The sequence below is a fragment of the Schistosoma haematobium genome, chromosome 3 (genome assembly GCF_000699445.3).
Source record: "Schistosoma haematobium chromosome 3, whole genome shotgun sequence".
NCBI lineage: Eukaryota > Metazoa > Platyhelminthes > Trematoda > Strigeidida > Schistosomatidae > Schistosoma > Schistosoma haematobium.
The window spans coordinates 29,721,165-29,865,343 of NC_067198.1; the positions used below are offsets into that span (position 1 = coordinate 29,721,165).

The following is a 144,179-nucleotide window of genomic DNA, read 5'->3' on the forward strand; positions in this document are numbered from 1 at the left end:
TTTACACACAAATATGTTCATCCCTTAGAAATTTAGTAATATTTTCCACCAATGAGGTGTGTCGCATTTATGAGAAAAGAAAGTCACATCTTGTCCCATTTCGTGGGCTTGTCATTTGACTAATGTCTAACTGGCTCACTATACCGGGATACGATCCTGATTAAATGATTTCGAAAAAGAAATTAAACTATGATTTAACTAACCATAAGATCTATCTCTTCAGCACCCAATTTGGGTAGGATCAAAACGCTTAAAAACGATCATTTCAAATGTGGTACGAAACGACTTCTCCTTCTTTCTTTTTTTGTTCCCTGGAATATAACGCTTGAGTCTTTGATAATTAATAAAATGTTATACATGATTGTGATTTTACTTCTACAATTATTAGATATTTTACGATAATGGAAATTTACTCATTACAAAGATTTAATGGTTATAATCCCTTTGCTGAATTTAACATTAACTGTGTAGCAAACTAAAAAGTCAGGTGGGGGAAGACCAGTTTATTATTAAAAGCAAAATTACAGAATCCTTTCGTAAAACATGAAAACCATACACTGAATGCATAATTTGTACATCCTCCGTCAGTTGTCCTTTACATGCTTCTTGATTCTTTTAATTCTGTTGTCATTACAATTACTTTCTGTTTCCCTTTCTGTTAAATTGAATCTTCCGTTGGCAGGCATTCCACTCTCGACTGGTGCTACACACTACCTACGTCTGCCAACATATGTGGCATACACCACAACTGCAATAATGACTGTAGTGAGTTTTAAAAAGTAATCCTAAATAATTTTATAGTTCACAGCCATGTATATAACCATACAAAATTAATTGGCAAGTTATTCGGATCATTGAACACATTGAAACAAATCTTGTGAATTGAAAAAGATAATTTTTGAGATTATTGACTAAAACATGAATGACATTAAAGCAACTATGGTTTAAGTCTACTATTTAGAGCCGACCCTGCTGTTAATAAACCACTTTCCACACCGCTGTTATTTAGTCTTCTCAAACATGTTAGACAATAACACAAACACTACTACAAATGATATAATCGTTTATAACTGTTTTAAGATGGATATGAAAACCAGTAATTTATGCTGCAATTGCCTTTTTAATGACAATAAACCCTGGTAATCAGGCTATCACTAATTTAACTTTAAGTCTGAATATGTTTACAACATGAGTTAATCTGTTTTGCAGCATAGACTATCTTTAAACATATATTCAGGTGGAAAAAGTGTACACCAAGACATATGAAACACATATTTCGATAAAGAGAACTAGACATATCACTATTCTTTATTATTTATGGTCATACCGTCAAAATTTATCGTCTGAGGTATGGAAAAGAAAACCACTGTCGTTTAAATGTCGGCCGTATATACATAATGACGAGTTTCCAGGTGGGCTGGGAAATTGAAATAACTGTTTTATTTGGAGGATTACTGTACCTACTGTTTTATAATCATGATTAATTTTGCATCGAGTCAGCGTGTAATAATAGGAGCTTTTTAGAGCTTTTGGCACTTTCAGAAGAATAGTTTTCCTTAAGTTTTTTAGATAGTAACTGTCATAATTGAGAGACGAGCAAGAATACCTTCGATTGTCATTTTGTTCATCTATATGTACTCTTCACTTATTGTTTGGTATATTAAATCTTGCTTGTTATATCTTAAGTAAGAGCTTTAGGCTGTACAAAGGCAACTATTCCGTTTTCTGCTTTTTAAGGTAGAAATTGGTCATGAAATATCATACCGGATTGTCTGGATCAATTCAGAGACTGTTTCAAGTAATTTGAAAGTAAGGGACCATCATACGTCTTTCATTTTCACCGTACCTCATAGGCATGTACTTCTAAATGTAAATGGTTAATTTTCTAGATTGAGTCAAACATTCATTTTTTTAAAGGAAGGTTTAGAATCCACTGTAGAACACAAATTTTAACAGATTTTGAGATGCTTACATTCCCTGATAAATGTGTTTGTTTAGAAAGTCTAGCGGATAGTAGTGAATATAATATGTAAACAATTTATAGGGTACAAACTGAATGATTTCTATGGCTTTCTATAACCATCAGCAGCTTTCAAATATAAATAAAAACACGTGTCCTTTTTCTATTTATACAAAGTTTTCAGTTCATTTCGGATGCATTTCAATAATCTTCCGGTGTTTGTTCACTTGATTCCTTACATGACTTGCATGATGGCATAACTTCTTATGAACAGATAGACGGGTAAAAATAATATACGTCGTCACCCTCGGATTATCTTGTATGCTTCACAGAGGTAGTTAACTACTTTTAGAAATAACGACATTTGATACCCATTAAATGACGATTTGAATGGATTTTGGTATAAACGACTAGTTTTATTAACTGTAACTTATCAGCGGCCAAACTAAGTTGCTTCTTTTCAAAAGCGTTCTGAATGTTGAAATACAACTTTTATTTTGCTACACTTACAAGCAACCTTGTGAAGCAGATTGGCTCGAAAGGTGGAATAAAAATTGGTTTCTAAATTTAGAGAACCCTCACAAGGTTTTCAGTAAACTACAAATATCCAGATTTCCATTTAGCTTGTGTTGGGTGTGGTGCTCGATAACCGATAATTACTTTATACGCTTTTTGACAGTTTTTTTCTAATCTACTTAATCTCCGTTTGCATCTACGGCCTTTAATTGTCAGGCGACTATCGGTTTGTAGTTACTAAAGTAAGTTTTGGGTAGCTCCAGGAATTTATATGTTTTACAGTACACTTGATACTGTTACTTATCTTACGAAGAAACTTGAAATTTTCGTAACATAAGTTCTGATAGAGCTGTTACTCTTTATTTATCTGAAGATTCCTCGATGCCCTGCTATGGTTCGCACGATTAAAATAGCTGTTTTCTTCCTACTCACGTTACATTTCATGACTCAAATTTCAGTACTTATTTTTTAAAATGAGATCATGAGCCGATTGATATTAAACCACTGTTGGAAGCCTGGAAACACTGGACGGCCGTTTCGTTCTATTGTGGGACTCCTCAGAAGTGAGCATCCACAGTTCTGCTCTCAGGATTCGAACCCAGGGCCTTCAGCCTCGCGCGCGAGACCTGAAGAGGCGGCTTAATAGGCTCCCAATTTTTTAATAAAGTCAGATGCGACTACTCCATGACTTCCTTAAGGTAGATGGTAGGCATAGTAGTTCCTTTGTCTGGTCAGGAGACGATTGGTCATCTCAGAGGAGTGCGGACTTTTGACAACATTTTTCAACAATCGAAAGTCCCACTAAGAAACTTGATGTGTAATCACATTAATGACAGTGGAGTTTCTTGCGAACTATGGCTTCAGTGGTTACTGGAAAACAGCTGCAGAAACTGGCATTTGGAATTAGAAGAATAATTGTCGACAGAATATCGGAGATTGCCAGCCACATGGACAAGCGCTTTAAGTACCATACACGACCATCTCATAAGCCCAGGGTCTTGGATATTACGTGAGGCGAACTAATGGCTGTCAGTATGAACAAAAGTAACCTAGGCAACAGGCATCGACATTTGTCTGTTGAATAGAATGCTTCCACTACCGATCGGTATCATCGAACTTGTAGCAATGAAACTGAACACTATCTCTTGATGTAAGATTTTTTGATAAACTGTTATTATCTGTGTAGACAACATTGTTGTCCCGAACAAACCTACTGTTTTCATTAGATACTTAAACATATAATGATGTGATTTCAGGAACACCAAGGAAAGATAACGTTACAGCAGAGTAGAAGTATTGGGTGCCACTGCATCTCAAATTAGAATTTGTCGACTGTGATTTTAAGTGCTAAGCTCTGTTTCACTCAAAAATTCAAATACTATTAGCGTGGCAGATAATTCTGTATTATTAAACTGTCTGTAGCAACCTAAATACCAATATTCTGTCTGAACGAAGAACTAACGAATCAAAGTTTAATTCAATTAGACCAGACTATGTTCTTCTGTATGGCACATGAATCATTTTTAAGTGACTTGTATTAAATTATATGAAAACATATACTCTGTGTTTAATCCAAACGGTTCCAATTTGATGAATAGTAAATTATATAAAATGTACAAAATACCTCAACTGGTACAGCCCGTGCTATACAATCAGGGGTTTCTCTAACACAAGCTGACGTGCTAATAACAAAAGGAATAGTTAATAAACAAAAGTTCGATACCTGAGAATCAATAAAAATATTCCCAACGAGATGGCATGATATATCTATCGTAAAGGATTACGGCAACCTTTCCAAGCGGACAGTCAGATGATAAGAGTCATAAACCGAACCACGCTATGAACTTGAGTTTGGTCTAATATAATCTTATTGTCAATAGTCCGGCAACATACAAGAGTAAGAATAAGTAACAAAAGGTAAGTTTTTAACCAAGATCACATAATAAAAGCTTAGATGAGGATAAATAAAGAACATAAAGTGAGGTTAACACAGAACTAAATGAGAATTAAAATACAGGATAGGGAGAAAAAACAAACAAATGACAACGCAGTCCAATAAAATGATCTAGAGGGGTCTTCAGTGTTTTATTTCTGCTACACTGACCATATAATTCCACAAATACTTGGTATTTCATTGTTCAAGAGGCCACTAGGTGTTTATCACAAGCACTTCTCACAGTTTGTAGAAGTTCGCCTGTCACGTTCTTGAACCTTGAAGATTTTTAGGCTGATAAAAGCTCTAGCTATCGAGTCCGTTGTTATTCTGAAGCCAATAAAGTATACTCTATGGTGATGGGTTATTCTGCAACATTAGTTAGCCTGAATATCGAATTATTCGAAGTCGTTTTTACTTTTAACCTAGAACTCAAGTGAAAAAAACGGCATCATATTACCGTACCTTAAAAAGGATATCTCGCTATTGAAACGAGTTTAGTGGAGAGCCGCTAAAATGTAGTTTAACTAAAAAGTAAACCAGACTCAGCCCTTCTAGTGGCTTGAACTTTGCAAATTGTACAGTGTGGAAGAATTAGGGAAGATATGATCACACATCGTTTCATTCAGAACCCTGTTTACTCGGATGGATCGTCCACATGCTTCATTACTAAATAACACCTAAGAAGTTTTGATTGAGATCATGAACCGATTGATGTTAGACCACCGTTGGAAACCTGGAAGCACTGGACGGCCGTTTCGTCCTATTGTGGGACTACTCAGCAGTGCGCATTCACGATCCCACTTGCGGGATTCGAACCCAGGGCCTTCGGTCTCGCGAGCGAACGCTTAACCTACTGGACCACTGAGCCGGCATCGAATGGTGATAGTGTCTAACATCAACCAATCCAAGAAGTTGCGCGACCATCTTCCATTGTACTGAGGCAGATACCTGTCTCTACCCGACATGGATTAGCTCCATTGGTCACGGCTTCTCACTAGAACTCCGAGAATTCCCTGACGTCAATCGGTTTATGATCTGAATCAAAGACCTAATAATCTCCACAACCCCTATACTAGTAATTAATATGTGCTCACTAGTGAACAGCTTCCTAAGGGAATTCTCGGAGTTCTAGTGAGAAGCCGTGACCAATGGAGCTAATCCATGTCGGGTAGAGACAGGTATCTGCCTCAGTACAATGGAAGATGGTCGCGCAACTTCTTGGATTGGTTGATGTTAGACACTATCACCATTCGATGCCGGCTCAGTGGTCCAGTAGGTTAAGCGTTCGCGCGCGAGACCGAAGGCCCTGGGTTCGAATCCCGCAAGTGGGATCGTGAATGCGCACTGCTGAGTAGTCCCACAATAGGACGAAACGGCCGTCCAGTGCTTCCAGGTTTCCAGCGGTGGTCTAACATCAATCGGTTCATGATCTCAAACGAAAACCTAATAATCTCCACAATCTATATACCAGTACCTAAGAAGTTATCCATTTAAGATAGAAAATGGATGTGACTGCAGAAAAATTCCAAAAGATATTTTTTGAGGTAAGGATGAGTAGACTGCATAAATTCCTGATCAAACCAATAATTATGACATCTCCAACCGAATCTACCAAAAGAAGACCATATTTTTACATCATTTAAGTAAATTTCGCGATGAATGATCCTAGGAATTATTTCTCAGTCACTTCTATCAAAGTATTTCGCCCTCAGGTTCAAAGGACAGGTAAAAAGAACAATGACTTTGTGACCAAATCCGCTTTTGAATTATCCATATTAAAGATCTTGGAAGAAAAATTCTGACCAACAATGTCCAATGTTTGAAAAGGAGGAGAAATCTCTAAAATATATAAAACACGTAATAAGAGGGTGTAGTGTGGCGTCGAGTCGTGGTTGACTATGATCACCACTACAAGAAGGTTGCGTACCAGATATCAAAAGGTGACTGGAAGTTGTAGCGAGATATATTTGTTGGCGATCTCGTGATATCGAAAGAATACCGAGATCGTGCCAAAACGTACAAGCGGAATCACTGAGCAAACGTAAGTGCGTGCAAAGTCACAATCAACGGAAAAAGGTATGTATTTTGGTACAGTTAAACAAACAAGTACGGTAAAACAATCCCTGGTACAATTGGTTATAATAATAATTGTTTTCATTAAACCAATAGCGTTCTCTTGATAAAAGTAGATCACTACAAGGGTTTCAGAGCTGTTTCATAAATTAAGCTCTATATTACTAAACAGAAAAGACGGTGTCACTCCAAATTACAGCCAATCAAGTAACTTAGATTAACCAAGCGAAACTGTCTTACCTGAGGGTCACCATGGTTATTATTTGAAGAATATCAGCTCGATAACTCACCAAAGACATAACTTTCCGATGATATCTCAGTTTCTATACTAGAATGTCCTACCAGGTTGTTAGATTATCAGTCGTAGCACTCGTTAAGTCCCCTCCCTTCCGAATAACTTCATTTAACTTCATTTAAAAAGGACAGTGGTATTTTTCCTCGCTGAGTAAATTTGTTTGTTTTGATCGTTTATTACGTATCAAGACTACTATTTTCACTTTAATTGAATTTATTTCAGTTAAAGCATTCGACTAGAGTATCGTTTTTACTGTTCTCTCAATTAGTTTTGTCGTTGGTACTCTTGAGTACCTCTTTTTTCAACTGTATCTGCTGTACTTTTGGTCCTAGCAATCTATAGTCCTCCACTTTTTTGGTCATTGATTATTTTTTTGTTTCTGAGTATCATCACATCTTGAAAAAGAACCCCTCCTAAATGACCGGACAGTGTAAAAAAGCAGTTGCCAACGTCCGGGTTGTCGTTATCCCGTTGAAAGCGGCGTGCAGTGCGACGAGTGCAAAAGCTGGTACCACGAAGTTTGCACGAACTTAACGCCTGCGGCTTTCAGACGGTTCAGTAAGAAGGGTTGCGTATGGCTTTGTCGACAGTGCTGTTCGGATGCAAACAGCCTGTTAACCGAGGCCATCCCACTGGTTGATGCTGCAAAGAAGTGTTTTAGCAAGCGTAGTCGGAACACGTCAAACAGCACTCGATCTGTCGACACGCAAATCGACATGAAGCAAACTAACGTTAATCCGATAACAGATGACTCACGCCGGTCAAAGAAGGAAAGGCAGTCTCCAAAGAAACCTGCCTTAAACAAAAGCTCAAGGAAAGTAGGTTCTTCTGTTCCCCGTCTCCCAGATGGGACCCAACGGGAAACGCCTAGAAGCCGCAATCGCAAGGCTCGATCGGTTTCAAGCGGTAAACATAACCTGACCTCTCTGGTCGTCGACATCCCCCCAAAATCCAACACTAGGTTTGATGCAACTGTTTTTGCTTCTCCCAGCACCGTTGACGAATGGGTACAGGTTTTAGGGAAGAAAAAATAGCGATATAAAAGGTAATCCTACCCCCGCGAATGTAGTCGTAAAATCGAAAGCTGATCATAGCGACAGGTCAGCTACTTTTCATAGAATCAAGGAGAGCGAGAGCTCTGAACCTAAAGCTCGTTTTGAGCATGACATTGTGCTGACTAAGCAGCTGCTTAGTCAACTCATGCCTCAAAATATCACCGGGGTCACCTTGCTAAAGGTGTACAGACTAGGGAGGCTAGCAGACTTGAAACCAAATCATTCCAGACTGCTTAAAGTAGTATCCAACTCTTCGAACGAACGTGACCTAATTGTACAGAATGAACACAAATTAAAGGGTTCAGGACTCTTTATACGAAAAGACTTACCGTTGGCAGACCGTGTAAAAGGACGGGAAGCCGAAAAATAACTACAACTTAGGTTAGACGCTGGCGAAAAGGACCTAAAAATTGTAAACTTTCGAGTTGTAAGGCTTCGACAGAGAATGATGCAGAAGCCACTCTGGGTGAAGCACGAAGGCACTTAAACAGGCTTCGGATCTGTTACACCAATGCACGAAGCTTACTTAATAAGCGATCGGAACTAGGTGTACAGATTGACTCTACAAAGCCAGACATAATTGCAGTTACAAAAACCTGGCTGACACAGGCTATAGATAGTATGGAACTTGATTTCGAGGGTTTTACTTTAGTAAGGGCCGACAGAATACAAAAGCGTAAAGGAGGGGGAGTAGATCTATTCATTAGGAATTCTATCCCATTGGCCATTATCAACAGTGTATCCCATGAGAGTGGGACGTGTGAATTAGTTAGTCTCCGCTTGAAATGCAAGGGACAAGAGCTGCTGATTGGTTTGGTCTACCGTAGTCCAAGCTGTGAGGTAAATGAAGTCCTGCTGAGCAGTCTCAATACTTGGTCACAAAGTGGTCGATGTCTAATCCTAGGGGACTTTAATGCACCTATGGTAGACTGGGAAAATCTGCAAACTGAATCGTCAGAAAATTCCTTCGAGCAGGAACTAGTTGATGCGGTTATCACATGTGCCCTAGTGCAACATGTGAAAGAAGCGACTAGGTACGACCCGGACACCGAATTATCCTTACTAGATCTTGTACTGACTCACTATGAGGATGACGTTGCGAACCTCCATCATATGCTACCCCTAGGTAAAAGTGGTCACGCAGTTTTTATTTTCGACTTCCATATAACTGTCAGTCACGAGCACGCGTCAGCCCAATCCAGACCTAACGTCTGGAAAGCAAATATACCAGATATCATGCACTCAGTATCGTTAGTAGATTGGACAATAGACCCAGAATCCTCAGTTGAAACGGCCTGGGACGCATTTCGAAATTCATACTTAAAAGTTAACACACCCCACATCCCTTGGACTATACCAAGGGGGCCGAGAAACTCCCCGCCATGGTTCAGTAGGGAGGTCCGCATCCTTCTCCGTAAGAGAAGAAAAATGTGGGATAGATTTAGGTCACTGGGGTCTGATGAAACTAAAGCCCAGTATCGAAAAGTCCGGAATACCCGTGCCTCGACCCTCCGTAAGTCTAGAAAGTTGTACGAAGAAAAGATTGTTAAGGAATCCATAGAATGTCCTAAACGCTTGTATTCTTATATAAACCAAAGGACGAAGAGAAGAGGAAATATTCCTGCTCTGTGGGAGGCAGCACTGCCGCGTCACTAGTGGAGGACGACTTTAGTAAGGCTCAAGTGTTCTCAAACTACCTTAGCAATGTATACATCATAGAAGCACCCTTCCCATCAGCGCATACAGATCCCCCCGCACATACACTGGATAGCGTAACCATTAAAGGACTCGATGTCTTTGGTCTACTAAATAAGCTTGACATAGGTAAATCCACGGGGCCCGATGAATTACATCCTAGGCTACTGAAGGAATTATCTAACTTCGTTGCGGACCCTTTAAGTATATGCTTTAACCTACCCGTAACGCAGGGTCGTTTACCCAAAGACTGGAAAAACGCCATAGTAAGTCCTGTCTTCAAAACAGGTACGAAACACAAACCTGAGAATTACCGCCCCGTTAGCCTAACTAGTGTGGTTGTTAAAATCTTAGAAAAGATTATTCGGAAGGAGCTGTTTAAGTATCTCCATAAAAACCGGATCCTTTCGGAGAAGCAGCACGGTTTCAGAATAGGTTACTAACTAATAGGCCACTAACTTATTAGTGGCTCGTGAAAGCTGGTGCGCTCTTAAGGACCAAAAGTTACCTGTAGACGTAGGCTTCATTGATTTCAGCAATGCTTTTGACAAAGTTTCACACAACCGGCTGTTATATAAGTTAAGAAAAGTCGGGATTGGAGGCAATTTATTGATGTGGATAAAAGACTTCTTAGTTGGGCGTCAACAAAGAGTAAGGGTGAACTCAAAGTTATCTAGCTGGGAAACTGTGCTTAGTGGAGTGCTCCAGGGTACAGTATTGGGGCCAGTGCTATTCCTCTTGTATGTAAATGACCTTCCTTGTCTCCTATCATCATCGGTCTTGCTATATGCTGACCATGTCAAGATATGGAGAACGATACGATGTAAGAGTGATAGCTTAGAACTTCAAAATGACCTGAAGAAGTTATCTGAATGGTCTCAGACATGGCAGTTGCCGATAAATACTTCCAAGTGTGTTGTGATGCATATCGGTCATCAAGGCACAGATACATACACGATGAATAACACTGAGCTACCTGTCGTCCAAACATATAGTGACTTAGGAGCCATTGTTAGCCAAGAGTTAATGACTACTGCACACTGCCGTGCAATAGCCGCCAAAGGTTTTAGAACGCCATGGTCAATACGTAGGGCTTTTAGTCATGTCGACGCTAAGACGTTTTTGACTTCGTATACAGTGTTCATACGTCCTAAACTTGAGTACTGAATACAAGCGGCCAGCCCCTGTTTAAAAAAAGAGAGTGAGGTTCTGGAAAACGTTCAGAGAACGGCAACTAAGCTAATTCCCGGAATAGCGAAGCTTCCGTATGAGGCTCGACTGGCCAAGCTGAACCTTTTCCCGTTGTCATATCGCAGAACTAGAGGCGACTTGATTGCAGTTTTCAAACTGCTTAGTGATAAATGTGCACCTGATATGCCCTCATTTTTCTTGTCTTCCAAAACAGAGAATTTACAAGGACACTCCAAAAAAGTTTACAAGCCAAGAACAAATTACTTGTCAGCTGACTATTGACTTTCCCATCGAATCATCAACGAGTGGAACTCATTACCTCAGCACGTGGTTGAGGCTCCATCCGTCGATTCTTTCAAAAGAAAGTTGGATGAACTGAGGGAGCACCATTGCCAGGACTAACACAGGCCATCAGGCCTCCTGTCCTTCCCAAACTGAAACTGAAAATGATGTGTAACATGACTTGCTCTAAAAAATAAAAAAAATAAAGTGGCATATTTTAGGACCAAGGGTCACTTTTTAATGTATAAAATGATGCGATTTGATTATTTCGATTTGTACTGCTTTGAATTCTTTGAATGTACACTAACCTTGAGTGTTACTATAGACGACTTCTCAAATATGTAAGCAGATGGGGAAAAAATCTGCAAAAGACAAATCTCCAAAAGTTGGGGATCTCCATATTATTTCAGATCCAAGTAAACAATAGTAAACCGTCTTGTTTGTTTCATAGAGGATTATGTTGTGACTGGTATTTTGGAAAATGATTTTCCCGGATTATGTAGACAAATTGGTGTCACTCATTGTCCTGTTGTGTCCACAAAACACTCCCAAGCCATAATTACACAGACAGTGTGTTCAGAAGTTTAGTGATTTGAATATCTTTCCATCTAGGTGTCTTCTTTACCATCGTCGAAACGCTCAAAAGAAGACAAGAAAAGTCCTCAGTCTCAACATTCATCAGTTACTAAATATTCTGACGGTTAGTCTCATATTTCAACTCCAGCTTTTTAATACAGTGTTTATCTATTTTTGTCGAGTAAAAATTGCGTTATTTTTACTGCAACTACACCCATTGGTTCGCATTTATGCATTGTTACATATTTCTATATTCAAAATGTTTTTTGACACAAAAATTTTCCGAAGCTAGCCGTGAAGCGACAAATTCATCACGAGTGACGGGAAATTTAGTACCATTTAGACTGTGATTTTAGTCGCAGATTCTACTCAGAGAATTTAAGATACTCAGTATTCGTAAATGTATTGAGGTATTGCAGTTGGTCATTTGTCATTTTTTAACGTTTGCTGAACGACACATCATAGTGTTCTTAAACGGAGAGTTCCTGAAACTGCAAATAAGTTATGGAGTCCTACAAATGGCAACAAATTTGTTTTAAGCATATTTTTTCTTAGTCTTCCGAAAGGATCCTTTTTACGAAAAAGGTCAAAAGTGAAAGTACATAAAATATCGCATTATTTTTATGACTTTACTAAAAGTTTACACTTAAACAGTTTTGGAACATTTTATTTGACAAGAAGAATAAAGTTGCTTCAACTCTTTTTTATCCGATATCAAATTAGACTTTGAAAACTGTTTCTTTCTTGCCTTTTAGCAAGCATTTTTCATAGTAACATCCCATTTTGTAGAAATGACTAGTACTCTAGATACAATCCATAAACTTTGGACAGACTTATACCATATGCAGTTTTATCAGTGCCATGAATGATTCTCATTGTTCTTTAAAATAGTTTTCAGACACTGCTAGATAATGTGCTATGGGTTTTATGTATTGGATAATAGTAATCATCAGACTGCTGTGCACATTCAACAATTTAATGCCACTAACCAAACTTTCTCAACCCCGACAGTCACCGTATAAATTACCAATGTTATTTGACGAAATGTTCTAAATGGAGGTTGATGTTAAAATACAGATTGCTGCTTGTGACTCAGTGATATAGTCGTACTATGTACTTAGAGAAATATGCACGTCTTTGGTTCGATCTTTCATGAGATCATGAATGCAGCCAGTTACTCATAGTTAACATGAAGCCTGAAGTAAATATGCATTAGTCTAGGTTGCCTTAACATACCAAATGAACGAGATGAAATTAGCGTAATAAGACGTGAAGGAGCCAATATGACAGTAGTATAAAGGACAGTAAAGATGAATGATCACTGATAGATATATTTTCCAAGAAGTCGTTGATTCGAGGAATTAAAGATGATGAATTGTAATGAAGCTGAAGGCTCATTGGAAAATAAAGAGTTAACTTTACTGAGGCATTGTGACAGATTCTGAGCCACGTCACCCAACTTCAACTAGTGATCACTAATTATCTCAAGAACCTCAATCAGGTGCTTTCCATCGACTAATATGGATTATTCAAGTGTCAACTACTTCATAGATAAATTTTATATCTTAGTTTTGCCACTAATAGTTTACTTCCAACCTACTGTTAATGAAACAATCATTAAAGGTTGGGATAAGCGGTGAGCAGGCAAAGGAACACATATCCCAGCTTCCTCAGTAAAATAAGATTCACAGCTCAACCAGCCAATTTCCGGTATGTCCGCAATACTCTACTCGCAACCCTTGTATTGTTCATTACAATTTTTTTCATTTACAAGAACTGGTTCCAGGATCGTCTAAACGCGCACTAAGAGAGTCCTAATATAGAATGAATGGGTTATCAGATGCCTTCCAGTTTCTGGCGAAAATGCTTATGGAGTTTCAAGATTTGATCATCGATTTTTCAGATTTCTCACCATAATGACTGACTTGTTGGTAGAATTTTTGTATTTACTGCCAAAATTTAAATTTTTACGGAAAACTCAATCCTTATCAAAATATAAACTCGTGAAAATTCGAAATACCGTACCGCGTAAGAGTGTATTTATCTGTCATGTTTACAAGTAGGATTAAAAATGTGTAACATACTATCAGGTGTTATTTTCGGAACAGAAATAAAGCCCAATAGCTCATTTGTTTTCTTTCCTATCACAATTTAGAAATACAACCACCATTAGGATTTAATCCTACAACATTCAAATTATGTAAAACATTGGAATATTTGAAACCGAAAATAATTGTTCAGCAGGAAAATCCTGATAAACCGGAAACAGTTAATGAAGTTTCTATAAAAGGTACGCTTTGACAGCGTAGAGATTTTATGGAGCGAAAATGTAAAAAATAGGTTGGAAAATAAGTAATAATCAATTGGATGTATTAATCAAATGTTTTTCTGCTGCAAACAAGCTTTCCAAACTTGTGTGAGTACAATTATTTGTGATTATAATCGCTTAATTTAGTAACTTGATATTTAATGAATAATATGATATTTTTGCAGATAATCTTAAACCGAAACACAATTTTCTACGTAAATTGATACGGCATCAATATATACCCTACCATTTCAGTAAAATATCATGAAATTCATTCTTATATTGAGTTGACCAGTCGTACACAACGTAAAACCTGGTACATATGCGAGTCGGTTTAAGGTACTGCATCACAATAATACAAGGAGATGCAGTTATGGAGAAAAATCCCGAGGTAACAGAAGCGGTAACAGTATCAGTAGTATCTGTAGTAAAAGAGACTAGGCATGAATGATATGATTTGCGAGGAACAAATTTGTGGAATGAATTTAATTTTGAAACTCGGAGTTTAAGCGAAGGCTGAGAGTTAATGTTAATGCTCCATTACAACCGATTCTGAGCCGTGTCATTCAACGTCTTAAATCACTAATTACGGTAATCATTTGAACCTCGACCAAGTAGTCTGAACTTACTTATATGGCTAAGTTTGACCGTCATTGGCATCATGGATTGATTCCAAGCTTCAGTTTGACCGCCTGTTGTACTTTTCTAATATACCCCTGTCGGACCAGCAATATGGACTGAGGCAGCTTCACTGAATCAATAGAAAGGTATCTCATTGCCTATCCGTCAACAAATCACGCTAAAAACGGCTCTATAGATCAACAGTGGCGTTAAGCTATCATTCTATAAGATACGATTCAAACGATAAAAGAAAAAAGCTTGATCGATGGAAATTACTTCATTGCATTTCATTCTCGAGAACGGGATCTTTATCATTGGTCGGAGTTTATTTTAACTTACTAGAAATAAAAAATATAGTGATATCACTAGCTACTTTAACAACTCAAAACTAATCTCTTATAGAGTCTACTAGCCATTCTAAATGCCTAAGTCATAATATTTTAGCTAACGTTTATTTGTATCAGAAGGGGTTTTGTGGAGATTGTAGTAATTTCAACAGTTGAGATCATGAGTTAATTAAAGCTAGACCACCACTGGATGGCCGTTTCGTCCCAGTATGGGACTCTTCAACAGTGCTCATCCACGACCCCGCCTCGCGGGATTCGAACCCAGAACCTATCAGTCTCGTGCATTTAGTTGGTAATTTTTACACCTTATTGCAGAGCCTCAAGGCTTACTAGTTTCTGCAACATAACATAACATACAAATGTGAGTACTGATGTACATAATGCTGAACAGTAACCTGATACATCTGAGGGACTGAACACTCCTAAAACACATAACAAGAAAAAGAAGCATTAATTTTGAGGATCGCTGCTCATAATTATCAATTATGGTCCAAAAGGCAAACATAAATAGTCTTGATAGACATACTGCGGCGATGTGTGAAATAAAAACATAAATTTTAGAGTAAGATTACCCAAGAGTGTAATAGATATATTATTACATGTACCAAATAAATCAGACAGGATGGGTTTTTAATAGTTATAAATAAAAAATATGACTGATTTTACAAAGTTTTCACGTTAATTCACTATAATTTATTTTAGATGATTTCAGAAAAACCTAAATAAAACCAAGTTGCCAGAAGCCTTTTTAGATACAGAGAGTCTTCTCATCTAGTAGGGGGACTTAACACACAAAGACTAAAATTAACTTGGGTCGGAATTAATCTCTGTGAAATATAGCGGAAAGTGAATTTTTATGCTTGTCTACATGTTTAGCGAGAATGAACTGTCATATTCCTGGTTTATCAGTAAACTTCTTGATGACTGTTAACTAGGGCTCATGTTATTATATATTCCATCACATGGATATCAGTCTTTGAATCGTGGTTGCCTTAACGTATTTAACGACTCATCTATCTTTTTATTTGTTCCAGTTCTATTGAGTTGGATTTACATTTAAGTTGAAAAGGCGGTGTAGAGAATACTGTCACATACATGATATTCACATAATCATGAAGTAAAATTCTATGGTAGATCTGAAGTTTAAAACTGATCAAAAGATTATTTTTATGATCCGACAGTTTATTTAACTTAAATTATGATTTCTGAGTTTAAACAAGCTAATCAACTACTATCGTAAATCACCTGGCTAATCAAATATTATACTGGAGTTATTATTATAAACATTCTTAATAATAATTGTGGTCTAAGGATCCTATTCTAAATTGATAAAGAGCAGGAGTCGCAATTCACACAAAATTCTTTCTAGTTACTGACTAATTTCCGGAAAATATCAACTAGAAATGACTACAGTTTATTGAAAAAATTGCCATGACAAATCACTGTTAAAAAAGTTTGAGATTCAGTTTGAACTACTCACAAGTAACTTAAAATGATCCACACAAGTTATTTAATCCCATTGCATGACAACCGTTTAACCTGTCTTGATTAATTTAATATTCTTCATCTGAATATGTTAGAGTAAAGTCTAATGAGGATCTAGCTGAAATAATTCTCTCCGTTAATGTGTTACCCTGATTTGCTTGTTCTACCATTTAATTATATTTATAGTTACGACAAACAATTCAATAGGTGCATCGTAGTAATTCAGTAATGTTTTCATATTCTCATTACCTTTTTCATACAAAAAAGATTTTGGAGAGTCGGATTCACAACTGAACAAATAACTCAATTAACTTCATTCTTATCTACAAATAATACTATAAAGTGAGTTGAATTTTTTCGTAGTTAACCTCAAAGCAAGGCTAATATCACGGCTATTCAAAAATAAAAGCTAAATAAACTGATTTTTAAACTTGTATAAAATAAAGAGTGGTGTTATGCATAAAATATCTAACAATTAGAGATATTTGGGCTTCCAGAGAGAAATATGACATTGAACTATATGAATAATTGTGAATATAAATATAATTATATATTTTATAACTCAAGTGGTTATATAGGCAAACTGTAGACTGAATCGTATCAAAAACATTAGACTTCAATAGGACATTGCTGATACAAAGTAGAATAATAGATTTATATTCATTTGGTGTTGTTTGCTTGTAACTTCCCATCCTATGCGGACTGCCACGATATAGCGTTAAGTCACAAGCATTCTAAGCAAATATAGATGGTGGCTAGCTGTGGAATCCGGGACCCGTGTTTTGTCACATTCGGGACTCGTCAGCTGAATGTACCTACATCTCAGAGTTGATGTCCACTCCGGGACTCAAACCCGGAACCGTCCGCTTCAAATGCCATCGTGTTATTCACTTAGTTACTGAATCCTTTACCCGATTGCACAAGCAGGTGCCTATCAAGACTCAGTAGCTAAGTGGATAACGCGATGGCGTTTGGAGCAAATGGTACTGGTTTCGAGTCCCAGAGTGAACATTAACTCTGGGATGCAGGTACATCTATCTGACGATTCCAAAAGAGAACGAAACCCACGTCCTGGATTCCACTGCTAGCCACCATCCATCTTTGTTTAATATATTTATAGTTAATTAATCATAATTTATGGAAGATAAAAAATATTGCAAAAGTCAATGAATACAAAGATAGATTACATCTAGGATGGTATAAAAAATCTCATAAAATAATTGAATAATCAATAACTATATTACTAAAATATTGATCGATTTATAAGATAATATCTACTAGCATTTTATACGTCACTTTCTCCCATCTACTCTATCTAACATATACTATATTGAACATTGAATGAAAAGTAATAAACTATTGTTTGTTTGTAAGAAAATCTCATCTTGGAATAGTATATATGTTAATAAATTTCATATGATATTAATATATATATATTTCATAAAAAGGGTAAACGCATTAAGGTGTTCTTTATCATTTGTTCTTTTAAATCATTTTTTTCGTGATTACTTATTTATTTGTTGTACTTATCTTCAGGTCATTAACAATAGATGCTAATGAAGCATTAGAAATTGGTTCATATGCTCAATTAATTGATGAATCCAATAAGTTCGTAGTAATATATATATATGATTTCTACTTATTTTATTTATATATAGATTCCGCTTCTTTTAGTCCATTCATGAATAAAGAAATTTAAAAAATGTCAAAGAAATGAGTTTATATTAATCTTATCCAAACTAATCTAAAGATATAAATAAATAATATATTTGTGATATCCCATTGTAATATCCCACTCATTGGGATATTACAAATCTATTATTTATATTTATAACAAACTACCCAATGCTCAATTTATTCGAAATTATCAAATCAAACCTTGGTAATGATACCTATAATCTATAGATAGTTGAGAATTCCATAATGAAGGATATAAACTGGAAATCAGTTGATTGAATGAAAAAAGAATTGTAGGCGAATTCACTTAGAAAAATTTCTAGGTAATTGTTAAGTCTAATACTAACAATGATACTTCATCCATGTCCTAGTTAATTAATTACCCAATTATTTGATACTTAAACTATTGACTATTTCGTAAGTCAACAAGAACAGAATTGCTCGAAAGAGTGATAACTATAAAAAGAAATTCATTTTTCAGAGCTGCAATAAAACCAACAAGATTCATTAGTAAACTTTAAAAAAGCTGTATATGAATACTTACAGTCGGAGAGTTAATAGTTTAACATCTATGTTCGTTTATATCTTAAGTTTTACTATTAAAAATATGCTCATCTAATTCTCCTGGATTATTGTGAATTATATTTATGTGTTCTGATTGAGGCTGATTGTATTTTTGGATCGTAGCTAGTATTAGCATCTTGGACCTCAGTTTTATACTTTTCAAGACTCATCAGCTAGATATAACTGCATCTTATTGCTAGTGTCCACAGTAAGCACAGAAAGCACCAACCCAATTGCACTTAATGGAGAAACTCTGGGCGAGTTGAAAACTTTCAAATATCCGGGGAGCATTATCGGCAAACAAGGAGGATCTGATAAAGATGTAAATGAGAGGATTGGCAAAGAGAGAGAAGTACTCCTACAGTTGAACAACATATGGAACTCAAAACGACTGTCAACCAACACCAAAGTCAGGATCTTCAATACGAAAGTCAGGATAGTTCTACTGTACGGAGCGAAATGACGCGCGGTGGAGAAGGCATATAAGCTAACTCTATTTAACCAAGCATTAATCGATATTTATAGTTACATAAAAATAACTTACAGAGATGTAATGAATAAGATAGGAAATGCAATTGCATACGCCTACATAAAAACAGTCAAGGTCAATGAGCGAATAGTTATCATGGTCAAAATGTAACTCAAAAAGAATGGATAAATTGGCCTGTCCAGGAGTTAGAATAAGTTATATGGGCTTAAATAGTATCTCACATTACATTCTCAATCTTGAATCTTTCATAATATCATTTTGACTCTTACCATTCGTTCTGTAGACTTAATCTTACCGTTTTAGTTCCGTATCGTAACTTAGACAAACTCATATTTGTACCAGATTCTGGGTTTATTATGACAGAGTAAATTTGTTTTCAACTACACCATTACCAAGCTGGCACTAAGCCTTCTACATCTTATTACAACCCCTCGAAATTAAAAATGGAAAATATAAATCAATATATGATGTTATGAATAGGTAACAGTTAGATGCTTCTATTTTCCTTGCCATCCAGATATATACTAACTATTTGGAGTTAAAATAAATTTTACTAGAACACTGAAATGATAGTTCAGAGTAACCATTTCAATTTAATTGCTTTAGTACAGAATCATAATAACAATCTATTCATGTTTAAGTTGATTTGCTTTAATTTTACACTATAATATCGTTAACTTATCAATTTTAGTGAGTTTTAACCAAGTTAATTTCTTCTCTTCACTTCCAAATAAGTTTGATTATTTAATATTGTTCACTCTTATTTAAATTAGTTTAACAAAATTACGATTAAGATATTGTGAAATTGGACCAATGGAAGCAAAATTGATTAGTGAACGATTAGGAACAACACAATCTGTCAATAAAAAATTAATAAGTCTTGATCTATCGGGCAATCGGTTAGGAGATGAAGGAATCATTTATTTGGCTCAGGTAACATATTATACAGAAAATATGGATTATTTAATATCTGATTATGTAATGTTTGTTTTGTTTTAAAAGTTATTTTGTCTTTATTGTAGTTCTTGTTTGTAATAATCAACATTTATGATGATCAACTTTTCGGAAGTACGAATTAGTATTGAGTAAACAATACAAAAAAAACTAAAACCGGAAAAATACACGTGACTGATCAAAACACGGAATGACCTTGGATCAATATAAAAAATTTGAATGTACCAATCAAAATGTATCAACTAATTGTACATTGAACATTAAACTCAACAATCTTTTAGCTGAAAAATAATTCAGTTACATTTGTTTTAAGTTTGTGATCAGTATAGTGAACAAGTGTGGTCATTTTTTTATGTCAAACTTGTAATAGGATAATGTTAAACGTTGACATTTTTACCATCAAAATAAATCCATTTTAAATGTTTTTTTAATAGCTAACATTGGCTTTAGTATTCCATTATTATACAGAAGTGGTTTTTTGTAGAGTTCCATTGTATTATCTTCGTAGGGGGTATCAGAGTAATATTTTTTCTGAAGAACACTAAAGTTTATATTTCCCAAGGTATATATATGCAAAAAAGTGAAGTACAACAAGCAGAATGATTGATTATAACTGAAAAAGGAAAAAAAGTACATGGTTTGTTAGTCAAAATATGTTTCGTAAAAAATAATTTATAATATTATATCACTTGTTAGGTCGGTTGATAAGCGTACAAAAATATCTTTAAGACATCATGTTCACATCACATCTGCCTACCTACTAAAAGGTGAATAAACCGTTCCGCTTCTCACTATGTTAGTTTATGATTAGATCTGATTATTTCGAATGAAAGTGACGTTTTCACAGAAATTTAAATAAAGAATATTTTTAGACATCTTTTTTGCGTGGAAGCACCTTTAAGAGATTGATATTAGAGTGAAGCGTTAACCAGTCAATCAGGCTGGACACATGGGACCCATGAAAGTTCGTAGCATGGATTTTTGATAGATTTTAATAAACATTAGAATAAATTAAGCTCTAAGTGATGCGGACAAAACGTTAAACGCGTTTATCAAAGTTAATGATTGATAATCTAAGACATTTTATTATTCCCTTACTAATGCTAAGTGTTTCTGTTTTTCCAAGTGTTAAGGATTCATGTAGCAGATTTTCAAAAATATTCTGTTTTCACATACTTATTACTTGTTAAACACAATAAAAAAATATTTTAATTTGTTAAAGATTAGTTTCTAACATCCTAATCAATGTAGTTTTACATTCTATTTATCTTGCTCATACAGAAAAATGAATGTAATCTTTGTTTATATACTATTTAATTTGACTTTTAATACTATTATTACTATGGTAAACTAAATATTCAAATCTAACTTGGTATCCACCAACTAATCATCAAATATCAGTAGAATCGAAATATAAATCATTATATTCTAATTGCACAAGCAGATGGATATCAGGACTCAATAGCTAAGTGGATAACGCGATAGCGTTTGAAGCGAACGGTATTGGGTTCGAGTACCAGAATGGACATCAACTCTGAGATGAAGATACATCCAGCCGATGAGTCCCAAATAGGACGAAACGCACGTCCTGGATTCCACAGCTAGCCACTATCCATCTTTGCTTAAAAAGCTTGTGACTTAACGCTTTATCGAGGCGTCCGCACAGGATGCACATATACCACATATGCCAACATGATACTGATCGATTGCAGTCCTAAATAACAATGGGAAGATACAAGTAAAACAACACCAAGTGAATTTAAAGGATTGTAGTGTTTTATAAAAGATGAATATAATTCACATCTGCTATTACTTTACAACTTCTTCCTTATATCATCTAAATCTCAGTTATCCCTTGTTCGAAGTCCAGTTTACTACAACAATAACACAAATACTCATTTTAGCTTAACTTTTGTTTATTAAACTCATTTAGATAACTTACCCGAATTTCCCTAATTTTTGTCTAATAATCTGATCAACTCCACTAGTTAGAAGAAAAAAGAAAAATCCGTTAATTATATCTAATAAAAACTGTTATCCCAACTATTATCCACTTTGAAATCTTTTTTTTAGATTTTGACCTTCATTTCAAGTCCTTATATATACTTTTGTTGTGAACCATACATCACTTGATCCTTATCAATATAAGGACAAAAATAAAATGTTATCGAAAATCAATACTTCAGTTAGAGTTAATTCTAAAAAAAAACTAGTTATGAAATAGTTGAGTAAAAATTTCATTTTCTTGTCATTTATAGATCATTTTAGATGGTTATTATTTCAGTAGATATTAGTGATAGTGTAGTGTACAGAACACGAGTGGGGACAATTGAATGTATTGAACACAAAACTACAGGACTTGTTAACAAAATCTAACAATCATAAAGTAAATGCCTAATTTGCAAAATGTCCACCAATTGTCTCAAAATGACTCGGACTTCACTGTTCTTGCATTTTCATACAAATTGCATTCTGTTTCGATTCTTTACTGTTCGATCCTCTTGCCTCTCTGCTACAAGACCTTCTGTCCACCACTAACATCATATACTACTTATGTCAATATAAGTAGCACACACCACAATAGTCCTGTTAATTCTGTTAATTCTTAGTCTAGAGATGGTTGTATTAATTCAGAGAGTATTCTCGTTTAAGTATTAGTTTAATGTTTAGACATTTTATTAGTTTGACTTATTCAACACTGTAGTAAACAATGAAGCAAATGATAATACGTATTTTTAAAAAAATATTAGATTCCATTATTCCATTATCAATACTATAAATTTATACATAAACAGTATGAGTTTTTAGGTTGTTCAGACTAGTATGTTTCAATGAAATCATGAACCGACATAAGTTAGACAACCACTAAGAAACCGCCATCACTAAACGTACTAGTATGATACCCCTCAGTAGTCCATACACACGATATCGTAACCCGAGATCCAATCCCGTACCTTCGGTCATAGATGCGAACACTTAATCTCTAGATCACTGACCTGGTGTTCATTGATGTGAAAGTCTAACTTCAGTCAGTCCACGTCATTGTGAGACCGTCTTTCATTGTCTTTGATGACTACCTCCCTCATACCCAACACCGTTATCTCCACTGACCACGGCCTTCTCACTAGAAATCTAGAATTTCTTCACGAAACTAATGAAAACATAAAATTGTCGTTATTATGACTAATATTTCTACGGCAATCGGCCGTGTAGTAATAAATACTGTTATTCCAACTAGTGCGTGGTACTGAATGAGTTCTATCAATAAAGTTGGAACGAAGCAACTAGAAAATGTAACTCAGCATTGTAGATCAATTTGTTTTTTGATAAATGGGTGGAGTCAGCCAGTCAGCGGGAAGCTCTGGAAATTGATATCGTTCTAATTGTCCTATATCACCAAAGGATATTTACAAAATGGACAGAATCAATACTCCGTGTCAAATTAGAACCCGTCTCACTTAGAGTTATACATTTACTGTGCCGGTCTAATTAATTTATTAACTAAAAGCTGATGATTTAATAACTTATTAGTATTATTAAATGTAATAGGTTTTGAAACCACAATTATTGGATACATTATTCTGATTAATTTTTAAATAATTCAGAATGAATTAAAACATACTTTCTAATATTGTTACCAAAAGGGAATTACTTATATTCTGATTCATATTTTTTGAATTAACTATTCATATGAACTATATTAAAATGAAGAAACAAGAGACTATTTCGTTTAATTCTGAATTTATTGTCTTAAGAATGTTTGTATTATGGAGAATAATGTATTGAGCATTAATTGTATCTAATCATACAGCTATTCAGATTTATTTGCAACTCTATCAAATGTTCCACTCTAGATACATTAACCTGGCAACAAATCTAGGGATGCTGTTGGTCCATTTATATCTGTTTATGCTGTAATAATTTTTAAGATGAACCAATTAATGAGTATGGAAACCGATATGCATACCAATACCTTGTATGTTTGTAAAATTTACATACACAAGTACTTAACACTTGAAGATCAAAAGGTATAATCGTGTTGAAATTATGGGGAGAACAAGAAGAATATCCATAATTTTCTTCTCCAAATTAACTATGCATTTTTTTCTTTTAGTTAGGTATATTGATTGTATCTGGTTTGTTTTTTAAAAAAAAAACTATTAAAATGACTGCGATTCTGCTTGGTTTAAATCTCCCAATCTTTCACTATCTTCAAAATTAACATATCTGTCCAATTTCCTTTCGATTAGATTTCAGCTATGCGAAATATACGATATGTATTTTTATTAAATCCTAACTAAGTTGATATTTTTGATTTATCGAGTGAACAACGGATTTTCCGTATTGATTGATACTAGTTCTAACAACAATAGTAGCTAAGTAAACAAGTTAGAAATTCATCTTTAGTCAGCTTTAAGGTTAAGAAGAACAAGTGCCTAAGGTTTCATCATGAAAATAAGACGAAATATGTGTTTAGTACTCTTTATCTTCCTTGGTTGTTTTTCCATTAAATAACTATTGTAATTTGGTTTCTTATTCTTGAATGTAAACTAAAAATCGACTGTTAGTCATAGTATGATTCACATACTGTCATAAATCTATATTACAATTCTATTTACACCAACCACCATATTCTACAAGTGAATTTTTATTTTTAAATTGTTTGTTTGTTTGTTTTTGTAATAAAGGCACTAAGAACAAACCGTACTCTACTTACATTATCAGTTAGCAACAATAAAATTACAGACGTTGGTTGTATAGCACTAGCAAAAGTAAGTGTTCCACTTTGTTTTCAATTATTTTTCTTATATCATGTAATTTTTATGAAAATATTTATTAACAACTAAATTCATAAATTAAGAATTTCCATTGACAATAATGCACCTGAGTAAAAATTAAGAACTAAACTGTTAGTTGCTGCATAGCACTTCACAATTTCCTGAATGCAATTGCGTATTGGGACTATGAGTGCTCTATGGTAAGGATTCCTAAACTAGGGTGAAACAGACATTCATTGTCCATACGCATTCAGTGGTTCTTTATTTAATGTTGGCTGGTAATTAAAATAACCCTTTAAAATGATGAAAGGGAAGTTTGGATTAGAAATAAGATCTGAGTTGGTTGTAAAATTGGTCTTGTTCTATTTTAATGTCAGTATTGATAGTTGTTCTAGTAAGTTTACATTTAAAATAAATGTTGGTAAAATATGGTTTCTAAAAGTAAAGAATTAATCGAACAGGAAGATGAGTGACTTAAAAGAATTGTCTATTATTCAGTCGTTAGTATTCAAATGAATTACATAAAACAGTTATTGTATCCACATCTTTCCAATGAATCTCGCAAATACATTTTCAAAAAACCAAAGCTATTCAGTAAAGTAATTCTTCATTCCAGTCATATCATTTACTGAGACTTTACAGTAATAATTATACTAACGTGTATAGTCTACTAGACAACAAGTTGAGATTGTGTCACAAATTATCTAGAAATATCGAATATCAAATGGAAGTTGTGTATTGATCTAAAGGTTGGTGACAAACGATAAAATGATGACAATTTATAGATGAGAGAAAATTATTACAATGATCAATATAAAGGATATAATAATTAAATATTAATTTATTAGCAAGTTAATTACTATGAGGAGAATTAGGAAGAAGTAACAACAACTGATCAATAATTAAAGAAAATGGCAATAGGTCAGGATCATAGTATAATAGAATTTCTTCGAACTTATTCCTATGCTTCGTATATCTATCGTTCTGATAACCGTTACTAGATAACTCCCAATGATGTATAAATTTCAGAAGACAATACGAAGCGTTGACTATAGTGTATTATTGTATTGTATAGATTGAAAAGCCGCGAGCGCTCGAAGCGAATACGAACGAATGCGGGTGAGTGAACTATTGAGATTTGAGATTCACATACATATTAAGCAAGTGAATGAGTCGTCGAGCAATTTAGGGAATTGACATTAAAACTATCATGATATATCTGTGTTTAGGCTGTAATATGTGATCAAGTATGCATACTCGTACAAACAAGATAGTAATAACACAAAGATATTAATAAATTGTTACTAGCCTAATGACACCATCTGTTAAAAAAGTTATTTGAAGGGCGTGTGAAAATTAAACTGAACAAACTAAAGTGTAGGTGAGGTGCTACAATAGTGAAATGAGAAACTGAACATGTTAGTCATAACCATCAAACACTGATAATGTGGTGTATGCTACTTGTGTCTGTCGACATAAGTAGTATGTGATATCAATCAGAAGTGGAGTGCCTGACAACAGAAGGTTGAGAATATTGAATCAAAAAGAATGGGAGTGTAAACAGATAGTATTTGCAATAACAACAGGAACGAAGGAATGATGAAGTTAAAAACAATTGAAGGAAGATTTACAAATGAAGTATTTAGTGTGTGATTTTCCACATTTTACGAAAGAACTCGGTAATTTTGACAATGATTCTCTGTCTTCTGAAACTTATTAGGTTGAAATTTAAAGATCAGTTATGTTGGAAAACATCCGTTCGTCTACCTCTTCAAATTTAGTAGTTTTGTTCAATGGATTGTTTCATTACTATAAATGTAGTCGGACTAACTTTCAAAATTAGCTTGATTGTACATAGTCGTCCTAAAAATAAGCGTAAATAATGATGTAATACTTGAAGATCACAATGGTGAAGTAATCGACTGTTCTATTCAAATCTAAGGTAATATTTAATGACATTATCAGTGGGAACTTTCGTTGGGTTTGAGCGTGGTCGAACTAAGCTTTCAAACCACTAATACATACCTACTCTTAGAAAAGTCCTTGAATTTTATAGTGTATGTTTAGTTTTGTCTGATATTCACTGTTTTCTCTCATGATATTTGACTAAAGTGATTGCTATTATAACAGGTTAAGTCTTCTGGATATATGCGAAAATATAAGTATGAAGTGACTACTTCTACACAAAATATTCATAGAAATTGGTAAACTTATTTATTTAGAAAATATTAAATGCCTAAACAAAGATAGCAATGTAATCTCATATACTAGCTAATGACGATTCACCCCATCTTTACACTAAAAAATACTATAACCACCTTCATTCAGTCAAGAATGAAAGGTAATGTGTACATCTTAAGACTAAGTTTATTCTGACTTTTGATCAGTCATCTATTATTTTACACAAATTAGATTGTCTGAATTTCTGCGTTTTTAATGAACACCACTGGAAATCTACATTTTTAAATATGAAGTTAGTCAGGTCTATGATGACCTATTCTGTGGGAGATTAATTTGAGGACCAAACGTCTACTTTGAGTCATTGAATAGTGTTTAAATTTAATAATATTTAGAATGAAAGGCTTGTGGATATTGTTCATTTTGGAGTCACTTTATATTAGTCGTTGACTAGCTAGACAATCAATAAAGACTAAAGGAATTCGGACACCTAACTATCTTAGTATGGAACTTTACAACAGTGCACACCCACGATTCCGTCAGAGACTGAAATTAGGGCCCTTAAACCACACATACAGATATGTAATTCTATATAACTTTCATTATTATCAATTAATACTAATATAACTGCTTAACCCAAATTGCTTTGTTCATAAATCCGTGAGTAAAGTTGATATAATAATAGGGGGAAATAATGTGCTCATGTAGAAATATACTATCTACTCCTCGGAATGATATTAGCAATATGGTGTGTGCTGCTTAAACGGACACATATAAGTAGTATGTATCAACAGTTGAAAGAAGGATTCTTACTGACAGAAGAGGAACATAAGGGAGAAGAAGTAGAAGCTGTTCAAGTAGCATCAGGAATGAAAGAACGATGGAGCATGTGAGAGACAATTCAAGGAACATGTGAAAATGATTTATTCAATGTATTGTTTTCATATTTTAAAAAAATGTAGTGTGTGATGTTACTTCGTACAATAAATTGGTTTGCTCCTAGCCACGTCTTCATTCATCACAGTAGTAGGATCACTGAGCCCTGGCTACTCACGAAAATCAAATCATTGACTCAATCCTTGCAGAGGGAAGGATATATCCGAAGATCGAATAAGTGATTTACAAAGAATAGTCATATTTCTGATAAAATGACACATTTGTATGCAAATCAGTAACCACAAACCATAATCCCGATTAAAGTCATTAAAAAATATAAGTAACTGTAGAATATAAGGTTATGTGAACAACTAATTAATCAATGAAATTATGATCTGACTTGATTGAGGTGCACATAATTAGTTTCCATGTATTCATTCGTATCAATCATTTCAAAAATTACTTTTAAAACTTTTTTCTTAATTATTAGGTTATATCTCAATTTTTCTTAACCCATGAAGAAATTGTTTACAGACGATTATGTCATTCAGAGAAAAGCAAATCTGAATCTATTCCACCAATTTCTGTAAGTCTATGTTCTGTTATATTTATAAAGTAGAAGTATATTTTAAAATTAATATATTTTAAACTAATTATATAAGTAAGAAATGAATTGATTGGATAAAAATAATTTATTCCAATCAACTTATCATTATGATATTATGGTGTTTCAGCTAGATTGGTTGGTACAGCCTTTTCTGAGGGAGCCTGTGTAGATCCTTCTGGAATGAATTCCGTATATTTAAGGCCCACAAACTCACCGCACGGATGTGATTTTGTGTGTAACCGCCGTCCCGCAGGTCGTTGTATATATATTTGTATCGTAAAAAGATCAAGTTAAGAATTTTTGAAGGTTTTAATTACCTTGGATAGGTATAGTCTATATACATACTAGGTAACACACGGACTTTCATCCAAGTACTCCTTGGTATACACACAGGTATACCTACCATGTGAGCAAATACATCATATATGGACACTAGTAACACACATGTTTTATCCCATGCATCTCATAGCAGATATATAGGTGTATTCATCCACTTGGGAGGGTAGATGTTCACCACTTCCATTAGAAACGTATTTATTACACAGACTATCTCTTACATATTACATGCATGTCATTCAACCCATGGCTACCACCCCAGTACTTCCTAACACACACATAAACATAAGCATTCTCTCGAGAGGGAGGTTGTTGATAGCCTCTCCTATCATATCTTTTTATAATTTTTTTGACCTGATAGATTAGGCCGCTGGTTTTATTGGACATAGGGTAGATAATATTTCAGCTAACGTTTCCTTTGTACGACACCGCACGCACACCCTTTGCATACACCTACATACTTGAACTACATAAGCCCGAGGACATCTGCAATTCTTATACATGAGATACATATCAGGTTGCCCGGTGCAGTTAAGTGAGCTTCGAGTAGGGACCCGAGCTGATTAAGGACACAACAGAGGTGGTGATCAGTTTGATCTCCGTCGATCGCCTAAGTTGGCTAGTAAGGTTGCTCCTACTATTCAACGGCGCCGTGAGGAGGTTTTAGGTCAGATTTTGCTGCCAATATGATATTATATTAATGCATATTTGTTAAATTCTGCTAACGAGACCAGTCACAGCACTTTTGAATTCTCTTAATGGATTTTATGTAACTCGGTAATTTATTTATTCAGTGAGAATTTTTATTATTCAAACTATTTTATCTTCATCCACTGTGAAGTTATGTTGCAGACCATTCTTCAGTATTTTCATAGATAAATATTTAAATTTGAAATACTGTTAGTTAGGGTGTTTGACTTTTAGGTCATGAGTCGTAAGTTCGAATCAAGCTCCATCTGTTTCAGTTTGAGTAACCGGTTAATATCGTTAACCTTCATGCTTGGAGTACTACACAAATCCAAGTACGAAAATTCATATCTGGTGAATGAGTCGGTAAATATAGTTCACCACCACTCACTTGTGAATGGTTTTCATCTTAGTTATGAAGCATGACTAAATTAGTGTAGTCCTGTAATGAAGAAGAACACAGGCGAGGACAACCGAATTGTACTTAACACAACATTACAGAGTTACTTGGTAAAATAGAAAAACCATACTATAATAAATAAGAACTCTCGTCTAAATTTGAACGAATAGTTTCACAATATTTGGGCACCGAGTTAATGTGAGTCATTAAAGAGGAAGAATGTATTTGTAAAATCTCAGCGAAAGAGTTTGAGATTTTACAAATACATTCTTTCTCTTTAATGACATACTATAATACCTAATTTGCAAAATGTTTAATAATCGTCTCGGACTTCATTGTCCTTGCATTTCTATACTAATTGCTTTTTATCCCCGTTCTTCCTTTCTTGCTCTTCCCAATTTACTGCTGCCAGACATTGCATTCATGACTCGCGTTATATACTACTTATGTCAATATAAGTAGCACGCATCACAGTTCTATGGTAAAAGTCTAACTGAAAAATTAGCGTCTATCATTTCATTTCTTTCTTTTAAATGTCTAAATGGAAGTACTTCGTAACTTTCGGAAATTATTTTTCCGTAATTTCTTATGGTCAGTGTTTAGAAAGAACAATTAGACAGTAAGCCATAAGATTAAATAGAGGATTACTTAATTATTTCCTAAGATAATTTCAAGAAACAAAAATGACGAGCTTCTTTTGTTCCGTAAAATCTAAGCAATGATGCTTTACTTGTGGTCAATACATTACATTATCAATACTAATCAAATCATAGTTAAAAGTCACTTTTAAAAGGTTTGAGTCCGCTAAACATAAATTAAGAAACTTTTTTATACGTGTTGATAAATTTTTATCAGGAAAGTCTTCCCATTTCAGTCCAGTAATTATATAAATGTGTTTCTGGAAGCAGATCATGAGATTCTACAGTTTGAAAGTCATTGATAATATGTTTGTTCTTACTTATTTAGCAAAAAGAATATTCTTCTCAATAAATTCTTACCAGATTCTAGCAATTATGTATTCCAGTTTAATAATTTAAAGGTAGAATCAAGTTTTCTGCCTATGTATATGTATATAATTGTAAGTGAAATTAGTTTGTTAGACTTAGTAATTGTTGAAATGCCTATTAAAAAAGTATTTAGATTGAGTCTGTTTATAAATATAATAAAGTTATAAGAATAATAATCGAAGTGAGTAAAGGTGGCACTGATTAAGGCATGATCAAATTCATATTTAGAAATTAGATAGATTAGATTAGATCTTGATTTAACTGTGCTAAACAATTCACCATATTGACTGAAAATTGGTGAAAACGATGAGATAGAAGTCCTTCAAATGACACAGTCAGTTCGTTTGAACAGGAATCGAAGATCTTGAATGTTATATGTAAAAGATTCGAAGTTTCATTTCTTTTTCTATGTTTACCAGTCTCAGAGCCTAGTAAGTTAATATTCATTTTAATTATAAAGTAGTTTAACATATCAAACATATATCTAAACGTCATATTATTTCTGTGACTCAAATTTATCTAGTTTGATTACATTGTCTTAATGTATTTCAATGATCTATTTATGACTCACCTTGTTTTTAATACATTATTATTTGAATTAGATCATTTCATACATTAAATATATTTATCTTAAGGTTAAATAACGATTAAAATTTTTCAAACTTACGATCCTCCAAGAGTCACTTGATAGATGAAGTGACAACAAAAATTATGCAGCCTTTAGTGATTCCCTGAACTCTAAACTTATGGAACTGATTGAGCTGTTTATACATACATTGCATCAACTCTGATGAACAGTTAAGCTAATGTGTACTGCTCTATGGTTGTGAAGCTTGAATATTAATGCTTGTTTAGGGGAAATAACATTAAGTATTTATTTAAAATCTCTGTTTTCAGAGTGTAGATTTTCATTTGTTGATTTGGTAAAGATATTTGCTACCAATGTGTAATAATCGGCTATTTTGAGGTGTAATTTGCAAAGAAATATGATTTAGATAGGCTAGTCATCTGGTGTATGAAAGTAAAACATCCAATTGTTTTAATAGTTAGGTGAGTTAATTATGTTTATTTTAAAATCATTTGAATATAGAAGCGATATATATGCAGACATATTTTTGATAATGTTTATTTCACCAAGTTTTAACAATATGTAGCAAAACACCAGTAACTAAGGCTCTTATCGATAGTTTCATTTGACTTAAGCCTCATTATACATGCATTACTATTATGCTAAATAAGTATGATCATGTGAACTATGATCCGAGAATGGAACAACTGAGTCTATCAATACTGTAATTTACCTTTCCAGTGAAAGTTGTTTCATGAATCTCAGTAATTCAAATAACAACTAATCCACAAGATGTATCATCAATGAAAGATTCTAAGATAATTTTCTCATTTTTGATAAAGTTGGATTTTATGATCAACGAGAAAAACGTTATCATCTTGAGACACATATCTTCTTTATCATTTCAATGGTGTTTTAAGTCGATTACTTCTAAATGATTGATTATTGATTCGTATAAAGTGTTATCAGGCTTATTTTTCAAATTAAATAAAGAATATGATCTTCCGTAGCTAAAACATTTAGATTGTTTTTAGAAACTATTCACTATCTATAAATTAAATAATGCGTTGAATCAGCTGCGATTATCATTATTATTATTATTAAATCAGTCTTATAGAGTACAACATATAATAAATGAGGTATGTATATAAAAGCACTTTTCCTAAGGGAAACAATGTACTTGCATTTGTCTGTATTTTTTTAATACGTACACTAATTAGAAGAAAAAATTCACAAACACTATGCAAAATAGACTCAAGAGATTAATCTATGTATTGTACGCTCAGAAACGATAGTACATAATACTAGTTGTTTACTCAATGCTTAACAACAATTCTAACCATGAATAATATATTTGTATATGGAAACAAATATACATTTGTGTGAATAATTAAAAGAAGAAATAATGTCATACTGTATATGAAAAAAAATGAAAAGTCCGGAAAAACTGAGTATCCTTTTTATTCTTGTCAATAAATATTAAACGAATTAAATTTAACGGGGGGAAATCAATGCAAACTGTATAGAAAAACACTGGTTTTTGCCGCACAAGCAGTTATTTTTTTTAAAAAGGTAAACGATTTTTCTTATTAAAAATGAACAGTTCTGCTGTATTCTGATCAACATGGAAAGGAAGTTCGTTAGGAATGAAACAAATAGTTTCATAGATGAAACAAGTTAGAGAAGGAGAGAGAGGAATGACAAACAGGAAGTCATGAAATTGATTAAAGTTTGTAGCAAAAGAAAATGAATAAATGGCTTATTAATTTAATTTTGTATTTTGTTATGAATTTAAATGTTGTTAAATTCATTAAACATTGAGATGTTTTGTTTTAATGATAAAATATGTAAAGTATATAAATCATAGGTTAAAATAATTCTTATGTTTAAACTTGTTATAACTGTGACTGTGGATTAGAGCGCAGTGTATTATCGATCGGACCAAAGACGCACAAACACGTAAGAACGGCATAGAGTCCTGATTGGTCCCGCTTCCCTGTCTAGCCTAGCCAGTTGAGTCCAGAATGCAAGCCTCAGCCTCTGAGATATGAATCATTATATTTCAAGCATACTGAGTTTATATACCAATCAAACCGACCACAACGTACCAATAAAATATGAAACAACATTTGTACAAGAATTAGCCAGATGTGGCTGTGAATGAGGGAGGTAGCGATTAACAGACAGGGAATAATTCATGAATGGTAAATCGTATAACAATAGTTCATAGGTCAAAATGAAACTCATAATAAGAGGGACATGAATATGAATAGTTTAGTTACATAACAATTCTACGATAAAAATATACTCATAGTATTGGTCCATAAATGGATCCCAAAAATATCATTCATTATTCTTATCGTGATACAACAAAACTAACCAGTTTAACGATATTTCACTAGGAATAAGCGTCCTATATTTCTAATTTTCAATAAGGACAAGTGAAGTGTTGCATTAAGATTAAAAAAAGTTTAGAAAATTTGATTTTTTAAAAATTAAGGTTCTTTAGGGTCTGATATCACCAAGCAAATCATTGAAATATACGTAACACAGGAGAGCCATTTTATTCTAGTTTAAAATTTAGGAGAGCACATCTACTTACAAAAGAATTAACTTAGTATCTTTGAGTTTAACAATGAACACAATATTTCTAAAAATGAAAATTTCAATTGAATAGTCATTTATTCTAATTCTATTCAACCTATGATGTACTACGATTACACTAAATCATGAAATGAATGAATTTAGAAAGATGAGCTAACATATTCCGAACTGGTGGTAACGCGGTAGCAGTCATATTTAGTGATTTTTATTCGACCCCACATTGAGATTTGGATAAATACTGGTAATGAACTTCAAATGAGAAGAAAACACTGTTAAATATTTTTTGGTTTTCAGTGGTTTTTCAGCTGATATCTTCTCCTTAAGTAAATTGATTTCTCAATATATCTTACAAATGGTAGACTTCAAAGATATCATAAACATATCTTGGGTTTTAATCAGTAATATTTTATATACTTGACACTTTTTTATATGCCTGATTCACACAAAACCACATATAAACAAATCTATCTATAAGAAATACAATTCTTAAAACTTATAATTACACTAATAATAAGCACTTGACACACATGAAATTGGTCATCACTCAGTGATCAATCAATTGTGATTACATCTCAGTCCTACAGGAAGTTGGTTGCGGCACGGATAGCTCAGTGGTAACGTCTCTGACTGTGAAGCCTGGTGACACGGGATCGAATCCGTCAGGGAGCACCAGTCCCCTCAAGATTTCAGGTGCACCTTGCTGACGAGTGCCAAGTAGCTCGAAACAAGGACAGGGTTTCCTGTCGACTACCTCCAACCACCATCTAACATTGACAAGTATATTTATTTGAAATTATGCGAAGAAGGTTTCAGTCTTGTTCTTAATAAATTGAAGTTCTTATAAAAATATGTATGAATCATTTTATAAGAGACAAGGATTTATTCATACAGATTAACTTTATGCATCTGGCAATATCAATATAGATATAGTTTGATGAAAAATATTCTCAATTTCTACACAAAAATTGATTGATTAAATGTCAAGAGTTTTGTTTCATTCTATTATACATTGTACTAGATAAATTATTATACATCAGTGTACTTTTAGTTTAATTTAGTAATTGTGTGCTACTGGTTATCATTTGATAGAAACACTGTCTACACAATGTCATCGGTTATTAACATTTGATTAAAGAAGATACATATTTCTGAAAGTTATAATTTACAATATCAAACTATCAGTTTGCTTACATTATGGATAATCATGAATTATGAGATGATTAAGTATAAAAATGAGACATTAGATTGTAATAAATGACGAAATTAGATTAATAATATTTTAGTATGAATTGAAGGTTTTATATTATAATTCTCTTTTTATAATTTACACATTATTGAGTTTTTTATTCTAATCACTGAAAACTTACAATATAATGAATATTATTATTGATATAAAATAAGCTAAGTATACATTCAATTTCTGTAAAACACATTGAGAAGCTTGTATAGATTTTGTTTTCATTGGATAACTATTCAAGTAGAATTTTCTCTTTAGTTGTATGCTAGTAATTATTTATTGTAAATATATGATCAAATTACTTACTTACGCCTGTTACTCCCAATGGAGCATAGGCCGCTGACCAGCATTCTCCAACCCACTCTATCCTGGGCCTTCTTTTCTAGTTCCATCCAATTCTTGTTCATTTCTCTCATGTCTATCTCCATTTCCCGGCGTAATGTGTTCTTTGGTCTTCCTCTTTTCCTTTGACCTTCAGGATTCCATGTGAGGGCTTGTCTTGTGACGCATTCGGGTGCTTTCTTCATTGTGTGTCCTATCCACTTCCAGCGCTTCTTCCTGATTTCTTCCTCCACTGGGATCTGGTTTGTTCTCCCCCACAAAAGGTAGTTGCTAATAGTGTCCGGCCAACAGATCCGAAGTATTTTACGTAGACAACTGTTGATAAACACTGGTATTTTCTGGATGATGGCTTTTGTAGTTCTCCAGGTTTCTGCCCCATACAGTAGAATTGTCTTGATATTTGTATTGAAAATTCTGACTTTGGTGTTGGTTGAGAGTTGTTTTGAATTCCAGATGTTCCTCAGTTGTAGATATGCTGCTCTTGCTTTGCCGATCCGCGACTTCACATCTGTATCAGATCCACCATGTTCATTAATGATACTGCCCAGATATGTAAAGGTTTTTACATCTTCCAAATCTTCTCCGTCAATTTTGATTGGATTGGTGCATTCTGTGTTGTATCGGAGAATCTGGCTTTTCCGTTTGTTTATGTTGAGACCTACTTTTGCTGAGGCTGCTGCTACACTGTTCGTCTTTTCCTGCATTTGTTGTTGCGTGTGCGATAGAAGAGCCGGATTATATGCGAAGTCTAGATCGTCCAACTGCATCATAGATGTCCACTGTATCCTATGATCCCCCCAGATGTTGATTTCTTCATGATATGATCAAATAGTTTACAAATATTTTCAGTAGTATAGTTGATTTAATGATTTTTCATCATTTATGTTCACTTAAACTACTTCACTCAAATTGTGATTGGGAATGAATTGTTTTTTTTTTTTTGTTTTTTTTTGATTGTGCAAAGTTGGAATCTGATTACATTATTCTTAAAATAAATTAAATAAATATGCTAATATTTTGAAACAGTAATTAATTTTTAATTATATCTATGGCCTGGTTACTACGTAATTAACAGACACTGTGACAGTATTATCATGAATGTAAATAAAAAAGGGAAATTCTACATAGACATGTACAGTATATGTATTTATTTCCACAGTTGACTCAACAAGTAAGTAAAAATTATTGGTTCAACTAAAAAGTTATTTTTTGTTGAATTTTCCTTTGAATCAATGTTTTTTTTTAAAAAAAAGTTTTTACATCTCAATGATCTCAATCTATGGATATAAAAATAAGCATCGGAACTAAGATGATTTATGTGATCGACATAATGTAAATTATTGGGGCATTAAATGAATATTTAGAGTTTGTATTTGAATCCAAGTTCGAAAACAGGAAGTAGGTCAAATACATGGAAAAATACAGATATTGATGAAACGGTTTGATTTGCTAGTATATAAACTGCGTATGTTTGAGATACATGATTCATATATCAAAGGCTGATATTGGTGTTCTGGACTGAACCAGCTGGGTTAGGCGAAATACCACTATCATCGAGGTCCAACAAGAACTCAGAGTTAACTCTAGGCTGCTCGCACTGGTTTATGCGTCACTGGTCTGGTTAATAACTCGGTGTTTTAATTGCCGATCTTATCACGTGATAATTAGCAGTTCCATAAGCCATATCAGAAGTAGGTCAAATACATGGAAAAAAAAACAGACATTGATTAAATAGTCATTCCCTAAAAAATATTGAAATTGCATGGTACGAAGTGAAGAGTATATTCGGAAAAGGATGAAGAAGAAGAATAAACGTATATAGGGCATAGAAAACAATGAGTAAAATCGTTATCTATGCCTAATTCGGTCAAGAATGGTAATCAGTGTTACAAATTTCTTATGAACACAAAGACTTGGGTTGTTAACTCGATTCTTTATAACTTTTATTGTGTATAGGAAATGAGATCGAACTTTATAGGGAAAAGTAGTTGGTATGTAATAAATTACTCTAAATGATTTGTCTTTATCAACTACATAATCCCTATCAACCAAGTATTGTAGAACGGAGCTAGTTATTGGTTTAGTCATATGCTTTCCAACCGCGAATCGGAGGACTTATTAAGTTATTCGCTTCGATGTCTGGTTGTACGCTCGTCATAGATTTTTTTTACAGAAGTAACTGACATTGTAGACATACATCGATATGGCAAAACGTATGATATATAGTTATGTAATCTAGTTTGTTGTTATCATTGACGTATGAATTGCTCTGATTAGATTAATATTTTCATACATACATTTAATTATTACTGTATATATTAGAGTAAGGCCTGACTGAAAACCAAATTGTTTACTTTTATATATATTATTCTAATTTATAATATGGGAATTTTTAATAACTGGGTTTAGTTCGAATTTCATATCGTAAAGGCTTGTTCCGAATTTATCAATTTGATTTACTGACACATTTCCAGTTATGTGGACTTAATGATACAAGGATGATGCAGTCGCTTCGTATACTCTAAAAATTACCTAATTATTTATGCATATTTAAATGTCTAGCTTTATACTTAATAGAAAGTTGATGAGACAAAGAGACTTAGAGTTTATGATTTTGGATTGTTTTTTTGCATTTACATAAAAAGTCATTGATCGTCGAAAAAGGTAATCGATAGTAATATATTGATTTTAAGTTTTCTGCTTATTTTTTCAAAGCGGTCTATGTCATTTATATACGAAGTGGTCCATTTCCTAAAAGTTTTGGTGTTTTCCCCATGTTACTCATAAGTAGAAAGATTATATCAGTATTTTCGTTTAAATTGTCATTCGACTCATTTCCAAGATAGGTAATCATATATTAGAATTATCTAAAGCTTGAAGATGGGGATTTGAAACGAAAAAAATGATTTTGAAATGTGCGTTGGACGGATTTATCTTAACATCTGTCACATTAGAATTAGAAAGATGTTTAGTGAACGACCAGTTCTTACATAAACAATACAGTAATCTGATGTTTCAATTTATTAGGTTGTATGAGGACTCAATGTCTCATTGACTTTCCTGTTCCATCATTCGGTTCAAAAATAATTACTGTTTATTCGACTACATTTCTTTGCCTTATGGATATACCCTCGAAACATTTCCTTCAGGTGAGTCTAGAAAGCCAGATTAATTTTTCAAGAAGAAAAATATAATACACTAGGCCAACGAGACATACCAGTTCAAGGTCAAGTATTAAGTAACAGACACCGATATTTGCTCTCTAATGGTCACTACTCGATGTAAGTGTTTCCATCATATCTTTCATATCACATCTTGAAAATATATTTCTTATCTATAATTTCATCTGATTGTGCTCAATGGGTGTAACAACTTGAACCGATGTACACATATCCCAGATTCCACGTTGCGTATGATTAGCCGATGATATATAAACAAACTAATCCATTCTCTCCTAAAAAAAATTCTATTTTTATCTGAACGATTCTCTCAATCTTGTCACTTTGATCATATCTAAAACTACTGGTCAACTCTGTTCTTTTTTTCTTTTATGAAAATGACCATAAAATAATTTGATTTGAAGTAAACCCACCTAGAAGAAATAAAAGCAGATATTTTTGAAAACAAACAAACTATCATATGACTACTTTACACAAGAAACCTCACTTTAAATATTCATAATTTGAGAATAAGATCATTTGAAAGATTAGAAAAACAAGTTTGTTTTTATCGCTTACTTTTAAGGTTATTGGTTATTAAAAATGAGATTTATGTGAATTTTTATTTTTTTATTTCCTTCAGTTCAAATTGAACTATAGTTCAGTAACAATATTCTTTAAGTAAATTGTCTTTCTTTTTTCAACTTTTTTTAACTATATGAAATATTAAAACACAATTATATGAACGAAGAATATTCTCTTCGAAAATTTCTCATTAGGGTACTACAATTATATATCTAAATTAATAATTCATAAAATTGGCCAGATTTAAGACAGAGTACATCATTTAATTCCGTCAGATTGTGAATCTTGCAAACGGCTGCTATTCGGATCGAAAAGCTAGAGCTTCGCACCCAAAAGAAATATGTTCAACCGCTCCTTTTACCATGGCCAACTTCGGGCCCAACTAGTTACTAATCTATTTTATAGTATGGTGACGTAATTTGATTATTGTTTATTTATACACTTTAAACATATCTCATCCACACATCTTACTATTGACATTATTATTAATACACTTGCTAACCTTTTGCGGAAATTTATTTAGCATCCACCCCTATCTACTATATCTGACCTAACTCATATCACTCTGCATATTACGTAATCTTCGATTTTTTAATTACATTATCCTCTCTCTCTCATCCCATGTTGACCATATTTATTCTGAACATTTATCTTATAATTTCATTTCACTTATAACAATTCATATTAGTCAGCCCCAACATTAACGATTTGATTTGATACGACAAACAATTCTTGATTCACATGTTAAACCTGGCCAATTTTATGGATTATTAATTTGGATATGATAATTGTAGAACCTGATAAGAAATTCATCGAAAAGAATATTCTTCGTTCATATAATTATGTATGAAATAAAATCACTACCAGTCAAGTAAGAGCTTATGGCGAACTGTCATCTGCTTTTGCAACCTCAAGTGGTGTCCGTCAAGGCCGTCCACTTTCCCCATTTTTGTTTAACTTCATCATAGACCTATTGATGGAAATAACATTCTCGTCGACGGAATTCTCGGGTATTGATCTCCTTCCAGGAGGTTCACTTATCGACTTAGAATACTCAGATGACATAGTCCTGTTTGGTGAAGACACTGGTAAAATGCAGAGTCTTCTGGTAGCACTAAACAACAATGCCAGAATGTTTGGAATGCGCTTCTCTCCCTCGAAATGCAAGTTGTTGCTTCAGGGCTGGTCTGCGTCAACACCTGAACTAAGGATAGGGAGTGAAGTAGTCGAACGCGTTGACAACTTCACTTATCTTGGAAGTCTGATCAGCCCTAATGGGTTGGTACCGGACGAAATCTCATCACGGATTCGAAAAGCTCGTTTGGCTTTTGCCAACTTACGTCACCTATGGCGAAGGCGAGATATCCGTCTATCAATAAAAGGACGAGTATACTGCACGGCAGTCCGTTCTGTTTTACTTTACGGCAGCGAAACATGGCCTATAAGAGTAGAAGACACTCGTAAGCTACTAGTATTTGACCACAGATGCCTTAGAAATATTGTTGGCGTCTGCTGGGATCACCGGATAAGTAATAGTGTTGTTCGACACAGGGTATTAGGGAATGATGGTAAATCAGTTGATGAGGTTGTGAATCTTCATCAACTGAGATGGTTGGGCCACGTGTTACGTATGCCCAAACACCGATTACCACGACGCGCAATGCTATCCGGTGTTGGGGATGGTTGGAAGAAAATCAGGGGCGGCCAAACCAAAACGTGGCATCAGTGCTTGGATTCACTAACTTCTAGTCTGAGCCATGTTGGTAGATGCAGACTACTTGGTTGGGGTCCGCGTGACTATCGTAACCCATGGTTAGAGACTCTTGGTGACATGGCTCAGAATCGGTCACAATGTCGTCGGTGTATACACTCTCTATCTTCCCTTAAACTAAGAGATTAAAATCGTTTCATATCTTTCTTTCTACGAACTAATTATTTCTTCCTGTACTATGTCCTTAAATGCAATCTTTCTTACCACCTCTGAATTAACTACTTTTATGAATCTGGTGTCCATCTTGTGTTAATGAGGTACGGTAACTTGGATCGATGCGTATATGTGCCTGGTCCTACGTTGTAGCTGACTGACTGATGAAATATAATGTACATATATATTTATCTTGGAATGAAACACAATTCAATTTTTATTATCTGTATATTACTTTCCTTATTATATGCGTAATTTTACAGTTGTTTTGTAAAATGTAGAATAAAAAAAGACTTGATTCAAGATCAAGATCAAACTTACTTTAATTAAAATGTATTTCGAAATAATCTTGTTTTGTAAATAAAAATTTTAGGTAAATAATATATTGATCAACATCTGATTACACAGAAGGGGCTTTTATAACTTCAGGGAAATAATATTGAATTTTGGTGATCTTATAAGAATTTGTTAAATTTAAAAATAGTTTGTAACCAATGGTTATAATCAAAAGGAACCCCTACTACCGCCTACATATGAACTGACATATACACGTGGATGTCAAAATTGTTGGGATGTACAACTAGTGTGTTATCTTGTTTAATTATATGGGAGAATAGTGTCGAACATATACAGAAATATTCTGAAGTACAATTACTTTCAACTAAACGTTTGTACATAACACTAAATGATCATAACGTTTTTAAATTACAGTCATAATCTTATTTGATCAATGTTTGGTTAACTTTAGGCATAAATATTTACACAATGATTAATGAGAGGTGATTTCAGATTGCAATCCTTCTTTTCACTCCATAGATTAAGGAAATTGATTCACATTATCGGAAACTCGTTTATATTTGAGTTAAAATAATCATGTCAGAAGATATAACTAAATGATATTTTATTTCGCATAGATCATGTTTCAGTTGACACATGATTATCAGTCGTTTCTGTGACCGTCATAGTTTTAATAACAATAACAATAATTTAGCTTATCAGACACAAGCTAAGATACTGATCTTTGAGCTACGCACTAGTTGTGACGACTAAACACTACTACTCAATTACCAGAACCTTGTAGCAGCTGGTACTATATCAAGCCCACATAAGTTATTCTAGGATCTGGACAAATCAATTTATTCATTCTTCTCAAGCTACATTTTGACCTTGTTAATTATTAGCTTATTAACATTGACTGGTTTTATGTAAGTTTGTGGTGTACATTTCTTATTTTACTCATCGCATGTCTGTAACTTATTTTTGCCTGACTATAAATATCGATCCACGCTTGGTTAGATCAAGTTAGCTTATATGTCTTCTCCATTGCGCGTCATTTCGCTTCACTCCCTTCCCTTCACTTTCTTTGCTTCGTTTCTTCGATCGCTTGTCTGGATCAATGACTATGAAAAATATGTATTCGAAATTCATTCTCGTATTTGACTTATTTAATCTCATTATTCACCAACACGAGTTAAGTCGATAATTGTTTACGAGGATTGACGATATGTATATTTCGATAACACGCAGCAAATGATCTACCTGAAGTCAGATCTCGGATCACAAAAACCTGAGTAGATGAAATGTCATTTGAATTTGTATCCTATAGGTAGAAAGGCAAGTATTATAACTGGTAATTCATTTCACTCATTGTCGAATCCAGCCTTATATCAATTATTTTCTTGTCGCTAAATAAACTATCTCTACGTTCTATATGGTATGTTAGTTTAAATACTTAGATAGATCAGAAGGGGTTTTGTGGAGATTGTAGCAATTTCAACAGTTGAGATCATGAGTCAATTGAAGTTAGACCATTATGGAAAACCTGGATGCACTGGACGGTCGTTCCGTCTTATTGTGGGGCTACTCAGGAGTGCGTATCCACGATCCTACCTCCCGAAATTCAAACTCAGGACCTATCAGTCTCGCGCGCGAGCGCTTAACCTCTAGAACACTGAGCTGTCCGACATCCACTGGTGTCAATGTCTAACTTCAACTAATCCACGAAATTGAGTGACACATCCATCATTGTCTTCAGTGAGTTCCCATCTCACAACAGACCTGGTTGAACTCCACTGATCACTGCTTCTCACTAGGACTCCAGGATCGTGGATGCGCACTGCTGAGGAGTCCCATACTAGGACGAAACGGCCATCCATTGCTTCCAGGTTTTCCATGGTGGTCTAGCTTCAATTGACTCATGATCTCAACTGTTGAACTTAGATAGATCATTTAAAGTTCTTAAATTATTCTAGGAAGCTATTATCTGAAATGATGTAAACATTACTTAACCTAGATAATTTATTCATTTAATAGTTATCAAAAGTTTGTTCAAATAATACTAACCGAATAAATGAAAACTCGAATTTTTTCCATAAAATATAAATTAAAATCTTTTATTTATCACGTGAAGAGTGTTTTGTAATCTGCTTCTTTTTTTTTCTTTTCCCATAATCTTTCAAGGTTAACAACTATTGATTCTATTTCTTCATTGTAAATAAACAACAAAGTCACATTTATTAAACGATATACCTATATCTATATCCATCATCTTTCCCCCCTCAGTATAGATGTGTATTGTATGAAGAAAATTATTTGGTTCTTTCCCAATTTCACTGTCCTTATTATATAGTAATATGTACTTCAATTTCAGTTGATATTTTACATCAGATCAAGTGATATAAATATGATATTACTTTTCAGGCTAAAGAATTTGATATGAATCTACGGAAATGTTATTTAGTTTTAATTAAAGAAAATTTCTGTATCGAAAGTGATTTCTTCTATGAATGAAGGATTAATATAATAATAGATTGGGACACTAATTACAATAAAATTCATTAATTTGTGTAACATTTGAAAGATAAAGAAAAAGTCAACATAAAAGACAGAAGAAACAAAAGATGAACTTTTAAGAATCTACATTTTATTTTCGGTGGTTTAGTAGCTTAGTCTAACAAGAAATGAATTATTTCCTAATGAAAACAAAAACGATCTTAATATTTCTAATTAAATTATTCATTTTTCATTAGCTAAATGATTCAGTATATTTAAACCTGTAGATTGCACATACTATCACCAAACAACTAACCTAAAATGTCATGTTAACGACAAATTAAAGTACAAAAATACTTCGGAAATGTTACTAGGAGTAAACAGGCATTCCCATTATATTTTGAACTCACATTTTAATTTATAAATAAAGATGAATAGTGGCTAGCTGTGGAATCCAGGACGCGCGTTTCGTCCTATTTTGGACTCGTCAGCTGGATATACCGGCATCTCAGAGTTGATGTTCACTCTGAGACTCGAACCCAACACTGTTCGCTTCAAATGCCATCGCTTTATCCACTTAACTACTAAGTCCTGACAGCCACCTACTTGTGCAATGGGATGAAGTTTAATTCACTTGGTATTGCTTTACTTGAATCTCCCCTTTGATGTTTAGGACTGTAATGAGAAGATTCAAGTAAAACATTACCAAGTGAATCACATTCTAAGTAATTTCTCGGGTTAAATTAATCATGAATAGTATTTGAAAAAGTGATTAGAAATATTTTTACAAAAATGTAGTGTTGCTATGCTGTCAGACTATAAATTACACTCCTATTTGTAAATGATTTACAAACTGATAAATTAAAATGAAGTAATAAATGCTTTAGGTTATGGACTAATGTCTACTGGTTTTTGATTTAATTGTCGAAAGTACTGTGGTTGTCAAAACATCTAAAAGTCTTGAGCTGGATGACCGAGATGTTTTCCAGGCTTAGTTTTAATGGCTATTTAGCGTCATATTTATATGTATTTCATTGTTCCCCTAGCTGATATTAATCCATAATGAAGATTATCCATAGGTTGAATAATTTTGGTGAACCTCCTATGTCATAACCCGAAATGATTTATCGATTGCATTACTGTACTTGAAAATAACATAAAATGATTAGTTCCTTAATGGGAAATAAGATTATGAAACTGTAATTGTAGGAGCAATAAAAAATAAAGACAATGTATGTTTAGTGGTTTGATGAACATATAAACTTACTTACTTACTTGCTTACGCCTGTTACTCCCAATGGAGCATAGGCCGCTGACCAGCATTCTCCAACCCACTCTATCCTGGGCCTTCTTTTCTAGTTCCATCCAATTCTTGTTCATTTCTCTCATGTCTATCTCCATTTCCCGGCGTAATGTGTTCTTTGGTCTTCCTCTTTTCCTTTGACCTTCAGGATTCCATGTGAGGGCTTGTCTTGTGACACAGTTGGGTGCTTTCCTCAATGTGTGTCCTATCCACTTCCAGCGCTTCTTCCTGATTTCTTCCTCCACTGGGATCTGGTTTGTTCTCTCCCACAGTACGTTGTTGCTAATAGTGTCCGGCCAATGGATCTGAAGTATTTTGCGTAGACAATTGTTAATAAACACCTGTATTTTCTGGATGATGGCTTTTGTAGTTCTCCAGGTTTCTGCCCCATACAGTAGAATTGTCTTGACATTTGTATTGAAAATCCTGACCTTTGTGTTGGTTGACAGTTGCTTTGAGTTCCAGATGTTCCGCAGTTGTAAATATGCTGCTCTTGCTTTGCCGATCCGCGACTTCACATCTGTATCAGATCCACCCTGTTCATCAATGATGCTGCCCAAATACGTAAAGGTTTTTACATCTTCCAAATCTTTTCCGTCAATTGTGATTGGATTGGTGCATTCTGTGTTGTATCGGAGAATCCTGCTTTTCCCTTTGTGTATATTGAGACCTATTGCTGCTGAGGCTGCTGCCACACTGTTCGTCTTCTCCTGCATCTGTTGTTGCGTTTGGGATAGAAGGGCCAGATCGTCTGCGAAGTCTAGATCATCCAACTGCATCTTAGATGTCCATTGTATCCCGCGCTTTCCTTCGGACGTTGACGTCTTCATGATCCAGTCGGTCATCAGGAGAAAGAGGAAGGGTGAGAGTAAGTAACCTTGTCTGACGCCGATCTTTACCTCGAACGAGTCTGTCAATTGTCCTCCATGCACGATTTTGCAGTGTAATCCATCATAGGACGTCCGTATGATATTGACTATCTTCTAAGGTACGCCGTAGTGCCGAAGAAGCTTCTATAGTGTTGTTCTGTCCACGCTATCAAATGCCTTTTCGTAGTCAATGAAGTTGATGTAGAATGATGAATTACATTCAATTGATTGTTCCAAAATGATCCGTAGAGTTGCGATTTGGTCTGTACACGATCTAACCTTACGGAATCCTGCCTGTTGGTCACGAAGTTGGGCGTCTACTCAGTCCTTCATCCTGTTTAACAATACCCTGTTGAAGACTTTTCCCGGTATTGAGAGAAGAGTGATGCCCCTGTAGTTATCACACTTGCTAAGATCGCCTTTCTTCGGTATTTTGATCAGTAGTCCTTCTTTCCAGTCTGTTGGTACTTGTTCCTCACCCCAAATCTTATTGAAGAGAATGTGGAGTATCCTTGCAGTTGCCGCTACGTCTGCTTTTAGTGCCTCTGCTGGAATGTTGTCCGGTCCTGCTGCTTTGTCACTCTTGATTTGTCTAATGGCCATGCTGATTTCTTCAATTGTTGGTGGGCCAACCTCGATTGAGAGGTCCGTGAGTGCTGCTTCGATATTGGGTGGGTTCAGTGGAGCTGGTCTATTCAAGAGTTCTTTGAAGTGTTCTACCCACCTGTTTTGTTGCTCTTCAATGTTGATGATTACCTCGCCTTCCTTGCTTTTCACTGGTCGTTCTGGTTTGCAGCGATTTCCAGAGAGTTTCTTTGTCGTGTCATACAATTGTCTCATGTTTCCTTCTCTTGCAGCCTTTTCCGCCGTCGTTGCTAAATCTTCCACATATTTACGTTTGTCGGTTCTGATGCTCCTCTTCACTTGCTTGTTTATTTCCGTGTATTCAGCTTGTGCCTTGGCTTTTTCTGCTCTTGTTCGGCTGGTATTGATCGCTGCCTTCTTGTTCCTCCTTTCTAGAATCTTATCCAGTGTATCAACAGTGATCCATTCCTTGTGGTGGTGCTTCTTGTGACCCAGGACCTCATGACATGTTGAAGCGATTGCCTCTTTGATCCCCTTCCAGTTGCTCTCCGCAGTAGTTCCTTCTCCATTGAGTAGATCATGAAAGGCCTGGAACTTATTGCTGAGGACTATCTTGAATTTGTTGAGTTTGTTAGTATCCTGGAGAAAGGCCGTATTGAACTTTTGTGATACTGTCTGCCCCGTTGTCCAGTGCTTCTTGAGTTTCAATTTCATCTTGGCGACCAGTAAGTGATGATCTGATGCTATATCAGCTCCTCTCTTGGTTCTCACGTCCTCTATAGTCCTCCTGAACGTTTTGTTGATGCAAATATGGTCGATTTGGTTTTGTGTAGAGTGATCCGGTGAAATCCATGTGGTTTTGTGTATGCGTTTATGTGGGAATATGGTGCCGCCTATGACCAGCTTATTGAAGGCACCTATGTTTGCAAATCTCTCACCATTTTCGTTCCTTTCTCCCAGTTCGTGTCGTCCCATGATGTCTTCATATCCAGTGTTGTCCGTTCCAACCTTGGCGTTGAAATCTCCCATCAGAATGGTCAGGTCCTTTGTTGGGCACTTCTCGACCATTGACTGCAGCCTATTGTAGAATTGATCTTTAGCGTCTTCATTGTAGTCGTTGGTAGGCGCATAGCATTGGATGATGTTCATTGAAATGCCCTCTTTCTTTGTTTTAAACGAGGCTTTGATGATCCTTGGTCCATGAGATTCCCATCCTATAAGTGCATTTTGCGCTTGTTTGGACAGCATCAATGCAACTCCTTGTGTATGTGGTGCATTTTCTTCTTCATGGTCGGAGTATAACAGGAGATCTCCTGTAGTTAGTCGTTGTTGTCCAACTTGTGTCCAATGTGTTTCACTGATCCCAAGTACCTCTAGGTTGTATCTTCTCATTTCTGCAGCAATCTGGAAGGCTCTTCCGGTGTCCCACACTGTACGAACATTCCATGTACCTAAATAAATGGTCGCTCTGGTTGTCAGAAGGGGCATCGGCCTCGTAACTTCCGAAGGGATTCGGCTTTCATCATGAGGCGTCATAATTCTTCTAAATGAATACCTTCTTACTCCCAGGGCAGAGTTTAAAAGGTTTGAATAATTTTTTCTGGTTAGCGTTTTTTTAGCGAGTTAGTTTTCTACGGGATGGGGACGCTAACTCCATGCCCAACCCTCCTCCTTTATCCGGGCTTGGGACCGGCAGTAGCCCCCGGAGGGACTCCAGGCGGAGTTGAACATATAAAGTTCAATGCTTAATGGCAGATGTTCTAAAGATGCATATTATTGTGTCTTTAAGCCCATCTAATTATCACGTGATTTATTTGCCAATCGAAATACGACTCGTACAAACTTAATACTGTGCCAAACCAAAGACGTTCAACCGGTATGAGCAGCCTAGCGTCCCTACTGGTTCTTTGTTCTCCTTTGGATACTGGCGTAGTGGTCTAGAGATTAAAAAATTGCGCGCGAAACCGGAGGTTCTGAGTTCAAGTTACACGAAATCTATCCATGGAATTGTAGGGACGCATTGTTGAGGAGTCTCGGTGCTTCCAAGTTTTCGATGGCGATCTAGCTTAGATCGACTCATGAATTCAATTGTGAAAATTATTTCCTAATTTAGTAATAATTATTGAGAAATATTCTTAATAAGTAAAATAAACATTATTAAATGAAATAATCAAGTATGTACAGATTATTAAATTTATTCTAGAATAATTCAAACACTGACATACAGTGAAAATACATGTGTCTGGTAAAATACATTTCTATACTTAATAGTGTATGATTTTTAGATTGTTTTGTCATAAGATGATGAAAATTTGAGTTGTAGTAATATGACTAGTTTACTTTTTTCTTTAATAAAAATATTGACTAATTTGGTTCCGAAATTCAATACTCTTGTTGAATCAGTAACTGTATACTAATCCAGCTAGTTTTCTTTCTCGAATATTGTCTTTAAATAGTAATAAAAGGTTGTGGTTAATTCATTTATTAATGGGGTATGATCACTAATACTGTTGTTTTCATAGTTATAGAAGATAACAGATAATGATACTTTAACTTTGAAGTTAGTTTTCAATGTAAAGTTCTTCAATTCCTTATTAGCATATTACAAACTAACAATGAGTGTTGCTCTATGATTATATTTGAAATTTTTACTAAGGAATCATTTACTGAGTACTTGAAGTTGGCAGTAAATAGATCACAATCTAATGGTTTATGAATAACTCGTTTACCATGAAGTTTTATAGTTGATTTTTAAGTTCCGAATTAAACGTAATTTTCATATTACTGATGACTGTCAATGTACAGTACAACAAAAAACTGGTAATTTTTCATGTTATACCTGATTATCTATGTATTCCATAGATTGTTAGTTTGGGACGAATTTAGATTAGATGTTTGATTATGTATACTAACGACTGTCCACTTTACCGTTTATATCAAAACTAATTATTATTTTTTGAAGTTGTCATTAGTGATATTTTCCGTTATTTCTTGACTATTTTGGTTGTTCTTCAGAGTCCACCAGGACATCGTAAATCTAAAGCATCTCCCAGTATACGTGACACATCGAAAGAATCCACACAAGGTGTAAGTGGTGCAAAGAAACGCGACAAATCTGTTCGTGGTCGTAATGCTAAGGTAAACCAAAGTTATTTTCCTTTTAGATATTAATTATTTTATGATTTAACTAAATTAAGTTCTAAGACGTTGAGTTGCTATACAGTTCAATATTTAATAGTTGATTTCCAGGTTTTCTATGATGGTCTAGCTTTAATCGACTCATGAGTTCAACTATTAAACTACTACAATCTCCACAAAACCCTTTTTCTGATAATAATTTAATATTTGTAAAGTCCTATTGAATCTAGCCACATTCTTTGAATTTCAATAGCTAAGTTTCACAATCAAACTCCGATTCAAGAAAAAATTACAACCTAACACTTTAACAGCAAATAACGAATTATGCTCCACTACACGATTTTTTTACACTTAAAATTTTTTCATCCTCTTAGAAGTAAATGCTTACATACTTCCTTATTACTTAAACATTAATAGACGAATAGAAAAATATTAGGAAAGGTTCAATTGTGTTTTGTTCTCTTTTACGCTTCGAAAATACTTCAAAAACACTAAAGGAATTATAGTTAATAGTTGAAACAACCAAATGTAACACGTCTTGAAAATTAATTGCAGTGACATATATATATATATATAGTCCTCCATATCTTAAATTATAGCATTGCTTTATATTCTCTATTCATTATTTTTAACCGTAATTTCTAAATTATATTCTTCATATTTTGTTTTTACTGATATTGTGCCTTGTGCCTGTGTTGCTTTCGTCCGTTTAATTTACTATCATGATGTTAACAAAGTGTTGATACTCATTTGTATTGGGTGTGGTATGGACTGCATAATCGGTTGATAAACTTGGTGTGGGGTAGTGAAAGCAATAAGTTATTGTCCACTGAGCGTGGACTGACAGACACTAGCTACTTAGTACATGATTTACTTCACATTATCAATTTCTACTGTGGATTCACGAAGCGTGAACTGCTCATAATGATGTTGAATACAATATTTCCTAGTTTGTACTTCATTTTTTTGTTTGGTCGTGAATCTTGTTTCTGGTAGAGGATGATTCAGTATGGGTGTAGTGTACCTATCGAGTATCCTGTCTTGTGGTAGTATAACCTCGGACACCGATCTTATTATTTTACCATCATAGTATAGCGTGGATAAACAGAAAATATTTCCATTTTGGCGTTATATCAGAAATAAACATCAAGTATTGTCGACTTTTGTATACGACATATTTCAAATTAAACAAACTTGAACACAGGATAGTTCTATGTTCTTTCGAGAAGTCACTGTTTTTGGTTAATTCGTTAGTAATTCGTCAGCAACATTGAAACCTATTACCTTAAACTGAACTTTATTCCCTCAATGTTCTTATTGGTGATTTTAATTCATTTTAATTTTAATTATTCTGTTGACCGGATATATTTGCTGTTTGGAAAAATGTAAAAATTAAGCTTTGTAAAGTACAATCATCTGATCATAATACAATATTTTGTTAATCCTAAAATGAATAAGATAGGAGAATTTTATGTAAATAAGACAGAATTTAATATTTAGGTCGGCATGGTTTATAAAGATCCATCATTATTTTTACAATATCGCGTTCTGTGAGATAAATGGCTTGATTACAAAGCTTTTATTGTCGTAATGGACTATATTGTTAGCCTCTACTTCAGCTGTAAATGAGTTTATTAAATATTACATATATACTAAATTAGTCTGTTCTGATAGCCATTGTTTACAGCTGGATATTTTTTCTGGTCTTGACATCTCTTTAAGTTCCAGTTGCTTGGTTTTTTAGGTTGAATTTTAAGCATATGATTAATCTAACAAAATTTCAGCAAGCTTTTTTCTTGAGATTTCTTAATGTGAAGGTTTTAGGAAATTAGATTTATTTTTCTCCATTTACAGACCGATATGTTGAGTTTAAACTTCATTGAAAGTGAACTTATAATTAATCTTGCATTCTACAGCTTACATCACAAACTGATCTTATCCAGGTTACCATTGGAAACTAACAATCTCTGGAAAGCTGTTTCATACAAGTATGTGACTCTTCAGCAGTTCATATTCACAACCTCATCGAGTGTTAGACTTAGGATCTCCAGGTTCCACAAAGACTTTAGACTACTGAAGTGGGATCCAAAGGTTTGTATGTCAAACTTCAATTATTATACAGTGCTGTTCGTCCATGACACCTGTCTCACGCTTGAAATGGTTGGACTTCACTGGTTAGAGCTTCTCACTAGAACTGCAGGAATCGCATTTCATATTTAGTTACTAGTAGGAAAATGATTATCATTTGTATATGGATATGCAGAGATTATTGAATTCTACAATTTGCATCATAAGTTAACCTTAGTCAACCACCGAAAACCACTCATGGTTTACCCAATTGATCGTATCTTTTTTGACTATTTTCAATTCATAGTCAAAAATCTACAATCATTCAAAGTTGAATAAAGTACAGATTATTCATACATTTTTTGCACAGTAATTTCTGTACAATAATTTAGAAAATAAAATCCACCTAAGTATCAAATTGCACTGACAATTAGTAAGAATGAAAATTTATCCATATAAATACATTTAATTACTTATTTGTCACATATTTTATCAACCGCTATGAATGTCTATTTTGTCCACACATATTGTCATACTCAGAATTATTGATTTTTCTTATATCAACACTAAAGAGTAAAAGTGTTCTCATGAAATCATATTCATCAATAATAATCTCAGAAATTAAAATAACTTAGATAAGCGCACAATATTGTTCTTAATTAGTTCTTCATCAGCCTTTTTATATATCTATATGAATCCTACTGTATATTAGAGTGAAGTCTGAAGAAGATCTCATTAAGAACAATATTGTCCGCTGATATATATTATCCCGCTTCATATCATGGACATTTGCAGTATTGTAAATATTAGAGATAGTTTTATATTTTAAAGGTCAATAGACAAATTACTCAAACGTTTTTAAAGGTGCGATCGATTAATTAATAATATAAGACAATTAAGAAAGTAGAATAAACCTTTCATATTGATTTAAAGTGTTGAGATCCACACGAAACATGAATGACGAAAAAATATTTAGACAAACCGCAAATCTAATATTTTTTAAAAGTAAATTTATCAGTTTCGTTACAATTCATTCATTTTTAGAGGGGGTTTCGTGGAGATTTTAGCAAGTTCAGTAGTTGAAATCATGAGTCAATTGAAGCTAGACCACCATGGAAAAACTGGATGCACTGGACGGCCGTCTCGTCCTAGTATGGGACTCTTCATCAGTGCGCATCCATTATAGCATTGAATAAATAAAATCCAGCGTAAATATGTCCGTATATATATGGGGAGATGCTCAATTCTTCATTCTTGTTCTCTTCACGTTAATAAAGGAAACTAAGTGTATAAAATCTAAATATATTTATCAACTAATGATCATAAGTTTTATATAAATAAATAATGTTCTATAAGATTTTAATCTGTTATGCATATTTATTTATTGTAAGTTGTTTTTAATTTTATTTAAGGATATAGATAGTAGTAAGGACGATAAAAGTGGCGGGAAAGGGAAGAAAAGTGATAGCAGTAATTCACCTAAAAAAGGTAATTCAGTAACACTTTTTCCCACTTTTTAATCTTACATTAAATCTATCAGATAACCAAGCTTTAGTCATTTTCAAAAAATGATGGCGATGATTTACAGCTATGGCAGATACATTTTGGCGTTGTTTATGCTCTCCAACCTAGTTGGTTTAGTTGTTGTTGAAACACCTATGCCAGAGAATACAAACAACAATAAAAAATTTAGTAACTGCTCGGGTGAGACTATAATTTATGGACGACCTTTGAACGAACCTTAAGTGACCCTGAAAAATATTAGCTAATCAGCAAACAGTCAATATAGAATAAAAATATTATACAAAACCAAAGAAATAAAGTGGATACACTTCTTATACGTGGTTCAAAAACTTGTAGAGGTTAGGAAGAGGTTCAGAGGTTTTAAAATCGTAATGTATGCAGTAGAGAAAATCATCCATACGGCTACAGAATAGTCGGCCTCTGGAGCCATGATAAAGTCTCAAAATTTCTTTCAGCCTCGACCACATAGCTTCAATATTGTTTGTGTGTACTCCGGTTGTTGAGTTGTGGATAACTACACGATGCACATAACCAAGCCTATATACGAGTCTGTACGCTCTCTAATCACCCGTATATATTGTAGCACGTGGCTGAAGCCAGTGTTACTGGTGCTTTTATTATCCAGTTCGCAATAATTGTCATAATTTACCTTAGTTAGGAATTATACATAGGGTTTTTGTTAGGTCCCGATAAGCATAATGAATGGTAACTTTGGGATCTATTTATGGACTAATACTATACGTACACTTTTATCGTATAATTGTTAACCAACTAAACCATCATATTCATATTCCTCTTATTATAAGCTTTATTTTGACCTATAAATTATTATTATACGTTTCACCATTCTTGAATTATGCCCTGTCTATTAATAACTATCTCCCTCATTCACAGAAACATCTGGCTAATTCTTGTACAAATGTTGCTTCATATTTTATAGTATGATGTGGGGTATATAAACCCCTATGTTTAAAATACATGATTCATATGGCTGTGGCTGAGATTGGTGTTATGGACTCAACTGGCTGAGCCTGGCGGAAAGCAGGACCAGTCAGGACTCCAGACTGCTCGTACGTGTTTTATGCGTCGTTGGCCCGATCGATAATTTACTGTTCTCTAATTGGCGGTATCGTTACGTTATGCATTAACAGGGCACACAGGCCACAAGTTATAACAGTTTTCATTACGAACTGACATCAGCTATAATGCCAAAAATCTATTTAGCCAAAAAAATGAAAGGCTTTCGCGCCAAAATCCGAGATCTGTTATCTTATACCTGATTGATTCGTCCACAAATTATACTCTCGCCGTTTTATTTGTTATAGCCGCTCAATTATTACGTTTTGTACAAAATTCTTTGTAAATCGATCGTACGTTAGCATTAAGCACTGAAGTTGGCGCTGTGACCTTGAAATGTCCCGAACGCTTCTGATTGGCTCGTCATAAATTAAAGTCTCGCCGATAAATAATAATTTTCATTCAGTCATCAGTTACATTTACATTAAAAGATTATCATACGGTTTGTCAATCAGTGAAAGATCTTAAACAACATAAGAACTTGTACAGATATTAGATTGATTCAAGTAACCACATATTGCATCAGTGCAGCAAAATAAATTAAGGAATTTGTATTATTAGTGATACCAGTGGTTATAAATGATGTCATTAATAGGGTGCTTAGTTTGAAACAGACGGATAAAACAAGGGAAAAGTAGTAGGAAATATTACTAAGTGTATTCATTAGCATACAAACAATAAAACTACTTTATTTCTTTACAACTAATTGTCAATAAGATTCCCAAGTCATTATAGAAGTGATCCTAATCATAAAGTTTTTACCTCAGAATACAACTAAGGTGAACAGTTCATATCTAATAAAACTAATAAATACTAGTGGATATGTTGGGATTATTTCTCTGTAAAGAAATATGACTAAATTTGTAATCTGATTAAAATATGTAATAATGTTTGATATGTACAAGAAAAACTAGTCTAAGCGAATTATTCATCAATACTAACACATTGATACTCTTAAAACAATATTTCCTTCTATCAAAATTCCTTTTTGAAACTACATATGTAGATATAATCGATCATTATAAATTTATAACAACCAAATTTTATGAATAGAGAAACCTGTTTCATTTTTATCACTACTAAATTCTTTAATCCTATGTCGATTTCTCTATAGATTATAAAAAGGTCGTGTAATTGTTTTGCCCTAACAACTATACTATTTACAATAAATTTATGTCTAGCATTTTCTTAATCTCCTCTCCACTTCTGTACTTAACAAATATTTTATACCGTCAATTTATATACATATATGTACAAAGAGAACTGAGACAGTTTAGAAAAACACTATGTTTTGTATGCAAGTCATTAAATAAAAGGCGTAATATAAACTAATTCATCTAGACAAATACAATCAATACTGACAAAGAAATATACTTTGAATACAATTCAACTAGACTGTAGTAAAAGTAATTTATCAAGTAGAAATATTAATAGTTAAAATTACAGAATTACACCAATTTAGATTTAAAAAATCGGAGTGTTCGAATCTTGCGAGGCGGGGTCGTGGGTGAACACTGATGAGGACCCCCGTAATAGGACGAAACGGCCGTCCAGTGCTTCCAGGTTTTCCATAGTGGTCTAGCTTTAATTGACTCATGATCTTAACTATTGAAATGTTTAATATATATTCAATTGTCAAACTCTGTCATTGTAAAAGAATAATGAGCAAAGTTGGGAGATGGTTTCAGCTGGTCGAATTTCGGCTTTATGTAATACAATTGGCCAACAAAATGGAGTTAATAGTTACATTTTAATCATAATTATAAGTGAATCCACTAAGTTTGGTTGTTTCAGTTCATTACTATCCAGTCATTCACTCCATTTGCCTAATTTTCCTTGGTAGGAATAAGAATAAAATATTTGATGGTTAGTCTGACGAGGTTCAGATGAAATAGAAGTACATTACATGTATGAAAAAAGTCCAGCGCAGTTGAATTTAACGAATATTTTGGCATGATTCGTCATTTCTTTCATGTTAATTAATTTATTATTCATAAAATTCCATATTTCCAAAAGAATGGTTTTCCACAATTTGCTTACTTCACTGTGAATCAATCATTTTCCACATCATACTTTATGTTCCATATCTTGAGGTTTGGTTATTTCTTCTTTTTTGAACCAATCTTGACTTTAATATTCCTTAATTTTCTTAAGTTTTCTTCGGATTTCCTTATTAAATTACTCTTATTCTTTCGCCTTTAGTTAGATCGACCCAATACAACTTTATAATTCACAAATTACAATCCATAATATAATTGAGTCGAAAAATTCCAAACTCTACGTCTGTTACGCGTAAAGTCGGTACCATAATCAGCAAAGAATTAAAAATTACAAAATCTTATTCATAATTGAATTGTTTGCTTGAAAGTACTTGACATCTTAAGAAAAAATATATAGTCTGGACAAATGATATTTTGTCATGTAAAACTTTCAGCTTTATTTTCTAGAGGATTCATAGAAACTGAAATTTTAGGTCAACTGATAAGTAGATTTTTGTTAGCATAGCAGAATGAAATATGACATTAGTGTAAACATTAACCTGTTGCTCAGCAGCATTCAGTTAAACATTTCACTTCTAAACACAAAGCTCTAAAATGTTATTCAGAATATGTCAACTTTGCGTTTCCTGATGGAAATCCTTATTATTGTCAAGTGATTAATTTGAATAAGATAAATATGAGGTCTGATTTTAAAACTCTCTCACTTCTTCAATACGCACTATTTATAAGGTTATGTTGAGTTATTAAATCAATTTTATTACATTTCTTAAAGATTATACAAAGTATTGAAAGGATTGAAAATTTTCAACTAGATTACCGAACAGTTTATCTCCGAAATACCGTTTGTGATTCGTTATATTATTATGAAACTGAAAAACTCAACATTTTTCAACTATTAATATAAATAAGTCTTGTTGTAAACACTTATCATCATTACTATAAAGCGAGTTTTTGTAGATATTGTTGAATTTCATAGTTTACACTACGGACTGATCTTAGTTAGACAACTATTGAAAACCAGGGAACTTTGGATAGGTGGGAGTAGAGCAAATATAAGACAATACTGGGGGTCAAACTCAAGACCTGATTTCGCAGCAGGCAGTTAACATTTAAGCAACTAATCCGATATCCAATGATCTCAATGTTTAACGTTTGAATTATTATTAGCTGATTTAATCTATTTTAATATTAAAAGCATGATCATATATTCATATTATTTATTTACGAATATCGAGTTATTACTGTGAAAATGATTGTTATGTATATGGAGTATTGTTATGTAAAATGACTGTTTGTTCCTATTGTTTCTGTTAATATTTCTGTTTGAACATAAAACACTTTCTGACAAGCATAGCTTGATCATAAATATCTAACAAATATAAAATCCATACTGATTATTCATAAGTTTATCATGTTGATGTACATTTACCTACGAAATTCTTTCTATGCATTTTAACTATTTTCCTCTACACTATTGACCTATCATGAGGATAATTTTATGAATGCATTTGTAAAGAAAAATAAATTTAACACAGAGATTAAGACATCTGATGAGATAATAAACTTATTCTATCGATTGCCTCGTAACGACGCTTTGAAGACAATTGAAAAGGGTCGCGCGATATCATTAACGTTCGATATTAACACCGTTGGATACAGTCTCAGTGGCCTCGAATTTAAGCGTTCGCAAGTGAGATAGAAGGTCTTGGATTCGAGCCCTGTGTGTGGGTTTGTGGGTGCGCACTACTAAAGAGTTTTATACTAGGACGAAAGGACCATCCACTGCTTCCACGTTTTCAATGGTATCTAACATTTGATTGGCTCATGATCTCAATTAAAACTAACAATTTATTTGTTAAGTCAACGTTTCCATGCACATGTACGCATACGAATATGAGATGATTTAGGTAAATTGTTTTCACGTATGTATAAGTTCATGAACACAAGTGTCATGGTGCTGAATAGGTCTACAAAACTATTTCAGAATGCCTTTGAAAATATATCACTTTAATTACATCCACAAATTCTTCTCATTATTAGCAATCAAATTTTCCTTCATATATATATAACCGGTTTTCTTATCATTTAGAAGTCATATTTTGTAAATGATAGTGTACATCATTATATAATACTTGAACGGTGGTTGGCGATGGAATCTAGAATGCTATTTCTGTCCTGGTTTGAATTCATCAGATGTCTGTTAGTCAGATTAGTGGACATGAGGATTTATTAACTTAGTTGACATGTCATCGTATGAACTTACAGATAGTTTCTTTGAGTCTCAGCGAGATACAGGTCGATGCAACTGATGAACGTCAAACAATTGTCCTGGCTTCCACTACTACCTGTATAATACATATCCTAAAATGTAATGACGATCTACTTTACCTGTTATTAGAGTAACCTCATTCCTTAATTTTAACAATGTGATTTTACATATTTGTTTTATACATTTAAAAACTGATTAGTCTCCTGAAAACTACGGTGTGGTTCAAATCCCATAAATATTTACAGTTTCAAATTTGATTTAATCCTAAACTATATGAATTACAACTGAACTGTTAAGCTTTCAAATATCTTACTAGATGTCATTTTAGGAATAAAAAATTCAATTCATTCAAATCATAAGAAGTACGTATTTTAGATTCGTTGTCTTTGTCTTACCAACTACCTCTTCATCCTTTTATCCCAGTTTTTAAAATAATATTTAATCAAATAATTGGACATATTCATTTTATTTGTAATAATAAAATTAAAATTTAATTTAGATGAAATGAGTATAGAAGAAAGTGAATCAGAGAATGAAATACAAGAGGAAAGTAGTATTGTGTCATTAGTTATAATAAGTGAGGAAAAAGCAGAATTTTCAATCACTTGCATGCAGTAGTATTCACTGGCATACACTTATTGATTATCAATATCGTCATATATTTGCATGAGATGACATTATTAAATTTGTGTGCATCCATGTTGTAAATCACTCATTCGAAAAATATCGTTGTATTTGATTATTATTATTATTATTATTATATTTGCCGATTATAGGCAGAAATAGAAGCGACTTTCATTCTAATCCTTGTTTTGTCATCAGATATCTGAAAATCCTTTTTCATCATACTGTTTCATCTAAATATGTTGGATATGATTAACATCTTAACATTATCAACGTGTCTCTATGTTTTGTGAGTCTAATATTCTAAGTTATTTGGTCAGCATTAATAAGCACCAAAGTGGTTGTACTGTTGTCAAGTGAAAATTTATACATACCTACTTACCTACATACATACAAACATATATATATATATATATATATATATATATATATATACGCATACATAAAAACAGCATTCTTAGTATTTTGTATTAATAAATTATTGTTTTTGTAGAGGATGTCTATAATTTAAAAAAAATTCTACAAATCTGAAATAAACTGTCATGAGGTAAAACTTTAGCTTGTAAACTAGTTTTATCTTTTGTTCACATCACATTACCTTTGACTTACACCAAAGTATTAAGCATCAAGATGCCGATTTCAGTTTATCTTATCATCTGAAATATGCACTATTTGTTGTTAGCAAATAATATTCTTTTATAAGGGGTTTATTTTATTCACATATATTGAATGATTTTCATTAGAGCTAATTTCGTAGGATGTTTGCATAAACGACTGTCATCAGCTGAAGAAGCACTATAAACCAGGAAGAACTGGATATTTGCTTCGTTTTCAACTACTTTCTCCGACCAGCCCATCAAGGATCACACCTGAAACTTTTAAATGTAAAAATGAACATAATATTTTTAGACTATCGACTCTGAATCCAATGATCCAGTTTTACAACTTAATTGATATCGTGATGTAGCTCAAATAACATCCGACGTCATCGATGATAACTGTTTCACTTTAAAAATAACCGAACTGCACAAGTTCTAACTCATTAAAACAACTGTTTAGTTCCACTTGTTTTTCAATGATATTTGAAGTAAAGCCTATTCAAGATACTTTCACAAAAATATCATTCTCTACAACCAACCAACTAAATTTGAAACTCATTCCATAGATTTAAGGTGGTGAGTGGAGATAGTCGATAGGAAACTCTGGAACTAGGTTTCACGTTATTTGGTACTCGTCAGCAAGGTGTAATCTTGAAGTAACTGATGCTACTTGACGGATTCAATCCCGTGTCACCCAGATTCACAGTCAGAGACGTTACCACTAATCTATTCCGGCCGTAATTGACCTCCTGTAGGACTGAGATGTATTTACAGTTGATTGATCACTGAGTAGTGACCCGTGTCAAGTGTATCAGGTCTTTCTTGGTCCAAACTGAACTCTATCGATTAAATTGCAATGTTGACTACTTCCAACCACTACCTTATATCTCAAAATAGTGCACACGATGCTGGTTCATCTAGACTAGTGGCTACATTGCAACTTGGTCGATGGAATTCAACCTGCATTAAGATAGACCTGATACACGTGAGATTGGTCACTACACAGAGACCGATGAATTGTAAATAGATTACTTAGATTTTATGAATCTAATTTAGATCGGAACCGAATATATTCTAAGATGCATTACGTAATCAACCCGTAGGGTAAATAAATTTACAGAAATGATTGCTAAACTTCAAAGTAAAAAAATATATCCATTTAGTTGTATAACGCTTATCATATATTGAAATCATGATTATATAATGCATTAATAAAAAAAAACCGTAGTTTCAACATTAATTTCAAGATTTTTGATAAAACTTTGTTCATTCTATGCATGAGTGATCAAAGAGTCATTTAAGTGAGAGACGATTTGGGCATCCTAATGAATACACCGTACATCATAATCATTATTTCTCGTGATAATCAGCTTTCAATAATCAACGTTCAGTTTGAAATCAAATAACTAGGTGTGAAGAATTGCTATTAAATTGTTCCGTGCTGTAATAGATACGAATGTAATTAGCACGAAATCAAGGTTCAAGGTTTTCTTCTGCTTGGCTTTCTCTATTCTAATGCCTTACTGTAATCAGAATAACCCAATTCCATCAGAACTAAATACCTTACAAAATTATTTGGTGTGTAGACATCTCATTTTTACAGAGTTAACCGTAGCCAAGATAGATAAATAATAACATCTGTAAATATAAAACTGGATAACACAGTTTCGAATCTCACGAGAAAAGCCAATTTTTATAGTTGGCGACACATTTTGCAAGCTGATGTCTTTTAAAATGAAACCTTGGTTTTGAAGACTAGTATACCGTATAAACAGTAGTACGTGGTAAGCTTAGTTTTTTATTGCTTTATTTCGGTAATTTTCAAGTGGTTTTTCCCGATTCCCATGTCTAGCATGCACCATCTTGCTTTAAATGAGTAAGCATGTATTTCATTTTATTGAGTGTTTACTTATTTATTTATGTTTTCATTCAAATTCACATTTGTTTGAAATAAATATGACTAATAATAGTATCAATACTACTATCGTTGTTTACCTTATTATTTATGGTTATTTTTCTTATCTAGCTAACCAAGAACAAAGTAGATCTAGTGGAAAGAGCAAAACAGGAAGAAATACACGAAGTGCTAAACAAACATCAGATACAGAAAGACTCGAGGCAAGTAGATAAAGATGAATGGAATTGTGATACTTATGTTAAAATTGAATAATAGCTAGGAAGTAAATTCAGGACCTATATTTCGTCCTATTTGAGATTGATTAATTGGATGTACACAGATTCCACTGGTGATGTTTACAATTATGTTTGAACTTAATACCTGTCATATCAAACGCCGACGCATCATCTACTAAGCTAATGATTCAACATTGCTAATAAAGTCTGATCAATTTCGGTCTTTAACATTTACTACGGAGAAATATATATGTTTAAACAAATTTGATGCTTTGTGTTTTTATGTTTAGAACTTTCAGTCTGCTAGTAGGTTTTGTAACATTTTTGAACATGAACATAGCGAACATTTCAATCCATATATGATACTTAACTTCTACGACATTTCATTCAGCGATTTATCATCAGAAATTTAAACTAACCATGAAATAAAATGTTTGTAGAATACAATGAATCCATCGTATTTCGTTGCTTTCTCTTCGGCTACAAACAAGTTATTAAGTTTAACTAGTTAAGAAATACTCTTGTACCTGTAAATTAAGAAATGAATTCTCTAATGGAGAACAGAAATTGTTTACATGGTATTTTATATTGGTATATATATAACCTGTCTATATAGTCTTTCTATTTGCGCGTAACTTACCGAAAATGATAAACTTACCAAATGAACCAAACTTCACTAAGTGATTATGTTGCATAAAATTAAGTCTGTTTATATCACTTAATCATTCTAGAAATGAATGTTTCGTGAGAGTTATTATACAACATAGTCTGTTGTTTATAATATCCATTTTAAATAATCCCTATGTGTAGGTACTACTTAGCACTGCTGACGCGTCTTTCAATTACTTGCTGTTTAACTATATTAGTTAGCCGATTGCTCTGAGTTTCGTCTAGTGACGCACATTAAGTTTATGTACTTCAACGTAAACAAGTGATTTCACAGAATTAAAGTCACTTTTTTGAATAGCTTGGTGTATATAGAGGTTAATGCTTTAAATATATCAAGATTTCACAAGTTACCAAAAAATATAATTTGCTTCAGTTTGTATTTGTGCATTGATAAAACAGTACATAGGGGTGATTTCTTAAGTTTAAAGGAAATAGAGGCTATTGATCCTGTGTATATTGAAGGCCTAAATGTCATAATCACATGTCTAAATGATTACGAAATAAAAATGTTATCGGTATAACTTAAATAGACTACTATTCAAAAGTGCTGTGTTGAATAATATTTACCCTAAATTCTGATCTATCAACTCATATACAGTTTCAGATACCTCTGAATGATGAGAGAGGAAGTTAGTAACAAACGTAAGTCCAAGAGTGAATAATTCAGGGCAGTGATATTGCGTGCTAATCTTCTGAATCTCAAACCAATGGGACAATAAAAGTATTCTGATTACATGATTTATATATCATCAGATGGATTCCGTACAGAATAAAGAATACACACTATTTGGTGAAATTAAACATGATAAAACTCTAAATCCACTTGGTGTTGTCTCACTTGTATCTTCTCATTGCTTTTTAAGATTGCAATTGACCAGTCTCATGTTGGTATATGTGCATACTGAGCAGATTGCCTCAATATAGCCTTAAGTAACAAGGTTTTTAACTCCATATCGAGGCAATCCGCACAAGATGCACATATGCCAACATGAGACTGATCAATCGCAGTCCTAAATAACAATGAGAAGATACAAGTAAAACAACACCAAGCGAATTTAAACTTCACCCCATTGCACAAGCAAGTGGCTATCAGGACTCAGTAGCTAAGTGGATAAAGCGATGGCGTTTGCAGCGGACGGTACTGGGTTCGAGTCCCAGAGTGGACATTAACTCTGGGATGCAGGTACATCCATCTGACGAGTCCCAAATAGGACGGAACGTGCTTCCTGGATTTCACTGCTAGCCACCTTTGCTTAAGGATGACAAAACCGTTTGATGCTTTCTGATTCTTAGTGGTTATACACATTAGATGTTGATACACCTTGTATTTGAAAGCTTGAGCACCATCTTTCTCATTACTTTTCACTCCATAGAAATTTTCTACTTATGAACTGTAAACAGAAAATATTTATAAGATTACATGAGATCATGATACTTGAAAAGCTTTTAGAAAACATGCTATGACTTAGAAATTGTTCAATCAAGACACAGAAAACATAGTCCATTTTTTCTAATAATTCTCTTGAAAATTTCTAAAATCAATTGTTGATAGATGTATTTTCAATGAATCTAGTTTCTAAAAGATGTTTTGGTAAGACTATAATTTATGGACGACCTTTGAGCCATACTAAATTGACTGTAAATGTTCACCTGTTTACTAGAGCCAAATGAGGGTTATAAAGAATAAAAATTATGATTTACAGTTGACGGTTAGGGTAAGGAATTAGATTTCGGGTTTTCATCACGAACCGACATCAGGTAAAATGACAAGACGCTATTTAATCGAATGGATGAGTAAATTTCGCGCTAAAATCCAAGACCTCCCATCATAAATCTGATTGGTTCGCCCATAAATTATAGTCTCACTGACGTTTTTTCAAGAAATTATCAAGGACGCTTGTTAAAAACTGCTTCATATATTTTAACACATAAACATTATTTAAATAGTACTAGAGTGATTTTTTTTTCAACATATTTTTTGCAGTTTAATAGTTGAATTCATGGGTCAATTTAAGCTTAACCATCATGGAAAACCTGAAAGCACTGGACAGCCTTTTCGTCCTATTGCGGGACTCCTCAGTAGTGCGCATCCAAGATCCCGCCTCGCAAGATTCGAACCCAGGACCTATCGGTCTCGCGTGCAAACGCTTAACCTCTAGAACACTGAGCTGGCCGACATCCAATGGTGTCAATGTCTTACTTCAACTAATCCTTGAAATTGTGCCACCGTCCACCATTGTCATCAGTGAGCTACTATCTCACAACAGATCTAGTTGAACTCTACTGGTCACTGCTTCTCACTAGAATTTCAGGAATTACCTCTTAGAGACAGTCAGTAGTAGGCATATAATGATTATACTAGGATGAAACGGCCATCCATTGCTTCCAGGTTTTTCATGGTGGTCTAACTTCAATTGACTCATGAATTCAACTATTACATTACTACAATCTCCACAAAACCTTTATCTGATTATATATATATATTTTATTCGTATTTTAACAATTAAATATTCAACTACTTATTTATAGTAACCCAAGTAAAAATTCTGATGAAAATTTCTTAAAATTCATCAGTAGAATTAGCAAATCAAAAGTTCATTACTGAATAAGAAATGAATATTTTGCGTGATAAAAAGAAATTAACATTTTAATTTATGTTTTATTCCTGTTATTTCTTTTTAATAATTTTTCTTGTTTGACATTTTAAAAGAAACTTAAGCAATTTAAGGCAATATATATATATATATATATATATTAATGTTTGGACAGTCATTGATTAAAAAATTTAATAGAAGAATTAGTACATTTAAACAAACTCTGTTATGTGGTGAAACAATCCATTGGAAATTTTTATTTAAACTATTTAAATTTATAAAGAAATATGGATAGTGGCTAGCAGTAGAATCCAGGACTCACATTTCATCCTATTTGGGACTTGTCAGCTGGATGTACCTGCATCTCAGAGTTAATCTTCATTTACCATTCGCTTCACGTTATCCACTTAGCCACTATCCATCTTTGCTTATAATGCTTGTGAATAAAGGCAATATCGAGGCAATATGCACAGTATATACATATGCCAATAAGTGACTGATCAACTGTAGTGCTAAACATCAATGGGTAGATTGAAGTAAAGTATACCAAGTGAATTTATTGAACCTGGAAGCACTGGACGGCCGTTTCGTCCTATTGTTTTTTTAAATTATTACTTATGGTTTACTTTCTAATAATTATTTACGCACTACAATACTGTATTCATCTTCTCCTTTGTTTCTTCTTCTTACATACACGTTCTTATTATTATGACATAACTGTAGAAAACACTCAATGACTGTTAGACCTATAGTTTAAATAATTTGGAAATCGACTTAATAATAGAGATATTAACCAATGTTTTATGATCTTACTTTCTCTTATGATATCGTTTTTCATCAGTTACTCTTATACTAATCAGTCTATAAAATTAATTTATTTGTAACAATTATCAGATAAGAATCATAAAATCGTCAGACTACTTTTATTGACGTAAATCTTGTCCATATTCATCGATAAAATGATACTTAGACTAGAGGGGAAGAATGAACAGTCATGATCAAGTGTACAGGATTAATAAATAGCACTAGAATACAAGATTTGACATTATATGAGCTGTACTGGCAAACAAAGGCAGCATAGATTAGTAGTAACTTACGTCAGATAATTTCTTTGAAACAACCTGTAACCTGTGAGAGATTTGATATCTATCCGAAATTAAATGTTGTAGACAAATATAAAAATGGATTCATTTTTCAAACTGTAATCAAGAATTTGTTAGTTTCCTAATATAACATAAAGTAATATCGTTATTACTTGTTATGAATTTCCAAACATACTTGTAACTGTGTATAGGTCTTATTTCTAATGCCATACTTTATAAAAATAAGACCTTAATGGATCGTATATAGATTTCGTAGTAGATATTTATTACTTTAACTGCTTGTGTAAAGAAAAAAGATCAAAGGACTTTTTATAATACATTGACTGCTAAAGTAGAAACATGGATAGCTTTTAAATAATAATAATAATAATGGTAAGCCATAAATGTTTGTACTTTCAAAAAATATATCTAAATGAGTGTTATTAATAGATCTGTATTTTTGTGAGTAAAATTCCTATTAAACGTAACATTCATGAACACAATTACCAATATTTTTCGTATAATGATACTAAATGATACATGCAATAAGTATTAGTGAATCAAATAACACTTTGAATAAATAGAAAACGATAATCGATTTGTTTAAAGGGTCATAAATAGTTGGTGTGTCAACCGCATGTTTATAAAATCAACCACGAAAGAAAATTTCATCAAAATAAATTATTCAACATACGTAATTACGTAATCATACAGTAATAATATTTGTTTTGTGTAAGTATGTAAAATATTATTCTTGTTAATACCAAGGACCGCAAATGGTCAGTGTTTTTCTCGCCGTAACTCCACACTGAGCAGATCACCTCAACAGTGCTATCAATTCACAAGCTCTTAAGTAAAGAGATAGATCATTTTCAGTCCTTAAGATTAAAAACGGGGAAATTTAAACCCTTACAGATAAAGTAAAATTCATTCCCATTGCAAAAACTAGTGGTTATCTTGACTCAGTAGGTAAGTGGATAACGTCCTGAGTGCTTGGAGAGAAATGTACTCTGTTTGGTGTGAATGTCAACACTGGGATACAGTAAATCCATATGATAACTGCCAAATTGGACAAAATGTGCATCCTAGATTCACCTATTAGTCACTATCCAACTTTATTTAATGACATTTATCGCCTAACAAATTAGATTTAATTACATTATTTTTACTACATATTTACATGTTTTTGGACATTAACACCGTTGGATGCCGGCTCAGTGGTCAAATAGGTTAAGCGTTCGCATGTGATACTGGAGGCCATAGGTTCGAATCCCGCGAGCGTGATCGTGGGTGCGCACTGCTGAGAAGTCCCGTAATAGGACGAAACGGCTGTCCAGTGCTCCCAGGTTTCCAATGGTGGTCTAACATCAGTCGGTTCAAGATCTCAGTCAGTAAGTCAATAATCTCCACAATTCTATACTGATAAAAAAATGATTGGTCATAGTATTAGAAAATAATTATGTTTTAATTAGTTTCACTCTTCTTTTGATGACAGAAAAATAAGCAATTTTGAAATGGGAAAGTTTTGTAGCTTAGGTAGATTGTTGATACAGCTAGTTCAACTGACAGGAATGATTTAATTAAGAAACTTTGATTGTTAGTCTAAACAGCATTACCAGGACCTACTTCAAGTGAAAATAACTTTTATCAAATTCATCTCGTAAGTGCTATAAAAATTGTTTATGATAAGTTCATGTATGACTGGTTGTCATTTTCACCTGTTTCTACTATCTTATTTAATTATTCTATAGGTTGCTTTTAGACTGTATTGATTTAACCTGTTTGTATAAGCTAAAATGCTATTTCTATTTTGATATATCATTTATTATTAAGTCGACCTAAATATATTGCTTCTTTAAATTCTGTAGGATTTTTGAACTTCTTTTAGTTATAATGTTTGCGTTTTACTAATCGAATTCGTATCCGTACTTTTTATGGGAAACAAACGATTTTTAAATGCTGGAAATACTGTGACATTCATTCATATAGCCCATACTACATCTGAGACTGATGAGTACATTTGTTTAAATTAAAAGCGCAAAAGTACGAATCCCTTAAACTAATAATATACGTTGTCTAGCTCAACACTTATATATCTGTTTTTGTCTTTCAACATATTGTACATTTACGTATAATTTTATTTAAAATTTTAGTCCAGTCCCGAAACGAATGAATTAATAAATCCAATTCTGGATAAAGCTATCTACGTTGAACCATATGGATTATTGATTGTTGGCAATTTTATGCTAGCGTTCTTGAATTTATCACGTAAGCCATCATAAATGTATAAATTTTTATTACAAATCATAGAAATCATCAAAGAGTTTCATTAAATTGGTTCAAAGTGATTCCCCCACACACACACATACCACAAAAAACAACAACCATATTTTTTAGTAGGGATTTGGACAATACTTCAGTCATCTCTTGTTGTGAAGCTCTTCAGCATAAATCAAACAAAAGATCTTGAAAGAATTGATCTTGAGTTCTTTCCCACTTGTAAGTAACAATGATATCAATCAGTGTGTTAATTTGTCTTACTACAATCACTATAACTTTCTATGTAGAAAAAAAACATACAATGAAATAACTACAATATTTGATTTATAAAAAATTCATTATATTTTCCAAAATATAAAAGGTAGTTCTAATTTATTCCAGTGTACTTTATTTGTTTTACCAGAATGTTAACCTTCTATCTATATAGAAAACCATCTACAAGCTACCTGTATATATAGTTTGTCACTGTATGTATTAACTAATTATACTAATACAATATAATTTATAATAGGATATATTTTGTAGGCAAATAATTAAATATAATGAGAATTTCTGGTATCACTTTACATATTATTATGGTTCATAGGTTTTCATAATTACTATCATAAGCAAAATACTGTTACTTCTGTTTTGTTATTTTTGACAAAATATCTTACAGCTGAACTATGTCATAGATTATTTTAAATGTTTATATGGAAAGAGAAATAAACTTTTTGATTAGAATTTATACGCCTATATGTGGGACTGCCAAATAAAAGGGAAACTTAAAAATAAAGCTATTAATCGTCTATTTATCGATTGTAAAGTATATTTTGGTTCTATGAAATAGTATTACCTTTAAATGAGATTCGAGGTGATGTTTTTTTAGTAAATACTATCGTGGAATAAAGTGTAGATCTAGAACTTTCCACTTGTGATTGTTATTACTTGTGGCCTGAGTGCACTGTTAATGTATAATGTAACGATACCGCCAATTAAAGAGCAGTAAATTATCGATCGGACCAGTGACGCATAAAACCCGTACGAGCAGTCTATAATACTTAACGGTCCTGCTTCTTGCCTAGCCCAGTCAGTTAAATCCAGAACACAAACCTCAGCCTCTGCGATATGAATTGTTTATTTCAAACATACTGAGTTTACATACCAACCAGACGGACCATATCGTACCATAAAATAGGAAACAACATTTGTACAAGAATTAGCCAAATGTGGCTGTGAATGTGGAAGGTAGTAATTAATATACAGGGCATAATTCAAGAATGGTAAATCGTGTAATAATAGTCCATAGGTCAAAATAGAGCTCATAATAAGAGAGACATGAATATGATGGTTTAGTCAGTTAACAATTATACGAGAAAAATATACGTATAGTATTGATCCATAAATGGATCCCAAAAGTTACCATTCATTATGCTTATCGGGACATAACACTGATAAATTGAGTTGTTTTAAAATTATTCCAATGCTTTACTCACCTCATTATTTTTATCTTTTGTTAAGCATATTTATTTGTTAAAGTGTTTGTATTTTCATTAGATCAAAGAACATTGGGAATTTCTTGTTGCTCTCTGAGACATCTAATTGACTGAATAAATAGTTAATTACTTATTTAACCATCTATTTCATACTTAAATAATGATTATTTTGTTATTACTCTTTTTCCTGGTCATCATTGATTTACCTTGAGTTGAATTCATTCTATTCACTAAATGTTTATGATACTTTAAGTTACTACTTTGTATTTACATTTCATATAAATACAGAATATCAGTAAGATTAAACTAAACAAATATTACTTATTCAAAGTGTTGAACTAAGGTTGTTTTACTCATGACTTGAACCTTTCATATATGTATATTCTGATTAAACTAAAAAGCTAATTTTAAAAGTAACTAAGAAAGCATTTTATTAAAGTTTTCAAATTATCGAAGTGGGACTAATACAAATCTATAGTAAACTAGTGTTGGAAGTCCCCTGAGACGTTGAATGTAAACTTACTACTATTTATTCAAGTCTGAAGACATTATGAAAATGGATTTTATAGTAATGTATGTTTTATTAAAATTATCAATCGCTCATAAGTAGAACAGATAAATACGGTTATTTCATACTTGAATCCATCAATAATGTCTGGATAACCATAAATATGACATATACTCATTTTAAGCAATTAATAAATAGTATCGTATATTGAGTCTATTGAAATTTAATAATACATGAACTCTTGATTTAGTATGCACATGAGTAATTAGTCATTATTTAAAATTATTTCCATTTAACTGAACATTTTCGCTGTTTTATGTATTTCTATTTACAAAATATAATCTAATCAAAATTGATAAAAAAATATCTGTCAATGTTACAATATATTAGCAATTTAAAAAACTACGAGATAATAGTAGGGCGGTAAAAATAAAACGTCATTAAATCGATAAAGTTAATTAGTTTTATTGACAAACAGATAATACATTTTTCCGTTCTTTGATTTCCGTTCTTGAAATCATGTTTTTTATGGTCTATTTATTTATTGTTTGAGTTCATGAGTCGATTGAAGCTAGACCATCATGGAAAACCTAAAAGCAGTGGACGGCCGTTTCGTTCTAGTATGGAACTTCTCAACAGTGCTCATCCATGATCTCGCCCCATGGAATTGGAACCCAGGACGTATCGGTTTCACGCTTCAATTTATTTGTTGAAATAAAGTCGTATTTTATAGTACGCTTGAGCGTTTAAAAATACTTTCAAAAGTGTACGCTTACTTTCCACTGAATGATTAATTTTTCTCCATCTTTTGCTTTTACTGGATCACTTACTTGATATACCGCCTTCGAAGTAGACTGTAACCTTATTCTTGTTGTGTTAATGTCAAAAAACTTAAATATTAAACGTGAAAAACGATTTGTTACACTTTCAGAGTCATATTACTTTAATAATAGCCGCCACCATACGTTTTATACAAGAAAAGTAAATTGATTTCTAATTTACAAAGTAATTTAATTCAATATATAACTCCCTTAATAATAATAATAATCCTTTTCTAATTCTGTTTGTTATACAACAATCATAGTTTCTCTCACTGCAACAAAATGTAATACTTTAAGTGTAATTTATTATTATTTTTGTACAAATTCTCAAAAACCACAAAAATCATTATTATAATCTTTCAAAAAAATTGTTTTTATATACCAGGCAATTCAATTGGTATTAACGGTCTGAAGGCCTTATTAGAGGCAATTACATATCAAGTGAATTTATTAAATGTTGAAAATGCAACAACAAACTTGGGCACAGGAATTTTAACTTTGTTATTTGATGTAAGTAAATAGATAGTTCCTTCTAGTTGTTTAGTGTTTTTTGTTTCTTTTTAATTCACCGGGTGGGTATACAAGTTGATAGTAAGTATACAATTATTTCTTGAATTGAATAGTTAAAAAAATACTTTTTATTTTGTGTTCTATTTATGTTTATCAATTTAAATATGCTCTGAAGTTCATTTTCCGACTTACGTTGTCTGGCAGTATCAAATATTTAATTGAAGAAATATTATAATATCACTAAGTAAATAGTCCATATTTGTTGAAACTGAATATCCCAGTTAGTAATTGTTCATTTATAGGTTGAACTACATTCACAATATTTAATGTTTATAATCTTCTTAATTCAGTGACCTTCATTAGCCGTATCTCATAATCATTAGAGAATAGATAAGACTAAAAAACTGTGAATTTAATTCATAATTTCTACTTTGTGCAGACTTTTTTTACTTAAAGATATTCTCGAAAAATCTGTCAATAGTGTGATGAAACTTTATGTTAAAAAGGATTCTATCGTCTTTCAACTGATAATCGGACTATACTTCAAACAACAGTAAACAAATAAACAGACAGTTAATCGACAATGATTATTGTTTTCGTGTTGCATAATTTCATATAATATGTCTACTACTGTAATGATCGAAAACACCAGTGGGGAAAACTAGACGTAATCAAATATAAAATCACAGAGTCTCCTAGTAAAATCTGAGAACCATACAGTAAATACTTCATTTGCAAAATGTTAATCATTTGTCTCAAACTTGATAGTTCCTTCGTTTTCATACCGATCACTATCTGTTCTCGTTCTTTTCTGTTCGGTTTTCTTAGCATTCTGCCTCCAGGTGATACATACTACTTGCATTTAACGAAGTCAGTAGCGCACACCGTACTACTAACACTGACAACGTTTAAACACAGTTCTCTACTCCATTCTCAATAATTGTTACTGAAAGGGTAGATATCTCTAAGATAATTTTATCTACGCTTCAAACCTATATTAACATCGATTGAAGAATACTACTGAGTGGCAACTTATAACTCTTGATGTATAAGTTAGTAATGTGAATCACTGGATTTTGCCTCATCGGTCACGAATTATAAGTTATCGGAGAGGCCTGAGTTTTCTGAGTTCATTCCATTGCTAGGTTATGGATGTTCACCGCTGTAGACCGCCATACTAAGATGAAATAGTTGTTCAGGACTTCTTGATTTTCTATGGATCTTTAAATAAAATCAATCGGTAATGCAAGCTATAAGCTAATTTATATTATGATACAATACGCTGTTCAAGTCATACTGTTTACATGTCTGAGCATAGATATATGTAACAGAATTAGAATTTATGTCAGACTTGTTAGTAGTTCATTGCTTAAATTTTATACATAGAAATTAGGCAAGTACGAGAATAAGTTTCATTATAAATTTAGTAACATTGAAAGAAACATCATCACTAATTAACATTACAAACAATGTAAGCAAATGATGAAGAATATTCACAGCTTAAATGGATTCTTTTGATAATGTCGAATCTTCTCAGCTAAACAATTTAATTTCGAAATTTAGATTTTCATTTCAGAAAATAACTATTTATTTCATAATCAATATGTATTAAAGTTTTTCACGTACATACTTTAGTAAACATCATATTTGTAGATAATAACAGACTGATGAATTGCAGTCTTAAAAACACTCGATGGGAAGATACAAGCCAAACAATACCAAGTGAATTTAAAATCTAACATTGTTCAGTTTACTTTTTATATATAATAATAAGTAACAATTTCAGTAATATATTTTTAAATTAATAGTTATGTACTTTAGTCAAGCCATTATAATTTACTAGTATAGGGGTTGTGAAGATTATTAAGTTTTTGATTGAGATCATGAACTGATTGATGTTAGACCACCTTTGGAAACCTGGAATCACTGGACAGCCGTTTCGTTCTGTTGTGGGAACCCCGCGAGCGGGATCGTGGATGTGCACTGCTCAGGAGTCCCACAACAGGACGAAACGGCCGTCCAGTGCTTCCAGGTTTCCAAAGGTGGTCTAACATTATTCGGTTTATGATCTCAATCAAAAACATTATAATTTAAGCAGATGATTAAAGAAAAAGATTATCATTAAGATAATATCTATTTCACTAGTAATAATTTACTATTTTGATAAAATATTCAACAAAACAAAACAAACCATTTTACTGTGAATAGGAAAAACTATAATTTTTTTTCTTTTTCACCTTAATTAATTGAACTGGGATCATTTATTTTAATTTCCTATTTGATCCTTGTTATATTTTATTACAGAATAATACATTCAATCAAGATTGTGAAATAATAACATCAATTAATGAACTTCTAGCATCACGTGATCCTACAACAAGAAATATAAATAATGATAAGAACTTGGATTCAGAATTATCGAATTCAAATGTAAAGTTATGATTAGATCAAATTATGTTGTTGGGATATATATTTTATGAAATACACACTTATATAGTTTGTATTTTCTTTCTTTTTTTTGTATGAAGGATTGGTTAGTTGTAACTGTGTGAAGAATTTGTTTAGATTTAATTCACTGTATTAATAGATCATTTTTTATACCATCATTAATTATCTTGCATATAAACTATTAAGAAGGATTTCATCATAAATGCTGGGAGTCACTATATTTTATGAACAATTTTAAGCGACGTTGTAGCCAATCGAAATGCAGATAATATAAATAAATAATCTTTTTATATAAAAACCTGATAATTTATAATATGTATATACTTTCTCTTTGATTCATAAATTTATCAGAGTTCGTAAAGGAGTAACAGGTTTTAAAATGAAAGTGAATGGTATACAAAAATTTCTTTATATGACTACAGTATAATTTACCTTCAAAGCCTCAATAAAGCCAAAAATAATTCTTAAATCATGGCAAAGCCGTTTAAATATTCTTAATATGAACACGAGTTATGAAGTAGAGTAAATAACTCATAGGGACGATAGTCTAATGATCATAATCTTTACACTATCCAAGCTTTTTATGAACTAAATATAAGTAATTTTAACTTAACTCTTCAAACAGTACAGATTATATGTCATAGAGTTTTGAATTTAACCCAATGATCTAAAGTCCGTTATTTTTAATCTGATTGGTTCGTCCATAAAGCATAGTACCACCAATGCATGGTAATGAACGACAGTTATTCAGTGTTAATATCTTAGACTACATTAGTTCTTACTCGTGATTTCAAACGTATCACCATGGTATTAGTTGGAGCGTTGTAACCATTAGAAACATAAAATGTAGTCACACTTGTTGACTTTTCGCAGCATTGGAGAAGTTGATGAACACATTCAAACAATACAAGTGTAAATAGCAACGTAAACAAAAATCATTGTTGCACTCCATACATGTATTCTGATAAGAATAATTGTGTTCTAATACAGCAGAATAATAATGATATCGATCAGAATCTATAGTAATCATCCACTCTGTAATGGTCTCATACTACTATATGTCAGCTATTTGTTAACACTCCATTTTTTAATATTTTCTCATTGTTGTTGACATTAATTTTCCTATGTTATTGTGGATTTAAACAACTTGAACCAAGGCACATCAATGGAGAATTGTAATATTTCTAATACATCTGGAATTGTATACTATTAAATTCTGATATCCACGCAACTGATGATTACAGTATATATCCAAAATGTTTTGTAGGATATATATAATTATTCTTAATAACAATTTACTCACAGTTATCTTAAATGAAGTTGTAATAATAGTTTATTTTCAAGCTGAATGGACTGAATTAATAGTTCCGTACAGTTTAGATCATTTTGCAGAGTAACTAAGATTTCATCATAATGCACAATTATGACTCTATAAAGAATTGAATGTATGACTTCCAGGTACTGTTGAGAGCATCATAAATTTAGGTCACTGAGTCATAATTCAGTGATCCATGCTTTAGTCTGTTTTATAAAGCGCAATCGCCATCAAATATTTTTGGTGATATTTTTCTTAGTTCTAACATCTAATGAACTCCACCAGTCACCATAGGTTTCCATTAAAATTTTATAAATCTACTACGACGTTATTCATTACTGAACACAAGATTGTTATCAAGATAAGGTATTTCAGGGAATCATTCAATCCAAATTAAATTTTCATCAATAACACTTTTTTAACTACTGCATATTCCGTATAAAGTCTATCAGAAACAATCATAGGTTACTAGTTACTTGTTTCGTTTATGATTTGTGCATATTTGTCAATTAACTACTATATACCTTGATATACATCAATACTGTCAAAACTCATTTACTATCATAGGACTTAAAGTAGCAAAAATAATTTCTTCAATAGAAATCGTGTACTTTAATCAAATTCTATGTGTTATTTCACAAAATGTAATTAGTCCAACATTGCAGATGTTTGAGAATCTATGTATTTATAGAAAAATGGGTTGAAAAAAATGAAATGTTTAGATGAGAAAACAACTCATTTATGTTTAGAAATATTCTGACCTTATATACTCAAATATTATTAAATAAAAGTACATTCTTATTATCGTAGTAACTGTTTTGTCACTATATTTATTCTGCCTAGGGCAAAAGAAAATCTAATTAGATCACAAACTCAATAGAATTACTCGTGATTATAGTCTAATTGTGAGCTGAGTTTGTAAACTATATGAAGTTGTTTTCACTATTTTTGTTAAATGTAAACAACTAGAATAAAAACAATGAATAAGAGAATTTTTTATTTATATTTAACAGTAATATATAGTTTGATTCAATGGGTAATACATCAAAATCTATTTATTTGAAAATATCAATGCAGCTATTAAGAATGAAGTGATTAGTAGAAATGATATTAGTTCGACGGAAAAACGACATCCAATCTTTCACGAATGTATCAACCTACGCATAAAAATGAATTTTCCACATTAATTCAATCCTTGAAATTTCATAAGCAGTTCATGTGTTTCATCAGTATAATGAAGACATTATATACGTCTATTCAAGGTTAAATTGATATTCAAGCAATATCAGATTATTCTTTGACAAAAATTCGTTCAATGAACTGCTTTAAAATCGGAAGGATGTTCTCATTAATTCGCTAGGTTTTCAATTCTTGAGTAACTTAAAGTCCTTAATATTTTCAAATATTCACTAATGATGATATGTGGTTTACTTGTAATTCCCTTCGAGGTCTTAATATCATACTTACTGGTTCAATAGTGTTGGGAGAGAATGAATGGAAACCATGATAACTAAGCTATGAATTCGTTTACTTTGGGATTTATCAGCAAAGCATCCATTTAACGAGAAAACCAATGATTTATTGAAGATTTTAACTCGCGTCAGTTAGCATTGCAGTCAGACATTAAAGTTAAGCTCGACAAATGACCTATAGTACAGATATTGTCGAAGAGCATCAAAAATATCATACTGTTTACTGTCGATAAATCTCTACTAAGTTTGGTATGTGATCTGAAAACTAAGTAGCTCAACACCATAGTCCATTTTATTTATGGACATGTGATTCTGAGTTTACAAAGCGAGAAACAGTCGCTTCAAGACCATCGAGACTCAATCAAATGGATACTTAATTAACATGCAACTACTCGTTATCAACTAAAAGACGTTATGATGTCAAATCACTAATCCTAAGAACCATATTTTGGACTTCAGAACTTAAATCTATTCAACATTAGAAGATCGAAGTCTTTAACTCAAATGTAGGGATATCCTACATATGTTAGGTCAAGACGGATTTTTCTATGTACTAAATGTATTCGACACTATACAATCAAGTCTACCTATCAATTTGCTTAATTACACGAAAATAGGTGGGATGCATTTCATATTCGTTGAATGCAGAGTCGTTTCACTCTGGTAAAAGTAGTGCAGCGGCTGAGTTGTCAATAGTTTCTTATGCTAAGAATTACACGTTGATAGAATGATGAGAATTTCGCACGAATATGAAGGACTTATTTAGCTAAACCTACTTACACTACTACTGTCACAAACGGGTTATCCTGATTCCACTTTAAATCTCACTCATGCTTCAACTGGGAAACGAAACAATGACAATTGGATATGATGGTTTCCATAAGAAATATTATTAAGGATTCTATGTGATTTATTTCATTCGCATTCTGTGGATTGATCATATTTTTAAGTTAGTCGATCATATTCACATTCTAACATTTTTAAACAATTTAAAACTTAATCTTTCCCCTTGGGAATTCTGTACAATGTTAGATTAGCTTCTCAACGGTGTAACAACACCATTGGAATTTCTGTGAATTATTGATAATTACAAATGAAACAAGAGAGTTAACATAATGAGAACAATTTATTTATGTGATTTAAATCAAAAAAAGGAGTACACCACAAATGCATTGATTTTCTCTTCATATGAATATCTCAAACGTAAAGTCAAATCAAAGAATAGTAATTCGAAGTCCCAGTTTACCATAGTAGTAGTAGTGGTAGTAATAGTAGTGATAATTATAATAATAACAAATATCATGGAATATTGAAGTAAACTTTTTTGAGTTTGAGTATACATTTATGTAAACAAAGAGGAAAAATTGATCTAAAAATGCTCTTATTTACTGAAACTTTCAAGAACTTCACTTTACAAAAAAGACATACATATATGCACACATACATAAAGAAATAATTATGAGATCCTTATTTGCATTATGATGAAAATAACTGAACAACGAGACTAGTGTCATTTTAGCTAAATACTTGGTGATAATACTTGTTTCTTCAAATTTAAATTTGCTGTTATCAACCAATTGAATAAAATAAAATGCAAAATAAAATATTGGAAATTATTTCATTCTAAAAAAGTTGTACTTATGACATTGTAGAAAAAAGACAGTATAAATGATAATGACAAGAGAAAATAAGTGAAATAGCGAATAATGGTAGTAATAACTGAGATATATTGAATATATAAAAATATGTTTGTGTCGTTAAAAGTTTATCCTGTATCATTTTTACTGGGTTGATAGAAAAACAAAAACAAAGCAGAGTAAATGAATAGATAGGCAAAGTGCAGTAGATCAGAAACTATATGCGATAGTCAGACAAGATAGCACGATCATTATTGTGTTATTCAATACATAAAATAGATATATATGGTTTTGATTAACAATGTAAACGAAAACGTAGAAGAGGGAGATAGATGGAGCGTATGTTCGTGTTCGCACATACATAGATACTAATTTTTAAATTATTGACTAGTTGTACCAAAATCATAATTCATCATTTAGTGAATACAAATAGTATATAAAAGATAAAATGGAATATCCTATGATAGGGAGAGGCCAAAAATAAAAACGAAAGCCAAACAAATGAATATAGAGTAAACATAGAACATATATTAAAAACTAGAGTAATATATATATCCATATTGAGTATGGAGTAAAATACACGGTACTCATAACTACTTTTATTACTATAACTGATAGCAGTTAAACAAAAATACTTTATCAAATTATTATCTTTTTCTCCAAACATACTATCATGTACATTAAGGATAGGACAGTTATCATTATTGAGTGGAGATAAGAGAGGCAAAATGCACATACAAACAAACAAATAAACAATGAATTGAACACATCGCACATTGTCAAGTGTGTAGAACAACAACTGGAAAGTGCACACAGTATACACAACTGTGAGAAATAAAATTAGAAAATAATTCAAACAAACGATAATCATTGCTATATTCCCCACTTTTTTCCAACCTCTTTCCCGTGCCCACTTCTCCCTGTTTATCCTTCTGTCTACTGAGAAAATGCATTTTCACTACTTTGCTTTAAAAACAAACTAATTAAGGTTATAAATATTTTCTTTCATTGTCTACAACACCGAGATTTTTACATAATAATAATAACAATAATAATAATAATAGTACGTAGGGATTCTGCTATTTAAAAATAAGCTGATGGATCATGATTTTTGGGTGATCTTAATGCAATGCTCTGTTTGAAATCTGTCAGTTCTTTTGTCAATTTTAATCGAGTATAATAAGCTGACAATGAGCCAACAAATAGAGTCTGTGAAGGCAAACAAAAATGGAGCAATAAAAAGAAACAGTTAACAAATGTATGAGATATTGCGTGAGACTTTTTTACGTTAATTGATTTAAAGAGAAAAAAAACAGTTTGTCACTCAGTCATTCACTTATAAGTATGTAGATTCTGAAATATATATGCATCGGTGCAAGTTGCTACCATATTACATCAGGAAAGCGAGATGAAAGTCTGAGGACAAATATTAGAGTAGCAGAAGTAGTAACAGTATCGATCATAATAGCAAAGATTGGAGATGAACAATAATTTGAGAAGAATGAGTTCGCAGAATAACGGGCATAAGATAATCTTTAAACTCAGGATCTATTAGAAAACAAAGAGTGAATGTATCTGTACCACTGTGGTCGATAATAAAACATGCCATCCGACATCTCCAATCAATGATCGAGGTTATCGTGTGGACATCAACTAGGTCTGCACCTACAAACACGGATCAGTCCAACAGTCAATTACCTTTAGAACTGATTGCAATTCTGTCTATTATTCCGTAGGCTTAAAAGTTTCCGTTCGCAAGTATGCAATACATGCAAATATAGAATGCATAAATCAAGGCTCATACACTGCATAGAGTACAAGTGCATATAGATATAAATGCAATCACTCCAGGCAGTAACTCAGAATTATTTTTACTGAATGAATATCAAGTATTCAAATTACTATATCAATAAGTCGTCACAGACGATGTGCTCACTTCAGATCCATATCACAAGCAGATTTAGTGTTGACCTCTGTGCATTAGTTACGGCACAGTTTATAGCCTACGCTCTGGCCCGCCCCAGCCAGACCTTATGGGTCCTTCCAGACGAGTCTGTTTAAGCACCAAAAGGAAGTTTTTCTCGTGCCACAATTGCACTCTTAATTTTTCAGTAGAACTCTCTTTTCATACAATCACGATTAAGAAAGATAATGTGATTAGCCCGAACTCCATCTGACTTATGCACAGTGGTTGGACAGCCCGGTATCAGCTAAAGTAATCATGGCCTATTCGTATATTTAAAGTTAGCAAAACGTCTATCGAATTCTGACAAGATTCATTACAAGGGAAAATATTCCAGGTTATTCGTTATTCAAGCAGAATGCCATGTTAGACTTCTATAAAAGTTAGTACACTTTACAGTTTGATGTTAGTCAGACATTACTGTTGACTTGTAAAATAGGTGCAGCTTCTAATCGTATCGTTTAGTTGATAAATCTTCTGACTGGACGTTAGAATCAGTTTCCAAAGCTTTTTAATAATCCCAGGCTACACGACAACCTGAACACGAGAGAAATGGTGCGAAATATGGGAAGAACGCTTTACTCCAAGGTTCGTTTATGTACAGAAAAATTAGGGTATTTATGGCATTTCAGATGGTCTTAGGCTTCTTGAACGCTACTAAACATAGTAGCAGGGTAGGTAATCATTCAATCAGAAATGTGACACGTGACTTTTCTTTCTAAATGTTCTTGAGAGACTTCTATCTAACGCTGATTGGGTAAAATGTTCCCCAGAATTTACAGGGACCGTATAAACATTTTTCGAGGAATATTCTGGATCTCTCTAACAGTAGCAAAACAAAATCCGTATGTGACTATTGAGACAGACTTGTGTTATGACACTACCTTACAATGATATTGGTAAAAACAAAATTATGCGCATTAGATTTTATAGAAATCTTATTGGTTAGTAATTCATCTTTTCAAACATGAACTCTGTGTGCAAAAGACACATGTAAGCCATTATTCGTCCGTGCACCTGACATGGTAATCCAATTTAATTACATTCTTCTGTTTCTAATCTTCACCTTTTTAGCTAAATTTTTATCCTTCCCACATCTGATTTCATTCAACTATCTCTCTCCTCACTTCAATTTTCGATTATTAATCAACTTGTTTTGACATATGATATGATGTGACCATCCTCCTGTCGTTTAATAGACTATTTTATTCGTAAGTCAATTATAAATACGATTGTACAACTAGAGTAAATGATATTCTTGAAAAGAAAAATTTCCTCCTTGAATTGTCTGAATCCCTCCTCAATGACACCATAGGTTACTTCCGTTAATTTTACTATAATCTTGTATAACAAGACTAAAATAATAAAAGGTTTAATAAGAAGTGTGCAAATAAATAGAATAGATAAAAAAGAAACATACAAACGTACCAAACCAAGTAGAACAAAAACAGCACCACCAAGTGAACAAGCAAAAAGTGGACCCACTATCATAACCTAGATAAATGGGAAAAACGTTGTAGAAGTAAGTGTGAATGTGATAGATTAAAGTAAATTGAAGGTAATAAACTTCATTTTTATTTCATAGGTTACATAACAGACTGATATTGATTAGACGGTCACTGAAACTGAAGAAGCACCGAACAGCTACTTTGTCCTATCCTGGGATCATACCTTGGCAACAAAAGAATGTCTTTTAAATATACTACACACACCATTCTTATCGAGACTTTCGTAACTACGACGGAAGCGAGAAACTAACTATTCATCCTATGTACAATAGGAGATAAACGGAACATCGTTAAATCAGAAACTAAGTGAGAATGAATAAATAATCAGAGTGTTAGGAATAAGATTACAATGATTACCGACATTCAGAGAGTTATGACACTAGGTCTCACATGAAACAAATAGCTAAGAAAGAATTACTAAAATAGAGAATTCTGGAAGGGAGTAGGCATTAGTAGTTATTAATCTGTTAACTAAATAAACGTGGCTCAGAACATGTACAATTTCAGTGACATTTTTTTTTACCTGAAAGGTAGACAGTGTTTTGATTAAATTTGAGCTAGTAACCTAAGAGATACAAGTTTAAGGGTTCAAATCACCTGTCACCATAACTAGAACTTAATATGCACAATTTATTAGGTTTTTGGAATACTTATCAATAGCACACATCAAAGACATCAGTTTATAGATCATCACATTCACTTATCATGGACCACATATTATTGCTTTTATCGAATTTCGGTACCCATTAAGCACAGTACGTTTGTGTATAAAAACGGTATCCCCCCCATCAAATGCAAAAATTTATTGTTTAGTCTGTGGATGTGAGAAAGATCATAATTTTAAATCTGACATAACGATCGGTTATCATTAAAAATCGATTCCTGAAGTTCCTTTACAGCCTACTTGGCTTAAAACTTCTTGTCTAAAGCTTCGACTCGATCAATCAACGTCTTCAACCATGAACCACGATTATATAAGAAGTCTTGACCTGAAAGTCTGTACTGATCGACATGGCTCAAGCCTTAAACCGACCTGCTAGCATATATGAAGCATCTAGATATAGAAAATTGTGAAAAGTCAAGCACGTTGTTTACATTCGTGTTGAGAATTTGTTAGTCAATAATCCACCATGACTAATGAAATACATAAGTAACTTCGTATTGTGCATTAAGCGTTAATTACCCAACATCAGCTATACCTAATCATTCTACAGCAATCCATTTTCTGGTATTCCTCGTTACTTTACTTATTTTCTAATTGCTTTTCTTTGTGTACTTTTAGTCCACCTACTGTCTCACCCTCTACATTGATACAGCCATTACTAACACTACAAGTATGTACTTACCATTAACGAAAAACATAATGATAAGTCAAACTTACTTCGTCACAAAATCTTGCAAATTCGTTCAGCGAAGTAATGGCTTCGCGATAATTCAGTGACTCATCATACATCCATGGTTTAATATAAACACCTCGAAAAAAAGAGAAATAGTGTACCCATAAAACACTGACACAACAATAGGAAAATAAATAATTGAATTTCACTGGCAGATTTGTAAAATATTTGATATCACTTCAATAAACTAGAAATAATCAACCCACTGTGTCCAATAAACGACTCTGTCTGTAGTTGCGTTAGAAACGACAAATAAATTTGTATAGCTTTTACAAAAGATGGTTCTTTCTCTAAATTATCAGTTTATGTTTTAATAGATATCGTTTATTATTTAAAGCTATGTAAAATGTTTGTTAGCAACAAAGATTTTTAACAGGTTGTTGAGATCATTGCTTAAGAAGACGACCAGACTTTTGAAAATCTGCATAAACAAGAATAAATATCCATAGCGGTCATCACATTCGTTTAAACTATTATTCAATTGTAACGCAACATAATAAGGAATAGAATTGATGAAGTAAAATAAGAACACGGTCAATTTATTAAAAACCTATATCCTATTCACATTGTTAGATGATGATAAGGATGAAGTATAAAGAACCAACAAAGAACAAGTGAGGTGCTTCAAGGTCACGACACACTTATCAAAATAGAACGTTATCTACCGAACACAGATGATTAGTACTGATGATAAAAACACTGTTAAATACCTAAGGTTAGGGTTAAGGACAAAATGTCGAGTTTACGTTTAGGATGTACAGTTTAAAGTTAGGATAAAGGTAAATATATATTAAGCGTAAAACCTAATCCCAATACTAAATTCTCACTTTACTCATAAACCCTGATTGTAACTGCAACCATAAATCCTAAATCCTGATCATAGCTGTAACCCCAAACTCAAATCTTAAAATCTACATCATAATTTTAAATCGCAATGGTAAGTTTTGAGCACCAATCATAACTGTAAATCTTATTGCTAAAACCTTAATCCTAGTTCCAGCATTACAAATCATTTATTTACAATTGTGGTTTAATGATTGGCTGAATGTGATCAGAAATCTGTCGCACTCCTGATTTTCTCACAGTTGAGCTTTACTGGAAATGAATGTGTGTTTCACACAGTACATACACAGGCATTATGATATTCATTTCAAATAGATGGGAACTTGTCGGTCGATAGGTTTATTCGTACTTTTCAAAGTCCCAATTTTAAGTACACGTAGTACATTGAAGTTAGAAATCGTTACATTGAATTACCTGTCAACAAACCTGGTGCAAACATTCAGTTTGAAATTCTGATAAACCAGATGAATGTTCTTATCGCAGATTCGAACATGAATATTGAACAATTGGAATCAACTGTTCTGAACTGCTCGTACTAGGCATTTAGTATAAAACTCGGTACTTGTTTAGAAAAATGATATTAAAATGGGATATTATAAATACTTCTTGTTAGCGGGACACATTGGATTGAAGCATGTTCCATGCATGATTGTGTCAGTGCACGCTGATTGGCTGTTTCTTATCCAGCGCTAGTCGATACTTGGGGAAGACTAGAATCTTCTCATGTAAAAACTATAAATATACTGTTTTTTTTTATTGTGCCTCTTACTTCCATCTACCCTTGTTATTTGGAATATAATTCCCTTCCTGTTCGACTGTTTTCTGATTTGGGGACTTGTCAAGTGAATCGGTGTCCAAGACTACTCAGCAATAGGAATAGCCGGGTCGTAATAAGAGAGAATTATAACACTTCTTTTACAAAATAAACTATTTAATGGTCAATCAATTGTAGAATCATTTAATTAAATATTAATGGCGATGTTCAAAAAGAGTATGTTTTTATTGTAGGAAAGCAAGCACTGAGAAAAATGAGATTCTGGGAGATAAATAATTGCCACAGATGTATTTGAGTGATACGGAAGATATTATTCCTAATTTTACCGCTATGTTAAGGTCTATTTTATTAGGTGCATAGCAATTCTTTCTAAGTCACTGATTAAATTAGAAAAAGATCCATAACATTTTGAGGAATATAAAAGATGAGTGAATTATAAGTTTAGAATTACAAAGGGGGATGTTTCAGTACCAAATTTCACCAAGCACATTTAGTCTTATAAATAAATAAAACGTTTTACTGATACTTAATATATGCAACTATACGATTTTCCAATCCGTCGTTCACATGATATCCTGAAAGCGAATAATAAAATATTCCAAGTAGCAGAATTACAACCACGAATAAATTACAGTTCCATATTCTTTTCAAATTGCTTACCAATATTCTTTAACTAAGAGGAAACCGTTGAAAAATGCTCGGGGTAAAAGAACGTACCAGGTCACTATAATGCAATAAATGACCCTAATAGTAAATGGATGATATCTATAGCTGTAATTTTCATCGATGTAAATGTATTATTCAAAGGAGACGAATGTATAAAAGGTTGAATCTATTTTTATGAGGATTTTATCAGTTAACTACAATTATGAAGGCTTTGGACAGAATACTGAATGAACATATACTTGTATGCATGAAGAGCGTAAAATGATTGATTTTATGAATCATGCTCTAATTCATCTCTGCTTAAATACAATCTAGGCTTCCAAATTCCCTACTACAGCCGAAGGTGGGGAGAGTCAGCTCTCCCTCTTGAAATGCTCTCACGAGGCCACACGTATACAGCCACTGTCGGGGAAGTCCTACCCACTGCCTTCTCGTGTCGGGGGTGTTGTTTACAAAATTTAGAGAACGAAAAGCTTTGGCCGGGTAGGTGAATAATGAGGATCCACCTAGGGGAGCTGGAAAACCCTGACTCCAAACTAATGATGCAGCTGGGCTCCAAGATCCTGAGGGGAAAATAGCGTATAAACCTATCGTTGGTCACAGACTACCATTGGACTGCATCTCCTAACGATGCTCCATTGCCTTATGGATTTGTCCTTCAGGTCAATGGCTCCGAATGTGCCTCCCTAAAAGAACCATCCGCCTCGGTTTGGGCACCTGGGTAGTATCCCAGCCCTCACACAAATTAATGGTAACCACTACTAGTCTCATTGTTATTGTGTGGCCCATATGTACTGGGTGCCCCCATGTACCAATGTTTATGTGTTTAAATAATAAATAGTGCAACTGACCCTTATAAAATAGGCAAGATCACAGGCCGGTAATAACTAAGACGTACTTACGTCATTCTTACTCATAAAATTAAATAGACAATGCTCTTATTATGCCCACTGATTTGAATTCATATAGGTTCGTCTATGGAATATGAACTGGTTACTATTTTATACCAAATGGTTTAGTAACTATAAAAAAATAATATAAACATATAAATGGTTTATTAAGCACAAGATTAGAAAGTAGCATTAATAAGAATGATTTCAAAACACATCTTTACCATAATGTGTCAAGTTAAAAATGTAGTTGAAATCAGGAGAATAATATCGATTGCCGTGATAATTTGGTAGATTGGGTGAGTTTCCCAGATTAACAAAAGGAGGTCTGAAACCATTTTGAGACTCAGAAGGATTATAGCCAAAATTGAGATTTTGATAATAGTAGGCAAGACGAGCTGTATACGTTTCCGCCAGGTAATCTTTACGATCTCGTAACTCTGACAGAGATGGAGCAACACGGCCATCAGGACCAGGACGTCGTGCACCTGGTCCATGCCAAACATCAGCTAACTCAGCAGTACAAATCGAGTTGAACATTGCCCAACAAAATGTAGGGACAACAAGGAATGCTAAAAATATTAACCATACAATTATGGTTACATATGTGGTGCACATGAACTATTTGTTTAAGGAAAAGGAAAGGAAAAAATTAAAAAGATATAATAATGAAATGCAAAAAAGTGTAATGTTGCATAAAAATATGTTAGCTAATTATAAATACGAAATTTAACAATAACTACAGAGATAGATACTCTTATTTTGCAAGTGCCATTGATGATTACAAAAACCTCTTCATCCTTGGTTGGAAAACTTAGCCCCAATACTTCGGAAGCACTGAGAATTGCCTTTATCAGTATATTAATGACAGAAATAGGTAAAAATGAGTAAACTGGACTTTTAATACAAACATCATTAGTTTTGTCAAGTCAAATAGTAACTAATCATAAACACTCAAACAATTGTGAAAGCTTCAGTAAGAAGCCATTGGATCTGTGAAATGGATGTTTGATAATTCGATTAATCGACAAATGTAACCACAAGATATTTTAAACAACTGAATACTTTACGATGTATTGATAAATGTCGACCAATGTTCGTCAACACATACTGGCTTAGATTAGAATATCCATTTTCTTAATATTGTCATCTAGTAGAAAGGTTTACTTGGACACAGATAATAGTTAGACACAAATAAACAATTTAAGAAACATTTTATGAGTTTCAAAATAAGTAACATCAGTACTTTTATCCGCTTTTTATTATACTTGTTTGAATAATAATAACCGGAAAAAGCATTCGACTAGATAAAAATGGTAAATACTTATCAAAAATTAATTTTTTTTCCCTACATTTTAATGACACTTGATCAACAAGTGAGATTGTGTATGTAAACTATGAAACTAATAATATCTTTAAACTCTGATCCCACAACCAACTGATGACCTTGAAACTATCGAAATCCCTTCCGAAAAGTTATTTCTTTTGAAGGATAAAATCATATACAAAATCATGATAAAGATCATATTTCTAGTAAACTAAAAAACAAAACTCAATACCCCGTACGATCAAATATCCATAGAATGTGACATAATTTAAAGAAACATTAATTGACATGGTGCAAGTGAATTCTGCTAGGAGAGTAAAGGGTACTTCAGTACACTTTAGTACAAGCAATTCCAAACTAAAAAGTAAGTAAACTGCAAACTTCCTGTAAATTTCAAAGACATTTGTTTTACGAATCAAAATTAATCACTAATCTGTATCAAGAAGAGCTACTGATTGACTTATAATCAATAGGTTGTAGGTGGCAACCGAATCTAACTGACCAAGATTTAAGTAGCTTTTAAACAGCAAATACTGCTCGTAACCTGAGGGGTAGGCCCAAGTTCTGTTCATTGAAATTTAATCCACTCAACCTAATAGTTATTTTGATGTCGCTGTTATATTTTATCGAAGATTAAATTACGAGTAACTTCTGAGGACTTTTGTTAGCGGGACATACACTGGATTAAAGCATGCTCAATGCACGACTGTTTTGGTGCACGCTGAATGGCTAATTCTTATCCAATCAGCGCTAGTCGATAGTTGGAGAATACTCTGGAATCTTCTCATGTAAAAACCATAAATATACTAACGTTTTCTCTAATATGCTTTTACTTACTTCTTACTTTCATTTAACCTTGTTATTTGGAATATAATCTCTTTCCTGTTCAACCGTGTTCTGATTTGGGGACTTGTCTAGTGAATCGGTGTCCGAGAATACTAAGCAATAAGAATAGCTGGGTCATACCGTAAGAAAAAGAGATTATAACAACTATTAATGGGCTAACATTATATATATATATATATATATATATATATATATATATATATATATATATTCCTTTTATTATAAAATCCATTTTGACCTATAGATTATTATTATACGATTTACTGTTCTTAAGTTATGTTCAGTTTATTGATTACAGTCTCCCACGTTCATAGCCACTTTTGGCTTGATGTTGTATAAATGTTATTTCTTATTTTATGGTGTGATGTGATCTGTTTGGCTGGTATATGAACCAAGATGTTTGAAATAAATGATTCGCAAATTGGAACCTGTTATTGGCTTTCTGGACTCAAGTGACCGGGCTAGGCGAACAAAGGACCAATAAGCATGCTAGGCAGCTCATACCGTTCGAACGTCATTGTTTTGGCACAGTGTATAGCGTATAAGTCGTATATATAAGTCGTATTCCGATCGACGAATAAATCACGTGATAAAAAAGCGGGCTCAAAGTCACAACAGTCGACTTCTAACTAAAAAAAATTATTAGTATAGGCGTTTGTGGAGATTTCCGAATTTTATAGTTGAGATTACAGGTTGATGTGGGTCCTTGATGTAAACAACCAAAGATAACTTGTCTCTGTTGATGACTCCAGTGTTACACTTAAAAATCCTGGAAAATAAACCACATAAAAGCATAACATTTTATAACTTTCCACAGACCATAAAAGAATTATAGTAAATTCTGTACAGGCCCACATACGGTTTATAATAGACAAACTGACTTGCCGAAAATAATTACAAAATTCTTACCAGAGCTGCTGAACAACGCCCACCCATAATGTAGCGATCACCACGATAGATGCGGCCACGAGTAGCATTATTCACAAGTGTTGAGAAAATTAGTATAAGAAAAGCGAGTAGAACGGCTACTGCCCCATTCACAACTGCAGCTATTCTTAGATAAGGTAAACTGAAAGTTAAGGAACAATTGATATAACAGCAATGACTTTTAAAAAAGGTCAGAAAAAAGTAAATCAAAAGTAACTCAGTGACTCAGTCACAATCAACGTAGAACGCGGTACAAGTGCACGTTGGCCAGCACGACGAGATAAATAGAAAAGAAAGGAAAATAATGTATTAGCATTAACTAAGGTATGACTTTACAGAAAAGATGTTTTGGAAGATAATCAAAGAAGGATTTTCTACCTGAAAATAATACGTGAAGCCCATTGATTTCCAAAACTTGTCTAAAAAGCTCAGTAAATGGATACTACGGGATCAGTCATATGAAATATAAAAGTATTTGCGAGGAACAATAAGAATAATAGGATGGCTTTTCATCTCAATAAAATTCACTAGCTACAAAACCTATGATGAGTTATACTTTTACATAGATGAGATTTACTCTAATGAACATACCAGACCTTGAGGATTTAATTTGTAAACCCAAAACTCAAAAACGTTTGTTGGTATACAAATCATATCAATTGTACTAGAATTAATGATAAGATTGAATAGATTCTATTAAAACAGATGCTCATGATCGAGGACGATTTATGTGCAGTATCTTATAAAAGAACGATGATACCTAGATACATTTCGTAAAGTTGAATTTACTATGGACTAATGGATATTTAAGACCACTTGTATCATTGAAAAATAAAGTTCTGTGACCAATTAGTTACTGATGTATTCCAGTTTAGAAAGTTAATCTGGAGTATTCGTCTGGAAAATGTAGCAGCGATAGACATTCATAAAAAACACAAGCTATACATGAATGTATTCGGCGGCCTGCTTGATCATCTGGGCTACCTGTTCCTGCCATCCAGATATTTCAACAAGTTATCTATTTTTGTTTGTTTTAATATATCATTATGTTTATTAATCGCACAACCTATTCTGCTGCGTTTCTGAAAAGTGTACAACCTTTCGTTGTCAAAGTTACAAAAAACTCAATAAGAGACAATGTGGTTGCTGGCAATATACAACGGAAAGAATGCACATTATTCAGATGTTCATTTAGTGAACTGTTAACATCTAACTGGCGATCACTCAATATTTATCGCCAGGACCGACGAAGAAGAAATGGAAACTTGTTGAAATACTTTACGCTGAGAATTCTATATTGTACCAAAGATATAATATTGAATAAAGCTGATAATAATAATAAAAATAATAAATAAAATGTATGGATCCTATTTCATTTAGTTTTAAAAGGTTGTACAATACAGAGAATAACATTCGTGTTAAACGTTAGCCATAGTTTTAAGTTAAAACCAACTTGAGGATTCTCTGAAGTTGGTACACTAAGCAACAACTTTAGTAAAATAAAATGAATGCCAAAATATTCTCCCAATTAAAATAATAAACAAAACATTAAAATGTTAGTAACTTACGAGTACACAGGAAAAAAATACAACCGAAAGTATGTATCGATACGTGATATTCCAGAATAAATTGTACCACACAAGACTCCACCTCCAACAAGTACTAAGATGAATCCAATCACCGAGTTATAAGGAACACGACCAAGACAGCTTCCTTTATCTAGTTTAAAATTAATTATCCTGATAACAGACAACTACATAAATATATTTGTCTATGTTTAAACACCAAGAGTAACCAGTGGTCTGATAATTTTTAAATGCTTTTTATGAACAGGAACAAAATTAGATGATAAAATTTGAAGAAATGTGCTGTACAGAACCAACACATTGGTTTTACACAACAAGGCTTTGAGGTGAATTCGAAAACTAGTTAGGTGCCACTTATCTTAAAAGAATAACGTGACAGTGCAAAAAGTAGAAATGTCAGTTGTTCCAGACTGATTTTTATAAACGCTGTCAAACAATTAACTTCAGAGCACAGAGATGACAAGTTTGTTACGATGTAGTACATCAACAGGTTAAAAATGCATTTGTCAATAGGATTGTCAATCAGAAAGCGTTACTGACAACACAATTGAACGTTTATTAAGCCAATTCACCGATATAACTAAGGTACAAAACAAATCACTATTTCATTTTGGATGTACCCACCCCGCTCCTATAAATACGTGAAGTCCAGATGGATGTGAAACCAGGAAAAAGCGTGTATTGCTTCAAAACGTCCATACGTAAAATCTGTCTAGCCAAGTGGATCGATGAACTTCACGCCAAACTCCCGGACGCTTTTGATATCATATACAATCGGTTTAGTCCAGCCCTTCGATGGAGCAAAAACATTATTTAACCGAGGTTGCGAATTAATAGAAAACCAACCCAGTTTTATAGCATCAATGTGTTCAGTCATGATAGCAACACAAGGACTGTAGTCTACAAAGATATTTACATTAAAATCAAAAGACCAACGACACTTTGAACAGCAACAAGACACACATTTTCACGGGAAGGAAATTAGGTTTCAGTAATTGCCTCTCGTAAGACACCACAACATCAGTAATATAAAGACAGAGGTTTCGACGAAGCATGAAAGAGAGGAAAAGAGGACTAGAACTCTTAAAACGGTCATTTTCCGAGAACTAAAATCCACGGTGTACATATCAAAAGAGTATTTGGACAATTACTAATATTTAAACCACTAAAGCCAACAATAAATAATCATAAATAAACAAAAATAGCATGGAGAACTGACAAAAAGGGCTTGAATATCATTCAAGAACCATCTAAGACAAAAATATCTTTCAGAATATAATCGCACACTTTATGAAGCGGACGTAGTAACTCACCCATCTAAAGGTCATTTGAGACACAAGTAACGAAATTAGCGCCTTTAAATCCTGCCGATTTAAATTTGTTTATCACACCAAGGTATTAGGAATAACATGTTTCCAGCTATAATTACCCCGCTCTTATTTACTACGTTGTATTTCCTTTTTAACTCATTTGTTGCTCAATTTTACGCTTTAAATTTGTCTAGGGAGGAATGATAAAACATTATGTCGAGGCACTGCCTAGGTGTTATGACAGTTCTCTTGGTGAATGCGAAGTAGTGTCGTGCTTGTCAATTTTTTCCACAATTGAAGGATCCCAGTTAGGAGGAAAGCGAAGGTAATTTTATAGAAAAATATAACGAGCAATGAATTCACGTAAAAATATATTTCTGTAGGTCTTCGAAATTGATGCTGACCTCATTGGTTTTACTCGACGCATCTATCTGAAGGTGCTCGGCTACGCATCCGTACCAGATAACGAGTAATTACGACGTGCTTTACATCTTATTCGACCGCTAACCAGTTTAGATTAAACGATTTCCGATATATCGACAGCTTTTCTAATGTGTTTTCGATCCTCTTCACATCTGACTTCTGATTTGACTAGGTTGGTATTCTTCGGCTATAAAGATGTTACTGGTAAAACCGTTGTCAAACTACGAATATCAGTAGCATCTTCAAGCTCATTCGTGTTTATTACCGGACGGATCTTCTCTGTAGCTCACTTTGATATCGTATCATCGCGTTCAGTTGGAATGATGAAATTATGAGAACCGTAAATAAATTTTATCTGCCTGCTAACAACCTCTTAGCCTCAGATTAGGTAAGCTAAAAGCTTTCAAAAAAACTGAGTAAGGCCCATTATTTAGTATAAAAATCTCGCTTGCATTTCTAAAGAAACTTTTCGATACACTGACCTCCTTAGGTTGTGAAACATTGTACAAAGGTTTTCCCGTTGAGTATAACAAGCGAAATACAATAAAATTTCTTTCAAACTGTTTTATTTAACGTCATAAATATGCCTTTATATTTTCTCCTTGAGTGATATAATTTTTCGATCCGGGACGTGATTCAAAATGCATTCATATTTCTCCGCCCTCACTAACAAGACGGTAATTTTTCAACTTCCTTCAAGACTCGCTATTATTATTTAATTTTGTCGGAACTGGATACCATGTAATTATATTAAGTTCTTCTCCAACGGAACATTAAGGTATGACACACAACCGTCGATCACATCTACTGCTTGGCAGTTTGGTACAAACTGTTATTGAGTCTCTTATGGATATTTGTTTGACATTACTCTGCTACAAATATTCTTGATGATTTTCATGTTCTTATCAATCATAACCCTTAAAAATCTCTTCATCATGAAGTGCGTAGTTTTGTGCTAGAGGAACCGTTTGATAAATAGTACAGTCACTTTTGTACTTTCAGATATTATTAGTTTTTTTTATCACAACATAGAACTTGTGTTTTGATATTGTTATACGTAGGCAACCAAAAATGTATTACGTGAAATATACAAAAGAACGTAGTTTGTCATAGTTTATTAAATGTTGACTTGGTGAAAATTTTTCCTCATTCACACGAAATACTAAAAGTTATTGTAAGATCCATTTCGAATGTTTTGTGTATGAAAATCCCTCCATGTATACACTTGAAGTTTGTTCCTACTGTTTCCTTTAGTTGTACATTTTGGTGGTGTTTTTGATTCCACTTGGTTTGGTAGTAGTTTTGTTTTATTATAGTTTTTACTTTTCTCACGCCTTTACTAAGTTTACATGTTTCTTCCTGCACTGCATTTATGTTACTTTACCTGGTACTTAGTCTTGGCGGCAGCCATATTGGGTTGCTCTTCCTTTTGATTGCGTTGCTTGTATTGACTGGGAATGTGAATTGAAGCACTGTTCCAGAATTGGAAACACTGTGTTATAAAGCAACCAAATATTATCTTTTGAACGGATCGGTGCGTGATCTATCCAGACAGGATAGAATAGCATTTATTTGTTGAGATCGGTAATCTTCTCTCATCCTTTTATCAAATTCCTAATTTATTGTAATTTTGATTTGATCGATTGAACAATTATTGGTTGAGTAGCTGGGCGGTCAGATTTGTTTAGGTAACAATGTACACTTAAATTTATAATGAATTTCAGAACTGTCATTTTATCCAATCACTTTGTTTTGGTTTCATCCGGGTAAGGGCGCGTATCTAGTCCACCGATACAGCTATTCTTCAGTCCAAACCTTAGTTTAGATATAACATTATTACAATAGGATCTCGAGTGAACACTGAAGACATATATATATATATATATATATATATAACCGTAGAGTTAGAATGCATGGTGCTCATGTTGTATTAAGCTGTGTCTTCCATGGAATGACAAGTGAAATAGATACCTAGAGTGTGCCATTAAAAAAAAGAGAGGATCTATTCGTTTACCCTGTGAATATTACAGAAAATCTATGATTCTGAGTTTATCTGAATAAAAATCTCGCCATGATCTTAGTTAATGAAACAAGTAAGGAAGCTGACTTATAACAGGAAGGTTTTGTTGATGAGTATGGCTTAATTGCCTTTCCATTCTGAATTTGGTGAAAACATAGCTAACGAAAAGTTAAAAAATGCAACACGAGTTAAGCGCATTCCTGGTTTGGGTTCCATACATCCTAACAAGTGTATTTGAGTTCAAGCACCCAAGGACCTTGCTATTTCTAAGAATCTTGTACTCCACAACATCTTAGGCACAATGAAATAGAAGGCTTACCAGTCTTAAGTCAGAAGTAAGACATCCTAAGTGAAAATGGATTGGGGATTTTTTGCTAAAAAATAAATAATCAAATATTTGGAGCTGGATGCAAATAAATAATCTCAGTATAATTTAGCTGATTTGGTTTGCAACGTTTTATTCCTAAGGCCATATAGAAGCTTATCTCTACTTTTTCTAAACTTCAACGTACGAAACTGATATTTCATTCGTTTTTTTCAGTTTTTCATGTAAAGGCTAGTCTCAGTTTATCCGAACTCGTTTTTATCCACTTTTGCCCGTTTTTATTGTACTGTTTTTCAACGATCTCAAGCTTTTGCTAGCATCTATAAAACAGTGTACGTCAATATAGTCATGAAAAATTCATACAAACGACCTGGATGCCGTCTTGCTGTTACGTCTGGCATGCAGTGTGACAACTGAAAAGATTAGTTCCATGAACCATTAACAGATCTCACAGCAAGTGTGATCATATTTGGGTATGTGCCATGTGCAACACGGATGCTGAAATTTTGCTGAGTAACGTCATGTCCTATTGACAGGTCTGCGGAATAAGTTGTCGGCAAAATTGGAAAAAGAAAGTCATAAAACGGGTAGACAAACAAGAACGCGCAATGAAAACAAGAAGAGGGGTGTTGACAGCTCTACTATCGATGAAGCATGCAGTAGCACTAGTGATGACACGCTGAAACTCAGCACCGTCATAACGTCGACGGTTATGGACTCCCTGAAGAGACTCGGGTCTCCCAGCACAGGGTGCCTGCATGCAACGGTTGTTCCCCAAAACTCTGTAGGTCATTGGACTCACGTCAACGGAGTTAAAAAGACCAGGCATCACCGTTTAAGTTAAACATCCCAAGTATTGTACGGAGACCAACTGGTGACTTAACCGCACAATTTAAACCCAGGAATGTCCATCCGGTCATCCAAGAGCCTAGGAGTCGGAAACACGCTTCGACCTCCAAACAACAAGTTGCTCAAGCTGGACGCGCCGGAAAACCTGGGAAAACAATAACGGTTCGTGACGACTCTCTCATAATCATGAACCTTAAAGACGACCCTGACCTCCCCTTCAGTTAGCAGGACAAAAATGACAGGATGCTCTGGGGAGAGTTAAACAAGAAGCTACAACTTCCCAGACTACAGCCTTTGACGGCCACGCAGCTCATTCGTGGAAAGGAGTCTAAGCATCAAAACCCACCGATGCTACCTGGTGTAGTACTCATATCCTACTAGTTAGTCACTTACTGGAATCAAATATGAACTTAAGAATACTGCCTGACATGCCATGTTCTGAGCGCAATCTCATCCGGAACATCCCTAAGGAATCTTGCAAGTTTTTCGGCGGAAGAAATATCATTGTGCAAGGCGTACCGAAAACGCCGACCCCGGTCAAACAAACTCTGATATTAGGCAATGGAAATTCATCAAACCATCACTGAAGCTCAAAAACATATTGACTCAACATGTGACGAGACTAGCCAAGAAGGGCGGAGATTCTAGACCCCGGCTAATGAACATAACTTTCCCATCCGCCTGTATGGCAGCTATAACTCTGGAATTATTTCGTGCCAACAGACGTCTGTTGCCAAGTGGAATCCATGTGTATCTGGATATGCCACATGACGCCAGGATCAAGCACAAAGGCATGTTGTAGCCGATCATTCCATTTGTGGACTGTCTTGATAAAAAAACGTGAAAAGGACAGGGGCTATCAACTCGGGAAACCTTGTATAGGTAGGCTACCTGTTCATTCACGTAAGGCTCATACAGACAAACAGGAGGGAGAGGCTTACGCGTTTCAAATTGAAATCATTAAATGCTTAAACATGAACGATGCGAGTCTACCAAATAAAATGGATGAGCTATGTGAATTAGCAATACTGTTAATGCTTATCTGATAGGAATATCTGAAACTTGGTTATCATCTTAGTTTGAGGACCAGGAGCTAGCAATACCTGAGATACCTTTGTTTCACAACGATAGAAAAACAAGAGTTAGGGGTGGAGTAGCCTTATACATACGATCATGCCTGAAAGTACACTAAGTTTAAAACCAGGAGTTTATCAATCTTGATGAATTCACATAGTGCTCAGTAAGATTGCCACAACCTCGTGGTGTCTATTTGGGATCACCTAAATGAAGCCCATTGCGGACATCGTATACGACAATAGTATGCTGGAAGGAATCTCGAATTTACTCATATCCTGATTCTAGGTGACTTCAATCTTCCTAAAGTCAGTTTCGTGGAACATACGTACATTGGGGGTGAAAACTCAACTGAAGCTCGGTTCTTCAGCCTCATTGAGGATCTGGGATTATTCGAAAATATGAAGTCGGCAACTCATTGGAGAAACAGTCATACACCATCGCGCTTAGACTGGGTATTTAGAAACGAAGAATTCCTAGTTGACAACCTCTCAATTCTGGCTCTCCTGGGGAAACGCGGTCACGCCGTCATAGCTTTCTGAGACAAGATGTCTCACCAACAACAGGCCCTGGAGTCTCAAACCGTTATGCAGCCTCTCTTCGACAAGACAAGACTGGAGCTTCCCAACCGCTAGGTCCTAACTGCCCGACCGACAACGATGGTGACGCCGCTAACCTTTTGGCTGGACAATACTCTCGGACAATTCAACCGACCCACGTCAACTGTATTGATGAAAGCTTCATCCGCATTTGCATAGGACATTCCGAAGTGAACATGAGCTCTGAATTTGTGTTCCAGAAACTCCAGAACTGAAGAAAAGAAACTTCTCTTGGCCCGGATATGCTTTATTCTGCTATACTGAGGGAAGCAGCTTCAATCCTGGCAACACCGATTGGCGTGATGCTCTCTTGATTGCTAAGCCGAGGCAAGCTACCGGAAATTTCAAGTTATCGACCGGTGGCTCTTCGCTTTATACCTTCAAAAAATATAGGGTCCCTGATACACGATGGTATACACGACTATTTATTATCCTTAAACTTCGTTTCACCCCAGCAGCATGGTTTCAGAAAGGAGCATTCTTGTATTACTAACCTGCTGACTGCGGTGGACAGATGGAAAACCATCCTCAATCTCAAGGGGAAGGTTGAAATCATTTACGCTGACTTCTCAAAAGCTTTTGATAGGGTCAACCATGTATGTCTTGTCAGTAGGCACAAACGATTAGGTGCCAAATCACCTCCAATTGATTGGCTCAGTTCATAATTGAAAAATCGACATTTTAAGGTCAGGGTTAACTTCACCTTGTCTCAGACTATGAAATGTTCTAGTGGAGTTCCCTAAGGTCCAGTACTAGGATCTCTTCTTCTCTTGATTTATATACACGATCTTTCATAACAAGTATCGTTTGACCTATTACTTTTGGCTGATGATGTGAAACCTTAGAGAGAGATATGCAACCGAAAGGATATACTGGCACTTCAGGAGGTATGACAACGGACTTACCCTTAACACTTTAAAGTGTAGAGTAGTCCACCTGAGACATGTTGTAGACTACAGTTACAACTTGGACAACTCCCCTCTAGAAATATTTAAAGTTGAAAAAGATTTAGGAGTGCTGGTACCCTATGATCTGAAGTTTTACGCAAACTGACAAAAATACTTTTCGAGCGAACCTCAAACTGGTAACATTGAGGCGCATTTTTGGCCAGTTTGACGGAAGAACTTTCCACATAATCTTCAACAGTTTTATTCGTCCCCAGTTAGAGTACGGAAACGTAGTATTGCCTGCATCACTCCAAAAGAATAAGGACACTCCTGAGCGTATCCAGCGGCGAGCTACGAAATCAATTCGGGGACTTAAATTCAAGCCTTATGAAGAGCGCCTCCAATCAATAAATCTTCACCCATTAGAGTACAGACGTCTTAGATGTGGCCTTACAGCATCCTTAGCACTTCTGGACATCCCCTTAAACACCTACTTAAGTTTAGCTCCAACACAAACCTAAGAGGTAACACTCAGAAACTGGAGACACAACATGGAAGAACGAACTGTAGACACAACTTCTACTCCTAGAAAGTTGTCAAGTGCTAGAATTCGCTGTCAGCCGAGCTAGTTCAAGGGACTTCCTTAAGAGGAAACTGGACCTATTCTTCAGGACTACGGCTAGTGTCTTACCATGATTTACCAATTTCTTTCTTTCCTCTATTATCGTTAATATACCTAGGTTCCTGTCTGGATGTGTTGGTGATCCACTGCTATTAGACCCGGAAGACTGTTAAGCGAAAGCTTCTTCTATTCTGTCCACAACCATTTAAACCTTTTGGCGAGAAGAGTGGGCTTACATCATAGTTTCTTCTCAGCTGGGGACTGAGTGTAATTTCATGAGTCGGCTCCTTTTGCTTTTAAATTTGTATTTAACGGGTTGAAAATAATCTAGTCAGCTTACACTTACAAAGATTGTTCCAACCACTCAGATTCTTGACACGATAACTTGTGATCTACTTTTATAGGTTAATAAACCTATCATTATTACCCAGGACTAAAGATTTCAAGATTAATGCCGTATATCTGATGCCTAGTACGTCAATTAGTTTGGTTTGAGTTTTTATATGCATTTCTGCCACGTAGTGCTTTATAAGATTGGATGTACATCTTATTGTGTGGTGAGATACTTAGTAGTGTTTCGTGATATATGTAGTCATCTGTAAAAACTTGTTGACCCAGTATTGTTTTGGCTTGTCCTTTTGTATTCGACAAGTAAATAGGTAGTGTAATAACACTGGTTACATATATATCCAAATCAATGTGTTTCATAGAACCCGTATTACATTCAGATTTTTGCTGGATATGCTTTATATTGATCTAGGTGGTCCTTTGAGAGCCACTTTGGTTCAGCAAGGTTGTAGAGATTTATTGGAGAAGGGATTCCATCAATTTTAGTAGGATATCACGGTTTGTGCGATTCTCTTAACTCATCTGGTATAACTGCACCCCTTTGTTTTGTCTAATTAGTGGTCAATACAAACTTTTATCATGTTCTGGATTTCATCTTTGTGAGTTACTATTATCAGAATTACTCTTTACATCCCTTGTAGGTTTTCTCTCACTTCCAGTCTATCTTCAGACCAGCAATACGCTATCTTCAATCTGTTAGCATACTCAGAGCTTGCAAACAGCATATACTTTATCGTAATATGGACTTCTATATCAATGTACCTCCTCCCGTGCATTTTCTTAATGTTACTGAAGCGTTCAAATCACTTAGCAATGTGGAAAAGGATTATGTTTTCAGCTGCACACAAGCGTCTTGGATTGGAGGTCTCATAGGATTAATTCAAACATCTCCTGAGTCTGCTGGAATATTTTTGTTTGTCAGTCGCTTTTTCCATTTGGAGAACGTACATTCCTTTGTTGAAAAGCGACAAAAATAATTTTTCCGATGAGGAAATAACCCACATTTTATCTTATTTCGCCTCAGTGCTGGGTAATTTCGGGAATTACCTGTCTTTTGGGGACACCAAGTTCATCCCAGCTATCAATGTCGACAGGGTAACAGAATTTTTATCGTTGAGTAGTGAATTTTCTAATTCAGAAACTGGTCTTAAAGCTTTATGGAAAGAAATAGCTCCAGCCATCTATTCGTTAAGTCCTCGCCGTTTACGCCTTGGTTTTAGTCCCACTGAAATAACGTCTTATTACTCTGAAGACTGTATTCGAAGTGATGCTGAACTAGTTCAAAAATATCTGGAAAACGTTAAAATTGAAGCGTATAATACCCGACTTTTAAGAGTAGTAACTCCAACTCCAAAGTTTATTCGATTCGGTTTGCGTCGGCTGAGAAAAATTCAACCTGTGCATTTTGATGCCCTTCCTTCGGGAACTTCTTTGCAGCTCGAGTACGGTGACTACTGCGAACTTATGGAGTTACTGGTTGACTGCTCTTTAGATGCCAAAGCACACTCTCTTAACAAAATCGAATCAGAAATGTGGGATCATTATGCTCAGAGCTTTTATACTGGGTCCTTAGACTCTCACAAAGATGCTTCTAGACTATGGGTCAAGGACAAATGCCCTGTGGTTGAAAATTACATTGGCTTTATTGAAACTTATCGTGATCCTTTAGGTGTACGTGCAGAGTTCGAGTCATTTGTCGCAGTTGTGAATCGATCAATGTCATCTAAATTTCAGCGGCTAGTAGACAATGCTGTTGAATTGTTATCTAATTTGCCATGGCCTTCTACTTACGAAAAAGACAGGTTCTTACAACCAGACTTTACAAGTTTGGACGTAGTAACGTTTGCAACCTCAGGAATCCCTGTTGGAATTAATATTCCTAACTATGATGATGTGCGCCAAGTTGATGGATTTAAAAATGTATCCTTGGGGAATGTACTCAGTGCTCGCTTCAAGGTAAAGTCTGTTTGTATAACCTATTTTTCGTATTAGGACCCTAAATCAGAATTTCTCCGAGAGGAAGACAAGAAGTTGTATGTGGATCATGCGGAGAGTTCTTTCGAACTTCAAGTTGGACTTCATGAATTGTTAGGCCATGGTTCTGGGAAGCTCTTTCAACGTAGTGGCGATGGAATACTGAATTTTGACACAAATTCTACGAAAGATATCATAAGTGGAGGTCCCATACGTAGTTGGTATGTCGGTTACTTTCACTTTCCTATGGTTACTATTATTGCTACCTTCCCTATTTTCTTATATATACCAAGTAACAAGTGGTATATAATTCTAGCCGTTAGTGTAAACTTAGATCTATCCGCTCGAGATATTTGCTATAGATATCCAATTAACTAGTGTCAAAAAATTGTAGCACATTAAACGTGAGCATATGCAGGTAGTTATGACAATTTAAGATGACAAGAACGTGCTTCTGTCTAAGTTGCTGCGATTCACATCAGTGACAAGAAATCAACGAAATAGTAATATCAACGTTAGTGGAAAAGTAAACTGTGAATATGGTACGTAGTTGGTATGTCGGTTATTTTCACTTTCCTATGGTTACTATTATTGCTAGCCGGTTGGGCTAGTCCAAGAGACTTCCTAGGAGTCCCTTAAGAGGAAACTTGACCTATTCTTCAGGACTAAGGATATTGTCTTACTATGATTTACCAATTTCTTTTTTCCTCTATTATCGGTAATATTTCTAGGTTCCTGTCTGGATGTGTTGGTGGTCCATCGCTACTAGACATGAGATCCTGTTAGGCGAAAACTTCTATTCCGTCCACAACCATTTGTACCATTCGAACATTTGTCTTTCTAAAAATATCTTTTAAGGCATTTTTGAATAAATTTAAATAAAAATTCCCTTATTCTTTATACTTTGTACTACTTTTTACCAGCTAGCTGCGAAAGTAAAACTATACTTATATTACGTCATTTTTTTGCACCTTCAGGTCATTATCGCGCAAATGTCTGTGGCGCTGTGTTTGGTTGCGGTGCAAAGAGTCAAGGTGTAGATGATGCACATAGCTGTGTGTTAACTACATGTTATAGTAAACCTACTTCGGAACTGCAAACTGTTCTTGTCGCCTAAATTTTTGTTCCAGATGAAACTTTGTGAGAAGCTGTGCTTTGTTGTAGCAATGTCTGTTATTCTTACTACAATGTGTTTCGCTATTATCAGACCGGCACTTGTGTTATACAGCTTCTCTTCTCTTTTCATCCTTTTATACCTCCTGAGAGTTTACAACTACTGGTACCTCTCGTTTGACTATTATGGGTGACAAATTTAGGAAAAATAAATACTTATTGTTCATGTTGGACCCATGCTACTTTATCAACTTTGTGTCATTGATCTTCATCTGGTTAGTATTTGTACTAATATTTGTATTTCACAGGTTATTGCCGCAATCGCACGCCATGCAGTTGTTCCACTTTGGTCTTGCCAATTCTCTAGCTTTCGGTGGGGCGTTTCTGTTCCGTAACACCCTTGCTCTGCACGACATTCAAAGACTTACTTCGTGTTTTATACACGTCTTGCCTGCCCTTTTCTCATTCTTGCAAGTTTCGGTTTGTTAGTGTGTTTTCAGTTGATACGATATATTTGCGTTCCATGGGTTTTTACCCCATACTGTTTTTATAGTTTCTTGGTGACTGGAATCGAAACTATTCTCGGCTTTTTTCTACATAAATCCAGTTAAGATTTAACTAGACTGAAGTGTGTGAAGATTTATTTTGAGGGTTCTTAAAAGATAACAGTTTGGGCTCAGGAGTTGTATTTTAGTGATTTTTTAGTGTGAAAGGGAGTAATGATCCTGTCTAACTAACCCTATCTATAAATTATCCAATTTCACAAGAAAAAAATGATCGCTTTGTCGTAATCACAGCGCATCAACCAGTCAGTGTGATACATAAGTTGTTAGCCGACACTCATGAGGCACCTAAATTTCTTGGAAATAGCAAACACAAAAGCAGCCAGCAGGTTCCAGATCTGGTCGTGAATATAAAAACCGGGCTGTAAATTTCTAATAGGTCCCATAATTTATGCAAACGTATTGACTCTACTGTAGTAATGCTTCGTGATTTGACGGCGTCATATGGCTCCTTTGACTGAAGGTTTCATGTTAACATTTTTATTGAAAGTCACATTGTAGAAATATCAATCTACTAAAAATCAGTTTTACGTACACTACTGGTGAGGTCAGAACTGGTGGTGAACTGTCCTTTAAATTGATCTCAACAAACAGTGTTTATTAGGGCTACGGAATTTCCTCACGCCTAAACGTTTTCGTCAAGAATATGATTGCATGGTTAAATTTTTTTCTTATGACTTTGCAGAGATACCCTAACATAACTCATTTATTTACTAGTGTAGATGACACAACTGTTTGAATGAAACAATTACTAAACGCTTTGGGAACGATCCAGAAATATTTGGAATAATGGCATCGATCTCAGTTTAATACATATGCTTACACACGTCTTAAGTTTAGAATTTAAGCTTATAACAGTCCAGAAACAGTAAGCTAATTGTTAATGTCATATGTTTTTCATTTTTCGAAATAATTCATTTTGTTATATTCACAGAATTCGGTGGCATCCATCGGAAACATCAGTTTGGTGGTATACCAACTTATATGATTCCCATGCTTCTCTAGAATTGTTGTCCTGGAATAAAAATATCGACTGGTTCTGGCTTGTTGCAGCTCCTACTTTATTCCATTTCGTACGTGAGGTAGGTAAGAATTACACATTTTAGTTTTCTCTTTTTGAATATTCTTTGTGTTTATCCCCTTCTTATATACCAATAATTTTCACTTTCTGTCTCATTGCTCTTACTGACTGATTAAAATGAGGTTAAACTGTCAAACTACACTATTTCATATTTTCAATCAGCAAGCAAGAGAAGTAGCAAAACATTATGTACAGTGCTCTGTAATCGGATACATCTCGAAGTATTGACCACAATTCAAGTTGGACTGTTGATACTTTTATTCCTCTCATGATTAGAAATGGAAACTAAGTGCTGTGAAGTTGATTAATCCACAAAGATGATCTAGTCTTATAAGCCTTCTTTATCAGTATTTCTGGGTTCCTAAAAACTAGGCAATTACTTAACAAATTAAACCTAGTAAGAGAAATGGTGACATTCGACGGCTTCAAAGAGATTGAAATGAAGAAAAATGGATGAAATTTGACTAAAGGACAAATAAATTTAGTATAGTATGATATAAGTTTCGAAAAGATGAGTATATGACGATTTTTTGGAACATTGAACATGTTCATCACCATTTAAAGCGTTCTATGACAACCCCTATTCTGGATTAATGTGAATGTAAGACATCTGAGATTGTCGAAAATTTAAATATCTAGGGTATAGTTTCACATATTCTAACCCAACTGTATTCAGTATGAATGGAGCGACATGTTATTGAAAATTGACGATCAGCAGTTGTGGTAGTAACATATTTGGGGTCGAAAATCATTCAAATGCAGTATGTTGTGACGAAAATTATAGTCAGTTACTCATTCAATGGAGTAAGCCATAAAAAATAAGGGTAAGAGAAAAATGAATGTTTATAAAAGATGTACTGCATTGGAAATTTAAGTATTTTGTGATTAATTGTTTTATGGGGATATAAAAACTTGATGGTAGTACATGTGTTACATTAGATGTTTCGTAAAAGGACATTTTGATAGCGTTTGTTAAGAATGCGTCAACAATTTAGTCAAATACATATGGTCCGTACATATATATATACTCCTCATCATCTGATGGTTGAATCTTTTTGCAAATAAATGTTACATCTTTTAGATAAAACTGACCTATAAGGGTGAGTCAGGTAGGAGCGAGTTGCTTCTAGGTTACAATGCACATATCGAAGCAGAACACTGCTTGTTGAGCGTGGTTGATTTAATTTAATAATGAAAATAAAATTAAGTACTCAAGGTTAGGGTTAGAAATCGGATTGAGTGTTTAATATATTTAGGTGTTTTACCACCTTTTAAAAAACTAGATCATAGGAAAGGTAAGTTTAAAGAAAAAATTATACATCATGTTTTCTTGATTTAGCTGAATTGATGGAAATTTGTTAAGTTCTTTTGCTGTGGAAACTTTAAAAATTTCTGTATTATAAAATAAACTATTTGCATATTCTAAATGAAAATAATATATTTGTAATATCCCAATGAGTAGAAAATTGGATTTTCTGAAAAACTTGGATTAATTTTAATTTGGTTATTTATTCTCTGAAGAAGTGACTTACGCTAAGTCATGAAACGTCAGAAAATCCAATTTTCTACTCACTGGGATATTGCAAATATGTTATTTTTATTTATAACAATCAACCCAATGCTCAATTTATTCGAAATTATCAAATCAAACCTTAGCAATGACACCTATTTGCATATTCATCCATATGATTGTTTTGTTATTGGAATACATTTATTTATATTCACTTCGGATGTTTTTTTAAATGATCAGTGTAACCGCGTTAGTAGTGTTTAGATTTCATTTGAATTATTTGGCTGTATCATCTAACAGTATAAACATATGTAGTTAAGCAGAAGAAATTCGTTTAAATAATCGATCACAGTGATATTATTTTATTGTAATTAATACATCCAGCACAAGTAAATTTTTTTATTGCGTATGCTGTTTCATCATTCTTTGGCAACCGACTTTTTTCATAGTCTAGAGTAGTTTCAATAATTGTGTCGTGATGTCAATCAATTACAAACTTTTATAACATTTTCTTGTATGGGAGGATCTCTGAATCAAACGATTTACTTACACATTAGTCTAAAAAAATACTTGTCAAATAGTAATGTGTATGACTAAAATAACGACATCAACATGTTCATATTTCCGTTCATACTTTACCGAAGTATTAGTTGGTGTAGTCGTGTATTATTGATAAATAACTTTATAATTAGACATTGTTACTTATTTCTTATTGTTTTTTATTAGATGCTATATTATACTATAATTTATGGAATTGTCAAACCCAGTGATGATTATTTAGATAGTTTCCGATATTTACATAAAAAGAAAATTCTATGGCGTTTCTTCTGGAAATATATTGGTGATCGGTAAGTATATATATATATATATATCATACATACCATATATATGGTATATATATAAATATAAATGTGTTACTTTAACTATTACGATGGTATATGATATATATAGGATTTTTGGTACAGTACAACTGGGAAGTATTTCTTATTACAAACTGTCAACAACTCTTATTTGGCACTACCAAACCATGAAATGTAAGACAAATGTTTATGTAGTTGTGGTTGATTTTTCGGACATTATGTACGTGTATTTATTGTTGCATAATTTACTAATTTTATTCAGTTTATTCAACTCATTTACCAAGTACGGATTCATGCACTTGGAGGTAAAATCTAAGCATGTGATCTGATGATACTAACCGGTCACCCAAACCGAAATAGATAAAGTTCAAACTGTTCAATTAGTGACTTAGAACCAAATACCTCAACCACTAAGCCACCGCTTCACCCTTTATCTAGTTAATTTGTGCCAGAAGACTCGTTTGATTGATGTTTATTAGTCTTATGCACTCACCGTAACTGAGATAATTAATGTATAATTGTCTGTTTGTAGTTTTGAGATATAACTGCTAGTCAAGTTGCTTATTTGTGTCTAGATGTTGTTATTATTTCCTGATTACTACAGCAAATTATGGTTACTACCTATTATATAACACTGGATACACAATTGTTTTTTATTTAAAAACCTTAACACTGCGAATTTTATGAGTTAACAGCTTAAAGCGTTTCTTGTATGTATTGGGATTTGGAGAGCTAATTAGTAGCCTGTTCATGGTAGTGTTGTCTGTAGTTCAGTAAACCAGAAATATACATTGTTATTGATATTTAGATACATCTTTTATTTCAGAATCAAATGAAAATACCATTAGTTCAATAAATATGATAGTGTTTCACTCTTTACTCCATTTATTAGTGCCCAACAGTCCCGAATATCAAGACTAACAGTTTATTTATCCATCGTGCAACTTTCATAACTAATCATCTGATTTCAGATTATTGAATCATTACCAACAATATATCAAGATCATTAAATTTCATTTCACCTTTAATAATCAGTTCAGTAATATATAGAATTTTACAATCCAAGAAAATTTAATACATCAAATCTTATTGTAACATTTGTAAATATGTGAATGTATCGATTAACATAAGAACACCATCATTTATAACAATGTTTAATAGACATTAATAAATATGAATTCTAATTTTCAATTATCTTAATGACTAAATCAACGCTATTATAGATCTCATTACCAAAGTTTGACTTGATAATTTCGGTTAAATTGAGCATTGGGTAGATTGTTATAAATAAATTAATATATTTGTAATATCCCAATGAGTAGAAAAATTAGATTTTCTGACGTTTCATGACTTAGTGTAAGCCACTTCTTCAGAGACTTTATAACCACATTAAAATTAATCCAAATTTAAATAGTACTATTTGTACTATTGTACTATTTGAACTTGGATTAATTTCAATGTGGTTATATATTCTCTGAAGAAGTGCCTTACACTAAGTCATGAAACGTCAGAAAATCTAATTTTTCTACTCATCGGGATATTACAAATATATTATTTATTTATTATTATAGATCGTAGAAATAATCAATAATAGTAAATGTGACCAGTATTATTTGTTGTAATGTACATAAATGACAAAACAGATCTCACTAAATTGTAATGGGCCAATAAAATCAACAAAAAATAGGGAATACAAAATTTATTGGATTAGGTTAACAATAGGATCAATCAAACAAGATTATGTTAATTGCTAGTTTTAGTGTATTATCACTTAACAGGTGAAATCACCTAAGATACGATCATAATTATTTTTATCTAATATAATTCAAGATTATGCAGTTTTTGTTTTTTATTATTCATTTGTCATCCAATATAGACAGTCTAACATGTTTAAAGGATAGGAAAGAGGTTAAAGTTTTTATTAAATTTTATTTTTATATCACTTCACTTATTTTTTATCACTGTTATTATTATTACTAGTAATTATTGTTATCATTACTGTTACTACTTATGTTTCTTTTTTTTTAATATTCAAAACGATGTTATTAATATTTGTCATGGTTTATAAACTACATTACTTGAACCATCAGAGGGTCGATTTCCTTTATATAGGGAGTTTTTTTTCTAGTCTATAGGTAGTTTATTATAACATTGTAGTTGTAATACAGTAAAAACAGAATTACTAAAATGTTTCAGTGTCATTAATTATTTTTTACAGTTCACTAAAAGATTAGTTATGATAAATGTCAAAAAGATCGATCTAAGGGGCTTTCGCCTATCAATGTTCTTTTTATCCTACAGTTGTAACAGGTATGTGTTTCAAGTAAACATACATATGACTACACTTGGAAATGAAGTGTTTTATTTCCAATCTACTACTTTCATAAACATTAATTATGACTTCGGAAAAATGCAATTAATTGTTCAATTGTCTTAAGCTTTAAATAGGATGCAATTGTTAGCTGTAATACCATATCATAACTTATAGTCTTTATCTGTTTCACTATGCAGTAACAGGGTAGTAAAATATCTCTAAGATTAAGAAAGTTTTTGTTCTTAGTGTTAATTGTCAATTAAAATATGAGATTCTGTATCTTGTCCTTAGAAAATCTTCCATTAAATAATTTTTATCAGTTTAGTAAGGATTCTCCAAATTAAATTTTTAACATATAACCACAAATGAATACTATATATGTTGACTCTGAGACTATTCACTCGATCTTTGTTGAATAAATTATTATGAATCTTTAGTTACGTTCACTACAAAACAATTTATTAATTAACAACACTTTCTTTCACCAATAATATTTTTCTCTTAAACTTTCATTGGTTTACAATTACCACGGTTACGCCTTAGGATATTAAGAGGATATTTGATTGTAGGACGATTAACTTTTTAAAACTCAAATAAGAAAGAATTTTTTAATTTAATTCAATGAAATTCGTAACAAGGAATGACTTTAATCATCAGTTTCAATGGCCTTGTGTTATACTTACTTGTTTAAGTTAACACTATTGTTTTTCATATAAATTAAATCTAATTTGAATCTAGTATACAGATTGTTATCCCAGTTATTTTATTCTCGGTGTTCTAGTAGCATATTTTTAAATTGCGCTATGTATAAGTAGCTATGCTTTACATTATTATTTAATTTCCAGTGATACAGGAATAGTATATCAAGCTAGTCAGACAAATATATAACATCAATTAATATATGTTATGAAATGAAAATTAAGTTATATGTATTTAAAAGGGAGAGATGTATGAGGCAAACTGCGAGAAATTGTTATTCAGGATATTTATCTGTTGTGTTGCTTAGTTAGTGACACCATCCGGTTTCCGAAGTAAATCGAGTTCAAACTTGTAACCTGATGATTCATGAGTTTCTCAAAAGCTCGATTTAAGATACTTAACTTTTTTTCATTTTTGCTCTAAATACTTGTACCAATTTCTGTGTACGTTTTGTGTACTTAGGGCTAGACAAACATAACATTGGTCACTACTCAGTGAACAATCAATTGTAAATAGCTCAGTTTTTTAGAAGGTGGTCAGTCTTTATCCGAATAGTTCGATGATGTATCGCCTCCCGTAATGTGAAGGTGGGTAATGTCGGTTCAAATCCTAATGAAGGCGATATCTCTATCAAGATCGCAGGTATGCTTTGCTGATGAATTCTGAGTGGCATGAAACGTAGGTACCTGATACAAATAAGAAAATAAATATTGATTTTATTTTTACCTATAATAATTTGATTTCCAACTGAATACTCATTTCTGTACCGTATTAATATCTCTATTTAATTTTTATTCATTTATAAACTAGATGGCATTTGATTAGTTGGATAGCTTGCAGTATCATACTGTCTACAATTCTCCTATTAGTTGCTATCGTTGCATGGTGCAATTATCTATTCCATGCATCTATGTTGATTATTCAAACATTAACGCTAATATGGAATGGTGCATGTTTTTATTTAGATTATTTCCCCATTGAATATACACGTAATTTACGAATAGAACCAGAACAAGGTATGATTACTGTAACTAAAAATGAAAATCACATTGATAAGAATAATGATATAGAAATAGTTCATGAACGTATAATAAACGATGATGTTTATAACAACATAGCTGCCAGTGTATTTTCATGTTATCCAACACCAGATGAATCAAACTCGAGAGTTTATGAAGATGGGCATATAACAGTTGATGAACAAAAGGGATTGAAATATGAAAGTAATACTTCTCATTAAAAGATAACCATGATTTCTGTATGATATATATATTCACATGATTATTAGTCATAAAAGTTTATTCAAATCATTTCTTACACAATCAAACTGCAAAGCTAATTCAATTTCTTATTACAATACTGTTTCACCGGTCTTTTTATGCATAAAAAAACAGTCAGGACTTTGTAACATTACGAGCATCAACGCTAATGTATTTTTAGACAGTCTCATTTGAATGGACAGTTATAATCAACAATTCAATAAAAGAATATTTATAACAAATTATCATTTAAAATATATTAACCCGACCCTGTATAATTCCATACATTTATCATCCGGTATCAAATCATGTATAGATTTTTCATTATTTTAAACTGTTAAGTTAGTGAAAAACTGTATAGTCTCGTTGATTTCTTATTTCATCATCATCATCATTTCCTTCATTATTGACATTAATTCATTTCACTCTATAATTTTGATTTTGATTGTACGATAAATATTTTTTGAATTTATTTCTTAGTAATCATGAATTCTGTGTACTTCATATGTTTAAAGCAATTAGTTCCTTTTACAAATTTCTTTAGAGTAACATTTTTTTTTCAGAAAAATTTCTTCCCATTGTACTTCATGTGTATTAAATTTTATTCTTAAAAAAAAAGAAATCAACCGTCAAAAAGATTGTTTTTATTTATTTATTTTTAAATAGATGTTTCCAGTTATTATGAATGTATTGTTTACTTCAATGTACTTGGTAATGAAGTAGTAATTTATGAATGTTCACATTTTGTTTCTGTATACTGAGTTCCATATTTTTAAGGTAGTTGATTAATGCACCCTGATATAAGTTATAGTTTAAGTGGACTGTACAAACCTGTAATCATCACGCTATAAATTTTCCCCTATAGCCTAGTGTATACAATCTTATTATGTATGTGTTGTTCATTTATTTCACGTATCATTTAGTAATCAATTGGAAAATTACACACACACACACACAAAATGAATTTTGTTTTGTTATTTGAATATCCAGAAAAAGCTGGAGAAAAAAATTCGTTTCAATCATCAGATGAATGGTCAATACTCCTTGATCTTTTCCTACACTTATCAATTATTTAAGATAAATACACTAAATTTTGTAAATAAATTAATTTACATTTGATATCTCTGTCTATGAAGTATGATTAGACTGTAAGTTTATTCAAATTAATTAATATAACTAATAAATTATGCTGATATATATTAATCAGTTTGACAATTGGCATATTTGTATTATATATGTATGTTAATTTTCAATTTACATTTTACAGTTACATCTAAATTAGTCCATTAATCATTAAAGGATAAATAAATGTTGTTAATGAGTCTTATTTGACGTAGTTGAATTCCATTACATTTTTATTTGTTGTTTTATTTAACTGTTGAAAAAAACCTACTCTATATGTTACATACCTAGATTAACTGGGATTTTTATATGTGATACATATTTTTCTATGTATGTGAGCATAAAGAAAAAAGTGTGTCAAATTAGCAATATTGAAATTATAATGTGTATTTTGAAACTGGATATTAGCTGTTCAAAATTTTACGAATTCCCAATATTTTAATAATTAATTTAGGAGCATATTATTCGATTAAATTTTTCTCTCTTGTCATTTGTCATCTAAGTTTATTGTTATTTGAAAGTGATTTTTATCATGAATTGTTGAATCGCTAAATGTTCGAGAATAGTGAATAAATGTTTTTTCTAGCTTAGGAACCGTCAATAGGGCAACGAATAACATACAATTGAACTACTGGGTCGATTACCAATCGTGCAAATTTTCTAAGATTCTACTAGTAATATCGATTTGTGATGAAAATTAATTTTCTAAATGTAAAACGTTTCCACAACATCATCTACCCAATTATAATTGTGTTCATTTCTGAGTAACTTTCAGATAGATTTCTTGAAATCTTAGTAGAACATCATGACTTATACAGTTACTGTTATATCCGAGCGAAGATTAAATCACGAGTAACTTCTGAGATATATTAATTGACTAATATTATCTATACATTTTTATCGTATAACTATTCAATAATTAGATTATGTATATTTACATTCCTCTTATTATAAGCTTTATTTCGACCTATAATTTATTATTGTATGATTTACTGTCCTTAAGCTATGTTCAGTTTATTGACTACTGCCTCCCACGTTCACAGCCATTTTTTGGCTTTATTGTGTACAAATGTTATTTCCTATTTTATGGTTGATTGATATATAAACCCAGTATTTTTGAAATATATGATTCGCATAGTGAGAGCTGGTATTGGTGTTCTGGACTCAAGTGAACGGGCTAGGACCATAGCAGTCAAACGTCATTGGTTTGGCACAGTGCGAAAATTGTATAAGTCGTATTTTGATTGGTGGATAAATCACATGATAAAAAGCTGGACATAAAGTTATGACAGATACCTAACCGATTATATAGATTGGAGATATCAAAATATCACAAATTAAACGAGGTGGACTAATTGATTCCAGTTGAATAGCTCAGTGGTGTCATACTCATTGTTAAGCCTGCAGATCATGTTTGGATGGAATTTTTCAAGCGAATACAAAACAACTTTGCAAATTTCCATGCATTCTTTTCTAGCTGATATCAACTTTTAACAAATCTAACTATCTATTGAATTATACAGTTTCGTAATATAATCTTATTAAATCATAATACCAACCAAATCAATTGTAGAAACGTTTTAAGACAAAGTAGGATTGTAAGTAGTCAGTCAGCTACAACATAGGACCAGGCACATATATGCATCGGTCTAAGTTACCATACCTCATTAACACAACAAGATGGACACCGGATTCATATAAGTGGTTAATTCAGAGGTGGTAATATATAAAAGAAAGATTGCAATAAGGATATAGTACAGGGATAAAGGATTAGTTCGTAGTAAGAAAGATATGAAACGATTTTAATCTCTTAGCTTAAGAGAAGACAGAGAGTGTATACACCGACGGCATTGTGATCGATTCTGAGCCATGTCACCAAGAGTCTCCAACCATTGGTTACTATAGTCACGCGGACCCCAACCAAGTAGTCTGCATCTACCAACATGGCTCAGACTAGAAGTTAGTGACTTCAAGCACTGATGCCACGTTTTGGTTTGGCCGCCCCTAACTTTCTTCCAACCATTCCGAACACCGGTTATCATTGCACGACGTGGTAATCGGTGTTTGGGCATACGTAAAACGTGGCCCAACCATCTCAGTCGATGAAGATTCACAACCTCATCAACTGATTTACCATCATTCCCTAATACCCTGTGTCTAACCTCACTATTACTTACCAGGTGATCCCAACAGACACCAGCAATATTTCTGAGACATCTGTGGTCAAATATTAGTAGCTTACGAGTGTCTTTTACTCTTAATGGCCGTGTTTCTCTGCCGTAGATTAAAACAGAACGGACCGCCGCGCAGTATACTCGTCCTTTTATTGATAGACGGATATCTCGCCTTCACCATAGGTGACGTAAGTTGGTAAAAGCCAAGCGAGCTTTTCGAATCCGTGATGAGATTTCGTCAGACACCAACCCATTAGGGCTGATCAGACTTCCAAGATAAGTGAAGTTGTCAACGCAGACCAGTTCTGAAGCAACAACTTGCATTTCGAAGGAGAGAAGCGCATTCCAAACATTCTAGCATTGTTGTTTAGTGCTACCAGAAGACTGCATTCTATCAGCGTCTTCACCAAACAGGACTATATCATCTACGTATTCTAAGTCGACAAGTGGACCTCCTGGAAGGAGATCAATACCCGAGAATTCAGTCGACGAGAATGTTATTTCTATCAATAGGTCTATGATGAAGTTAGACAGAAATGGAGAAAGTGGACAGCCTTGACGGACACCACTTGAGGTTGCAAAAGTAGATGACAGTTCTCTATAAGCTCTGACTCGACTGGTAGTTTTCGAGTAAATAGGCTTCACAAGGTTTATGTACTTCTGAGGTACGCCTTTCAATGACAGACACTGCCACAGAACCTCGCGGTCTACCGAGTCAAATGCTGCTTTTAAGTCAAGAAAGACAACCATTGTCGGACGCCGATAAGTATACCTTTGTTCTAGAACCTGACGAATGGTGAATATGTGGTCGATGCAGCCACGACCAGGTCTGAAGCCAGCTTGGTTCTGTCGTGTTTGCAGTTCACGAGTCTTATTTAAGCGTCTGATAATTATCGAGGCTTGTATTTTAGATACTATATTAGTTAAACTAATCCATCTATGGTTGTCACAGGATGATTTTGACCCTTTCTTACATATTGGACACAAGAATATTGGTACAAGAGAGCGCCAATATATATGCGCCACACAGAACAATGAAAATTCGAAGAGGAATACAAAGAAAGAAAAAAAAGCTAAGGAGCACAAAAAAAAGAGAGAACAATAACGAAGAGATTGGTGTAAGGTAATGTGCTAGTAATCAGGGAACGCAAAGGTACAATCAGAAGAAATCTTTCAGGTAAGGGAGACACAACCACTTTTTATGAAGAAAGTAAAAGAAGGTTACAGCAGGATCGCCACTGGCTTCTATTCTGAGCCATATCTGATAACGTCTCTAGCCACTGTGTAGCACCATCTCTCGGACCCCAACCAGGAAGTCGTGAAGGACCAACAGAAGCCAGTCCTTTGCAGCTTTCTTTCATGCCACGACACCATGTCATGCACTGACCACCTCTCCGCTTTTTCCAACCAGTCCCAGAGTCGGCAAATAATGCACGACGTGGAATTCTCTGGGACGACATTCGGAGAACATGTCCAAGCCACAGAAGTCGGTGTTTCAAGATGGTGACACCAATTGAATTATCATCTCTGTGCCCGAACACACGATGCCGAACCTCTGCATTACTGACATGTTGTTGCCACTGAATGTCAGCAATCCTTCGGAGACAGCGATGATCGAACACAGAGAGTCGTCTAACGTCCTCAACTCGGAGAGACCAGGTTTCACAAGCATAGAGCAAAACTGCTTTCACCGACGCGTTGTAGATCCGACCTTTTACAGCCAGACTAACATCACGAAGGCGCCAAAGATGGCCCAGATTGGCATAAGCCGCTCTGGCTTTCACTATACGTGCATTGATCTCATCACTCACACCCCCACCAGCACTTATGCAGCTACCCAGATACACGAACTTCTCGACTACGTCTATCTGCTCACCATCCAGGGTGAGTACAGGATTGGAATCCTGCCAGTCTTGTAGAAGTACTTTGCACTTCGAAGGTGCAAAGCACATACCATACCTACGGACACTGATTGCCAACTGATTAAGTGCGGATTGCATGCCTTGGGCATTATCACACAGTAAGACAATATCGTCCGCATACTCAAGGTCGAGAAGTCTTTCTCCAGGCAACAGATCCACACCACCATTACTTACATTCATCAGAGCTGTTTCCAGAATGTCATCGATGGCAAAGTTGAAGAGGAATGGTGAGATTGGGCAACCCTGCCTAACCCCACTGCTCGAATGGAACAATGGAGAGAGGTGGTTGTATGCCCTCACTCTGCCTGAGGTGTTTGTATATAGGGCTTTTAGGATGTTAATAAACTTCTCAGGCACACTCTTCTTCAATAGACAATCACAGAGAACAGTCCTGTCCAACGAATCGAAGGCAGCCCTGATGTCAAGAAACACTACGATTGTTGGCCTTTGATAAGAATGGCGATGTTCTAACATTTGGCGGAGGGTGAAGATATGATCAATACATCCTCGACCAGAACGAAACCCAGCCTGCTCCTCGCGAGTCAATCTTTCTCGGGTTTTGAACAACCTACGAAGTATGACGGAAGCCAATAGCTTGGACGCAATCGGAAGTAGACTTATCCCCGATAGTTGTTGCAGGAACGACGTGAACCCTTTTAAAGATAGGGACAACTATCGACTCATTCCATGACGTTGGTACACTCTCTAGTTCCCAAACCTTGGTAAACAACGTCGTCAATTCCTTAGTCAAAAAGTCACCACCATCTTTAAAAAGAGCCGGAGGTAAGTCATCTGGGCCAGGTGATTTGTAACGCTTGAAGAGTTGGAGTTCCTTGCGGACTTCCTCCTCGTTTGGTGGATCAGTCGTCACCGGCCATGGAGGGCAGGACAGTCTGACCGATGTTGCCGGAGCAGCAGGCCAATTGAACTGCCCTTCGAAAAATTCTGCCCATCGTCCAAGACGTCGATGGATGTTAGTGATTGGCATCCGATCATCCTCGTAGATTGTTTCACTCACACCAGACTTCTTGCTGCCAGTGGCTCGGATGAGCTGGAAGAGCTTCCGGTAGTTACCAGATGCAGCTGCTGCTTCCAGCTCATTAGCACGCTTCGACCACCAGGCTTCTCGGTCCTTACGCAAGCTTTGCCCAATTTCCTTACGTAACATCCTTCGTTTATGGTAAAACTCACGGTCACCCGGAGTAGACCGACGGGCTTCAATGAGTTGTAAGGAACCAGAAGAAACCCAGTGCTTAAAAGCGGGACGTTTCGCAAACCCACAACTGACTGTTCCCGCCATTTTCATGGCGTCATGCAATTGCAACCAATGCTCATCTATACTTTTCGGTGAAGTGGTAGCTAGCCTAGAGGCTAGCTCGGTTCGATACTTACTTGCAACAGAAGTTGCAACCAGCTTGCTAACATCAATCTTTTGCTGGCGGTCACTTCGTTGTCCACTGAAAAGTAAGGCAAGATTGGCGCAGACCAAGGCGTGGTCACAGTCCAGATAGGTACTCCAAAAGGAGCGGCAGTCTTGTACACAACCACGCCAGCGGTAGCTCATCGCGATGTGATCAATCTGAGTCCAGGCTTGAGATGCAGAGGGAGGACGCCAGGTGGCACATCGGCGATGACTGTGCCGAAAGTTAGTGCTAGCCAGAAACAGGTTGTGGTCTGTGCAGTTGCAGTAGACGGTCCCCGTTATCTGTCCTGCGACCAACGAGTCCCCATCGGCCACCTAAACGACTCTCTTCTGTGCCTAGACGCCCGACCTGAGCATTCAAGTCTCCGGCTAGTACTACAATATCTGTCGAACGCACTTTCTGGAGAATAACAGTTAACTGGTGGTAAAACTCATCCTTGATTGCATCCGGGCTGCAATCTGTCGGGGCATAGGCGGAGATAACGAAAAGACATCGTTTCTAACGCCGATTTCTTCTCACTTTGATGGAACTTTCTAATCTAACAGCACATAACCGAATGTTAATGGGGATCCAATCGATTAGTGCTGCCTTAGCTCTAGCGTTTAGTGCGACACCAACGCCAGCAAGACCAGACGAAGATACCATAGGGTCTCCGGATAAGCGCACGTAGAACAAGCTTTTTGAAGCGACTGGTGGAGAGAGAATATGTAGTACTTCACCAGAGTCTTGAAAACGGGTCTCAGATAGGCAGCTAGCCCTATCTGTTATCCGACCTGCATAAGTGTGCGAACGTTGAAGGCAGCCAGTTTGAATGGTGCACGTGGTTTCAGAAAAACTGCTTCAGTACTCATATTCGATGGTAACATACAATTTTCGACCGGACAGTGACTCGAGAACGTTTAGATACAGTCGAATTTCCACCAAAGACGAGCCGCTGTATAAGTATAAAAGAGGGTGAATAATGTGGATAATAATAATAATAATAATAATAATAATAATAATAATAATAATAATAATAATAATAATAATAATAATAATGACAATAATAGTAATAATAATAGTATTAATAATGACAATAATAGTAATGTTAATTATTTGAATCGATCGATTGTTTTTCGGAACGAGAAAAGTAGTTGCCATAGACATAGAGTTCATCGTTTTTGTGTGGGCTGTGATACTGCTCGGGTGCCCAAACCGAAGCAGGTGGCTATCTTAGGGGCCACTCCCCGAGCCTTTGACCTAAAGGTCTAACCCACAAGGTAGTGGAGCATCGTAAGGAGATGCAATCCCATGGTAGCCGGTGACCAAAGATTGGTTCATACGCCATTTGTTCCCGCAGGATACTGGAGCCCATGTGCACCATTGGTTTGTGATCCGGTTAAAGCGCCGGACATTCGCTTTTCGTCCTCTCATTTTCGTAAACAACACCCCCGCCACGAGAAGGCAATGAGTAGGACTTCCCTGGCAGAGGCTGTATACGCGCGGCCGTGCGAGAGTATTTCGAGAGGGAGAGCGGGCTCACCCCACTCTCGGCCGTACCAGGGCATTCGGGGGCTTATTGGGACGATAAGTGATTGGGACCAGTCAGATGGAATAACGTCTAACTCCCAGATCTTAGCTAAAATATTAGTCAACCTAATCGCTAAAATTGGACCACCATCCTTGAAGACTTCTGGAGCCAATCCATCTGGACCAGCTGCCCTTCCTCGTTTCAGATTAACTATAGCCTTTTGAACTTCAGCAAGAGTTGGGGGACCTACTTCAATGTTCCATTCACACTGTCTGGGAATGGAGGGTAGTTGTAGAGTAGCTGAAGGCCAGCTGAACTGTTCTCTGAAATGTTCCGCCCATCGTTCTAAACGCCTGGACTGGGAGCAGATGAGAGTATCGTCTTTTTCCGAAATGGTCTCACTTACACTTGACTTATTAATTCCAGTTTCTTTTATTAGTCTGTAAAGCTGTCTTGTGTTCCCCATAGTCGCCGCCTTTTCCATCTCTTTTGCTTTCATTGCCCACCACTGCTCACGGTCGTTTCTTAGACTTTTCCTTAACCTAGATCTGATTTGTTTACGCTTTTCATCATGTTCAGAACCTGATGGGACGAGTTTACGAGAATCCATCAGTGTGATAGACCTTGAAGAAATCCATTGGTTCTTTGTAACCCTGTGGTTTAAATCACTGATATGTGTCACTGCTGTTTCCACAGCTGTTTGTATGGCTTTCCAAGCAACAACTGGGTCAACCTCGTTTTCAAAACTACCTAATTGTGACCTCAGTTGTTCCTGGAACCTATTTTTGGTTTTCTCGTTACTCAACTCAGTTCTAATGGGTCTTTTTAATGTGGCGTTTTTGCGTCCAGTGAGGCGCAAGCAGATGCGTGCCCGTACTAGGGCATGGTCGGAGTCCAAGCAGGTACTCTAGAATGAGCGACAATCTTCTACCGACCCTCTCCAACGATGACTGATGGCAATATAGTCTATTTGAGTCCATCGTTGATTTGGTGTAGGGGGTCGCCATGTTAGACGATGTCTCTCCTTATGATTAAAATTTGTGTTTGCTAAAAATAAGCGATTGTCTGAGCACAGTTGCAGCAGACGGTCACCATTATCTGTTCGCTGTGCCGGAATGCTGAAATATCCACCTAAATGCCTTTCTGTTTGGTTTAAGCTACCTATCTGAGCATTAAATTCACCCCCTACGAGTACTATGTCTGAGCGTTTAGCTTTCTGAAGAAGTTCAGATAGCTTTCTGTAAAATTCATCTTTCACATCATCTGAGCTGCAGTCAGTGGGAGCGTAGGCAGAAACGACAAAAAGGCAACGACATGTGTCCCTATCCTTCCGAGTTCTTACGGAGCCGTTTAACTGAACAGAATATAAACGACTGTTAACGGGGATCCACTCTAGCAATGCTTGTTCCGCCCTCATGCTTAGTGCTATGCCTACACCTGCCAGTCCACGAGAACTTGCTATCGGGTCACCAGATACATGGAGGGTGTATCTCGTTGGCTCTCCGTCTTGCCGAGGTGAGGTCAAGTGATTGACCACACTAGGATCCTGTATGCGTGTTTCAGAGACACAACATGCATCAATGGTATGAGATTCTAGGGTTCTAGCCAAGGACACCTGTTGACCGATTTGACATAGGGTGCGTACGTTGAAGGCCCCAATGTGTAGTTTGGAGCGAGGTTTCAGTAGACCTGGGACAGAGTTTTGAGCACTAGAATCGTTGGCTATGGTGACACTTGAGGAGGAAGCCGAAAAAGGAAGTTTAGAGGTGAAAGTCGATGTAGGAGGAATAACAGAAGGTGAAGACGGAGGTTGATTATGAGTACAGTGATCTTGAGTGCTGTTAGAGGTATGAGGGCGGTTATCACTTCCCGGTTGCCCACACCGTGGAAGGGTTCTTCTGGAGGTACCTTGAAAGGAAATTGGATTAGAGGTGGTCTTAGTGACCTGACAGCGTGACCCCAGTGCCCAAGGGACAACTGCTTGAGGTCAGTCACACACGATCTTTTTATGAGTAATTTTTGTGTTAGCTCCGTACTTTTTGGGACCTTACCGCCGGAGACGGATATCCGTGGGATAAGGCAAGGTGTGCATCTTTAGGGTCGAACTTTTCTAACCCCACCCCTCCTTGTGGGAAGGCAGCATCGTTGTCATGCTGGTTGTCTGAAGGAAACACCTTACTGCTGTCACACCTCTGTACAGTCAGCAGTACGACTTCGCCTTCGGACCTTGGGTTTGTTGCTTTTAGTCTTACCGCCCTTCAACCGACCTGTCTGACATGGTAGGACCTTGAGGAACAGTTGTTCCAGCTAGTATAGCTCGGTTGCTTCATCACGATAGGCAAGCCCGACCACCACGTCAAGGTAGCAACAACGGTCGGGGGATTGTAAGTAAAATAAGTTTGAATAAAAAATAACCCCGAGATGGTGAAAATCTCAATCTGAGTTGTGTTTTTTTCGAATTCACTCTACAAAAGAGATATGCGTGATAAAGATGGACAATTTTGTCAAAATCAATATTTCATAATTTTCTGACATGATAAGTGGTACATTGTTTCTATCGATTTTTCTGCAATCCTGCAAGCATATTTTGATTTTCACAGTTTGTTTGCTGACTAATTTTGTTTACTGTATTTTAATTTATAGAAATCTTTAAGGAAACTTTTCCTTCTTATTATTTTACTAATGTCTAGAATTTGAATACCTCACTAGAATGGACTTTTTAAAAGCTATTCTAAATAATGTTGTTCAATATTAGTCTAAACATTGTCATTTTCCCAGTTGGACACAGTTTTAGTGGCTTCAAGAGAACATAACTAGTTGTATATTTGTTTTCATTACAATATAATCTTTAGGTGTATGTTAATTATAAATTGATTCTTTTCATGTTTATTGTATATATAACTATCTGTAAACTGTTACTACTGGGTTATAGTAAGTGGTAAAAAGAATTCAGTCTGAATCAGTCTTGATTGTAATAACTATTAAACAGTGAATTAATTGGTCATGATTTCTTCAATGTTAATCAATACACAATTCTTTGACTAATACTGAAGAGAAATTGTTTTTTTGTCTTCTTTTAGATTCGATAGTGTCATATCTTCTGTTTCAGATAAACAAGATGGCAGTTTATAAGATCTTGACAGTATTGAGTAGGGGATTTCGTTAAGATCAGGATATTTATAGTGATTTTTGTAATGCCCACATGAGATTATTCTAGCTTCTGAATTGGTGAATGATTTTTTATCACGTTGGTTATTCTATAAACCATATATTTGAACTTTTTAAATGTTCACTTTTAACCCTGAACGTTTTTATATATGGGTGGATGAAAGTATGAATGTATCTATCTGCTTAAGTGTACTTCGTACATCGCACATAAAAACTGAGCTGATGTGTTACCAAATTACACGCTCTATTTATTCACCGTAAATCTTGCCATTTATCTGGCGCTTAATATTGAAATATACAAAATATGCGTATTCTAAACTCTTCTTTATATTAGATTTTTATTCCTACTTTGTACTAACGTGATCATTTGACAGAATAGTGTAATATCGGTTGCTATGTTAAACCAACACAGCATATTCGAGCTTCCGGACAAGCCAATGTATTCATTCTACTTGAGATACATTTTGACCTAGTTAATTACTCGCTTATCAACCTTGACTGTTTTTATATAAGCGTATGCAAGTGCATTTCTTATCATATTCGTTACATGTCTGTAACTATAAATATCGATTAAGGCTTGGTTAAATAGAATTAGCTTATATTCCCTCTCCACCGCGCATGATTTCGCATCGTTTCTTCGATCGTTTGTCTAGATCAATGATTGCATAAAATATACATATTCGAAATCCAATCTTGGATATGACTTATTTAATTCCGTTATTCACTAACGCGAGTTAAGTCGATGGTTATATACGAGGGTAACCAGGATGTATATTTTGACAGCAATCATTCGATAACAATCAGAAACGATCTATTTGGAATCAGATCCCAAGCCACTAAAATATATACGAAGTTAATTAAGATCTATATTTTTTCACTAACATCACTAAGTGCTATCGAAATGTATATGTTTAAAGTAGGATGGTTTGACGAAATAATTGAAATTTTCATATGAATGCAACAATTAAACAAGATTATATAAATGTTTACATCTTGAAAACAATAGGTTAAGTTCTGTCGGAACTGGACGTTTCCTCAATATCAAGTCCATGTTTCATACAAACACACCAAATTCAAAATTCTCAGGTATTGTCTTCTGTTAATCTCTTGGTGTCAGTCTACTTATTTGGAATTCCTAATACAAATAGTAACTGTAATTGGTGTCACAATACTGACTGATTTACTTAAATTTGGTAAATTGACTACCAATATATAGCTGTGCAAAATCACCGACCACCCAGAATGATCATTCCAGGATCAGAATATTCTCATTTTAAAACTATATTTAGTTAAGAAGTAATATCTCTTCCGTATAATGAATGTAAACTATAACTCCAAAAGAGTTTTCATATGACCTTTTTTGAGACGTAGATAAGACATCAATGTAATAAAGCAAATTTTTGTTCCAATAAACTATGAAAGTCTCTAACTCAATGAGTTACCTCATCCAAATGTTTTATTACATATTTCTGGAGGCTGTTTATATTCCTGTTGTATACTGGTGTATTAATAACGGAATTTCTGAACTAATTAGGTATTAAACCTAACATGAATTGGTTCACACTGAACACTATCTGGAATAGCTATAGAAAATACCAGAGATTACCACAATAAAATTGTGACATTTCAATAAAACATACGTAATATAATTATGATTTAAACTGTGACAAAGAATCAACATATATTCAATCAATAAATCCACTAAGAACGGATAATTCTTTTTACAAAATTCTGCTAATAATAGGTTGAAATACTTACAGCTGTTACACTTCGTAGAGGAACATAGGCCGCACATCAGCACTCTCCATACAACTCTATTCTGAAAAATCCTTTCCAGTTACTATTCACCCTTTTCATGTCTGCTTCCGATTCCCAATGCAGTGTGTTTTTCGGCCTGCCACTTTTCAGTTTCCGTTCAGAATTCCACGTTAGGGCTCTCCTCGTGATGCAGTTTGATGATTTCCGTAATGTCTATCCTATCCTCTTCCAACGTCTTTTCATAATTTCTTCCTCAGCTGGAACCTGGTTTTTCTCTCCCACAGTAGGCTGTTGCTGATGATATCCCCCCCAACGAACATTCAGTATCTAATGTGACAATTGTTTATAAATACTCGCACATGTTTGACGATGCTTGTAGTAGTTCTCGAAGTTTTAGCTCCCTAAGGTAGAACTGTCTTGAAATTCGTATTGAAGATTCTCACTTTGATATTGGTTGACAGTTGTTTTGAGCTCTATATGTTCCTCAACTGTAGAAATGCTGCCCTTGCTTTGCTAATCCTCACATTTACATCTACGTCAAACCCTCCTTATTCATCGATGGTGTTGACCAGCTACGTGATAGTTTCCACTCCTTCAAATGTTTCTCCATCAAATGTGATTGCATTGGTGTTCTCCGTGTTGTATTTGAGGATCTTGATTCTTCCTCTGTTTATGTTGAGGCTCACTGATGTAGAGGCTGCTGCTTCACCAGTTGTCTTCATCTTCATATGCTGGTATGTATGAGATAGAGCATCAGCTGGTATATTTCCAGGGCCTGTTGCTTTCTCGTTCTTCATTCGTCTGATGGCCAGTCATCCTGCTATCTTCCATCGTTGTTTGAGTGACATCTATAGGAAAGTCTGTGTTTGCTACATCGATATCTGGTGGATCCAATGGAGCTGGTCTATTCCAAATTTCTTCGAATTATTCTACTCATCTTTTCTTCTGTTAATGAATCTCGATGATTGTCATGCCTTCTCAGTTCTTGACCGGTCTCTCACGTTTACTAAATTTCCCCGCTAGTTTCTCGTTGTGTCATATAGCTGTCTCATATTTTCTTCTCTTGCATCTGTTTCCGTTGTCGTTGCTAGGTATTCCACGTGTTTCTGATTGTCAGCACTAATGCTTCTGTTCACTTGCTTGTTTGATTCTCTGTATTCAGCTTGTGCCTTGAATTATTCTGTTCTTGTTCGTCTGTTATTAATTGCTACGCTTTTCTTTTTTCTTTCTCCAATCTTGGCCAGAATTTCCATGGAAATCCATTCATTATGATGATGCTTGTTGCGTCTCAGCAACTCCTGACACGTTAATGTTAATGCTTCTTTGACCCCTTTCCAATTATCCTCCACAGTAGTTTCCTCTACTTTCAGTTGATCCTGTAAGACTTGGAACCTGTTGTTGGGAGTTATCTTGAATCGGTTGAGTTTGGTAGGACCTCGTCGGGAGGCTGTATTGAACCTTTATACTGCCATCCCCCCCAGTTGTCAAGTGTTTATTTAGCTTCAGTTTCATCTTGGCCACAACCTGGTGGTGATATGAAGCTATGTCAGCTCCTCACCTGATTCTCACGTCCTCCCTTGTCCTTCTGAATTTTTTAGTGATACATATATGATCTATCTGGTTCTCCGTGGTATGATGCAGTGAGACACATTTAAATTTGTGTATGTTTTTGTTTTGAAATATTGTGCCACCTATCACGTCATTCTGGTTCCTTTCTTCTAGTCAGTCCATGTCATCCCATGTTATCTTCATATCCGGTGTTGTCCATTCCGGTTTTTGGCGTTCAGGTCTGCCATCAGAATTGTTATGTTGTTTCCTGCGCACTTCGATATGATCGATTGAAGCCTCAAGTAGAACTGACATTTATCGTCGTCATTGCTATGATTGGTTTGTGCATAACATTGGATAGCATTCATTGTGAAACGCTCCTACTTTGTTTTGAAAGATGCTTTGATGATCCTGAATCCATGAGATTTCCTTCCTATAAGTGTGACTCATGCCTCCTCGGACAACATTTCCTTGAGCACCTCTCTGAGTGCGTAGAGCATTTCCTTCTTCGTGACCACAGTACAGCAGCAGCTCTCCCGTAACTAACCTTTGTTGTCCAGCCTAGGTCTTATGGGTTTCACTGGTTCCGACTTCTACCGAGTTGTATTTCATAATTTCTACAGCTATTCGGTTGGTCCCTCAGATCGCTTATATTGTACGGATATCCCATGTACCTATGTTGATTGTAGTTCTGGTTGTTAGAGGGCGCATCGGACTCATAAGTTCTTAAGAATCTGGGCTTTGATCATGAGGCGTAACAATTGTTCTTTGAACTTGGAGTTCAGCGTTTAAATGGCTTTAATTTGTTTAATCTGATTTTCGTTTATTTAGGTAAGTTGTTTTCTACGGGATGAGGTTGCCGACCCTGTGGCGAACCATCCTCCTTTACCATGGCTTTGAACCGGCAGCACACCTAAAAGAGCTACAGGTGCAGCTGATAGTTTGAAATAGGTGTTCATAAATATTACATATTATTCATAAGTATACATTGACTTAATGATTGTTTTATTTAGAGCTAGAAGTCAATCAGCAAAAGAAATTATCTAAAATTACCGTGTATCTTGACGAAGAAACACGAAATAGGATTGGATGTGCTTTCAAGTTCAACTAATTTCATCATCCCCAGCTTTATTTTAGTGGCATCGAGCAAGCAGGCAAATTAATCTTCTTGACATTTCACTTGACATCCAAATAATCTTCAGAAAACCATTGAGCTTTATTGACTTATATTTATTGCAGTAGAACTTAAAATGCATAATCAATGAATCTGAGACCGCGAATTGACATTATGTCTGATAAAACACTGGCAAATTAACAAATTATATCAACAATTTATCACTTGTATATTGTCCAAAATAAAAATTACATACGCCTATCTTTTCTGATAATCAAATAATTGGATGATTGTAAAAATGGAATAAATAATCTCAAAGTTAAGGAGATTTGTTTGTTGAAGATTAAAAGTATTAAGGTTCTCATCCTATATCATGAAAATTTATATTCATAAATTTAGGAGAGTTGAGAAACACTCCACCATAACTACTTAGTTTCTTGTTACTGACAAGAAAGCGAATCCATTTTCGAACTCCATATAGGTGAATCAACCAATATGGATAGGATACGAATAATGTTATTAAGTGTTATGATTTGTTAATTTACATTTAAATGTAGGTTTTTTGGATTCATGATAATTTCCATTATGAACCGATGAAATGTATAGTAAAGTTATTTAGATTCAGTTCAATCCATATGAAATATAAATCCGGTTTATAACATAAATAATCATTAATGAATAAAGGTCAGCAATTATTTGAAGTTGTCATTTTTCAAATCGTGAGTAAGTATCTTAATTCTATGAGTTGTTGTAAAGATGAAACAAAATTACATATTATGGCAAATGATTATATTTTAATTACTTGACGTCTTATACGTTTCATTATCAAATGTCTTCATTAGTAATGAGTTTTAACTAACTTCAAATGGACTTCTGTTTGAATCTGAAGCTTTTAATTTCATTCAGAATGTTTATAACTACTAAACAATAATGCTGATAGAAACCAACACTCTCAAATACATCAAATTCAGTAATAAATCTTCTTCATGACGTCGTAAAACTGTGTGTATTTCTGTTAACTAATTAATTCTAAGTTCATGTTCACCTGTAGTAATTTATGTGACTTTGATTATTTTGCATTACTAACGAAATTTAAGATCAAACAAAGATATGTTAATTATTATTAATTTATTACACAGTTTTAAAATCTAACACTATACAAGAAATTGTTTTTGATTTCTGTATTTTGATATAATTCGAAGTATTTAAGTGTAGTTCTTATTGCTATAAGTACATGTACAATCTTGTATATCAAATGCAAGTTGTAAGTGAAACAGAAAATATATACTTCAACTGTTTCATCATTACATGATATCACTCAGAAAGTCTATTTCAGTCATCTGAATTAAACCACAATACATAAGATAAGATAATGAACAAATTGATTTCAAAGTCCAACATTCTATTAAATAACTTTAGTAATCACTGTTCCATTCAGAGTAGGTTTCGTAATAATCATTAATCCTATTGTTTATGCCTTAAATACCGAAACTCTGTAATCCCCCAACATGATTAGGGTGAACACAAAGACTGGTGATCTCTCCAAATGTCCTCAAAATAAGTTGCTTAAACCATGTTAACTTTAACCAGAACTATGCTCAATGAGATTAGTTAATAAGTACCAAACATAGGGGAACATAGCATTATTATAAAAACTCAAGCTATATATTATAATGAACAAAATTCACACTAAATAAGTAGAAAAATTCTTATCTTGAATAAAAATATACAAAAATAAAATCAGTATTATACTGAACAAAATACCACACTGAAAATAAACTAGATAATGTACACAGTGATTATAGTATTGAATTAAAAATAGAAGTATTGTTACTTCTTATTACTGTATTATTTATGCTTATTATTCGTTTCCTATCATTTATGTTAAAAATACAAGTAGGCTATGTAAGTGAGGATGACAAGTTGGTCAAACTATTTCATTTATTTTCAAATAAATCATTAATAAGGAAGATATTTATTAATAGATGGAATCATAATACATAAACAACTATTCTGGATGATATATACATATAAGTATTATCACCATACGTTGTCCCACTATGTAGTACATCTGAAACTAAGTGTATTTTAATACTTCATAAGATTATCGATTAATATGATACATAGTCAATTGATGATCGATAAATGTACGATTAATGTGACTAAAAAGATAGGTGTCCAAAAGATCAAGTGAATTGATTCATAAAATAAACTATCTGATCACTAATCAACTGATCACAAAAATAATGAAATGAATTAAATAAAATTTTCATTTGCAGACGTATTACTTACTTACTTACTCACTTAGGCCTGTTACCTCCAATCGAGTATTGGCCGCCAACCAGCTTTCTCCAATCCACTCTGTCCTGGGCCTTCCTTCCTAGTTCTATCCAACTGTTGTTCATTCTTTGCATGTTCGTCTCCATTTCTCGGCGTAATGTGTTCTTTGATTTTCCTCAGCTCCTTTGGCCTTCAGGATTCCAAGTGACGGCTTGCCTTGTAACGCAGTTCGGTGCTTTCCTCAGTGTAGGTTCTATACACTCCCAGTGCTTCTTCCTGATTTCTCCCTCCGCTATGATCTAGTTTGTTCTCTCCCACAGTAGGTTGTTGCTAATAGTGTCTGATCAACGGGTTCTAAGTATTTTGCACAGGCAGCTGTTAATAAACACTTGTATCTTCTGGATGATGACTTTCGTAATTCTCCAAGTTTCCGCCACATACAGTAGAACTGTCTTGACATTTGTATTGAAAATTCTGACCTTGGTGTTGGTTGGGAGTTGTTTTGAGTTGCAGATGTTCTTCAGTTGTAGATATGCTGCTCTTGCTTTGCCGATCCATGACTTCACATTTGTATCAAATCCATCGTGCTCATGAATGATCCTGCCCAGATATGTAGATGTTTTTACATCATGGAAAGCTTCTCGGTCAAGTGTGATTTGATTGATGTATGTTGTGATGTATTGGAGAATCTTGCTTTTCCGTTTGTGTATGTTGATACCTACTGCTGCTGCGACTGTGCCATACTGGTCGGCATCTACGGAGTCCTTCATTCTGTTTCGCAACACCCTGTTGAAGACTTTCCCTGGTATTGGGAGAAGAGTGATGACTCGATAGTCCTCACACTTGCTGAGATCGCCCTTCTTTGGCATCTTTATGAGGTATCCTTCTTTCCAATATGTCTGTGGAACTTAATCTTCCTCCCAAATCTTCCTGAATAGAGCGTGAAGAATGTTTGCAGTTATTTCTATGTGTGATTTCAGTGCATCAGCTTGTAGATTGTCAAGTGCTGTTGTTTTTCCGCTCTCCATTTGTCTGATGGCCATTCTGATTTCTTCGATCGTTGTTTGAGTGACATCTATAGGAAGGTCTGTGCGTGCTGCTTCGATGTTGAGTGGATTCAGTGAGGCTGGTCGATTTAAGAGTTCTTTGAAGTGCTCTATCCACCTGTTCTACCGTTCTTCAAAGTTAATGATTACTTTGCCTTCCTTACTTTTCACTGGTCGTTCTGGTTCATTATATTTCCCAGCGAGCTTCTTTGTTTTGAAGGAGGCTTTGACGATCCTGGGTCCACGAGATTCCCATCCTATAAGTGCACTTTGTGCTTGTTTGGATAACATCAATGCAACTCCTTGTGTATGTGGGGCATTTTCTTCCTCATGGCCAGAGTATAACAGAAGCTCGACCTACACTAGTCGTTGTGATCCAACTTGCGTCCAATATGTTTCACTGATTCCAAGCACCTCTAGGTTTTATCTCTTCATTTCTGCAGCAATTTGTATGACTCTCCCGGTCTCCCACTTTGTACGAACATTCCATATACCTAAATTAATGGTTGCTCTGGTTGTCAGAAGGGGCATCGGCCTCGTGACTTCCAAAGGAACGCGACTTTCATCATGAGACGTCATTACTCTCCTAAATGAAGACCTTCTAACTCACAGAGCAGAGTTTAAGTGGTTTGAATTACTTTTTCTGGTTAGTGTGTTTTTGAGCGAGTTAATTTTCTACGGGATGGGGTCACTAACCCCATACCCAACTCTCCTCCTTTATCCAGTTTTGGGACTGGTAGTAACCCTAAAGGGCTCCAGGCAGAGTTAGTTGCAGATACATGATTCAATTTATATATGTATATATAATTGAAAATTACTTGTCGAATAAACAATAACCGATCAAAACTTAAAACGAACCAAGTTTTGTGTTTATCTCAGATTTAAATCACCATCAACATCATGATCCGAAATTGTTTGAAAAACAAATACTAACTGAAATTTGATACAAAATACAAATCATTTAATCAAATATTTAAATAAGAGAAGATTCAAAAAATCACTTATATAATATATTTTACTGATTCATTTGACAAGTCATTTAATTACTAATCTGTAATGGAATGAACGTAAGCACATTTAAAGAGAGTGAATTAGATCTCATTTATTATCATTATTAAATAAAATCACCATGATCTTATTTATTTATTTCATTTCGATTTTGTGGATGTAATCTTATTTCATTTGTTTATGTCACTATCAAATTAACTAGTTTTAACACCCTCAAGGTCATGGATGTTAAATATTAAAATTTTTTATATTGTTAATCAGATCAACACACAGAAGCAAATAATATCCTTTTTAATAAGAGCTTCATCAGGCTTTATTCTATTATGTAGTGATATTTATAGGTATGGATGAATGTATTAAACCAATCATAACAGACTATGAGACATTGGTAACATCGAAGTAGATAACATAACTGAACATAATCAGTAAAAAGTAAAAATTGATAGTAAGAAGATATGTGTACATGCTGTGATAAAAATAATAAAAGCTTGAACCGCTGGTTCCTAATAGACAGTAAGTTAAATATTTGAAAAATTGACGTTGAAATAACATCCATTAAGAGTCGTTGAAATTACGTAGTAAGAGATTTCAGATAATTAGAAATCGAAATGTATTTGGAAAAGGGTGAGGAAAAATAATAAAAGAAACACAGGGTACAAGAAACAATGATGGGTATAATCAATCGCTACACCTAATTCGGCCAAGGAACAGAAATGGGCGTTACGAACTTATGAATACAAAGTTTGGGTTGTTGCCTCGAATCCCTCTAGCTTTTGTGATATTTAGGGACGAGACTCAGCCTCACAAGGAAAAGGGTAAGTAGTCAATAAATTACTCTGAATGATTTGTTCCTATCAACTATATGACCATTATCAACCAAGTATTATAGAACGGGGCTACTTATTGGCTTTGTCATACCCTATCTCAACCACGAAGGGTATGCTCATTAACTCGTTGGCTTTGTTGTCGGATTGTGCACTCAGTTAGGCTTTCTCTAGAGGAGCTGATAGCTTACATCTTGGCTGAGGAACCCTTATAGTTTAACTGAAAAGTGATAAACAGAGGTTAGTTGCTAAGACATTCTTCTTATTACGAAATCGTAAAATGTTCTAATGAATGCTATTTCAGTGTCTGTGTCTTCCAAGTATCTGACTTACTTATTATTATGAAACATTAGTTTAAACTTTTATCATTCGTCACTTGGAAAGAAACATTCAGTCAGGGGCCTACAATGTTTTCACGCAGGTCATTCATCCTTCTCCAAAAGTCTCATTGAAAGACCGAACAAAATCGAAAGATGAAAGTACTTCAGTGGATGTGTTAGTGAGATTATAATTAAAGGACAACTTTTGAGTGACTATACAGTGACCTTGAGAAAATCCATTTACTAGGGTTAAAATAGGATTATAAATTAGTATGAGGAATTAGAGTTAGGAATTAGAATAAAGGTCGTCATCATGAAGTGACATAAGCTCTAATGTCAAAATGCTACTTAACCATATGGATGAGTGAATTTCCCATAAAAATCTTAGATTTGGTATCTTTAATTTCATTGGATGGTCAATAAAGTATGGTCTCGCCGATATACTGTTTACAGATCTCATCAAAGCATTAGATCAGTTCTCTCCTCTATTTCTTAAATGGAAAGCAAATAGTCTTGGAACCTATTGTAAAATTAAAGACAGGGTGAAGAATTCCTTAATGAAAAAAAGATAAAAAGTGAGAATAAGAATATGTGAAGAGAGGAATTCCTCAAAGAAGCTCTCTAGCTTATCATTTTACCTCCAACTGAATAGTCTGGTGTGGCTGTAAAAGCCGACATACAATTATTTGTGGATGAAATTACAAGATGGAGAGATGTAAACAATGATGGTGATAAGTTTGGATTATAGGATGATTTCAACTCCCTGGTAGTTAGATGTTAGGTTTAATGAAACTATTATTTGTTAGAAATATTACGTTGTTAATACCAAGGTGATTATGTTACGCAGAATTTAAAACCTAGAACATCTTTTTAACATTTATCTTGCCTCGCTGACAATGCACTCGAAAAGCATCATAACAGACATTGATAATGTTATGTCCTAGTGAAGATTAAATTACGGAAAAATTCTGAGAACTATTAATGGACTAATATTATATATATATTCTTATTGTATATTAGTTCAGTAACTAGATTATGTATATCTATATTCCTCTTATAATAAAATCCATTTTGACCTATAGATTATTATTATACGACTTACTGTTCTTAAGTTATGTTCAGTTTATTGATTACAGTCTCCCACGTTCATAGCCACTTTTGGCTTGATGTTGTATAAATGTTATTTCTTATTTTATGGTGTGATGTGATCTGTTTGGCTGGTATATGAACCAAGATGTTTGAAATAAATGATTCGCAAATTGGAACCTGTTATTGGCTTTCTGGACTCAAGTGACCGGGCTAGGCGAACAAAGGACCAATAAGCATGCTGAGCTGCTCATACCGTTCGAACGTCATTGGTTTGGCACAGTGTTTAGCGTATAAGTCGTATATTATATAATTCGTATTCCGATTGTCGAATAAGTCACGTGATAACTAGGCGGGCTTAAATTCACAACAGATAACATTAAATATTTAACAAGTGTTTCATGATAAAAACCGATCAAACTACTACAAAATATGATGCATTCTGTATTTATAAATACATCTATTAACTAAAATCCACTTCAAGATACAATTCCTTATTATACTAATAACAATCTTCATTTTAGTCTATAACTTAACAGAATTGAAATATCTTATGTATGCAATATTTACCAATTCATAGATTCAATATTCACTGATAATCATTTGTGTTTAAGATAAAAATAGTTTGAAATTATCAGATGTTTATTACATCAGTTCATATTGCTAGTCTTAGTAATGAAGTTATTCCATTTATATTTAAATATTGTAAATAGTAAAAATAACCTTTTGTACTTTAATAGAATTTATTATTGATATGTGTGTAAACTTTCATACTTACCTATCAGACTATTTATACTTGCTAAACTTTTGTATTAATTTAAAAGTGCTATGGTGTGAGAAACCAAACATAATAATAAAGGTGATTTCATATTGCACATAGTCTTTGGAAGTATTTCTTTTTGAAATGTTAATTAAAATGTAATAGTATTTATGCGTTAATTAATAATTAATTCTATTCACTTGTTTAATACATCTAATCTAAATAGATAGTAAATTCACTTGGTATTATTTACTTAAGTCTTCCTATTCATGTTTAGAACTACAATTGATCAATCTCTTAATTGACATATGTGCATCCTGTGAGGATTGCCTCTGTATCGCCTTAATTCACAAGTATTATAAGCAAAGAGAGATAGTGGCTAGCAGTGGAATCCAGGATGCGTGTTTCGTCTTATTTGAGACTCGTCAGATGTCCTTCAACTATCCATTTTTGCTTAAAATGCTTATGACTTAAGACAGTGTTGTGAGTTGAACTTGGGTCGATTTTTACCCCGTGCCAATTGTTGCGTCCTTGACTGAAAAGATTAGAGAGCAGTGTATTATAGATCGAATCAGTGACACGTAAAACACGCACGAACGGCCTAGAGTCCTGATTAGTCCTGCTTCCCTGTCTAGCCCAGCCAGTTGAGTTCAGAACACAAGTCACAGCCTCTGAGATATGAATAATTATATTTCAGACATACTCTGTTTATATACCAATCAAACAAACCACATCGTACCATAAAATAGAAAACAACATTTGTACAATATTTAACAAGTGAAACAAATATTGGCCAATAGAGAATGTCCATTCAAAGTCCAAGGACACCATTAGACTTAACATGATAATTATTGGTATATTCCTCTGCATCCCTAACATCTGGCTTTACTGGAAAAGCCCATTACGCTTTCTTATACAACTCTGAGGGGTCTACTGCTAGACTATGTTAAGTATACAAACTTCGAATGTGGTAAAGGAGGAAGATTTCGTAAAATGATTCATGGGGATATAAAAAATTAAACTGCATTACGTCATCCCAACTCAGTGCATACTAAAGGTTATGCAGATAATTCATTGAGGAGTTGCAATGCAGTTCACGAAAATGGGCACAAGTTTGGTCAATGCTTGTCCTGTGGCAAGTTCCACTCTTTTAATCCATGTAAATTTCATAATTGTAAGTGCTTTAAATGTGTTGATATTGGACATATTCAGTCAGTTTGTAATGCTACTGTTCATCTTGCTGCAACGAATATTAAGTATTGTAATTCTGATTCTATTAAGCTGAGTATTTATAGTGATCATTTATCTTTATCAACGATTTCAAAAGACAGTGTAGAGTCATATAGCAGTTCAGAGTTAAGTGAAACTCAGAATCTTTGTGAGACAACAGTTTCTAATCAATCAACTAATCAGATTTCTCATGTTATTGTACCAGATATGATTTTTCCTAATGATTCACCTATTTCTGATGAAATTCCTTGAAAATCTGAGGAAAATATGTTGAGTGAACCTAATCATGATCGAAAGCCTGACGGAGTCTTGATAGATGCTGATTTTTCTAATGATCCTTTACTCTGCAATGACATTCTTAATAAATTCGAGCAAACTATTTCAGAAGAGTCAAATCTTGATGTTATACCAAATAGTGCATTTATTTCTTGTGGGGAACTTGTTCAATACGAAGCACAAGTACTAAATGAGCTCGATTTTCATTACAATTCGGATGATTTCATATCAACTGCTGTTTATCCTTGTCACGAAGTAACTTCTAATGTTTACTCTAACCAATGTGAGAAGTATGTTTTAAATGAAGTCACAGTATTCATAACTTGGAGATATAAAGATCCAACATTATTTCGTGGGGGAGGATAGTCTAAAAGTCTATGGTTCAAATTCTAGGTAGCAGCGGTTTTAGTACACAACCGACATGCTGATTACACAATCCCAGGAAGCAGGTGAGTCTGTTCCGATTTCGGTTGTTAATTCTAATACCAATGAGTGCATTCTAGATAATAGAGTTTTTATCCAATACAATGTCGGACAGACACAGGATGAACTTAAGAAGAAGACGTACAATTGATTACAGACACCTAGACTCCAGTTTTAGCTGTGACGAATGTGGTGTTTGAATGAACTAATGATACCTTTGTATTTGTTGAATGCTTGATTTCGAATTCCAAATACAGTACATTCGTTTGTGGTTATCTAGTACTTCTTGATCCGATTGCGTTATTTCTGGGATTCTTAGTTCATACTATAATTCAAATATTCCTGAACATTACAATTAAACAATTTCGAAGCTTCACAATATTTCGAGATATTTAGTTACTTTGATCCCTCGTTACCAAGGTAATACGAATGAATTGTCTGTTTGGTAATTGAATTATAAAATATTGATTTTCTTCTTAAGGCGTGATATGACATTTGTCTTTAATTTTTTCAAACTATCTCAATTTGTTACTTGGAATATATATTTAATATTTTTGTAAGAAATGACAATAAATAATGAGAATCTAACGGTGAAATTTCGTCCCAAATCCTTAACAAAACGTAAAGTATTTATACACTGGTTTTTACACATTTTTTTCTTAATCAAAGTAATTTCATGTAAAACAAAATCATGTGAACGAATTATCGTTTATACAAAATTAGAAACTGTCCTAAGACTTTAAATTAAAATGAATGAATGATACCTTTTCATACATCCTAATAGTAAATGATTTCATTTTGGTAGAATTTATCGTATGATAGAAAGATATAGATTATTACAAATATTCAGTAATTATTCAATGAAGTATTATTGTAAAGATTAGTTTCATTTGAAAATAGTGATTACTATTGTGAGATTTCAAGAAGATACAAGTATTTATAAATAGTCTACGCAAGATACTCAACATCCATTGGCCGGATACCATCAGTAACAGCTTTCTATGGGAGAGAACAAATCAGCTTCCAGCTGAAGAGGAACTTAGAAAAAGACAATGAAAATGGATAGAATATATATTACGCAAATCATCAAACTGCATCACGAGGCAAGCCCTAACTTGGAATTGTGAAGGGAAGCGGAAAAGAGAAAGGCCAAAGAACACATTACGTCGGGAAATAGAATCAGATATGAAAAGGATGAATAATAACTGGAAAGAGCTGGAAAAGATTTCCCAGGACAGGGCTGTATGGAGAATGCTGGTGGGTGGCCTATACTCCTCCACCAGGAGTAACATGCGTAAGTAAGTAATTGTGCGATTGGTATTAAATAAAGTATTAAAGAAAATTAGAAAGCATTGAAGCTTTAAGTTTTCTTCCTAATTAAAACTCAGTTATTAAGTTTATTCATGATAAATATTACTAACGAACTGTAAACAAATATATTCACATGTATTTTATTGTATACCATAAGTATGTTGAAGACTATGAACTTATGGAGATTTTCCAATATTTTTATTAATTATCATTTCAAATTAATAGCACTTAAAAGAACACTGAAAAACTAGAACGAGATGGACAATCATTTCATTCTATTTTCATAGTTTACAACAGTGCAAATCCATGACTCTACCACTTGGCAGGAATTAAAATCAAGTTTGGATGAGACAGCTAACACAAATGTTATTAATCCTGACATTTTCTAAATTTCTATGCAGTTTAATGTTGAAGAAATGGTACTTAAGAATGAGGTGAATAGTATTAATTTGAGAAATTTTCATCTATTCCGTAACCGCACCATGTCTAGTGTATAAATGGAATTCATCAATGAGCTGAATGTTTTGATGTAACGGTTAGTCCCGCATATCTATTTAAAATGGGTCCCCTAGCCCCAGGAATGGTGAAGGAGTGATAGTAGAAAAAACACATGAGAAACAGCTGAAGCATGGGTTAAGGTCTTAGATTTCCAGAATATTTACCAAAAACACTTGTAATTTTTCTGTTGTGACCTGATAAATTAGTTGCACGGTTACTTTTCACAACTGCTGAGAAACTGCTACCCACCACTTACTTTAACAGCGGGTACAACTTGTTAGTGTATAAACAGGATAAAGACTGATAATGCATGACGCGAGAAAGAAAGTAAGACTGCAGATGAACATTTTTTAGCTTAACAAAGTAACTTCTCAGTAGATATAACTACTGTCTATAAAAACTACATAGAAATTACACTGAGTTAACTACAATTTACTTATCTGGTCAAAAGGCATAATTAAGTTTAATTAACTAGGCAGTAATTTATATGAATTAATCAATAGGTAAATGCTTATATAAAATTTACAATGTCAATTGATTTAACTGCGTTGACTAATAATACAATAGATTATTGAGTTGTATATATGTTTGTTCCTGACACTTCCCTATGTTATACACCCAAAAGTGAATTAGATATTTCGAACAACTTGAGAGAAACAAACATTTTACAATGAAAAATGAGTATTGAAGTAATATCTAAGTGCCAAGTTACTTAGTTTTAGGCAATGAAAATAAAATAAAGTTTATAAAAGTTTATTTAAATTAAAAATACTTTAGTTTCTTTCTACATGATGTGATTATTGTCGTATCGTAATTCTCGCTAGAACTAAGACAAAATTAGTAGGTTATCTTAAAAGATAACTCAACTTGAATAATTTTATGACCTGATATCATCCTATGTTCAATTCATTCAATAAAAAAATTGAATGAGTAAGTTATAAAGTTTCAACATTTACACCAATTTCTTCTATATTTAAATTTATATCTTACGATTTTAATTACATTATTTAACTGCAACAATGAAAATCGAAAATCATTTCTACCCTTCATTAATTACTGATCTGAAAAACAAAGAGATCTCAAAAGAAAGAAAGAAAAAAGACAAAAAATATATTTTAATATGGCTCAATTTCAAATTGTTTTTTTTTCCGAATATTATAAAAGAACACAAAAACAAAATTCGTTTTAAACACCGACTTTCTATATACATCTATAAAACTAATCAATATAACATGATGCAGTACATTATCTTGCACTCATTTACAACATGTGATTAATTACCAGAGTAAATAAACACATAAATGAAATTTACAAACATTCTTTGATCGTGTTTAGGATGATGATGAGACCTGGAATTTTGTAATATTTTGCTAATGTGGAATCCTTATTATATTTTGGGTTATTTTTAAGATTCAATTTATAGAATATTGTTAGAGAGTGCTCGATCCTATTGCTAGTCACTATCCATCTTTTTTTATAATACCTATGACTTAAGGCAATATCGAGGCAATCCGCACACAATGCACATATTTCAATAAGAGATTGATTAGTTGCAGTCCTAAACATTAATGGCAAGATTCAATTAAATAATTTGAAGTGGATTTATACTTCACTCCATTGCATAAACTAGTAGCTATCTGGACTCAATAGCCAAGTGGATAACGTGGTGGAGTTTGGAGTGAACGATACTGGTTTCGAGTTCTAGAATGAATATAAACTGTGGAATGCAGCTACATCGATTTAACGATTCTGAAAAATGAGGAAACGCGCGTCTTGGATTCTACTGCTTGCCACTATCTATCTTTGATTATAATTGATGATACGGTTAATAAAATTGATTAGCCGAAATCATATCACAATAATGAAACAAATTTGAATAAAATTAAAGAAAATTCGGTGAGGAAATTTCTCTTTTCGATGAAATAATTTATGTAAGCTTTACATTCCTAGTTATGCTTATTTCGTAAACATATGAGATTACATCAAAAGATGATCAGAGATATCAATGATTAAAAAAAGTTGAGTAATGATCAAGGTGTTGGAGAAGAATTTTTAGATGGAAATAATTTATGGATCGGAAATATGGGAGGTAATTATCCCTTGACAGATATGACGATAAATGATAAATGTAAAGATCATATTAACAAATAAATAATAATCATTGAGAATTGTTAACGAGTAGTAATAACCACTTACTTACTTGCTTAATTACTTACTTACTCACTTACTCAGTTGGGTGTTTTCATCAATGTAGATTCCATCCACTCCCAGAGCTTCTTCCTGATTTCTCCCTCCGCTATGATCTAGTTTGTTCTCTCCCACAGTAGGTTGTTGCTAATAGTGTCTGATCAACGGGTTCTAAGTATTTTGCACAGGCAGCTGTTAATAAACACTTGTATCTTCTGGATGATGACTTTCGTAATTCTCCAAGTTTCCGCCACATACAGTAGAACTGTCTTGACATTTGTATTGAAAATTCTGACCTTGGTGTTGGTTGGGAGTTGTTTTGAGTTGCAGATGTTCTTCAGTTGTAGATATGCTGCTCTTGCTTTGCCGATCCATGACTTCACATTTGTATCAAATCCATCGTGCTCATGAATGATCCTGCCCAGATATGTAGATGTTTTTACATCATGGAAAGCTTCTCGGTCAAGTGTGATTTGATTGATGTATGTTGTGATGTATCGGAGAATCTTGCTTTTCTGTTTGTGTATGTTGATACCTACTGCTGCTGCAACTGTTCTACACTAGCCGGCGTCTAATGCATTTGCTGTTGTGCGTGCGATAGAAGAGTCAGAATTTCTGCGAAGTTCAGATTGTCCAGCTGCATCCTAGCTGTCTATTGTATTCCGTGCTACCCTTCAGATATTGACGTCTTCATGATCCAGTCGAACACAGGGAGAAAGAGAGAGGGTAATAGCATGCAACCTTGCCTGGCACCGGTATTTGCTTTTAAAGAGTCTGTGAGCTGTTCTCCATGCACGATTTTGCAGTTTAATCCATCATAGGAATTCCATATGGTGTTGACTATCTTCTCGGACACGCCGGAGTGTCGAAAAAGCTTTTATAGTGTTGCCTTGTCCACGCCATCGAATGCTTTCCCGTAGTAAATGAAGTTGATGTAGAGTGATGAATTCCATTCAATTGATGGGTCCACAATGATCCGTAGCGTTGCGATTTGGTCAGTAGACGATCGATCCTTACAGAATCCATCCTGTTGATCTCGAAGTTCGGCGTCTACTGCGTCTATCATCCGGTTGAGCAACATTCAGATGAAAACCTTTGCCGATACTGACAGTAGTGTGTTGCTATGTAGTTCTCACAATTGCTCAGATCTCCTTTCTTTGGTATCTTGATGAGGTGTCCTTCTTTCCAATTTTTTGGTGGCCTTTGTACTTCATCCGAAATTCTGCCGAATAGAATGTGGAGTATCTTTCAGTCGAGAGTTTATGGAGTCCTTCATTCTGTTTAACAACACCCTGTTGAAGATCTTTCTTGGTATTGAGAGAAGAGTAATAACTTTGTAGTTCTCACACTTGCTGAGATCGCCTTTCCTTGATTTCTTGATTAGGTATCCTTCTTTTCAGTCTGTTGGTACTTGTTCCTCATCCCAAATCTTGCTGGAGAGAATGTGGAGTATCCTTGCAGTTGCCGCTACATCTGCTTTTAGTGCCTCTACTGGAATGTTGTCTGGTCCAGCTGCTTTGTCACTCTTGATTCGCCTGATGGCCATGCTGATTTCTTCAATTGTTGGTGGGCCAACATCGATTGGGAGGTCCCTGGGTGCTGCTTCGATGTTGTGTGGGTTCAATGTGGCTGGTCGATTCAAGAGTTCTTTGAAGTGTTCTACCCACCTGTTTCGTTGTTCTTCAATGTTGGTGATTACCTCTCCTTCCTTGCTTTTCACTGGTCGCTCCGGTTTACGGTGATTTTCAGAGAGTTTCTTTGTTATGTCATACAGTTGTCTCATGTTTCCTTCTCTTGCAGCCTTTTCCGCCGTCGTTGCTAAATCTTCCACATATTTACGTTTGTCGGTTCTGATGCTCCTCTTCACTTGCTTGTTTACTTCTGTGTATTCAGCTTGTGTCTTGGCTTTTTCTGCTCTTGTTCGGCTGGTATTGATTGCTGCCTTCTTGTTCCTCCTTTCTTGAATCTTATCCAGTGAATCAACAGTGATCCATTCCTTGTCATGGTGCTTCTTGTGGCCCAGGACCTCATGACATGTTGAAGTGATGGAAGAAAACACAAACAACTGCGTGATCAATCTGTCAAAACAACCACTAACAAATACAGAAGAACACCTGCTCCAAAAGGGATTAACCTACAATACAAGCGACGCCTCAAAACTGGAGTTCTTCGCAGCACTAGAGTCATCACTCAAAACTTCCGGGATCAGTGAAGAAACACAACAGGAAATAAGGCAAACTATAGTACCGATGACTCAACAGGTGAAAGAAAACAACCAACCGACTCCACAAGAACAAAAGGCTTTGAAAGAACTCAGAAATAGAATGGATATTGTCATAATACCAGCCTATAATTAATAATATGAAATTGTTATCACTCAAATTTTATACAAATTGTCGTTGATTTTTGTCTCTGTTATTGGTGCTTTGTTTTTTTACGTTATCCACTGCCTGCACACGTTCCGGATAATTATAGGTTCATCATCATAAAACGATCTTTCGTATAACTAGATAAGTAAAAGGCATCAGAAAACAATGACAGGATTGCAACGGAGATGATACTGCATCATGAAAATCCTTAAATTTACGATAGAGTATTCATGAGCAACTGTTTTTTTAAGTGTATAACTAATTTATAGGTGACTATAAATATCAATTATTAGGAGAACTAACTCAATGATGAACCTATAATTATCCGGAACGTGTGCAGGCAGTGGATAACGTAAAAAAAACAAAGCACCAATAACAGAGACAAAATCAACGACAATTTGTATAAAATTTGAGTGATAACAATTTCATATTATTAATTATAGGCTGGTATTATGACAATATCCATTCTATTTCTGAGTTCTTTCAAAGCCTTTTGTTCTTGTGGAGTCGGTTGGTTGTTTTCTTTCACCTGTTGAGTCATCGGTACTATAGTTTGCCTTATTTCCTGTTGTGTTTCTTCACTGATCCCGGAAGTTTTGAGTGATGACTCTAGTGCTGCGAAGAACTCCAGTTTTGAGGCGTCGCTTGTATTGTAGGTTAATCCCTTTTGGAGCAGGTGTTCTTCTGTATTTGTTAGTGGTTGTTTTGACAGATTGATCACGCAGTTGTTTGTGTTTTCTTCCATCAAAATCATTCACCTGAACTACAAATCTTCCCCACCACCTCAAAGTTCTATGATCTTAATACGCATCTAGAAGTCTTACCATTCTTGTTATTCAATACTTACTTTAAGAAATGTTTATTACGAACATTTGGGAATTGTTGTCATCTTGCCAGTAAGTAATTATAAGAGATAAATAGTAATTACCTGGTCTATAACGAAACAACAAGAATCGTTAAAATATAAAAAATTACACATTACTATAGACTGAATTACGATCGCTATGATGTTTCTCAACGTTATATTTACCTATTTACCTATTGCAACAATATTTCACTTCTAAATCAATTAATTCCTCAGGTAGTATAGTTGGATTTAATACACTGTTGTACATTATTACGTAACATCAAATACCAATCAGATTTATCATGTCACATGTATTCTCTATAATATCAACTC

The 144,179-nt window shown here is 34.1% G+C and overlaps 4 protein-coding genes across 5 annotated transcripts; 3 read left to right on the forward strand and 1 right to left on the reverse strand.

Annotated features, from left to right (window-relative positions):
- Positions 1-11,318: 11,318 nt before the first annotated feature.
- Positions 11,319-74,712, forward strand: LRRC71 (Leucine-rich repeat-containing protein 71). Its single transcript, XM_051219021.1, has 16 exons — positions 11,319-11,419; positions 11,455-11,573; positions 11,616-11,703; positions 13,735-13,869; positions 13,920-13,995; positions 16,608-16,682; positions 17,877-17,948; positions 19,845-20,004; positions 24,714-24,797; positions 28,348-28,443; positions 49,857-49,979; positions 53,459-53,534; positions 62,166-62,257; positions 68,771-68,885; positions 72,087-72,211; positions 74,516-74,712. The coding sequence occupies exons 1-16, from the start codon at positions 11,353-11,355 to the stop codon at positions 74,651-74,653; spliced, it is 1,641 nt and encodes a 546-aa protein (XP_051069532.1). The 5' UTR covers positions 11,319-11,352; the 3' UTR covers positions 74,654-74,712.
- Positions 74,713-78,150: 3,438 nt separating this feature from the next.
- Positions 78,151-93,206, reverse strand: PLP1_1 (CCT complex interacting protein). Of its 2 annotated transcripts, none has more exons than XM_035730332.2 (7): positions 93,125-93,206; positions 91,794-91,944; positions 90,208-90,367; positions 87,350-87,746; positions 83,936-84,027; positions 82,475-82,540; positions 78,151-80,292 (listed from the first exon to the last, which is right to left on the reverse strand). In XM_035730332.2, the coding sequence occupies exons 1-7, from the start codon at positions 93,126-93,128 to the stop codon at positions 80,167-80,169; spliced, it is 996 nt and encodes a 331-aa protein (XP_035585627.2). In that variant the 5' UTR covers positions 93,129-93,206; the 3' UTR covers positions 78,151-80,166. The 2 variants fall into 2 exon arrangements, with proteins under 2 accessions (XP_035585627.2, XP_051069533.1); XM_051213543.1 differs by having other exon boundaries at positions 83,936-87,257.
- Positions 93,207-101,381: 8,175 nt separating this feature from the next.
- DPP3_2 (bifunctional diacylglycerol diphosphate phosphatase/phosphatidate phosphatase) lies at positions 101,382-111,622 on the forward strand (the record flags this gene model as incomplete). The annotated part of the gene is made up of 8 exons (XM_051219022.1): positions 101,382-102,224; positions 102,261-102,491; positions 103,373-103,521; positions 103,559-103,630; positions 103,664-103,825; positions 104,853-105,000; positions 107,236-107,357; positions 111,193-111,622. Coding segments are annotated over 8 exons (2,157 nt in total), but the record flags the coding sequence as incomplete, so codon positions are not given.
- A 23,027-nt stretch (positions 111,623-134,649) lies between these two features.
- Positions 134,650-137,053, forward strand: MS3_00005474 (uncharacterized protein). Its single transcript, XM_051213544.1, has one exon. The coding sequence runs from the start codon at positions 136,203-136,205 to the stop codon at positions 136,575-136,577; it is 375 nt and encodes a 124-aa protein (XP_051069535.1). The 5' UTR covers positions 134,650-136,202; the 3' UTR covers positions 136,578-137,053.
- The last annotated feature ends 7,126 nt before the right edge of the window (positions 137,054-144,179 follow it).

Bases quoted from the DNA above. Each gene is read 5' to 3' on its own strand.
- PLP1_1 (XM_035730332.2), bottom strand. The intron at 84,028-87,349 runs GTAAAGATGTGT...CTTTTTTTCGAG, and splicing joins TTTTAACTTGACACATTATG to GTGTTTATATTAAACCATGG. The intron at 80,293-82,474 runs GTACGTTTGTAT...TTGCCTTCACAG, and splicing joins TTTTTGTTCTACTTGGTTTG to ACTCTATTTGTTGGCTCATT.
- LRRC71 (XM_051219021.1), top strand. From the start codon at position 11,353: ATGGGGAAAAAATCTGCAAAAGACAAATCTCCAAAAGTTGGGGATCTC. The intron at 11,420-11,454 runs GTAAACAATAGT...TTTGTTTCATAG, and splicing joins CCATATTATTTCAGATCCAA to AGGATTATGTTGTGACTGGT. The intron at 28,444-49,856 runs GTAAGTCTATGT...GTTGTTCTTCAG, and splicing joins AATCTATTCCACCAATTTCT to AGTCCACCAGGACATCGTAA.
- MS3_00005474 (XM_051213544.1), top strand. From the start codon at position 136,203: ATGTTGAGTGAACCTAATCATGATCGAAAGCCTGACGGAGTCTTGATA.